Source organism: Cololabis saira, chromosome 7 (assembly GCF_033807715.1).
Source record: "Cololabis saira isolate AMF1-May2022 chromosome 7, fColSai1.1, whole genome shotgun sequence".
In the NCBI taxonomy this organism is placed as follows: Eukaryota; Metazoa; Chordata; class Actinopteri; order Beloniformes; family Belonidae; genus Cololabis; species Cololabis saira.
The window spans coordinates 21,355,769-21,499,947 of record NC_084593.1 but is presented as its reverse complement, the minus strand read 5'-3'; the positions used below and the strand labels follow the sequence as shown (position 1 = coordinate 21,499,947).

The 144,179-nt window shown below is 40.9% G+C and overlaps 8 protein-coding genes across 10 annotated transcripts in view; 5 read left to right on the top strand and 3 right to left on the bottom strand.

Moving 5' to 3' along the window:
- The window catches only part of eda (ectodysplasin A), a 12,188-nt gene extending 2,539 nt beyond the window's left edge, over positions 1-9,649 (top strand). The window contains exons 2-8 of one of the 2 annotated variants that reach the window (XM_061726215.1): positions 4,561-4,660; positions 6,683-6,721; positions 7,000-7,170; positions 7,486-7,520; positions 7,636-7,687; positions 8,240-8,364; positions 8,655-9,649. In XM_061726215.1, the coding sequence (XP_061582199.1) occupies positions 4,561-4,660; positions 6,683-6,721; positions 7,000-7,170; positions 7,486-7,520; positions 7,636-7,687; positions 8,240-8,364; positions 8,655-8,918 (786 nt within the window). In that variant the 3' untranslated portion in view covers positions 8,919-9,649. Of the gene's footprint in view, positions 1-4,560; positions 4,661-6,682; positions 6,722-6,999; positions 7,171-7,485; positions 7,521-7,635; positions 7,688-8,239; positions 8,371-8,654 lie in introns of both variants that reach the window. The other variant, XM_061726214.1, reaches the window with a different exon arrangement.
- A 307-nt stretch (positions 9,650-9,956) lies between these two features.
- Positions 9,957-13,102, top strand: LOC133447518 (tumor necrosis factor ligand superfamily member 13B-like). Its single transcript, XM_061726213.1, has 6 exons — positions 9,957-10,166; positions 10,291-10,378; positions 10,501-10,557; positions 10,641-10,753; positions 10,844-10,988; positions 12,455-13,102. Exons 1-6 carry the CDS (start codon positions 9,981-9,983, stop codon positions 12,568-12,570), a joined length of 705 nt encoding a protein of 234 aa, XP_061582197.1. The 5' UTR covers positions 9,957-9,980; the 3' UTR covers positions 12,571-13,102.
- A 330-nt stretch (positions 13,103-13,432) lies between these two features.
- Positions 13,433-16,165, top strand: LOC133447517 (transforming growth factor beta activator LRRC32-like). Its single transcript, XM_061726212.1, has 2 exons — positions 13,433-13,563; positions 13,661-16,165. The coding sequence occupies exons 1-2, from the start codon at positions 13,474-13,476 to the stop codon at positions 15,512-15,514; spliced, it is 1,944 nt and encodes a 647-aa protein (XP_061582196.1). The 5' UTR covers positions 13,433-13,473; the 3' UTR covers positions 15,515-16,165.
- Positions 16,166-22,910: 6,745 nt separating this feature from the next.
- Positions 22,911-46,014, top strand: LOC133447349 (uncharacterized). Its single transcript, XM_061726023.1, has 10 exons — positions 22,911-23,184; positions 25,041-25,173; positions 28,399-29,383; positions 29,469-29,602; positions 29,724-29,887; positions 29,996-30,150; positions 31,340-31,425; positions 31,543-31,621; positions 42,732-42,787; positions 43,064-46,014. The coding sequence occupies exons 1-10, from the start codon at positions 23,020-23,022 to the stop codon at positions 43,903-43,905; spliced, it is 2,799 nt and encodes a 932-aa protein (XP_061582007.1). The 5' UTR covers positions 22,911-23,019; the 3' UTR covers positions 43,906-46,014.
- A 1,240-nt stretch (positions 46,015-47,254) lies between these two features.
- On the top strand, positions 47,255-50,207 carry LOC133446867 (gap junction alpha-3 protein-like). The gene is made up of 2 exons (XM_061725045.1): positions 47,255-47,557; positions 48,269-50,207. Exon 2 carries the CDS (start codon positions 48,287-48,289, stop codon positions 49,370-49,372), a length of 1,086 nt encoding a protein of 361 aa, XP_061581029.1. The 5' UTR covers positions 47,255-47,557; positions 48,269-48,286; the 3' UTR covers positions 49,373-50,207.
- A 4,227-nt stretch (positions 50,208-54,434) lies between these two features.
- Positions 54,435-61,757, bottom strand: vma21 (vacuolar ATPase assembly factor VMA21). Its single transcript, XM_061725046.1, has 3 exons — positions 61,588-61,757; positions 59,931-60,040; positions 54,435-55,302 (listed from the first exon to the last, which is right to left on the bottom strand). Exons 1-3 carry the CDS (start codon positions 61,647-61,649, stop codon positions 55,163-55,165), a joined length of 312 nt encoding a protein of 103 aa, XP_061581030.1. The 5' UTR covers positions 61,650-61,757; the 3' UTR covers positions 54,435-55,162.
- A 12,996-nt stretch (positions 61,758-74,753) lies between these two features.
- Positions 74,754-88,839, bottom strand: mtnr1c (melatonin receptor 1C). The gene is made up of 2 exons (XM_061726211.1): positions 88,287-88,839; positions 74,754-77,476 (listed from the first exon to the last, which is right to left on the bottom strand). Exons 1-2 carry the CDS (start codon positions 88,477-88,479, stop codon positions 76,611-76,613), a joined length of 1,059 nt encoding a protein of 352 aa, XP_061582195.1. The 5' UTR covers positions 88,480-88,839; the 3' UTR covers positions 74,754-76,610.
- Positions 88,840-107,831: 18,992 nt separating this feature from the next.
- neurl1b (neuralized E3 ubiquitin protein ligase 1B) lies at positions 107,832-139,642 on the bottom strand. Of its 2 annotated transcripts, none has more exons than XM_061725043.1 (6): positions 139,426-139,642; positions 115,657-115,901; positions 114,504-114,837; positions 111,396-112,130; positions 109,672-109,797; positions 107,832-108,785 (listed from the first exon to the last, which is right to left on the bottom strand). In XM_061725043.1, the coding sequence occupies exons 1-6, from the start codon at positions 139,520-139,522 to the stop codon at positions 108,538-108,540; spliced, it is 1,785 nt and encodes a 594-aa protein (XP_061581027.1). In that variant the 5' UTR covers positions 139,523-139,642; the 3' UTR covers positions 107,832-108,537. The 2 variants fall into 2 exon arrangements, with proteins under 2 accessions (XP_061581027.1, XP_061581028.1); XM_061725044.1 differs by lacking the exon at positions 139,426-139,642 and adding an exon at positions 122,017-122,270.
- Between the last annotated feature and the right edge of the window lie 4,537 nt (positions 139,643-144,179).

The window sequence follows — 144,179 nt, the reverse complement described above, 5'->3', positions numbered from 1 at the left end:
CAGCGGGATCAGTGAAAAGTGATGTGATGTGCTCGTATACAGACAAGTGTAGCAGAACATGAGAAGCTCGGCCATATAGGAGGGAGCTTCATACCACATCAGCGCACATCTGTCTTAACAAACATGAAACAAATGGGCTTTTATCATAATACAGTTAACCGGGGATCATTGTGTATTCCCCCCGCTCACATGGATTCATTCCTCTGCCCTGTGGTGGAGTTGTGTTGTGCAGAAGGCAGGTGGTGTGGTTTCTCAGGATGCAGAAACAGCTTTGTTGGATGATCTCTGGTGCGTGCCTGGTTGCTTTCAGCAGGGCTGATTGCTAAAATCCATCTTGGTACTTTAAACAAGCGCAACGAAAACAAAATGTATCATCGCGTGTTAATTATTTATCGCGTTCCACCCTTTTTGAAGGTTTTGATCTTCTTAGCGTGTATTTGCTCATCCCTGGCCACCACCTGTCAAGGCTCACGAGGCCTTGCCTTTTTTGTTTTTTTCTTAAAGTCCGCAGATGCACACCTGATCTCCAGAAAGCAGTTGTGGCTAAAACTCCCAGATAAAAATCTTGGCGGTGTAAGCAGTAATACTACAAGGCTTCTATCAGTTTTCAGATCTCCCCGTGAACAGAGGAGGAACTGAGTGTTACTTGGGCCGTGAAACAAAGGAAGGAAAGAAAATGTAGCCGCGAATGCTGTCAAGCCAAGTTTGAGGCTATTTTTTGTCTCCCAGGATGCCGGAAAACTTTTTTTTCTTTTTTTCTTCATTTTCTCAGACATAAGAATTGCATGTAAATGGAATTTGTATAAATATGCAATCAAAGCGTGACGAAACATTAAAAGAACCTCACTTCGTATGAGTTTTGTGAGAAAGTCCACTTATTTCTGGAACGTAGTTAAAAAGATTAAGCACCACTTAAAACCTCGCACTTTTTCAGATCCTTCCTAGTTGCTTCTTAATGAGCACAGATGATCTGGTCATTTTATGATCTGGGCCCGGGAAGTGAGCAAAACAGGCTTCACCTCAACAGCCGCGGTTGAGATGCCCTTGAGCAAGGCAGTAAACGCCAGCTGTCCAGCAGATCCGCACTGTTCCCAACAGTAAAAATCCCCTCCCAGGTGTGCATTAGTCGAAAAATCTCGGATGCCGGTGCGATGCAAGGGCATTAAAGGGAGAGACGGCATATGTCACCCTTCTCTCAGCCCCAACCCTCGCTCAGCTCGCATCATGCTCGGGTTCAGTCTCCGGGATATACGCTTACGCTAACTTAGACAGTCATTTATGTCTGAGCCTAACATTTTCATTATATGAAATGATTCTCTCCTCTGATGTGTGCCTTCAAAGTCTCACAAAGAACAGATGCTGGAACATCTGGAATCTAGTTAACGACTATTAAAAAAGTCAGTGTGATGGGATGCAAAAAGTCCTCACCAGCGTACGAGTTCTGAGGTGCTCGAGTGGGCTGTCATCAACTTTAATTGTGATTGGTGTAGGATTGTTTAAAACATCAGTGTGTTTGTGTGTGTGTGTGTGTGCGTGCGTGCGTGCGTGCGTGCGCGCACAGATATCATGTCGGGGATTAATCAGCCTCGACATGCGCGTCATAAAAGCACAAGTCTTCGGAGGCCGTACGAAGCAGCACATTTCTCTATGGAAGCCTGAATCGTCTTGACAGACAGATGGCGAAGACGCCCAGCGCGGATTCGGTCCAGAGTCGCCAAAAAAATGAATTCCCAAGGCATTCATGGCATTCAGCGAGGAACCACTCTTCCAGCAAGTTTTGCAACAGCCTGAGGTGTGATTGGCTGATGACAGGCTACATTTCCCCCTAGGATGGGCTCCACAGCTTTTTCAGATGACAGTCTGTGCACGCTGTTATTAAATTACCCAAGTTATGGTCTAAAATACACGACCTTGCAGAGAGCAGTGTCTGGTATCGGCTGAGGGGAAGGCCACTCCTTCTTTTTTTTATGATATTTGAAAAGCAAACACGCCGTCATTGTTGAATCCAGGAGTGTGAATCACAGGAGTGTACTCTGAGCAAATCGGCTCCGTGGAGTACGCATGCCACTGAGGTTAGTAATGCCTGCACAGCAGTGACGGGCACACGACCTGGCGTGCAGCCGCAGCCACCAGCCCTCACTTTCACCTCCTCAACTTTGCAACCTCACATTCTCGAAAACCGCCAAGTGTCAACTTTTCGAGACGCTGCCAAAACCAGAACGGACATATTTGTGGAGAAATGGAGAGAAGATCTGAAGGTTTCACAAATAGTTTCTGGAGTTTCCTGGAGCCTCGTGATTGGTGGCAGTTCTGATGGTATTTAGTAGCAATACACACTATAAGCTATATTAAGTGTTGATAAGGGGAAAAAGAAATCTTGAGATAGCAAGATCTCACTTCTAGGGGGTACTGAATTTCAGTCATTTCCTCACGAAGCAACAGGGAATCGCAGAACAGCAACCCCCACTCTTTGAAGATTTGAAAGCCCTCTAATTAATAGCATTTTCCCTTTGTGTTGAAAAAGAAGGGTTTACTCAATAGTTGGCACTTGGCATACATACCAACACATTGTCATCCTGATTTACTGTAACTCTGCGTGCCTTTTGAAGGGTATGAAGGCTGTAAATGTTGTAATGACGTGAAATGAAGCAAACAAGGATGAAAGACTATTTCTCATACTCATATAGTTGGGGTGGGGGGGTGGGGGGGGTTGTTTCTTTTTAATTGACATAGTTTGCACCACTTTGGTAGTAGCCGTCTGCAGACTGATTATTTGTCTTTCGTCGTTTTCACTGGCGCTTAATCCCGGGGCAGAAACTGAATCATGTTTGGCTGTCAGAACAGACGAAAGTGTAAAGCCATATGGGCGAACATACACCCAGAATCCTTTTGAGATGTAACCCGCCCCCCTCCCGCACCCTATATGCCAACAGCTGGAGAGGAGATGTGGAGGCACCTGCGCTCCAAATGAACAGCCATCGTCACTGCTCCCAGAAACATCTGGAGGGCTGTGTGTCGGCGAGCCATTCCAGCGCGTTTCCCTCAGTCGGCCTGGAATTCCTGTCCCCTCACGAGGTCAGACGCGGCCAGCGGCTGGTCGGGGGAATCGGCGTTAACTACCCCGAGCTTGCCCAACGCCGGCGGCCGGTGGTGTGGGACAGGACTCAGGTCATCCCTCTCTCTAGGGAACGGTTTGGGGAGGCGGGGGGCGGTGCGGTGCGCTACCACATCTGAGACGAGGTATGGAAGAAACTGGAAACATAACTTACCGTGTGCCTCCTCTCATGGCCTGTCAGTGGCTCTGCTTGAGAACCACTGCGAGACAGCGGGAGTTCACGCCGCTGTCATGAGAGGGAGATCTCGTCGTCTGGGTTTCATAACTGCGCTCGCTTGAGGGTCACAGATGGAAATGCATCATTTTTAAAATTGAACCCAACTGGGGTGAGGGGGTGGTGGTGGTGGGGGGTTAAACAAAGAGAGAGCTCAAAGTGCATGTCGGTAAGCTTGTCCTACTATTTATTTATTATCTTTCGATCGGGTGCGCATGTGTCACCGCTTTGAGATGTCACTTATCCAAACATCAAGCGACTGCCCAGCGCAGGGAAAGTTGTCTGATAGGCTGCCACTAAAAGCCTTTATGTCTTTCACTCCTAACATTATTTATGGTGACACTGGGGAGCGTGACCGAAAAAACAATCTCGCTATTGCAAGGCTCGACGAAAAAGAAAGGCCCTGGGTGGTCTGGTGTTTCTAGTGCCAGGTCCCTTTTGTCTCTCTGATTCTGGGTATCCTCCAAAGATGTGATCACACGCTGGCTGCTGGAAGAGAGAGGAACTCGGAACAATCTGTGTTTTTTAAACTCTGAATCCATAGCACGAAACACTCCGTTGTCACAGCAATCCCATCTTGAGTGCATTGCCAGGTCAGCTTCAGGGTTCATGTGAATGTAGGTCACTTAAGATCAGAGGTACGCCGTCCGTCCCGCCACCCCGCTCACCCATGGGAACAGCCGGCGGCTGCAGCGTAGCCTTTCCTGCCTTCAGGGATGAGCTTAAATGGCCTACATCGGATCATTTATTCATGCCAGCAGTGAATAGGACCTGGACCAGGTGCCCCGTGAATGGGTGTTGCTCTCAGATTAACTGAAGTTCATGTCCTCCTTTTGTATGAAAAGGTGAATTTCAGAGCAGCCATGTCCAGGTGACTGTCTCAGACACAGACAGAAGTGAGTTGGGTTACAAGATAACTTACAGCCCCGCTGGGACAGACAATGACTTGACCACGGATGAATGTGCTGGCTGACATCTTTGCGAATGCCCGAGTTGTCTCAGCGCAAACATTAGACACAAAGACTAGAACGGCCACTTTACCTCTTAAAAACCCGAGTCCTTCATTCATTGTGTCGGCTTCCATCTCAGGTGGTCTTTCCCGGTATTAATAATCCCCGTTCTTCAAAACTGAGCGACTGTGTTTTCATGCCGTGGCACACCTACACTCTCTGTAATTTTCCACACTGAATGTTTCTTGTTTTTCCTCTTTCCTTTGTGTGTGATTCACCAGGAGAACTTACTGTATAGAAACGGTGACTTCCGTGCCACGGAGGACAACAGGGGCATCACTCAGCGGGCAAAAAGAAGTCCCAGCAAGGAGCCAGATGCAGGTGTGGTTGCTATTGATTTGTTTTTCTCCACTTCCCTCCGCACCTTCACGGGGTGGGCCCGCTGTCACTTTCGATCTCTTAAACTCGCAGGAACTGCGCTCCGTTGCACCTGCGTCGGTCTAATTTCTGGGCTCCGCAACATCCCGGCTCGCTGTCGAGCAATGGTTTCAATCGTGCTTGTTTGGAGGGGATTCGATTTCAGTGTAAATAAAAGGCTTATGTCAGGCTTAGGGCTTTAAAATGCTGAAAACTGTTTGTTAATGGTTTCTCACTTCTTCGTGGAATCGATGCCTTTACTACGAACTTAACAAAGCAGCTCCGCCTAATAATGCGGCCGAGGTTTATGGAGCAAGAGATTAAACGGACCCGGGATTGATTATTACTTGGATAGCGAGCAAGGACAGCACGGGGTTTGGGAGGGTTGCACCAATTTGAAACAGACAGTGAAACCCTGTTGATTTTCTATTTTTTTTTTTTTCCCCCCTCAGTTTCAAAATAATACCGGGTCCCCCAAATAGCTTTCGTACCATTCAGCGGAGCAGTCTGAAATCTTTAGCGGTGTAACAAATCGGGTCTAGGACATAAAAGAGCAATCTTGCTGCAAGGCTTGTGATGATTCTGTCTTTGAAAAGCATGCCGATCGTTTCTGAAAACAGTTCTCGCCTGCGACCGCGATGGCTTTCATTAATTCCCACAGCGTTGATTTATGCTAATCAATAGCTCCCCAGAAAAAAGCCATGTGGCCAATATGTTTGAATTGGCTTTTGTAGATTTTGTTTAGAATGTGAACTATGCAAATAAAAAAATAATAGAAAAAAAAAAAGAAAGCAAAGCCCTTGAAGTTTGATGTCTGAGTGCAACAAGTGCAGCATGATCACAAGGCATTCCAGCGTCTGTGGCGTGACACTGAATACTTGGGGTGGGGTGGGGCGTGGGGGTAGTTTCGTGATTGTGTTTAAATTAGAAGAAAAAACTCACCTTTGAGACTTTCTACATAAATCAGTAAAGTCCTGAGACTCTAAACACTAATCATTCCCAGGTCTCTCCTCTGCTCTCAGTGTACAGACAAAGGCTTTTGTAATCTCAGCCTCTTAGATGTGTGCGCTTTTGTGTGTGTGTGTGTGTGTGTGTGTGTGTGTGTGTGTGTGTGTGTGTGTGTGTGTGTGTGTGTGTGTGTGTGTGTGTGTGTGTGTGTGTGTGTGTGTGTGTGTGTGTGTGTGTGTGTGTGTGTGTGTGTGTGTGTGTGTGTGTGTGTGTGTGTGTGTGTGTGTGTGTGTGTGTGTGTGTGTTTTCTCGGCACTCCTAACGGGCACCAGATTCCAGATAGGGCTGCTCGTTAAGAGAAATCTACGCGGATGCATCCAGTCATTTAGCCAGAGGAGAAACACTGGCCATATGTTTGAAGGAGGGACTCAAACTGTGAGGTTTTAAGGTTAAATGGCCTTTGTAGTTATAATGACATGGTAAACACAAGTGAGACGGCTTTTTTGAAAAGGATTCATCAGCTGCGTGCTGAACACACACACACATGCACACACAGAGGCAGGCTAAGTGTATTTTGTCTTTCAAGCAGTGACATCGATGCCCCACCGACATCCATGCATGCGCCCCCACACACACACACACTGCGGCAACGGGGAGACGCGCATGCACTCGTGCACACACACTTTCATCTGCATTCTCCATCTGGGCTTAATTCAAAGAAAAGGATTTTGGCAGGATAAAGTATCTCTCTAATGATCTTCTCCAGTTCCACTGCCTGTGAATGCTCAAGGCACTTGTTCATGCAGAGGAGGTGAAACCACACTTACAAATTACTACACTACAAGATACCACAGACTGACATACCTCCACTCCATTGTTCAGCGCACAACGTCTCAATCTGTTATTTTAGCCCGTTTAGGATGCCTACGAGGAATGAGGCAGATACTGGAGATGTTATCTGAGATGATAATTGTTCCGGAGACCATCTCGGGATTAATCACGCTGTTTTGTTTTTTTTTTTGTTTTTGTTCCTTTCAGAATCGACTGGAAAAGAGAGAAGGAGAGACAAGAAAAAAGGTATCCATCTATATTCTTTTATCTTGGTCATTGATGAGACGGCTGCTTATTTTCAGGACGTATCCTTGAGACGTCGTCCAGATCTAATAAGCGTCTTGGCTTAAGGTGGTTTTCTGTGTTTTGAGTTTGGTCCTTAACAGAAGTCTGATGTTGTTCTTGCCTCTTGCTTGTCTCCGTAGCCGTGGAAATCCCACAAGGCAAATGTGTGATTTCGGACTCGTCTTTTTTTTTTTTTTCCTAGCAGTAAATCTGACCCCTTGTACTTTCTCTCTGTGCAGGGAAGAAAAGGAACGTCCCGGGGCCTCCCGGTCCCCCGGGTCCGCCAGGTCCACAAGGGCCACCGGGCATACCTGGAATCCCCGGTTTTCCAGGAAACAACATCGTGGGGCCCGCGGGACCCCCTGGACCCCCTGGGCCGCAGGGACCACCGGGCGCTCCGGGTCCGACAGGTATAAAACTTTATCTGACCACGGCCTCCCGAGGGAGAGGATGTCAGGACCAGCCTAGAGATCTTTTGGGATATTACAGCTTTCCTGCATGTAGCCACTTTCCCACACTAGTAGGGGGCTCAAGTTGTCAAATTTGATCAAGTCATTGCCTGCACAGTGAGGAGTGTCTGATTCAGCATGTCAAACATGGAGTGGAATAGCAGTGATTTATCTTTAAACTATGTCAGGGTTTGTTTTGTCTAATGATCACTTTCTCCTTCGTTCCTCAGCAGCACTGAGCTAAAGACTTTTACCATCTTTCTCTTTTATTAACAGGGGTTCCAGATAAGACCAAAACAAAGGACTTCCAGGTAAGACTACGTCACAAAGTCTGTTTAATCCCACCAGAAGCTCCTAATGAAAGGGCCGCTCTCCAGTTTTTATTACGAGAACTGAACGCGTCACCAGAGATCTTTTGTTTTTCAGCCCGCCGTGGTTCATTTACAAGGACAGGAAACAACCATCCAAGTAAGAGAAGGTACGTTCTCTGTTCTTGCTCAGCCAGAGATGTGCTGCTCATGTTTGACACAGAACAATAAGCACAAATTATCCCTGTCGGTGCCGTTTGTCAAACACCTTCAGGTTTGGAGTTTCACCAGCGGACGTTCCTGCTAAACATCAGAATTGGAAGAAAAGAAATAAAATTGCTTCAGATTTTGAACATCCCAGTCTGGGGTTTACACTAACGCTTCAGCATGCTACCTCTTTTTTTTCTTTCTAAGAGATGCTGTTCTGTATTTGTTGGGATTAATGGGAAATGAATGCAGGTGACATGGTTTTAACCGACATGTACGCTAATGTTGTGTAGGATCCTCGCTTCATTAGCGTAATTCTTATGTTATTCCACCTCGAGAGAAGATAAAACCTTGCATGCTAGGAGATTATGCCACATTACTGCGGCAGTCTGAGAAGGAAGCGTCATTAGCAGGTTTATACTTTGCCAGGTCTGAGCTCTGGTTTTGGTTAAACGTGGCTGAGGGCTGTTTATGTTGACCGCTTGCCTCCTCTGTGTTTGTTGTGACATGTTTAGATCTCTCTCAAGGCGTCCTTAGGAACTGGAAGATGGTGTCCATCCATCACCGCGTGTTCAAAATGCACTCGCGCACGGGGCAGCTGGAGGTGCTGCTGGACGGTGTCTACTTCATATATAGTCAGGTAGAAGTGAGTACGGTCCTTGACGTAACTCTTTAAATTTACAGTTCACAGTCAAAAGAGCTGGCAGCTGAGCTTAAAAGCCTTGCTTGCTTTGTTAATGTGTGAGCTCTGTTACAAGACAGATTGCTTTTCCCTCTCCCCGGGGCTAAATGTTCAAGCTCCATAACTCATGCTCACGCCGGCCGCTCTGACACTGCAGCTGTTTAAGCTTTAAGCTCACGGATGATCACGTGGACTTTGTTTTGGCTACCCCTCTCAGTCTGAATTTTCTGCCACCCCCTCTCCACCAGGTGTACTACCTCAACTTCACTGACATCGCCAGCTACGATGTGATGGTGGACTCCAACCCGTTCCTCCGCTGCACCTGCAGCATCGAGACGGGCCAGCGCAAGTTCAACACCTGCTACACGGCCGGGGTGAGCCCCCTCCGCGCCGGCCAGAGGATCTCCATCCGCATAGCTCACGAGTACACGCTCATCAACATGACCAACCACACCACCTTCCTGGGGAGCGTCAGACTCGGAGAGGCGCCATCTGCTGGACAGAACGGATAACTGCAGCAGCCACCGGCCCGTCTTGCATGATCGACACAGTTGCTCGGAGCTGTCGCACACGGTCGCGGAGGACTGGAACGTTGACGAGGAGCAACCTGCAGCCCATGAGGATGCTTGGGGTTATATGAGGGAGCCCCCGGGTGACTCGTCCATATTAAAAAAGGACAATAAAGACCGTCATGCTTCAATTCACTCCGATTCTGTGCATAGAGACAAACCCCCGACGAGGCGCATATCCTCACCAAACACTATTTTTATTTTTATTTATAGTCACCCTTTTGTGTCATCACACGCACAGTCTTTCTCTCTTAGAAAGGACACTGCGCTGACAGATATAGTAAGATAGTAACTGAGTACTTTCAAGTGCTGTTGAATGATAATCTTGTATCTCCAAAAAACACCAGCTGTTTGAAATGTTGTTTTCTCTGTCGTTCATTTAACCGTTTTAAGTAAAGGAGTTAAAAACTCTGTAAAGGTGCAAGTAAAAGGCATGAAATCTGGAGTTAGAAGGTATTCACAAAGCAACAGCACTATATATTTTGCGCACATTTGCACTACAGCGTCCCAGAATACCAGTGATATGTTTTTAGCAGTGCTCTTGTTTAGTTACCTTATGACTGAATCATGTAGAAAAGCAACACTTGTTAATACCTGTCTGTACATACTGTATATAAAAGGGAATATACTTTTGTAAATGGAGTTGATTGATGGATTAAAATGTTGTCATTTTCTGCCTGAATGCATTTTTTTTTTTTTTTCCTCGTCTGTGTTTTTGACTGGTATTCGGTGAAAAGGCTCATATTTGACAGAGCTGGCACCAGCGCCCGCAGTTGTGTGGGTAGAGCTCTCGGTCTCTGCTGAAATGTGGCTTTTACATCCACTTGCAAGTTTTCCAGCGAGCTGCAGCGTTGGCTGTCACCTCGGCGCACTTTAAATGAGTTCCATCTTGAGAGGCGGGGGACAGTTCCTCATTTTGAAACTGTAGATTTCCGGCATTCACTGATGCGTGACCTCACCCGTTTTGAGTAACTTGGGGACATCCAGCCTGCCGCGAGTGTCACTATGCTCTATAACGCCTTATTATCTCTAACGGCGTTCATGTTTTGTCTCAGCCTTTTCCTGCTGCAGAGAGCCAGTGATTTAGAAAGCGATTTTCACAAACTCCGAGGGGACATAATTCTACAGTTGAATCAGCAACGTTCTGAGGGAGTCAATGGGAAGATGGCCAAGATGGCCAAAACGAGGGAGGTATGTCAATGATTACGCAAGATGGAGTCATCTTGGACATTGTACTACTGAGATTTATGCCATTAGTGAAAATTCAGATAACCCTGCAATAATAAATTCATCTTAATTCTTTGTTTTCTCTCAGGACGTGAAGCCAAGTGTTTTCAAAAGAGCTCAGAGTCCTCTGGAGAGCTTTTCTCGGAGAGTAAAAAGGGAACAAAGCAGCTGCAGAGGTGGGTTGGAGCTGAGGACCAAATATGTGTTCATTAGTTACGGTCTTATCTGGTAGTGAGACCATAACCAGTACATACTAAGTTAATAAAATTAAAGTCTGTTTATTTTCTTCTCTTGCCAGCTCCAGCATCATTCCTCCAGTTAAGAGCTAACACTAACAAACAGCCAGACATAAGAGGTAAAACTAAATTCAAGCCTTTGGCTTCAGCTTTACACCGGCTGCCATTATTTTGAATATGCGCGTCTTGCCTTCTCTCAAAGGAAATATAACGCTGATCCCCTGGACCGTTTCTGCACAGCAAGGAAATACAATTTCACAAAGGGAAAACAGGATTGTTGTCCAAGAAGATGGTTATTACTTGGTGTTTGGACAAGTATGGTGTCACTCGAACTCAAGCATAACTAAGTGGATATTGCGGATGATTAGTTCCAAGTACTCGGCTAACGCTCTGCTGAATTCGCAGGTTTTGTTTGAAAGTCCGAGCACAGTTTTGGGCCATGTCATACGCAGCTGGAGCGCCACTGAAGCAGGGAAGGTATCAACGGAGCTGCTGCGCTGCCTGCAGGAGATGCCCGATAAAACTCCTGTCAATACATGCTACGCCGCGGGTCAGTGAGACACCGCAGAGCCTGAATCTGTCTGTCTGTTTCCACTCAGCAAGGCTGTGCCCTCGCTGCTGCTGCTGTGCAGGCACGAGAATGGTACCAATCTGCTCTAAAGGAAAAGAGAAAAAAAAAAGAAAAGCACGGGGCTATTCCTTTAAGTTGAGTCGTTTCGTCTGTCCCGGCACATTAGCCTCAACTAATATGACTCTTTCAGTAATGACCTGCAGATATTTCACTAATTTGACTACAAATATTCACAGGCGAGTGAATGAAAGCGGATGAAAGCACCAGAGACTCGCGTGCAGGACAGACGAGGTCACTACAGGGTTTTTATGAGTGTAGAATTGTGTTTATTTAAACGTGTGACGTTGCGTTTTCTTCCCTCTGCCAGCGCATGGCCTCCGCTTGAACCGCGCGGGGGTCACTCCGGGTCAGCTCAACCAACAAAACTCACCATGGTTTTTTGCTTTTTAAAAACTTTTTTTTTTTACGAGGATCAGCATACAAATTTCACAGCCGTTTTGAGTCAGCCATTTCAGACTGTAGAAACGTTGCTTTAGTTTTATTGAGCACGTTTTAAAAAAAATGCCAATGTGTTGCTAATGTAAAATAAATTATCAGTCTGCAGGTCTCAGTTTAACGTACTTGACATGTAGTTTTGGCAGATACTGGCAATCACTACAAGTAAAATAAAAGTGTGGTTTTTTTGCTTAGTTTTTTTCACCTTTAAAATATTCAGCAATATTTCTTATCAGCAGTTTCATTTAGACAGAAATCGACTGTAAAAATATCTCCAGGATATTTGCAAAAATCATAAACTAATTAACTGCAGAGGTCTTATTGTGATCTCTATGTGCATATACTGTATGTATAGAAGCAAAGTGCTACTTGTCCCCATGAATTTGATCCTAAAAAAACCTTACTAAATAACTTTTTATTTTTTTAATCTGGAGGCGTGTTTATAGGCACATTAAACCTTTTGTGAGTTTGAAACTGGACAGACCCATTAAAGTCATGTCAGCACATATAATTTAATTCAGCCTCTCTTTTTTATTCTGTGAAGGGGGTTGGAGCTGTGGCATTTATCAAAGTATGACATAGTACGACCACATACGGTGAAGAGCCACAGGTTGAGACTCAAAGCTGGGCCTGCTGAATCCAGACGGTCCTCTCTGGACAGCCTGATCAATCAGCTAAGCTCTCCTGGCGCCATGTCAGTCATTCTGCCTCTTTCTTTTATCCCCTTGTATCACTAATTTATCTTTTGTAAGACGACAGTAGTCTCATTAATAAGTTGAACAACCGAATTTCTCTAAAAGTGACTTTAATTTTAAACATAATTCCCTGTATGCTCCAGTATCCATAGATGAAGTCTTCATCAGGAAAGTTATTAAAGGAAATCTAAAATTGAAGATGAAGACATTTGCTTGTACTGACACTTCTCAAGTCACTCGTGTCCTCTGTTTCAGGCACGGTCCAGCTGTCTCGAGACGAAGAGCTGGAAATGGTGATTCCTCACAGGCCAGCGGCCATAATCGCTATAGAGGCCGACTCCACGTTCTTTGGTGTCATACGGCTGAACTGAAACGAGGCACTATGGGGAGGATGAGTTTGCATTCATGGCTGCAGGAAGTGGGAAACTGACACGGAGCAGTTTGACTGGATGCTGATAAAGGACTGAGTGACAGCGGATGGAGAACTGTTGGACTTTGTTAATTTCTCAGGAAAAATGCATATTTTTATCTTGTCTTTCAAGTGAACTGCCTGTGTTGCAGACAAGTTTTCCTTTTTTATGTTATCTTCCTGGCTTTAAACCATGAAAAAATGTCCCTCTCAGGTAGTTCCCGGTGGGCCGGTCCCCTGCGGTGGCTTTTGTGTGCCATCAAGTCCTTTCATCAGTCTATTTTAGCGTCTCTTTATTCCTTGCCGAAGGCTTCCCTCCTGCTCCACCCACGCGCTGTCTGTTTATTTGTTCCCCTCTGTCTATTTTAAAACGGTTTCCGTTTCCTAATATGTCAGGAACAAACAAATGTATAAAATTATATCTCTCTGAGGGTGTTTTCCTGCTTGACATGAAACTCAGCGGCACTTTATAAACTGCAATGTGTCATAAAATTAATGTGCGTATTATGCCTCATAATATGCCTCATTACAAATAAACTGTCATTTTTATTCTAGTCATAGCTCATTTTTAAATGTTTTTTTTTCTCTGACTTGCTAAACCAAACATAGCAATATGATCATCCTTCTCTGTGATTCCAAATTGGGAAATTATTTGTTTACTACATTTTAATATAAGGGGGCATTATCAGCCAGGTCTGAAGTCTAAATATAGTAACCTCGGCTTATCAGGTGTCCACAGCTGTTTTCCCTTTCCTTTTTTTTGTATGAAGCACGACTATAAGAGTAGTGTGTGAGTGTTTGCATGAGCTGGGAGAGCAGCAGCAGCAGCAGCAGCAGCAGCAGCAGCAGCAGCAGCCGAGGGAGAATGGTCAGAAATATCTTTTCAAGTCTCCTGCTCCTCTGGTCAGTTAGTTATGACCTGTTATTAGCAGCAGAGACACATTATGCTGAAAAGGTAGGTTCAGAATTGCAATTAAGCTTTTCTTTGACATTTTATTGACATCTAATTTATTTCTAAAATTGTGATCAATATCCACATCCACTTTGTGAAGCGCTCCTGGAACAACCAGAACCTCTTCTCCGTCCCTCGGGACCTGGATGCACGGATCAGGAGACTCGACCTGTCCAACAACGTCATCAGAGAGCTGCCCACGCTCACCTTGCCGTACTTGGAACGGTTGGACCTGAGCAACAACCGGCTGGATTTCATCTCCGAGGGAGCGTTTGAAAACTTGGTTCGGCTCGAACACCTGAATTTCTCCAGAAATGAGCTGAACACCAACTTAAGTATTAACAGCAAAGCCCTCCAATCCCTCAGCAGGCTGAAGAGTTTGGATATATCCATGAACGGTCTGACTAATGATGCAGTGGAGTTGTACCTTAGGAAGAAGTCTTCCCTTGATCAGCTTAAGATGACTGGTAATGCTTTAATAAAACTTTCACGTAACCTGTTCAGAGACAGTGGTGGTTTAAGGACAATTGCAGTAGATGATAACATGATATCAGAGATAGATCAGGGGACATTCGAACCATTGAGCCGATTAGAGACACTTGACTTGGCAAAGAATAATCTTGCACATATCTGTGATTTTAAATTGCATCAGCTTAAATATCTAAATCTCAGCAGAAATTCACTGGAGTTCTTTGTTACACATCAGGACGACCAGTTGTACAGTCTTGAAATTCTTGATCTAAGCTTTAACAAACTTCTTTTCTTCCCGTTTGTTCCAAAGATGAACCGATTGAAGTATCTGCATTTGCAAAATAACATGCTTGGTACCTTAATTTCAGAGGCGGCAATGGTATCACAGGCCAACTCTCTTTACAGTGAGATTCTGAATGAAAACATAGTTAGAAAAAACAACCTCCATGCAAACTGGCGGCTAATGCCACTGATTTATATTGATCTCAGCTATAACCACTTCAGGTTTTTCCCTCTCGAGACTCTGAGCCTCCTTCCATCTTTGGAAACAATGCATTTCAGCTATAACTGTCTGCAAAGCATCAATTGGAGAATCAGAAACTATAACGATTCGGGGGACATCCGTCAGCTGTTTTTTCACTCCTTAAAGCACCTCCACCTGCAGAGCAACGGCCTCGCACGCATTTCCCCGCTCTTTCTCAAGGCGCTCAGACAAATAGAAACATTAAATCTGCAGGACAACGCAGTGCAACCTTGTGCTTCTGCAGATGATTTGAGGAATACTTACTCAACATCTTGTATTGCGTTTGAGCATTTGAGAACTCTTAAACACCTCAATCTTGAAGCGAATGACATAAAAATGCTGGAGCCGCATGCATTTTTAAGGACCTCTTTGGTTTACCTTAACCTTGCAAAGAACCTGCACATGATAATGCACAAGGGGGCACTAGAAGGTGTTCAAACGACTCTTCAGTGGTTGATTATCAGCGACATGAACATGAGCAGCTCCCGTCTGTCTCTGCCCTGCATGCCAGCGTTAATCCAGCTCAACATATCAAACAATCACCTCACTGAGATACCGAACAATTTAAGCTGTTCTCCTCTGAGAGAAATTGACATACGCAACAATGCTTTCATCACTTTGAACCAGTCTATGATTGATGCTTTATCTGAACATCTGGCTACGATGTTTATTGGAGGGAACCGTTTCAACTGCTGCGACAGCAGGTGGCTGACAGTCGTGAATGAGAAGAAAATCACTCTCGCCGACATCAGCGAGGCCGAATGCTTTGCACACGTCACGGAGTTGGAGATGACAGAGTATCTGAAAAGCCCTGTTTCACACTGTTTGCTCCGCAACGAGGCACACAAAGTCCACTTTGGACAAATGATCATCATTGTTTTATTCCTAACTGTACTGGTAACTGTGCTCCTCGTGTTCTGCAGGAGACTGTGCTCAGCACAAAAATCATGCATGGTCTGATGGCTAAAACATGTGCTCGCTAGTTTATTTTTGCACAATTTACACGCTATGTGAGAGTTGTATGTGAAGTGAGTAAACTGTAAAACACTCTGTGAGAAAGTAAGAAAGATATTCCAGTTCCTGAAGCAACCTTCAGTTTCACTTTGCATAACCCCTGTTTGTTAAACTGCAGAAATACACTTTATGTGTCATTTGATTCATAATTCTGCTCCAACTCTGCTCCGCCATCTCCACCACACATTGAGAGAGGTGCCTCACGTTGCGTGACCTGCACAGTTTTAGTGTTGCAATTGAAATTGGCATAATTTGCTCCCAAGCTGTTTGGCTACAGTTCGTGCCAAATCAGTGGTAAGATGGAGAACACTTTCCTTTCTTTTTTTCTGAAATGTTAGTTTGCAACTGAAAGTTTAACCTTGATTTAAATTTTCATGATGTCTGCAAAGACTTATACGTCACTCCCAAAATCAGGAATGAACACTTATACAGTCCAATACAAAAAGGAACAAAAATACCTTGTACGAGTTGCTGCACGCACATTCTGGTGCGTTTTTATACTTTAATGAACAGAAATATTTAATTTCTTTGTTACACATAGTTTTGTAAGGGAATTGTTGGCACCAGAAGAAGTTGTTATGTGCTGTACATACTAAACATGCTGTAATCAATAAACATAGTATATTGATCTCCTGTCCTTCATTTCATTACATGAAATAAATCACATCTCTGTTTCTGTGCTTTTCTGCTTTTAGCTGAGCAGCTTGAAGCTGACTGACTGAGTTTAGTGCCTTCCATCCACTTTTTCAACCTATTTCCTTCTGTTCATGGTTGTGTGTGTGTTTTTTTTTTCTTTTTACTTGTGTTTGTTTGTTGTTGTTGTTTTTTTTTTGCGGGGGTGGCGCTATATAATAGATAATAGCTGTGATTGGTCAACAGGTGGAGTACGTCCCCCTGAACAGGTTTTAAGTCAAACACAAAGTCTAAATGTAGCACAAGAAGCTTCTCGCAGATAAGAATCCAAAGTGCTTTACAATAACAGATGGAAATCCGAAATACAACTTCTTAAAAACAAAGCACCATAAAACACAGAAAAACCGAGTAAAACAGGTAAAATAACATAAAAAGGGGAATAACATCACAAAGTGTTGGCTAACCATACACAGATTTAAATAAATGCCGCAAACAAAGAAAAACAAAAGTAAAACAAAGAAAACACGAACAAACTTTTGATTTTATCCCATACAGCTGACGTGCAGGGAGCGGTTTACATTGGATGTGCAGTGAAGGGAAACAGTCCTCACGCGCCCTTTTGCTTTAAACTGGTATAAAACACCAGTTTGCAATTTTTGTATCCACTACAAATTAGTGGACTGACGAGAGCCAGGTCCGTGGTACCGGTATTAACGTCAGCGCAACCAGAGTGTTTATCACTCTGACTCTTGAGCAATATAACAGTAGGAAAAGTCTTCGTTGCCACACCCCAGAAGTTTTGGGGACATGTTCAAGCAAAGATCACTCAGATAATACGGCAATGTTGACGTAAGGTGTGAAACCATAGTGGCAAATTTTGTTAATTCTTCTACTTGGTTTAAAGTAGCTGGCATTCAGAAATAAATAAGCAGGAGGTTGTTTAAAAGCACATTACAGTGAAGACTGGACTGATAAACTACTAAACAGCATAGTGCAGGAGAGCTGAGACATAAACCTGTGACAGGTTGTATCTTTTCATGCATATTTTGTTTCCATAATATATCTTACTAATGTGACTTTAAGAAGCAAGCACAGTTCAAGATAGTTGGTTTACATCATAAACTTATTCATGTAGTACTTTATACTTTGAAGGGCCACTTATCTCGGGCCGTCACTCCTCTAATGCTGGCTATTCATAAGTTAATACACACTTTGCTTGTCTTTTAGGATCTAACATTTCTCTTTTCACTTCTGCAAACGTAATTTGCTCTGAACTTACGGACCTAATCAGTTAATTCACTTCTATTTTTTTTTCTTCTTCGCTCTGCAGTCTTCTGTGTGTGATTCCAGAAGTGAAGCCAGCAAATAAAACAGACCTTTTTCTCTTACTTCGCTGAAGAGTCTCAGTTTCACATTTGGGAAAATCATGTTTTTCTGTTGGTTTTGGCGTCACGCCTGTGGAGAGTCCGAGCCAAGTTTTTATATGCAAATTATTAATTAAGAGAAGTATGTGCACCCATCCATGACTAAAGATTGGAGTCCACATCAAGCCTGCATACAGTTTTACAATGCTTGAGCTCTAAAATCTGGCATGGATACACAATTACTCATGAAACAACACAGAGTTTTATGTGTCTGATTTGTGGACCGCATTATTGACAGTTAAGATCACACTCTCCATGTCTTTGAAGCCATGCTGTATTTATAATAGTCCTAATCAAACATCCTGATAAAAGATGTCATGATGATGGCAATATGGCCACAGAGTCAACAGTATCTTTATAAATGTGTAAGTCATCCGTGTCATTCCACCACAGATGCTGGGTTTCGCGCCTCTCCGATAACATCCTGGGCAGTCTTCCTCATCTTTGGCATGTAAAACCCAAAGTCTGTTTACCCAAAAAACAAGTTGAAGCATATACTCCGACTACATGTCTGTTGTCTTTGTGTCAATCTGAGATGAGTGTGTGCTGACACTGCTCTGCAGCATTTCTGTGGAGTTTAATGTGGCTTCCTGCTTGTGTAAAACGGTTTTAGGTTACATTTTGGGATGCAGCCTTGGACTGTGTTGACTGTTGGTGTTTTTTTCTTGTGCTTTATTAACTGCAAGGGTATGATTTTTTTCATGATATCTTGCCAGAGAGATTCCCCCCCGACTCCTGAATCTTTGCATAATTCTTGAGTTCTTTTTTTTGTTTGTTTGTTTTTTGCAATTTCAGATTTCCTTTAGTGCACGTGGTGAACCACGAACCACCCTTGCTTGGGAAGACTTGGCATTAGGTGGCTGAATCTTTTATGCCTGATTCTGACACCCACGCCCAAAACCAACTAGTTACCTGACTGACTGTAACTACTCTTTAAACCTTTTAATTCACTGAATCCTATTAGTAAAGACTCTGTATGTACATTTGTTTGTGTTTGTTACATAAAGACCCAAAGAAATCAAAGCCACACCTTGTGAACTAACATTTATATTAAATGTGGAAAGTGCAATAAAAGTATACTATTGACCAAGTGGGGTTGCTCTCAGGGATAGATTCTTCATTCAGGGATGAGAGACGTGGGACAGCCTGGATGGGTCACATCTTTGTAGTCATGAATTTCCTGGATGGATGAATGAATAAAAGAATTTCTAACTTTCAATTCATCTGTGATAACTGAGAGGCAGCCCAAAACAAGTCCATGCCTTACATGCCAAAATCCTTGCTCCGAGCTTAACCTCACACCACATAGTTTTGAAAAATGCTAAAAAGTTGGCAGCTGGCTTAAATGGAAACAGAGAACAGCCCAGGAGTTTGGTATAAACATTCTGCCAGGTTTCACACTCCCTTTCGAGCAAAAGAGTAAAGGGTCTGCAAGGTTTGGGACAGCAGAATGCATGAGTGGCAAATATATACAAATACCAACTCAACTATTATGTATGCTGAATAGAACTGTCATCAGACATGCCAGCTGTGAAATGACATGGCAGTGGAGTTACAACACATTGATCATCCTGCCATCCGTAGCCACGACTGAGTTGATTGAGGGGCTGAGGGGAAAATAATCTAATCCAGTGGTGCTTCTACAATCGTCAACAGTAAGAAAAAAAAAAAAGAAAAAAAAAGAAAAAGACCCAAACCACAGAGGACAAACTGAAAAATATCAAGCACAAGCAGAGGGTTAGCTAAAATAGCATAAACATAAATGGTTAGTTTCCATCACCACATATTTGGGGGGAGGAAAGGTAGATTTTCGTGCACCAAACGGAACTCAGAGGTTTGTGATTAAGACATGGAAAACCCATCTATACAGCTCCCGAACCGCCACATAGCGGTGGTTAGTGCTGCTGCCTCACAGGAAGAACATTTCTGGTTGGAGACCTGGCTGTGTGTACAGTTGTATGTTTTCCCCATCCCTGAGGGGGGTTTCCGTGGGTGCGCTAGCCCCCTTGTCTCTGTGGGTGCTATGTTGTGGATTGTATTTTCAACCACACCACTTTTGAATCAAACAGTTACACAGACTGTAACGTGATCTGTTTTGCATGACTGCTTTGGCTGTCACTGCTGCCTCCCTCTGGAGTTTGACGACTACCACAATGTCCAGTTCTTTAGCCGTCGCCGATTTATGGAATCGGACGTCCCACTGGATATGTTCTCTTTCTTTCTGTACCACTTGGATGTATCTCCCTCCCCATCTACTCGCTCCACTATTCCACCAACGTGGTTTTCCAGGTAAGCCATGCAGGCACCCTGCATCGTACGTCCAGTAATTATGTTCTGCGTTATCTTCGGGGAGTGTGGTTGACCCTGACCTTTGTTACTCCTGTACTAAAGGCCTGTTTTTGGGCTTTCCTTCGGACCAGCCCACTCCTTCACTCTGTTAGTGAAGGAGTTACACAATGTTTTCTCTCTCCCTGATGATTCATCCTCCATCTCTTCTTCCTCCACCCTGTATTTCTGTTGCCAGAAACATCCAGCAAACAGATTAACACTGGGGGCCCATCTTCTGGATGTATTTCTGAGTTGTTTCATTCTGGATGTTGGCTTTGATGCACACTAACCTCTGAGCCACTTCGTTCGGCTTTGTGTTGAGCCTCATGGTGTTTCACTTGAGGTAAAAACCTCCACATATAGCAAGTGACTGATAGACCACCACCTTCCGGGATTTTCAAAGTGCTAGAAGAGGTCTGGACAAAGAAATCTGCCCAAAAGATTGCAGCACAATTTAGAGGGTGGCTTGGCTGGGGGAGCCGGCTGGTGCCAAGGCAAGCCACCTACAACGGCCATTCAGCGGTTAGATCAAGTTGCTGCTTCCTGTTGCTTAACCAAACTTCGCCCTCGGACCCCTCGAAACACGCCACAGAGACTTCCATCAAACTTCAAAAAGAAAAAAAGAAAGAAAGCCAGAAAAGGAAAAAAGTGCCTACTATTGCATTTTTAACACTTGCCATAAAATTAAGTTAAAATACCCGCTAACACAAACAGTTAATTATCCTATCACTGACAGCAATGTGATGCATTTAGTTATGTAGACATGACCGAGATGATTTGTTGAAGTTCAGACCGAGCATCAGAATAGGGAAGAAAGGGAATCAATTGACTTTGAATGTGGCATGGTTGCTGGTGCAAGATGAGCTGGTCTGAGTATATCAGAAACTCCTGATCGACTGGGATTTAAATGCACAACTATCTCTGGGGGTTCTGGAGAATGAAAAGGAGTAAATATCCAGTGTGCAGCAGTTGTCTGCATAAGAATTCCTTTTTGATGTCAGGGGTGAAAGCAAATTGGACAGAGTCATTTGAGATGATAGAAAGACACGAGTAACTCAAATAACCCCTAATTACACCAAAGGTATGCAGAATACCATGTCTGAATGCACAACACATCAAACCTTGAAGCAGATACACCGTGGGCCACTCCTAAAGTAAAAACAGGAGTCTGGGGCAACAATTTGCACACTCACCAAAACTGGACAATATAAGCTTGATGAGTCTCAAGTTCAGCTAAGACATTCAGATGGTAGGGTCAGGGCCTTGTATCAATGGTTCAGGCTGCTGCTGGCGGTGTAATGGTGTGGGGCACATTTTGGGACCCTCAGTAGCAGTTGAGCATTAAATACCTCAGTCTACCTCACTGTTGTTCCTGACCACCTGTCCAGTGGCCTCCACAGTCACCAGACCAATGAAGCAACTTTGGATGAAGTTAAAAGTGTGGTGCACCATAGTAAACTAACAAATCTGCAGCAACTGTAACTCTGTGATGTCAATATGGACCTCAGAGGAATGCTGAACACCTTGTTGAATCTACCATGAAGAATTAAGGCAGTTGAAGGCAAAGGGGGTCCAACCTGGTACTAGCAAGATAAGGGGGGTTTATCATGGCACCATTAACCAACTATTCATATAATAGTGAATGCATTTGTGATATACACTCGTGGTCATAATACACCTGAGCACAGCTCAATTTGAAAGCTTAAAGCCACAGAAAAGACCTCTGGACGGCGCTACAGAGCACTGTACGCCAAAACCTCCAGACACAGAGACAGTTTCTCCCCCCAGGCTGTTGCTCTGAAGAACTCTCATCACTCATAGAGTCTCAGAGTAATCAACCAATTTGCAATAATAATAATAATAATAATAATAACCCACAATCATATGCTGCACCTTTCAATAAGAGTGTCTACCTCATACTGCTGCACCTTTTACTTTTTTTAAACTGTATAGGCTATATGTTAATAAGAGCTGTCATTTGCCTATTTACTGTACAGTGAGCGATAAATAACCAAGTCAAATTACCTGTCTTGTTTGACCTGACTTGGTCAAATAAACATGATTCCGATTAATAAGTCTCTATGCGTTCAAATAGTTGGCCAAGGTGAGAGCTGTCTTTTGTTGTAAAAACATAGCTCGCATTTCACATAAATAGTTACTTCTGATTAAATGCCGCGTTCCATTTGTCCTCGGAAGTGGGGATTTCCCAGTTCCCAGTCGGAATTTTCACTGTCGTTTCAACTGGAACGCCCCTCGAAGTGAGATTTCCCACTGGGAAAGTGGGAGAGTCTTCACCACCCCCGAGTTCACATTCCAAGATGGCTGCCCCGGTTGTAAACAGTAGAAGAGAGCTCTGTAAAAATTCGTAGCACTTCATTCTAGTTTTGGTCACACTAAATCAGTCGTATACAAGTATTGTTCGGCATATAATTTGCTGCTATAGTGTAATTTACATTTTTCATGTGGTATATGCGAACTACAAACTTGTTTACCTACTTTGTAACTGGAACGCTGATAACTCGGCTGTGACGTCATTCCTAGTTCCGAGTTCCGACTTCCTAGGTAAATGGAACGCAGCATTAGAGCGCGGGACACGAAGAAGAAGCTTTGCCCAAAAATGCTACCTAATCTGGTTTTCTACCTCTAGAGCTACAGTTTGATCGTGTTTTGCTCGCTAGCCCACTTCCTTTCCCCCCCAAGTGGTCCTTGTCGCTTGCCAAATAAAGGCCAATGACTGAATGAATATCAAATAAAGCAATAGAATTGTTTTTTTTTTTCTCTTTATCGTATAATGTTCACAAAGTGTAATGCAATTCATGTCATGGGTAGTGTATTTTGAAGGATCAAATACTCAACATCCCATATTATCAATTTTACATCGTGCAAGAAATGATTGGCGTGGCAATCAAACTTTGAAAATCGACTGTGCGCATGCGCAGAACAAAGTATCAGTTTTCTCGGCAGGTAGCAAGGATTGACAGAACACCGGCTCGGGTTCAGAGGTAAAGCTCGGCGGTATAACACTCACCGGCTACTTTTATACCATCATCCAGCAGGAGAGCCGCCATGACCCCGCAGGAGAGGCCGGCCTCGGCCCCGCAGCAGCACCAGCAGCAGCAGCAGCAGCAGCAGCAGCCCTCCGCCCTCAGGGCGCAGCTCACCGTCAAGCTGTTCCTGATGGAGAGCGCTAGGAGCACGCTGGAGCAGGAACTCCGTAACTTCACCAACCAGGTAAGAGATTAATGATGTTACCTGCAGGAATTACATAGCAGCAGTTAAATGCAGCCTTATGTAAGCTTTAAATATCCACTGGGCTTACATCAAGTACATCAAAACACAAAAATAAAAAACAGTTTTCTGAACTTATCAATATGACTCTGTCCTTCACAGGATAAGTAAAATGGATCACTGCAAAAACTCAAAATCTTAACAAGAATATTTGTCTTATGTAGTTAAAATGTCTCATTTTTAGTCAAAAAAAATCTCATTACAATTAAAAAAGACTAATCACTGGAAAAAATAACAATTTTCACATGTTTCAAGTAGATTTTCACTTAAAATAAGTAGAAAAATCTGCCAGTGGAACAAGATTTTTTTGCTTGTAATGAGAAGATAAATCTTGTCCCACTGGAAGATTTTCCTTCTTATTTCAAGTGAAAATGTACTTGAAACAGGTGAAAATTGTCAAATAAGTTATTTTTCTGGTGATGACTCTAAATGTTGAGAGTAAAACCACATTCATTGATGAAATGACATAAGGGATGAAAAGGGGGGATGGCAGTTTTACAGGGGGGATGATTTTGACCGTTTTTATTTCAGGGGGGGATGCCATCCCCCCTCAACTCGAGTACTGTATACACATACATACACACTGCTGCTGCACAAAGCTAATTTCCCCACTGAGAGATGAATAAAGGACTATTAGTCCATGGGCCAGAGCCCAAACCTTTACTTGTCAGTACCACTCAAGGTGACAAAACTTACTTATGATTGAAGATCCATGTCTATAGATCAGTGTTTCCCAACCCTGGTCCTCGAGGCACACTGTCCTGCATGTTTTAGATGTTTCCCTTCATCATCACACCTGATTCTGATTATTGGTCCTAATTAGCTTGTCATCAAGATCTGCACAATTCTGTTGATGACGCAGCTCCTTGTATCACGGTGTGCTGAAGCAGGGAAACATCTAAAACATGCAGGACAGTGGGCCTCGAGGACCAGGGTTGGGAAACACTGCTATAGATGATATTTTGGTATGATAACCCTTCCTGAGTGGCAGCTGTATCAGTTATCAGCTCATGAAGTTACCCACCCCTTCAGAAAATGACATTTTAGATGCTGGTGCATATCCTGGTTTAGACTCATATACAGGATATCTGTCAACGTTTCACAATATTGTGTTTGGTGTCTTTTTAAAGGGGACCTTTTTAAGCATCAATTCAAGCTAAGATATGAATCTTTCTGACCAACAAAGAGGTCACTGCAGCTCTTTAGACTATAATCAACACACATTTTTACACAATTTTCGTCTAAATGATATACTATCATTCAGGAAATGTATAATATACCCACACATCTTAGCTTGAATGAATGGTATCATTTTATCTAATCTAATATATGTCGGTGAGAATCAAATGTTACATAGTGATTGTACTTGTTGCTACTACACCTCATCCAACGTAAACAATCTTTTTTTTTTTTTAAGTATGATAGTGTAATTTCAATCGAAGTTTTTCAAAATCTCCATCTTTTTTTTGACGACCATGCTTTCATTAAAAATTTTAAATTAGATTAAGGTGGAAAAGTTACATTGTGCTGCTTTAAATATTTTCAGCATTTTGCAAGGTACTGTTATAAAATATTTTGATGTCTTTTTTCTGTAAAATCTATTGCAGGGATTTAGATTGAAATGAGTTGAACTTAAAGTCTCAAGCCAAAAGGAGCTGAAACCTGCCTGAAGTGAATGCAACAATGGCAATTGACAACAATTTAGTAGTTTTGTGTCAGCTTATTTTTAGCATCACTCTTTGCAAATATTTCTGTTGGAACTTAGAAAAATAACTAGCTACTTAATTTTGTCTCACCAGGCATATGAAGAAGTGCATCCTGTCCTGAATTCATCTTTACCCATCAGTGTCTTCACTGATCTCACGGAGGCTCTAGATGTCAAGTATCAAAAGATTCTAAAGCTTTCAGCTTTACTAAAGAGCTTTGCAGTAGGTGAGTCAAAGATTTATTTATTTTTTGTTGAAAACTTCTGGATGGAGATATGTGAGGATTTATCCACATGGCTCAATTACAGAATTCCAGCGTGCCCCACACTATGCATACTAGGTCACCTGGGAGACATTCACATGGAACCTAACTTGGTTCTCACTGCCTTATGTATAGCAAAGAAAACCATTCTAATGAATTGGAAACAAAAGTCCAATCTATGTATTAATCAATTTAGGAATCTTCTGTCAGATCATATTAGTAAAGAGATAATGTCTGACTCCACTAAACATCATTCGGCAGAACTGCATTCTCTCTGGTCCCCGATTATAGGCTTCATTACCTAATGGGGGCGGGGGGGGGTGGTGATCCCGTAGCCCTTGGGGTTGGGGCCCGGCTTGGGGGGCTGGGGTGCGGGCCTCTGGTGGGAGGGGGGGGGGGGGTGGGGTCGTCGCTGTGGGGCCCTGTCTCTGACCGGAGGGGGGCAGGCCGTTGTCACTGGGCGGAGGCCGCATGCCCCGGTGTCTGCGGGAACTCTGGGGCTTCTGGGGGGTGTGCAGGCGGGCGCGGCGGTGGGGGGAGTCATTCCCAGGTGTCTGCTTTTTGTCGTCAGGGTGAATGGAAGGATGTTGGGCCATTTCCTCCTCCGCCTGGGGACTCCGGCGGTGCTCATGGAGGTGCGGTGGGGCCCTGGCCCGGCTCGGTGGGCCGGCCACCGTTGACCTGGATGGCCGGCGGGAGAGCGTGGGCGCCTACCGGAGCCTCTGCTGGCCCTGCCTCCTGGCTTCGGCCTCTGCTCCCCCTCCTGACCCCTACACGACTCACGCACACATAGGTCCGAGGGGTCCGGGGCTTGGGGGATACTGTCCCGCATGCCCCGGTACTCCCCGCCCCACGATTTTAATAACATCTTAGACACCGCACACTCAACATTTAATAGATACACTTAACAAGGATACTTAGCGTCTTTGGAGGGGGAGGTCATTGTCAAATATGATACCCTGACCTCCAACTCCCTGTTTTTATTGTTTTAGCCACATGCACTCAACACCAGGGGCGGGAGAGGGGCCCACATCACCCGCTTTCCCTCGTCGGCCTGGGGAGGGCATATTATTATTATTATTATTATTATTATTATTATATTTTACTATTATGGAAGATGGATGAATGGGATGCCTGGGTCTGAGGCCCTCCGTTGTTGGGCCCGCGCGGGTGTTGCCCTGTTGGGGGGTTCCCTCTCTCCGGGCCAGTCTCCGGTCCCCCCCGCTGCCCACGGGGTGCTCCTTTGGTCCTGGAGGGCCGCTTGGTTGGGGGCGGGTGCACCTGCTCACGTCGGTGGCCGGGGCGGCTCTGTCTCTCCGGGCAGGCTGACCCCTCGCCGGGTGGAGGTCGTTGGCCTGGGGGGTGAGGGCCTCCTGGCCGCACGTTCAGCCCGGACGGTTGGTGCTCGGCTGGGTCCCGGTCCAACGCCGTGGGTTCCCTGGCTGCCTCTTCTCGTGGTCGTGGGGGCCCCGCCTGCGGGTCTCCTCGGCTGCCGCTGGGAGGGGGCGGGCCTCGCTAGTGGTGGGTTTCCTCTACGGGTGTAACAATATATCGTGCCACGAAATTTCGCGATACAAAAACGTCACGATACGTGTCGTGGAGGTGACAACCTGTATCGCGATATTGGGTTATTAATATTAATCTATTGTGTTGACTAGAAACGCGCATCCGACCGCGGCCGCAGCCGCGACCGCGCGGACCAAAATCTTACTCTGCTGAGAAGAAAGTAGTCCCGTTTTGCGGTCCTGTTTTGAGCTCTGAACCTTTACTTAAATAAGTCTGGTGTAGAGTTAAGCCTTACCTTATTAAATTAAACCTTTTCCGGGTCGTGAGTAGGATAAACACGGGGACAACTTCTGCGTGAGGTTGCGTGTACTTCAACGTCCGCTCAACAGCGTAGGATTTCAGAACATCAACACAACACCTAGTGCTGTATCACTCCGCCCAATCTAAAACATACTAACAACTGATATACTGACTAGTGTAATTATAGTCCCTGATTTACAGAATATAAAGAATATATTTATAAAATAATGAACCCTGAATGACCAAAATAACCTTCTTAACAAAATCTCCTCTTACACTTATAAGGTGAGCATGAATCAATCTTTTTTATGATGTAAAATTGTATGTATTTATTTACTTGTATTTATTTATTCAATTTTAGTTGTTAAATTTCTGGAAAAGAAAAAAGTCAAATCATACATGAGAGAAACTATTCAGTTTGTGGCAAAATATTTGTACTTGTATGAAACTGAAGATCATAATGCAAACCTGACATTTACTTTTAGTTCCGTTTGTGGAAAATGGTTGGCCTGGCTTTCTCTTTAAAACAGTTATAAAGCATTACAAACTGTAACAATAGGGCAAACGCACAGCATTGTTTTGTATTATGTGTCTTTCAAATAAAAGACAATTTTTTCCAGTCATATATCCCTCTATCAAGGTTGTTAAAAAATACTGCTATAATATCGTATCGTTATCGTGACCTTAATATCGTGTATCGTACCGTATCGTGAGATTAGTGTATCATTACACCCCTAGTTTCCTCCCGCCCTCTTCTCGCCTTCTGTGGGGTTGCTGGTGGCCTGGGTTCTGGGTTCTTCCTTGTCGGCTTCTGGTCTCTCGGGTGGCGGGGTTGCGCCCTCTCTCCTCCACCACAGTTACAGTTCAGGTGGAGCATCGTTTTGACTGTTGCGCGCACACACACACACACACACACACACACACAGCTACACAGACATACACATCTGCTCACGCACTTACATACTCGCTCCGCAGTTTTGGGGGACAGATAGTCAGCCTAACTTGGATTCGGTCCTGGGGACCTGGGATGGTTGCTGCTTGTGTCTCTGCCTGTTCTCGTGTTTGTTTTTTCTCTTGCAGATTTCCAGGGCTCGTGTGCTCGTTGTGTGTTTTTCGCGTCCTGAACTTGCAGCGGATGTCACCCCTCACCCCCCCTTCACCCCCCCTTCACATAAAAAAAAAATGTGTGTGTGTGCGTATATATATATATATATATATATATGCGCCTTAGGTTCTTACCAACATGGTATAAACCATTATTATATATGCAGACAAAAAAAACGTAATAGTTGTTACAAGCATGAAGGTGTCCATTTCATTTAGAGAGAGGTTTTAATACGTCTTAGGTTGATAAACTTCCTCTTTTTCCTCTGGTGTTTACAGATCCAAAGGTTTGTTTCCAGCCTGCTATGAAAAACAACGTGAGACTAAACCAAGCTCAGCCATCCAGAGTCAAAGGGAGCCTGATTACAAATGTTATCAAGTTTGGACCAATGTTTCAAAACTCATTCATGGCAACCTCCATAGGAAAAGCAATCCAGGTGCTTGGACATGCTCTGTCCCGTCGGCCACTGGAAGTTTTTCTCAACTTCCAGCCAGCACCAGTGCAGCAGCAGGCCGTGTTAGGCAGCATCTCATCCGGCTTTAACAGCACTGATGTCACTAAAAGCTCCTCTTCTCATATGAAAGTGGAAGAACAGGTTCTTTTTGAAGAAAAGAGTCAACCAGATTCTATGTGTGATCCATCTGTCATTCATCAGAACCACAAGATTAATGAAGAGAAGCCACAGGTACTGCTTCCTCATATACAGGCTGTATTCCCAGAGAATATTAACCCTAAAACGTTCATAATATGTGGACGTGGTGATGACGCCCAGTTGCAGCATCAAAAACTAACATCCTCCCAGCTGCTTCAGTTCCTCAGAATTAAATCTAAAAACAAGGATTCACCCGAGGCCCACCTTTTGGTGTGGGCCCAAGATATATATGAGACGGGCAGTTCGGCCACTGTCATGACCTACCAACTCAGATCCGTTGCTGCTGATAAGATGATGACAGGTGCACCACCTCCAAAAGTATTGCACGGAAACATTGACAACCAAACTCCAGTCTTCAGAGTGAAAAGTGCAAGCGCCAGCAGAACTTTGACCTACACTTTTGTGACTGAAACGGAAACTGAAATTTGGGATATCGGAGAGATCAATTCAGCCGTGACAAAAATGCAAACACCCATCAGTGTAAAAATTCCTGAGTTCCAGTTCTGGAGGTTCGGAGAACTTGAAGTGGTGGTGTCTCATATCGTCAGTCCAGATAACCTTTACATCCAGCACGCAGACTCCTCTGAGAAGCTGCAGGCTCTTGTCACAGAGTAAGTTTATTCATTACTGCTTATTTTCTTTGCTGATCATTAATCCTTTTGCTTCTGGCTGTAATAGTTCTTCTCTCGTTTGCAGCAACTGCAAAGCCAGTCGTTCGTATGCTGAGCAGAACTGCATTCCAGACATTGGAACCCAGGTAATTGGTTGGTTCCCGCAGAAGAAAGAGTGGTGCAGGGCTCAGGTGATGAAGATATGTGGAGTGAGCAGAGGTGGGTCCACTTTTGTATGGAGTGGTTTTTGCAAAAGCATACCTCTAGATGGTGGCATTCTCACTTTTATGACTGTTGTCACTTGGGAATTTCATGATCTATTATGTATTTTGCATGAAAGACAAAGATGTCACGGATGGGGCTGGGATTGAGTCATCCATTAAAGTGGAGGTGAAAAGATTAGACTACGGTGACACTTCCTGTCTGTCACTATGGAATATGAAGGAACTCACGCCAGAAATGGCTGTGCTACCACTTCAGGCCCTGCATGTGTCACTGGCAAATGTGAGTTAGTCACCCAAGGTTATGTCAATTTGTACATAGACTGTACAGTTGCCACAGCTTCAGAGAGAAAGGGTTCATGGTATTTTGTGTCCCGCTTCCCCCCCTCAGGTGGTGCCTGTCAATGGAGGACACTGGTCTGAGGAGGCAGTAGGTTGGATCAAAGCCATGGTGCACAAGAGGATGCTCTATGCCAGAGTTTACCCACAGGCACCCACAGTTACAGTTGAGCTGTTCCTGGAAAGGGGAAAGCTCGGAGCCATGAGGTACGTTCAGTCTTAAACAGTCAAGTAATTGTCTTTTTTTTTAATTTTTGTTGACAGAAGTATTCGACCTAGGGCTGAGCGATATAACAAAGCGGTCAGTATATTCATCGGTCTTCCTGTCCGCAAGATACGATCGTACACGATGACACACTCCTTTTGTGGAGATATCTGTGTTTTCATCGATCGGGAATGGCATCCATGTACTGTTAGCACGTCTTTTTATTCAGTGCATCTGTGATGACTCCTATAAATTGGGATGCACGTGACATCATTGCTGTACTTCGGGGATTGGGTCCCGGCCGTTACCATCTCCGATTGGCTACGGTGTGCACCGTCTGTTGATGAAAAACACTGCAAAAAGCGATTTCTAAGAAAGTAAAAAAGCCTTGTTTCATGAAAACTAGCAGGCTGTTTTAGGCAATTTTGCTAGTTTTAAGAATTCTAGTCGAGAACATTTTTCCAAAGCCATTTTTGCTGAAAATAAGAGAATATGGAATAATAGGTTTATTACTACGCTGGGCTGTTTATGGAGTGTACAGGGAGAATTTCAGAGTCGCCGGGACTTTTTTTCCCACTCAAATGGTAAATGGCTTACACTTATATAGCGCTATCCAGCTGTACTCCTACAGCCCCAAAGCGCTTTACACTGCAGACATTCACCCACACACGCACACATTCACACACCGATTTGTCGGCGGAGCTGCCTGACAACCGGGAGCAACCGGGGGATTCAGTGTCTTGCCCAAGGACACTTTGGTGGACACAGGAGGAACTAAGGTTTGAACCACTGACCTTCAGGTTCATGGGTGAACGCTCTACCAACTGAGGTACCTTCGCCCAAATGGCTGATGGCACCGCTGCGAACTCCAGATCTTTTGTAGTCGCACCATTGGAAAAATGAGTTTGCACTCTAGGGCCTTGTTTAAACTTAGCTTAACAGCTCCCTTAATAGACGTTCACAGCTTTGTAACATTAATTCAATGAAGAAAAAATGTTCATACTTAATTTTAAGCTTATGTAATCTCATATTACCTTTCATTGTCGTATCAAATTAATTCAGATACATTTTGAAGTTGTTGACATATATTCACTTTAAATTGACTGTGTCCTTTTTGAGTATGAATCTCCAACAAATAAGCTTAGTTAGGAAGGTTCAACAGGCAAGTAACTACCCAATTCCTGTTTGCAGGAGGGGTGCATCGCTGTCTTTGAGGCTGGCCCAAAATGGACACGCGACGCACAACAATCTGAAAAATGCCGCCTGCATAATAAAAAGCAAGTAGTCTTTTTAGTATTTTTCAGGTTTTTTTCATGAGTTGAAAATCTAAAATGTGTATCATTGCAGCCGACTGTTCGTATTTCATTCTGACTCATGCATTCTCTCTTTTGTAGATCCTGTTCAACGCAAAACCCACGAACGGGGCTCTGACTGGGAAAAATACCTAATCTCATGCTACACTCAAATGAAGAAGTAATTCAGAAAGCAGAATGTGTGTTTTTACTGCTTTCTTTTTGATCCAAGCTGTGTAACTCCCTCAGTGTCCTCTTTGTGACACATCTTTCTTTAAACTAGTAAAACACCAGTTTGCAATTCTTGTATCCATTAGAAATTAGTCAATTGGGCAGTCGGGTCCATGATGCCAGTATGACCGTCAGAATAACCAATGTTTATCGCTCTGGCTCTTGAGCAACATACCAGTAAGAAACGTCTTTGTTGCCTCGCCCCACGAGTTCTGGAAACTATATCAAGTAGTAACTTGACAAGTTCAAGCAAAGAGCGTTCAAAGAATAGAGAAGTGTTAACTGTAACATGAGGTGGCATTCAGAAATGAAAACCCGCTTGTTAAAGGGCACATTAGTGTCAATATGGAAAACTTGTTTTGCCACTAAACAGCATAATAGGGGAACGGCTCAAAATAAACACACAACAGATTCTTTTTAATGCATATTCTTATTTCATATATTGGTTTTTACAATATACTCATCTGTATTTTATGCCTTACTAATGTTAAAGAAGGACAGGCAGTTCAAGATGGTTCTGAATTTCTCAACATAAACTGATTCATGTGGTGCTTTTTACTTTGAAGGCTACTTGTCTTAAGCTATGTGAGGAACTGGGTCTTCCTGTGTGTGTGAATCTAAAACTGCTGCCAGCAAAAAAATAAATTCACTTTTCTCTTGATTTAAGTGTCATGCCTGTTGTCCGTGCCAAGTTGTTAATCATTCATTGGGAGTGTATACGGTTTATAGCAGAATATTGCAGTGACAATCAGGCTTTTATGCAGATATACATTTTCAGTGATTTTAAATCTTTTTTTTTTTAAAGATTTTTCTTTTTAAACCTTTTTACATTTGGCAAAGAAAAACACTCATGCTTCTCTACATGTGCACTTTATTCATTAACCTACAGTTTTATGCATCTGAACTCTAGACTGCAGTATGGTAGTTTGAGCGTTAACACACACGGTTTATGAAGCCAAGCTACTGCTTGTCATGCAGAGTAAGGTCTGGCATTTTATTTTTGAAATAATCACGAGTTAAACCACTACATTACTGCTATCTTCATACATTTGTAAGTCACCCGTGCCCTCGGCACAAATAAACCCCGATTCAGCCACAGCTGCTGGGTTTTGCGCCTCCCACTGATAACATCCTGGATGGTCTTTCTCATCTTTGGCATATACAGTGGGGCAAAAAAGTATTTAGTCAGACACCAGTTGTGCAAGTTCTCTCACTTAAAAAGATAAGAGAGGCCTGTCATTTTGATCATAGGTATATCTCAACTGAGAGACAAAATTAAAAAAAAAACAAATAAAATAAAAATCCATAAAACACATTGTCTGATTTTTAAAGAATGTATTTGCAAATTATAGTGGAAAATAAGTATTTGGTCAATAACAAAAGTTCATCTCAATACTTTGTTATATACCCTTTGTTGGCAATGACAGAGGTCAAACATTTTCTGTAAAGCCTGGGATATACTTGCAGTTCAGACCGCGTACGCATCATGGCCGCCACGCGTATCCTGCGTTCATTTGACGCGTCGACGTGCACGTTCTCAAAAAGACACTGAACGCGTACACGACCTGCAGTTCTGGCTCTGGCCCCGGTCAGAATCCAGCTGGTCACAAGTGACGATGCGGAGGTCGCTGGCGCCGTTTCCTTTGCCGAGATTGCAACCAAAGCAATGTTATAATCTCCTACATCATCCAATGGTGTCATGTAAACATGTCTGTTTTTCTAATCTGCTACTGCTACTACTAAATATTTAATAAATTTTCCAACTGTTGCTCTGCTTACTGCCCCCTATCGGTCACCGCCAGTACGACGCGTAATACGCGAGCGACGTTGCGGTTGGTGGTGCACGCAAACAGACGTGAACGGACGCGACCGCAAGCACCAACAGCAAGTATATGCCAGACTTTAGTCTTCACAAGGTTTTCACCCACTGTTGCTGGTACTTTGGTCCGTTCCTCCATGCAGATCTCCTCTAGAGCAGTGATGTTTTGGGGCTGTTGCTGAGCAACACAGACTTTCAACTCCCTCCAAAGATTTTCAATGGGGTTGAGATCTGGAGACTGGCTAGGCCTACCTATTACAAGATTCAGTCTTCCCAGCCTGGTGCAGGTCTCCAATTTTGTTTCTCACATCCTTTGACAGTTCTTTGGTCTTGGCCATAGTGGAGTTTGGAGTGAGACTGTTTGAGGTTGTGGACAGGTGTCTTTTATAATGATAACGAGTTAAAACAGGTGCCATTAATACAGGTAACGAGTGGAGGACAGAGGAGCCTCTTAAAGAAGAAGTTGCAGGTCTGTGAAAGCCAGAAATCTTGCTTGTTTGTACGTGACCAAATACTTATTTTACCCAGGAATTTACCAATTAATTCAGTAAAAATCCTACAATGTGATTTCCTGGATTCTTTTCCAACATTCTGTTTTCTCATAGTTGAGGTGTACCTATGATGAAAATTACAGGCCTCTCTCATCTTTTTAAGTGGGAGAACTTGCACAATTGGTGGCTGACTACATACTTGTTTTGCCCCACTGTATAACCCAGAGTCTGTTTTCCCAAAAATCTAAATTGAAAAGTAGACTTCTACCGCAGAGCACGAGTCTACTGTCTTAGTGACAGTCTGAGATGGATGTGCGGCGAGAGAGCTCTGCAGCATTTCTGCCGGGGTGAATGCGGTTTCCTCCTTGTGTAATATGGTTTTCGATTACATCTCGGGCCACAGCTGTGGACTGTGTTGAGTGATGAAGGTTTTCCAAGCTAGTCTAGAGCTTGTGACTTCATCGATCACAGAAAGAGTTTTCGGAGCCGGAGGACTGGAAGCTGTACATTTCCAACCATGGCCTGGCCTGGCCTTTTCAAGAGTCCTACACTTGGCTTTACTGGTCCTGTCATTTCCAAGTATATCTCTTCTCGTAATCATAAGTCTAAAATAATTGGCGTTCAGGAGTTATGCTACGTCCACTCTACTTTAGAGGTACTGAATATTAAAATAAGATGGCTGGATATTAAGATAATATGATCACTTAAACATCTCCAATACTTAAGAGGGATTTATTGACTTGTACCCAGAGGTGGACAGAGTCCTCGACCCCAGTACTTGAGTAAGAGTACAAATACTACTGGTCAAAATTTACTCCGTTACAAGTAAAAGTAGCTCAGTCAAAATATTACTTGAGTAAGAGTAGAAAAGTACTTGCTTTTAAAGGTACTTAAGTATCCAAAAGTAAATGCTTTTAAATTTACTTTAAGTAAAACTAAGAGTAAGAGTCAATTTCTTATTTTCCACATCAGTAAATTACTATATTTTTTCTAAATTAGTTTAAGTTGTAAATGTCTGTGGTTTGTCTGTGCCCTCGTTTTTTACTCGGTCGAACTCAAACATTGAGTTAAGATACGGCCAAGGATTTTGTGAAAGTCCCTGCTCCGAGTCCGGCTCATTATCAGACTCAGACGACTCAGCGGATTGTCTTTCTTCTCCTGACTCCGGCGTAGCCATTGTTGCGGCTCTGTCTTGACAAACGCAGGCTACTTTGGCGTTATCGTTTGGAGGAGGCTTGACGTATTTCCGCTTTACGTACTGTACGTCCCAGTGGAGAGCGTGCACTGTGATAGGTCTCCTCCTTTTGACAAAAACAACTTGTGTCCAATAGGATTTTAGGGAAGAAGAAAAAAGAGCAGACCTGAAAGTAACAAGTACTTTTCAGCCTTCCTAGAAACTTGAGTAAAAGTAAAAATATTTGTCTTGGAAATGTATTCAAGTAAGAGTAATAAGTACCAAAGAAATCTAATACTCAAGTAAAGTACAAATCCTCTGGATATGTACTTAAGTACAGTACTCAAGTAAATTTACTCCGTTACTGTCCACCACTGCTGGTACCCTGTCCAGAGCGTTGCTCATCCGTCTCCCAGCAACAGCTGGGATAGGCTTCAGGTATAGAAAGTTATAGAAAATGGATGTAAAATCGTTTTCAAAACATTTCTGATAAACTGGCATCCTAGAAAAGGTCCATGCACTTAAAAAACCAAATTCATGCATAACTCCAAGCTTTGAGATTCAGGAAACTGACTCAGACATGGGGGGACAATGTGGCCAGGTTTGGAACTACAGGGTACACGAGCACGAGTGGCAACTTTACACAAATCCTAACTTCCATGTATTCACGCTATCATCAAATATGCCAACTGTGAATTCACATGGCAGTGGAGTTGCAACAAACTGAAAACCCCGCCACATGTAGCCACGACTGAGTCTCATGGAGATCTGAGAGGAAAAGAACGTCGTCCAGTGGAGCTTGTATAGCTGTCAACAGCAAAAAAACAAACTGAAATCTCCTAAACATAAATGGTTAAACTCCATCAGCACATATTTGGGGGAAAAAGAGTATATTTTTGTGTGCCAAATGGAAATGGGAAGTTTGTCATTAAGACATGGAAAATTATCTACACAACTTCACAGTGGCGGTCGGCACTACTACCTCACAAGAAGAACGTTTCTGGTTTGAAGCCTGGCTGTTTGTACGTTATCCCTGGGCCAGAGGGTTTTCTGCAGGTCCTTCCTCCTAAGGTCCAAAACATGTGAGGTTGGTTCCAGATTCTATATTTACGAAGGTGTAAATTGTAAATTGCATTGTTGCTTGACTTTGTGGTTGTTGTGTTGTGGATTTTTATACAGCTACACTTTTATATCATTACCTTTTCAGAAGTACTTTTAATATATATACATGTAAATACTTCTATATTAGGGCTGTCAAAGTTAACGCAAATTGTGTTCACAATCTCTCTTTGTAAAAGGAGATTAATGCATGCTTGTTTCAGGGCATACGACCCTCGGTCCAACCTGTAGTCTAGAAAAAGTAGAAGCGATGCAGCTGAAGCACAGATCAAATGACCTACTGGTTTTCTGAAGAGCAGTTTTGAAGCCTCTTTTTTTTTCCCCATAGACTGTTAAATGCAAAAACAAAACAACAACAGAATGTACTTTTTTTCTCGCGTGCACCAGCTTGTGGCCCCCAAAGCTGACGGGAACACGCCCACTGTGTGTCAATCAAAGTTTGTTGTGGCTGCTAGCTCCTTCAGCTGACCCACATCAGACAGAAATATTGCTTTATATAAAATTACCTGACGAGGTTCAAACAAATGGACCTCCCTCAGAGAATGTGAGTTCAAACAGGCCAAACCAAAGTGGGTTTTGTTGTTTTTTACACCAGGCTATAAATATGTCAATTAAAAACGGGAGATGTTTTATATTGGACATTGTTTTTTTGTTAGAATTACTCAGATCAACATCCGTTGTTGCATGTTGAGCTAGCCGTGAGTCTGTGTTTGTGTGGGAAGAGGTTAAATTCCAAGTTTTGCAAATTTGCAAGAAGAAACTTAAGAGGAGTATGTTTTGTATCTTGAGGTAGTCAAAATCAATTTCATCACATTGATCAATCATCAGCAGGCGGGCCTTCATGCGCATAAATCCATCTGCAAAGGTTTCTTACACATTTTTAAGTTCATAAAGTCAGAATGAGGGTTTCTGAAATCAGAATGTCTGACTTTATAAAGTCGAAATTATGCCAATGCACAGCTCCCTTGAAACAGAGATAAGTCATGGTTTTAATTGAACCGAATTACTTTCTAACCATTTTCAATGCTTACCTTTTTCATTTGCATGTTTTCAACAAGGACAGCTTGTTACTACTGTTATTTAGGGCTCAGGTGCAGTAAACAGAGCTGCGTCCAGTTGAACGTGGAGTGGCTTTGCAAAGGCATTCCTCTAGATGGTGGCATTGTCACTTTTATGACTGTGCCCACTTGGGAAATTCATGGTAACCTATGTCATTAAGATGCAAAATAGTAATGTCATGGATGGTGCTGGGGTTCATGGTATTTTGTCTCTCGCTTCCTCTCCCTCGGGTGATGCTTGTGAATGGAAGACACTGGTCGGAAGAGACAGTAGGTCGGATCAAAGCGATGGTGCACAAGAGGATGCTCTATGCCAGAGTTTACCCACAGGCACCCACAGTTACAGTTGAGCTGTTCCTGGAAAGGGGAAAGCTCAGAGCCATTAGGTACTTTTGGTATTTATCAGTCCATTAATTTACTATTAACAGAATTCGAAATGCCATGAATATAGTCTTTTTTTTTTTATTTGACCAACTTGAGGTTGACCGGAGATTGCTTAAGGAGAACACATGGTGTAACCTCTTCTCAATAGACGAGCATGGAACCGGTGCCAGGCGGCAGAGATCTGTCAAGACATGACAAGTATGATTCAAGATACACATGCACACACCCAACAAAAAGAGAAAAAAGCTAAGATTTAAGCCTATAGAGAGCATTAGCACCTAAATAAAACACAAGTCCAACGGCACTCAGCCAAGTGGACAGATCGTAAGCAGATGATATGCAGGCTGCCACAGTAAGTGTCAATCAGCTGCTGCATTTCACAGACAAACGGCTGCTGTCAGCTGATGGCTGACACTGCACGGGGTTGGAGAGTAGCCTTATCTTTGACGTTTTACCATTGTAAATCATATTCCAGTGAAAAAATCTACCGGACTGGTGCAGTCCCAGGTCTCTGTGACAAATGAGAGTATTTTCCTTCCAAACAGTCCATCGACTTCCAGAGATACTGACTTGCGTAAATGACCACAGACCATAGTGCTGCACCTCGAGGCACACGTGCTGAATCGTGCAACTGATACAAACACCCCAAAACTGTTGTATGTGAAAGGAATTAATACATTTAGTAACATACATACTAAATTAAACAAGTAATATAACCTCAAGGACCCAAGTATGTCTAAATGTGCCAAAATAGCCCGTTTGGACAGGCTGTCTAAACATGACTGTCTCTTGTGTTCCGTCTTAATTGACTCTGGCTTTGACATATAATTTTACACTTATGTCATCTCACATTACCTTTTATTCTGATATTTAGAAACACTCATTTAGATACGCTTAGACGTGTCATTTTTGAGCAGGGATCTCAAAAATAGGCCAAGTTAGGAAGGGTTTTAAAGCCATTTCGCTTAATGTTATTTTCAAAAGCGGTTCCAAAGAGACCGGCACAAACCAGACACGCGAGGCTTAAAAAGCTGAAGAATGCTGCCCTCATTAAAAAAACAAAAACATCTAAGTAAAGTTATATTTTGTACGTTTTTTTTTTTCAATCTTTCCCCCAGAGCTGCAAAAGAAAAATGGATGTCATCGTAGCCAACTTGTTCCTTTTTTTTTTTCCAACTCAAATTTTCTTTGGTAGGCGTTGTCCAACTTAAAACCCAGAAACAGGAGAAAAATACCTCATCTCACGTTACACTCAAATTAAGAAGCAACTCAGAAAACAGAGAATGTGTGTAATTTTACTGATTTTATTTATTTAGTTCTGTAACTGTCAACTCGTGTCAAATTCAGACTACAAGTGGTAAATCAGCCGTGCGGCATAAAAACGCTGAGGGATTTTTGACTTGTAGAAAAACCACCCTGTGTGGATCAACCAGAGCTGCTCCAAAGAAACTGCATTTGACTCAAATAAGTGTCTTGCAGATGTCAGAAGGCTTCATCTCTTATTCACTTAGTGACATCATGTCGTTCTGACGGAGACTGAGCTGATTTGTATGTTTGTATCAGGTGGTGGAATAGCTGGAATAGTTGCTGTTTATCTTGTAAATGTGTAAATCCCTAATCTTGTCAAGATATTTGTAAATTTCGCCCTTCTCCCAATTCTACATGAGCCTCGAAATAGACATTTTGTTCAGATACATTGGCTGTATGTGACTGACAATAAAGAAGTCTAAGTCTAAGAAGAAGTCAGTGTAGCACTTATTTATCTTTAACACATACAAATATCAAACACATACCAGTGCATTTTATTTTCTTCCTCCCAGTATCCAATCTTTGGTTCACTTAATTAGTTACACAACGTGCGGTTGGGATAGGTAACCTGAACGGGATGGATCAGACCTAAACAGCTGATGAATTGATTGGATTAGTACACATTAATTACCATGTATTAGTTTACATTTGTATTTCTATTGAGTGTATATTTACTGTATGTTATTTATAGTTTCACTAAAATCTTGTGGGTTTTTTTTGTAAGCTTGATGATGACTGTTTTTTTATGTGATATAACGTGATATTACACATCATTTTGCTTTTTAAATGTTTAGGTTTCAATGATATTTGTAAAAAAAAGATGCCTTGCTTGTTTAATTCAAATATGTCTCCTAGAAGGTGTAATTATGTTGTCTTTCAGTCGTTCCTTTAGTTAAGAGGGTTTGTAGTAGTAGTAGTAAATATTTATTTCGGTCAATCACAAACAAAAATCAACAAACAAGATAACACAGGTTTTTCCCTGGTCAACATCGTGATTATTTGACCGAAAAGGTCTGGGCTTGAAGCATAAAGCTTATCTTGCCCACCTTTTAACAGAATAGAATATACAAAAAAACAAAAAACAAATGAAGTATCATAAGTCTACACAAAATAATAATAATAATAATAATAATAATAACAATAATGATGATGATGATGATAATAATAGTAATAATAATAATAATAATAATAGCAATAATATAATAATAATAATAATGATAGCTCTGAAAACAGAAAGTGAAAAGATGCCAAGGAAACCGGCAAAACAAATTTAAGTTGTCATTTTATCTTGTGCATGTGTGCATTCTTCTTTGTTTGCTTATTGTGTTTCTATATATGTGTCCATTACCTTTGCTTTGAATAATATCTTGTATGCTTTTATTGAATTTGCTAGTTTAAGGTCATTTTCTAATGAGTTCCACAGTTTTACTCCTAAAACAGAAATACATCTGCCCTTTGCGTTTGTTCTAACTGTTGTTGTGTCAAACATTGCTGTTCCCCTGAGGTCGTGTTTGCCCTCTCTTGGCTTGAACAGTTCCTGCATGCAGCCCAGAAGTAAATTGTTGTAAGCCTTGTATATTATAACAGTGGTGTTCAGATTGACTATGTCTTGGAATTTAAGTGTATTGTTATGAATGAAAAGTGGGTTTGTTGGTTTGTTGTTTGTTACGCAAACATATTTCTTAGTCTTTCATCTCAGGGTTCTTCTGCACATGTTAGCTTCTCTTGTTAAGTTTGTAAGATATAAAAGAATCTCCTAAAGGGCTCAATGGAAGATCTTCCATCATGAACAATCATATTCCAGCCCCTAGATGGCGCCAGTTCAGTTGCTTCAGTGTGGATGTCATAAACACCAAGATCCAGTAATTATTATCACTTTGAAACTACATTTCTTTTATATGTCACACTTGTTTGATAGTAATAATAAAGAAGTATTCTTGCAGTTGGTATAGTTCTCGTACAAAAGCAGATTTATTTCTACGCTCACATTCCTGCTTTTGAATTAAAAAGTTTCTCTATGAACAATTCATACTATTTGCCTCTTGTCTGTTCTATGAATATAAAGTAAATGAGACTTAGTTCATTCAAAGAAACACAAGGCCACACAAACCCTCCCACTACACTTGTTAGGAGTGACGCAGAAATGCTCACAGCACAGTGAACCGCTGTAGGTCATTGACAAACAAACACATTGTGGTTTTTTACTTTCTTACTGTAAATTCTTCCTGCTGTTGGAGTTTGGCCAGAAACAACTCATAAATGTCACTTGGCTTTGCAATAAAACGATATTTTCAATATTGGTCTGAGGGCATGTGCGGTAATCATGTTCATCATCTTCGACGCTGTGATCACACGCTGTTCTGGTTTCACTTGTTGTAGACTAAATGAGCCTTTAACCCAGAAGCCATGGATGAATATAATCCTGTTCCTGAGCTTGCTATTAGATTGCATTAAAGGGGCTTATTAATTAAACAAAATGATACTATTATGGTTTGTGCCAGGGTAATTAGATTGCTGTAGAAGAAGCAATTTAGAATGTAATCTAGCGCATTGTTGAAAAGGATTTCATTTACGTGCACATGAATAGTTGATGGTATGTGCTCTCTGGCAAAACAAATTCAGATCTTGTTCCTATACTTCAAAGTGCACAATTCAAATGTGTGCCCCCCCCCCAAAAAAAAATATCTTGAATAGCTGAGAGGGCAATCACTTCATTAATATTTACGGTAGCTGAAAAGTTGAGTATGTTATGGATGTATTTTCCAACCTGTTAATGAGTCTCTCTTGCAGTGGCTCATGTCAGAAGCTTCACTTCCAAGCCCTGCCAAGCACAATAAATAATGTGGCTGGCTGAGGCCTTTTGTGTCCACACAGATTCCTTCTTTCGCCCGGGGTAGGCGGAAGTCGAGGCGTTTGATCTGAATTCTAAAGAGTCTTGTTGCAGCCCAATAAAGGGCGCCATTGTATGTTAATGGTTTATATAAGAGCATATGACTGCTACAGTGCAGGGCAGTGGCTAGTGGCGGAGGAATGATTTGCATTTTCCTAACGCATGGTGTTCTCAATCCAGCCCTTTGGCTTGCTCAAAACAAAACAAAACAGTATTTTAAATAATTTCTTCCTATTTTGTACACATTTTTGTGTACCACCACAGCAGAAGGTAAAATACACGCTCTGTGCTCTTTATTCTGTTTTATACTAACATTCACTGTGAACAGAGGTTGTTGTGATGTGGTCGGTAGCTGTCGTGCCCCTTTGCCTTGACTGCTCAATTACTTGGCATGCTAATGGCTCACTTAATCATAACCCTTCAAACTAATGATTATTGAAATTATATTGGCTGATCAGTTTAAGTTTTGAATTTGGCAAAATCTGTATATTTTCTCAAACACACATTCATAAAAGAAAAGAAAAAGGCTCAAAATGAAATGCATTTCTTGCTGGTGCCTGCGAGAAATTTACTGTCAGTCGTTTGTCTGTCTGCCTGGAACTGGGCTGTAGGTCAGTTTGGGAGTAAAGTATTAATACAGGGTGAGCGAATCACGTGGCTCTCCAAATGTTTTGCAATTGGCTTCGATTTCTTGCGTCTTGTGACGGCGCATGGTGGCAGGCCATCGCCCCTGCTTTTATACAGCCGGCAGGCTGCTTGGCATTTCTTGTCTGTTGCTTCTCACAAATCCAGCTGGATGATCAAATCACACCTTAAGATGGTCATTTTTGGAGCCGGCGCTTCTTACGCCGCTTGCACCGCCGGCTGAGCCTGGTAAAACCCCGAACCTGTTAAAGCAGGAGGACTTTTAATGGACGGGCGACAAGTTTAATTTAGTTTTGTCAGGCCTATTGTTGTTTTACTTTTGATAGCCAGTTCTTAAAATGATACTTAAAGACAGTACAATGTGCTAAAAGTAGCTTTTATTAACCTCATGGATGTTTTTTTTTTTAAATTTCAATAAAATCTTTCCAGGTTTTATTTTTGCTAGATTGATAAGACATGTTGTCTTAATGAATATTTATTAATGGTTTCTTCTACTTGCTGCAGACCTGGAGGCGAAGATGAACTGGGGGTCCTTTTATGCCGTGATCAGCGGCGTAAACAGGCACTCAACAGGCATCGGGCGCATTTGGCTCTCCGTCATCTTCATCTTCCGTATCCTGGTGCTCGTAGTGGCAGCGGAGAGCGTTTGGGGCGATGAGAAGACCGCGTTCGTCTGCAACACCCAGCAGCCCGGCTGCAACAGCGTCTGCTACGACCAGTTCTTCCCCATCTCACACATCCGGCTGTGGGCGCTGCAGCTCATCCTGGTGTCCACCCCCGCGCTGCTGGTGGCCATGCATGTGGCCCACCGACGTCACATCGACAAGAAGATCCTGAAGAAGTCGGGCCGCGGCAGCCCCAAGGAGCTGGAGCACATCAAGAACCAAAAATTTCAGATCACAGGAGCTTTGTGGTGGACATACATGATCAGTATCATCTTCAGAATCATCTTAGAGGTGGTTTTTCTCTACATCTTCTACTCGATCTATCCTGACTTTAAGATGGTGCGCTTGGTGAAATGTGACTCCTACCCTTGCCCCAACACAGTGGACTGTTTTGTCTCCAGACCAACAGAAAAGACCATATTCACTGTGTTCATGCTGGCAGTGTCGGGGGTGTGCGTGCTGCTGAACCTGGCCGAGGTCGTGTACCTGATCGGCGGGGCCTGCAGGCGCTGCTTCGGCGGCTCCGAAGACGAGTCGAAAGCAGCTTGGATAAGTCAAAGGTTGTCATCTTACAGGCAAAATGAAATCAATCAGCTGATAGCGGACCATTCTCTTAAGTCAAAGTTCACCGTGACCAAAAAGAACCCACCTGAGAAAGCTGATAGATGTTCTGCTTTCTGAGACTTCCTCTAAGCTTGTGAGCTGTAATAGTGGCTGTCCGCCGAGCACGTTCTACATTAATGACACTTATACTGCGTATTTGTTCATTCGCAAGATTTTGAGCATTTATTTATATATTATTAAGTAAACTGCCTATTGATGCTTGACTCTCTTTTTGGTTCCAACGTATTTATTTTCACTAACAAAAAATTAGCTGGTCTCTTGTCGAAACTACGTGGAGCCGGTACTGTGGATTACTGTGGATTTATAGACATGATTTCTGCTTTTCTTTTCTTTATTCAAGTCCAACATCTCTGGTGTCGCAGTACAAGCTTGCCATCGATCGTTAGACTCTCTTCGTAGTCTTATGGCAAATACATCAATGTATTAATGGACATTATGGGAATTAAGTTGACATAGTGAAAAAACTGTTTCAGTGTTATAAACCATGCCTGCAAGCATTATGCTTTTATTTTATTTTTAGTCAAAGTTGCATATTTGCTGGATGACAATGCACTTTTGAAGGGTGCAGTTGTTAAAAATCTTGCAAATGTAACAGGTTTGTGTGCTTAAAAGTTCCAAGCGACTGCCAAAATAGTTGCATTTATGAGCTGTGAAATGGGGAAAATCAAATCCAGGACGCAAAATCAAACAGCCAACACTGGCTGCAGTTCATGTGTTTGCACATGAACACATCCTACAGAAAGTTCACACCAACGGGCTGCTTTTAGAACAGATGTTTGCCTTTCAACAGCAGAGAAAAAGTGTTTTATAATACTTCACTCTAAACACGTCTGGCATCTAGATTTCCAATCCATTCTCAAATTAGTCAAAGTGTGAAACTCATCTTTTGGGAGTATTTTGTTGGAACATGAGGATTTCTGATCGGCAGTAAAAACCATAAATATCAGATATGGTCCTTTTTAAGAAAAACATATTGGTAAAATAGTTTAAATCTGGGTTTTACGGTAATCCGAAAGTGGGTTTATTCATTCAGACAAAAGTAGTCGGGTCGAAGCGAGCACAAGTACGGGAAAGAAGACCATTGAAGGGAATTGGACCACCTATTGATGATTCTATTAAAGTGGACGTAATAGAAAAAAATGTTACTCTTGGAAGTTCCTTGGAAGTGCATTGCACAAAGTTTTTTCCAGTTTTGAAAGATGCTGACCCTGCGGAGGAGAGGGACGGAGTGGGGTGGAGTCGCCGACTCCACCGCCTAAACCCGGCTGCTATGAACAGAGCTGTAAAGACACGGTTGAAGGGGAGCTTTTGTATTATATCGCTGCATTGTACATTGACACAAGCATGTCACAGACATTGAATTAAAACCACGGGACATTGTGTCATTTTCTGGAGAAAAGAAAATGTAATATGTCTGCTTTTAAGCAAACAACTGTCTCGTGGTCGTATTTGTGTTGTACTCGATTAATCAAGCTACAATTTGTCGGACATTTATAACAATTCTCTATCCAAGCAAATTTCATTATAAAAGAAAATGCAACTATTGGTGCTAGAAAATAAAACGACATGTTTAATTCACCATTCCAACCACGATGGTCGTATTATGATGAACTATAATGCAGAAAATTATCATTTAGTGTATTGTAACTTTATTTTTCCTGATAAACTTCTCTGAATTATGAACCTCATTTTATCTATTTTTCTTTTTGTCTGCTGGGGCATTTAAACCTTGTTTTTGTCATCGCAGTACTGTACATATATTTCAAGACATTTTGTATTAATTCCTGATTACCATGTACTAACATCTTTGCACAACTTTGTTAAAGTTTCCTTGAAAAGCGCGTGATGTGGACCCACCGCTTACCCGGCATCCATCGCCGCCATGATGTCGCACTTCCATCCTTTATTCTTAGCCTGCATACTATGTTTGTCAGCATCCGTGCAGGTCTGAAAATCCGATGTCCAAATGCACTGGAAGCTGTTTGCATCAAGTTGACCGGCTTTTTGTACTCGATGTAATGCAAACAGAACCACTTATGTTCATATGCCAACATGCAAATGCATCAGTTTCAATCCAGGAAAACAATCCAGATACAATGAGATGGGTTGAAACAATACAATTTCTACAATACTGTATGTAATTTAAATAAATAAATAAATAAATAAATTGACTTTAATGATGTATTGTTGTTGTTTTAATTGTTTACGAGATGAAATTCACATCTCAAACAAGATGATAAAGTAAGGCTTTTGGGCATTACCATTAGTAACACACTTTCATGGTCTGAACACATTAATCAGATTGTCATGAAGATGGGTAGAAGCATTGCTGCTGTTAGGAAATGTGCTAACTATCTAGCTCCTGAAATTCGCAGACAGGTAGTACAAACATTGGTGTTATGTCATCTTGATTATTGTTCAGTTATCTGGGCGTCTGCACCTAAGTCTGAGCTTACAAAGTTACAAACAGCTCAAAATAGGGCAGCTAGACTTACTCTTAACTGTTCTTATCGATCTAGTGTTGACCGAATGCATTCTTGTCTCAGTTGGCTGAAGGTGAATCATAGGTTATCTACCAGTTTATTATTATTTATTCGAAACATTATTCATAGCAGGAATCCCACTGCCTTCTCAAATCAGATTAGTTATAGTTCAGATGTTCATCGTTACAGTACCAGAGCATCAACTCAGCGTCAACTTACATTACCAAGACCAAGAACTAATTCAATGAAAAACACTGTTGTATATAGAGCAATTTCATCATGGAACACTCTTCCTTTAAATATTAGGAGCATTCCAAACAAGAAATCATTTAAAAAACATGTTAAGTCATTTTTTAGATTGGAGAGTTAATAGTGTTATGTTATCATTTTGGGAACTGTGATTTATTCTTTTCTTTTTCTTCTTTTCTTCTCTTTTTAATTGCAATTTGATCTGTGTATGTTTTGTAACTGGAATTGTATGTTATTGTGTATTGTTGTTTATATTGTACTTTTTAAATAGGACCCCAGGAAGACTAGCCTGATGTTTGTGCGTCGGCTAATGGGGATCCTTAATAAACATAAACATAAACATAAACATAATGGATGGATGAATGACAGAACTGAGCTCATCACAGACCTTTTTGTCGTCTTTCTGTCACTGTCATTTGTTACTCGAAGATGCCGTCGACTTCTGTTGTTCAATTCATCCCCCCACCCGCCTTCAGTGATAGGAGATAGGACGCTCCTGCTATATTTAGAGCCTGTTGGCACTTGTGGCCAGACAGACTTTAACAGACGCCGTCATTGGCCACTTGCCCCGTCACTCATTGTAATGGCGAGTAGATGGGCTTCAGTAGTTTACATTAGAGAGTGTCCACTGTGCCATTTTTAACTATCGGGGGAGGGGGGTGGGTGGGCAGCAATTCGGACGTGATGGGGAGTGAGTCCAGCTGGTTATGTGTGTTGTGGTAGGCGGAAGACCCCGGGGCCTGGATCCTGATTCCTGCCTGAGCCGAAGACCGAAGACCGAGTCAATGGGTTTATTGGTGAGAAACTGAGTGTATTGCTCAGAGGGGCCAACTTTTCCTGTCCATTCAAGGGCAGGACAGGCCTGAGTTCAGCTGAGGCCCGTCCGCGAAGCAGGGCGGCCTCATGGACCCTCCAAGACCTGTAGAGCTTCACCAAAAGGGATGCATAAGTTGACAAGGTGGAGTTCTCCAGGAAATGTAAGTCTTCAATCTTAATTATGATCTCAATGCTTTGTGATCAGAAGATTTTGTCCTTTTAGATGTTTCAGGTAGACATAAGTCTTTGTTAGGGACGGCGTTTTTGCCAAAAGGGTGTAGTGTTTACATCTGTTGTGCAGGAACACAAGCAGATGCTGATTCCATCAAATTTTAAAACACTTCATGGATCTGGTAGGCGTGGCTACCAAAATATAAATTCAGCTTCAGTAATTTGTTGTCTCTCACGGTATCTCGACCCCATAGTTCCTGTCCTGTTCATGTACACTAAATCCATCAGAGGAAGTGTATTTATAACATAATGTATCCCAGGAGCTGACAGTAACAGCATTACTCAACTGTGTCTGATTTGCTCTTCAACCACGTCTGCCCGGTGTTTGATTTCACCGCGTGTGGATCATGTTGCCACGGATCGGGTCATGAGGGCCAGGAGCTGTAGAATCATGACTGAAACACGCCTTACCCCTGTCTGCACTTGCCAAATATATATGCTCCTAAAGTAAATATAATCCTGTCTGCATCCACGCGGATGAGCCCAGTACCTGCTCAGCTGCTGAACCCCCCCAAAGCGCTCACTCGGCAGCTCGGCTCCGTAGAGGCTCGTTTGTTCTGAGCTGTTCTGCTGTGAGGCATTTTGCAGAAGTGGTATTTTCTGTTTTTCTAACTCTTTCCCCAACATCTCCTCCATCCCAGAGCTGACCTAACACAACCATGGGAGACTGGAACCTGCTGGGGAAGCTTCTAGAAAAGGCCCAGGAGCACTCCACCGTGGTGGGGAAGGTGTGGCTCACCGTCCTCTTCATCTTCCGCATCCTGGTCCTGAGTGCGGCTACGGAGAAGGTGTGGGGCGACGAGCAGTCGGGCTTCACCTGCGACACCAAACAGCCCGGTTGCGAGAACGTCTGCTACGACGTCACCTTCCCCATTTCGCACGTCCGCTTCTGGGTGCTGCAGATCATCTTTGTGTCCACACCCACTCTGATCTACCTGGGGCATATTCTCCATCTGGTACGGATGGAGGACAAGTGGAGAGAGAAGGAGAAAGAGCGAGAGCTTAACTTGGACAAACAGGTCCTCCTTGTGGTTACGAAGCACAAGAAGGCTCTCGTAAGGGACGAGAAAGGACGGGTGCGCATGCGGGGGGAGCTCTTGCGCACATACGTGTTCAACGTGATATTTAAGACACTGTTTGAGGTGGGCTTCATCGTGGCACAGTACCTCTTGTACGGCTTTGAGTTGAAACCCATGTACACATGCGACAGACCGCCATGTCCCAATGTGGTTAACTGCTACATATCCCGCCCCACAGAAAAAACTATCTTCATCATCTTCATGCTCGGAGTTGCCAGCGTATCTCTCTTCCTCAACCTCATAGAGGTCTACCACTTGGGCTTCACCAAGTGCCGCCAGGGCATCACCTTCAGGAGGCGTCGGCGGGCGCTTGACATGGCCTCCAAAGAGCCGAGTGAAGCCGCGGTGGCGATTGTGCCGAGCTACGGCGACTACTTCCAAGGTCACCGCCAAGTGCAGCCTTCGTACCCGCCGGTTCCCAGCTACGACCTCTCCCCTCTATCCGAGGGCGCAGACTCGTCCTTTCACCCCTACCACAGCAAAACAGCCTACAAACAGAATAAGGACAACTTGGCGGTGGAAAGGAGCAGCAGCAAGCCAGAGGACTATGAGCTAAAAGGAAAGAAGGGAGCAGGATCAGCTCCTGGGTCTCCTACACAGGCGAGGTCCGGCCACGGCTCCAAACACAGTGGCAACAAGACTAGAATAGATGATCTGAATATATGAGGAGGTTTATGTTTCTCACAGGGCTCTTAAATTGCTCTTAAGGGGATCATATGTTCTTTGAAAGAAGTTTCACATGCTGAACTGACACCCCTCTCTAAGTTATTGACTCATATACGACTCAGAGGGGAGAAGCATTTCATAGAAGGTGCAAGCGTACTGTAACATGTAACGATAGGCCGAGTCCAAGAAAAACATTTCTAAACAACTTTCCAATTTGGCACTTTCTTTTTTGAGAGATGCCGTTGGTTTTTACTGTAGACTGTAGCATATTTCTTTCTAATGCACCAGTTATGATAGTGTTGGGTAAGTGTTGCTGTTTTCTAAGTCGTGTCGGCTTGTGTGCGGCACGAATTGTTCCCCCATGCAGAATACAGTCCGCTCAGGTTTGCTTTTGGCTTCACTTTAAATGTGGAAACATTGTAAGAATCCAGGGCCGGATCGCATTCAAGCACCGACCTGACCTCAGTTAAAGAGAGAAGTCGTGCTGAATAGTGTAATTTAACTTTATTTCAAATGTTTTGAGCAATCATCAAGCATAGTTCATTTGCTTAGACTTGAAGTGAAGAGTTGTGCAATACATGGAAACACATTAGACGCTGGAGTGACTGTTACTTATTCCAGAGGAATTGCACTGGTGTCAGAATTTCCAACATTTGTGCCTTTGTGTCTTTCTTTATCTTTTGTTTTGTTTTGAGAACCAGAAAATACATAATTGTTAGCACATTCTTTTGATTCATCATTGTTTATATGAGTATTTGATTTAATTTCTTCCTGTAAAGCACTTGGTGACAACCATGTTTGTTAAACTGCTTGAATTAAACCTGTCTTAAATTTGCACCGCTCGCAGTTCATTCGCAGTCCCTCATCAAGAGAAAACATCGAGATCAGCTCAGGAACAGAAAACATGCTGTCCTGCAGCTCCACGTAGCAGTCAAGGCTCCTCGTGTCTTATTTTTGACATTATGACCGAATGTCCAGTAAGAGAACTCGCCAGGTGGAGTTTGAGGCCGACATGTTCAGGCAGGAATAAACACGTATGTAAAGTCTATGCCGTCCACATGTCTCTCATGTTCGCTCTCATAGTCATCCGTTCCAGGAAAGCCCAGCACATACAGTAGGCACTCCTGCTATGAAAACCTTGAAATAGCATGTTCAGGACGCTCGGCCTGGTACGCTCACAATTTCATGTTGATGCATCAAGGTTATCCTTACTTGTTTATCTATTCAAAAATACTAAGTTTTCCCATCAGACTATACTTTAATGTAGACTGATCAACACCCTCATTCAAAACCCTTGTAGGTTATTTGACAAAAACAATAAAACCAGAAAAATACTGAAACACTGCAGCAGAAGAAATAGTTACATCCGATTCTGGAAAGACAACATATAAACTGACATAAGTTATGATTTAACCCGTAAGAACCTGCATGTATTTCTACTTGAAGAAAAAAATATGGGATGCATAACACAGATTAAGTGGACTATACAGGACTGTCTCAGAAAATTAGAATATTGTGATAAAGTTCTTTATTTTCTGTAATGCAATTAAAAAAACAAAAATGTCATACATTCTGGATTCATTACAAATCAACTGAAATATTGCAAGCATTTTATTATTTTAATATTGCTGATTATGGTTTACAGTTTAAGATTAAGATTCCCAGAATATATTATAATTTTTTGAGATAGGATATTTGAGTTTTCTTAAGTGTAAGCCATGATCAGCAATATTAAAATAATAAAAGGCTTGCGATATTTCAGTTGATTTGTAATGAATCCAGAATGTATGACATTTTTGCATTACAGAAAATAAAGGACTTTATCACAATATTCTTATTTTCTGAGACAGTCCTGTATGTGTAAGGAACTTCCCAGGACATTTAAAGGCAGTGTGACACCCGTGTCAAAGTGGGTCCTTGCAGTTCTTTTTAAAATAAAGCATTTGGTTGCATCAGAACATCCCAACGTTACATAAGATGCCAAGCATCAGATAAAATTGGGACATACAGAATAAATGAAACTGAATTAAGTTAACCCACAAAACCACAGCCTGTCATATGAGGCTAAACGTTAATTAGCCTCCTCTTGCTTAAAATAGGTGCACCTTGTTAAATGTCACAATCATGCATCTTCTTCATATGGTGCATGTGTTTTTCCAAATTTTCACCATCATGCTTCATTGTTCATGTGCCTGTAATTTTCCCTCTTTGGACAACAAGGGATTTTCCTGGCATGCCCACTGTGAAAATACCACCAAGGACGATTCTGATTGATGCTGCAGCAATATCAACACATTAACAGTTACCTGCACCTCCTGTTATGACTTTTATTGTACTTGGGCACTTATTTTTGTCTCAGTCTGTCGCTTTGGCAGTTTTTTTGCTGTGAGTTTGAAATTGACAAAAAATGGATCTCTATAGATGGATTTCCACCAAATGAAGGCCTTTTTATTTTATGTGTATATGTCAGTATTTTGTCATCATACATGGGACCCATTTACAAATGAATCAGAGATTTGCTTGTAAATATGTGGGGAAAGTCATTTAAAGCATTTCAAAGAATAATGTGTTTAGTGTCAACAAAAGCTTTAGCAGTTTGTGGAAACTGTGCTGGAAAAACGGCCCAATCAAGAGTTTGAGTGAAAGTTAATTTTAATTTCAATTTCCTTGTTAAAATGAATAAGTAACACCCCAGTGGTGCTGTGCACTATGATCTGTGCTTAGTTTGCTCCCAGTACGACAGTACTCTACTGCCCTCTTCCTTTACTGTTATTTAATCACTGGCATGATGCTGCTGTATCTGCTAAGGACACCATCTGCTGGCCTGAACGCATATGAGAGCCATCCAACTTGGTCATCTTCTTAGCATATTGATTGCAGTATATAAAATCATAAAGATTCATTTTGATGCCCTCCTATGCATTGGTTTGAGCTGGTCAGTTAGAACATACATGCATGTGTCATCTATCAGGAGTCAGTGCTTAATAAAAACAGCATTATTGAACAAATGAAACACGCAGAATCGTCAAAGGTTGGTAATTCAAGTATGTGCAGGTTTTCTATGAGTCCTCAATACAGTTATCAACACTTTTTGGGCTGTTTTCGATCACCCTGACAGTAACTGTCCAACCTGCAAATGTGTGATAAATGACGGAAAAGCCGGAGGCAAAGCCTGCCCTTGCATCAACTCTGCTTCTGCAAGAGTAAACTCATGAAATATCAGGCAAAAGGAAAGGGAGGTCTCTGAAGTCTGCTGACTGTATCGCTTAGACCGCTTGCAGGCCCATCACCTCATCACAGACAGCACCCTTGTTAAAAAATCAATGCAGGCTGCAAGGCTCCATCCCCCCAAACTCTGCAAACATAGTGGGAGCAGAGCAGAAGCTCTGACCCCCAAACAGCACGGAGAGGAAGTGGACAAAAGTCAGCTGCTGACATGCTTTGTGAGGCAGAAAATGTCGTTATGGCGTACATTTGTCAGTTCTCATCTTAACCTCATCGCTGTTCTGTGAGAACAAGCCGACCATTTGCTGCCACCATGTGACAACTCAAACTCTGTGCAGAAGTCAATAAATTATCTCATGGACGGTCTAAAGAAAACTTGTTCTGTTATGGACTTAATTGATTCTTTTACAGTCTTTGCTGGGACGGGGGCAAACTCCCACAAACAGCAGAGTGAAGTATTTTCTCTGTTGAACTTTTGAGTTGCCTTGCCGAGTCTTGTACGGGGGACGAACGAAGCGGTCAATCAGAAGCTGATATTCCAGCGCTGCTTTACTGCCCTTCAGGGTTTTAAACAGATGTGACAGTTAAATATGCTTGTGGGATAAACACTGTAACAAGTTCTAACCTCGACAAATGAGCCACACAAATACCACACTTGGAAAAGCTGTTCACACATTTTGGTTGAGTACGCCTTACAAAACAGATGGTTGTGGAAGGTCACGGCCTGTTGTGTGATACGGCTTGTTCATCACGCGCAAACCTAAAAAAAAGAAATGCTCAACTAAGATTTTATCAGATGATCCCCTCAAAAGACAAGACTATGTTGTTAATCCACTAACATACTTTTGTCTTTTTCTAGCCTCATAAAATTTAACTTATTGAATAAAAAAATAAAAAGTAAATGGATAATTTGAACAGGCTGACAAAGAAAAAACCTTTTTTAAATTTTATTTTGTGGGACTTTAAAAGTAGGGGGAGAAAAACTTATTTCAGCTTTTTGCCTGTGCAGGGGTCATCATTCTTGATCATTGTGTATGATATCTTGAATTATATTAGGTTTTACGTCGGATGTACTTCCTGACAACGGTCCCCGTTTAACCAGGCTTGGGACTGGCACTATGAGGGAATAGTGGGGGTGGCCAGTGGGATCCAGTGTCCTGCCCAGGGACTTCGGGGAACTACACCAGGGGTATTCAACTAGATTCGGCCGGGGGCCACATCTGCAAAAGGACTGTATGGAGAGGGCCGCACAATTTGAAAATGTGGGGGTTTTCAAAATGTATTTTGCACTCAAAGACGAAGACTTATGTAAATATAATACATTTGTATTATACATTTGAATATATCTAGTTTACATATGAATTATGTATTAATTGTCTCCAGATTTAGTAATTGTGAATGTTAAATATAATATTCAGATAAAGAAATATTATTTTGAATGCAAGTTCATTTTGAAACGATGCATTGTGCAAACTTAATGAAATTGATATTGACCTACTTTTAATAAAACACGCCATAATGACAAAGCACCACTTTCCACCATGATTTCCTTATTTGAATATTATATTAAGCATTGAGCACAACCATTTTAGTCCATAGTAGCCAGTTATAAAAATATTATAAAAAAAATAAAAAAATAAAAAAATAAAAAAAAATTCAACAAACACCCTCCTTTTTTTAAAATATGACCAGGGGCCACATAAAAGCTCCTGGCGGGCCGCATGTGGCCCGCGGGCCGCCAATTGAATATCCCTGAACTACACCATACGCCACCCTCATATTCATCACAGGAAATGAAAAACCCAATCTCCTTTAATGACCAAAATAAAATAAAGCCTTTGAAAATGTTCAAGTTTATTTTAGCAATTGAGCACTTTTATTTACATTACATCAACATCACTGACATCTACATTCTGAAATCACTAAACATCTTCAGTAAAAGGGGAAAAAAGTTGAATTAAATTAAAAACAAAACACAGAATAGAGTGCTTCCCAATGTTGCCAGACAGACACGTTAACTCTCATCACATGAAAACCAGTTGCAGAAGGACCGACGACAGAATGACATCACTTTAGGAAAAGACGAGACAATTTTGTTAAATTGAATGTATATGGACAAGATTTGAGAACTGATCAGAATGAGTTCTGCATTGTGGATACAGATTCCTCATAAGTAAACGTGAAATATTACAGAAGGAGCACATGTGCACATGGTTTCCTCTCACGACAAACTCTTAATGTAAAGGGATTTGCAGTATTTGTCTAAATCGAAGCTTATGACAAACCCCCAAAACAAAAACAGAGGATGTCCTGTGTAACATATTGAGAAGATGGGACACACACACACAGAAAAACAACCCCACCAGCCTCCACCCCCCCACACCCCACAGTAACTTCCTGCTCTGACCTCAGGTTAAAGCCTGAGCGCAAACCAGATACCCCGACTGTCTGGTTCGTACGTGATGCTGCGTTGAGTGTTGATGCCCATGGCAGGCGGACGTGTGTGTGGATCCCTGCCCATGTCTGTCCATCTCTGCTGGTCTCAGGAGCTGATAAGGGCATGCCTTAATCATGTTTGCCCTTGCCTTTAGGCGTGCCTTCATTCCAGGCCACATACACAAACAAAGCCAGAACAACATGCACAGCGAGCACGGCTACGATGGCTGCGTAGAAGTAACTGTCAGAACTGGACATCTTCATCGAACCTGAAAGAAAGAGGAGAGAATGAGGATGATAAGCTGCTGTGGTTGTGAAAGTCATAGGTGTGAGGGTGTGAAAGCAATTCAAGGGAAACTTCATCAGGGTGTCTGCATCTTCCCATTAAATAGAACTTGGATAAGCGGGTCATATGATGGGTATTGTGAGACTAAAAAAAAAAAAAAAAAAGAAAAATTCCAATTATGTTTCATTGGCATTTAGTGCCAGGAAATGAGCCTGGAGTGGAAATGACTGTGAAAGGCTATAGCGCATAGGTTTCTCACAGGAAGAGAGCCTGGAACCTGGAGCGGCGGAAATAACTTTGATTATCATGCGAGTAGTGGATCTACTTGCTTGATCTATTTGCTTTTGCATGTTCATTGATGATTTCAATGATTTCAAGTAAACTGGGAATATCTGCATGAAAAACTGACACATAAATGTACAAATATGCAACATGTAGACTGAGTATATTTAAAAGCACGTATTTGCCCCCCCTTTAACAACTGTAATTAAAAGGAGAAGAAAAAACTAAACAAAGCCTTTAGTTTTTTTCCCCCCTTTCTTTTCAAATGCCACCCAGCATCTGGCAGTGGGAACTGAACTGGGGAGATCAGGCAAACCTTAGTTCAATTCCCTCTGCTACTTTTGCCCATCTGCACCTCATACCACACAAATTTTTTCCTGATTCTGTATCTAATCTTACCCTCCCTCCTCCCTGTTTCTAGACAGCTGTTTATAGGCAGCTGTTTGCAGATGCTGCCAAGTGGAAATGACTGCAGGATTTTAATGGTTACGGCAAGGTCGTGTATTTTTAGTATAGTTCCCTTAGCATTAGCGGTAAATTATTAATCTGAATCAATGAAGCCTATTTTCAAATAATAGGCGACTGCTGATTACTTCATGAGGATAGCAGTTTAAAAATGAATCCAGGCACATGTGCAGTGCAGACATCCTTCTTAGTGTGGCTGCTGTGCAACAATGTTTCTCATTAACTGGGCGTTTAGTTGATATATTTCTTTATATATCTTTCCTCTTTTCTGTAAACGCATTGCAGACAGAGAACAGAGTAAAGCTCCAACCTCAAAACCAGAAAAACAATACAAGACAATATGGATTAAAATAAACAAAAAATAGTTTCTTTAATTTGTTGGGATGGTTAAGCCGTCAACACTTTGCAATGATGCCATTCCATCTCACAACACTTAAGAGTTATGTGTTTTAGTTTCAGTAGTTGCTTTGAGCAATTTTTCCTGAAAAAAAAAGAAGTGGAAAACAGTGCAGGAGCTCATTGTTGCACTTTTCAGTTAAACAGGCCAGTCCAGTCCTCTTTTCCTCAGGCATGCCTTTGTCATGAGTATAGCATGTAGTTTTGAATAGCAAAGCAATTTTTTCCTCCTGCATTAACATTGCCTTCAGTGACCTTGGCCAAGGGCACTCATACAAACGCCAAACTCTCACAGAGCCAACGATACACACAGATGCCTCTGAGTCCAGAGACATCAAAGACAAAGATTACAAAATGTTTCCCACTCTAATCTTTGTTCATGTGGTTAGCTCAGAGAACTGATGCATTACTGTATACTTGAGTGGGGTGAGATCGCTCATACAGAACATGATTCCTTCAAGCTACCACTGCTAAATGTGATTCAACAGGCTATTAAACCATAGGGGTGGCACTTTTTTGGATTATTTGTTTGCGTAATAAATAAAGTTCCAGAATAAAACTAGACTAGTATTTGCCTGATTTTAAGACCGGGTATGAAACAGATTCATTTTTAATCTCTTTCAATCTATTTTTAAGGAAATATGCTTTAAACATATCTGTAACTCTTCACTTATTGACAAAGTGGAGATGCTCTGTCCCGCTTTTTTCCTCAGGTGTCCCGTTCCGGCAGCAGTCACATCATATCAGCCCAAGAAGCTGTTCTCATTAACCCGCAGCTGTCCCCCTTTGGAGATAAACACAGACTGAATAGCGATCAGTGTGTGAGCACACACAGCATGTCACCTTTGCAGAGGTATCTCAGTCACAGGAGCAGCGTACCGTCTCCCAAGGCGAAACAAAAGTCCACCATCCATCTCCAGGTTTGTTCAAAAACAAAACAAGGCACAAGTCCCACCTTGAAAGTGCTGGGTGTAATGAGCTTAATACTCCTTTAATGTTTAAGGCCATTTGTTTACTGCTTTTGGTCCAAATAAAGATTACAATCACCTGTTGACATCCCCAGTTAAAAATAATATTTTACCTCATTCTTCTTTTTATTATCATCATCATGATCATCCATTTTTATTATTACGGTATTATTATTAAGTTGCTTTCATCCTATCTTTATAATGTGATGCATTAAGAGCTATTATTCAATAAGGGCTGATTTAACCACATGGGTAAAGCATTACCTTTTACATTTTTTTTCTGTGAAATAAAACTTATTTTAACCTTGTCCAGGTGTGACTTTGACATCTCTAAGATCAGAGGTGTCAGGAATGGATCGTCATACAGTAGAAATGTCTATTTTGTCAGATGAATCACTATTCCAGCTATTATTGTAAATACATTTGGAACAAAAAAAAAGTACAATCCAGACTTTTATCAGCAACAAGTCCAAAAGCCAGACTCTTTATGGGATAAGGTTGTTCCATGCCCTTGGCAAAGGTCATTTACACTTCTGGGATGGCAACATCAATTCAGAGAAGTACATTGGAGTACATTAGAGCGACATGTGCTGCCTTCACGATGACATCCTTTCCGGGGACACCCAGGGATTTTTCAACAAGACAGTGCAAAAGCACATCCTGCCAAGATAACAGAGGCATGGCTGAGGAAATAGAGCGTATGTGTATTAGACAGTCCTATGACCTGCAGTCCTGAGCTTCCCCCAATAAAGAACATGTGGGAAACTTTGAAGTGAAAAAAATACCCAATACAGGAAGAATTGGCCAAACTAAGGACTAGAATTCTTCATTACTTCATATCCTCAATGCAAAAACAATGGCAACATTTCAAAGTGGTAAACGTTTTAGTATCCTAACTTTTTTTTTTACATTTCATGCAGTCCTGATTTGCAGGAATGGATGTCGACTAACAAATCAAATGTGTATGCGTATATGTTTGTGAAAAAATAAAAAATATCTCGGTTTCATACCGTCTACAAAGACATAAATGTCTAAATAAAAGTATTAATCAATAGCTTTTTTTTTGCAGTTTAGGAGGGTGCATGCTTATTATTGTGGATTTTCTGTACTGTGGATTTTACCATAGTTTGGGCTCAGAGGGCTTATGATATCCTTTACATCCAGTACCTCGCACTGACTTAACGTCATAGTGAACAGCCTTATCCAATCCTAAGTGAGTACATTTTATTGATTTATTTTTAGAGGTTCCAGTTCTAGTAATCACATATTATCCAGACTTGCAGTTAATCCTTTTTTTAACAGGACCTCTAGGGGTGTCCTGTCAGCCGTGGTGGGTGGTTCTGTGGAACATGCTGGTTACGGCTACAGGTGTACAATCATTACTGGGCTCTGGGAAATGTGAAGCCTGTGTCAACATCTTGGATTCATTCTTAAAGGTCCTCAAGCCATTCATAAGCCTTCGTTTCATTTTAGTTAAGGTTACATCTCCCGCCGGGGTAGGCCCCTCCAACAATATGTGTTAAAGTAATACATCATCCTCATCCCGTGTAAATAAGAGAGCTTCAAAGAAACCAGACAAGCCCTTTAAGACTTGGAAGTCGGTGAAGCATGGAGTTTGTGCAAGAGTCATCCTTCTTTCATCTAAATAAGTGAAACCACATTAACACATGAGGTGCTTTTACTTAGGGTTGCCACCCATCCCTTGAAATACGGAATTATTACGTAATTGCGAATTAAAAGTTGCATTCCGTATTGAACCAATACGGACATATATTATGCTCTTATTTATTGACATCATAATCTACAGGTGAAGGTCGGAAAAGTTGAATATATTGCAAAACTTCATTCGTAGTAAATTCAACTAAAAGGTGAAACAAATATCTTATTTCCCACTAAATTCAAAGTGAGATATTTTAAGCCTTTATTTGATATAATTTTGGTGATATTGGCTCACAGTTTATGAAAACCCCAAATAAAAAATCTCGAAAATTTGAATATTTTATGAAATCCATAAACAATTCAACCATCAAAATGATAACAAATAAAGACTTAACATATCTTGCTTTGCATGTAATGAGACTACCGGTATGTAATGTATTAGTTTTGCCTTTTAAGTTGAATTATTGAAATAACTTTTACAGCATATTCTAATTTTCTGACCTTCACCTGCAGGCTATATTCTACATCTGGGCTGATGTGGACGTACGTAGCATAGGAGTCTATTTCAGTTGCTAGTATGGTTGTCTGTCTATACAGTCATGCAAGTTCAATGCTATTAAAGCACTTTCAACTTTAAATCAAAGCATTTTGTTTTTTCATATAAAATAAATACATTTCTATGCAGTTTAGAAGTTATGGGGATGTCCCTTTTTTGGCACCTGCGCTGCTGAAATCAGGCGTTCCTTATTTCTATTTCCGAAAGGTGGCAACCCTACTTTTACTGCTAATACAAAACAAGGTAGTGATCAAAAAAAAAGAAAAAAGAAAAGAGAGACCTTACCCTCAAATATGTATGCCTTTGATGCGAAGTACAGTCCAATGGGCAGCGTGACCATGAGGATGGTGAAGAACAGCAGGGTCTTCAGGGCTGACACCAGGGAGCTTTCACTTCTGCAGGAGTACAGCTGCGTTAAGGCTCATTTATGGTTCCGCGTACACCAACACAGACCGTTGCGCGTCGCCGCGTACCCTACGGCGTAGACTATGCGTAGACTCTGCGTCGATTTAACGCAGAACCATAATTCAGGCTTTAGTCAACTGCAGGACTTTACAAAGCTACTGTATCTCCTGGAGCTGCGGGAGCTCGGAGAGAGACAGGAAGAGACTGAACCGACTGGTCAGGAGGGCTGGCTCGGTTCTTGGTTGTGCTCTGGACTCTGCCGAGGAGGTGGGTGAGAGGAGGATGCTGGTCAAGCTGAACTCCATCATGGACAACCCCTCTCATCCCCCACATGACAGGTCACACGACAGGTCCTTCATCCCCACAGCCATCAGACTCTATAATAACCAACTGTAGCCACTAGGGCTGTGCGATTAATCAATTTTAAATCTAAATCGGATTTATTAATCAAAATCGATGTTAAAAAAGGAAAATCGATTTTCCTTTTTTGCAGCTGGCTGCATTACAGACAGAGCTCGTCTGGTCATCTTTGTTTGGTCAAGAAAATTGTAAATGTTGTCACTTTACTAAACTCAAGGAGGATTTACAGTATCTTCCAATTGCACTTCATTCCCAATAGGGAAATTTGTTTGCTATTTTTCTTTAAAAATGAAGATAAAATATTTGAAACAATTTATTCCATTGCGTTTTGTAGTTTTACCAAAAAAATTGAAATCGAAATCGAAAATCGGGTTTTCAGAGAAAAAAAAAAATCAGGATTTTATTTTTGTCCAAAATCGCCCAGCCCTAGTAGCCACCCATGTGCAATAAACCTGTCTCTTTATAAGTGCAATAATCAGTAAATACCTCAAATACCTCAAGTATTTTTGAAAATATTTGTAAATGTTTTGTAAATATTATCCATTTTTTTTGGTGTTTACTATTTTTTTCTCTCTTGTACATACTCTTTTTCTACTTTTTATATTGCTCTTTTTATTATTTAACCACTTATTGGTTATTTCTATTTTAATTTTTTTTTGTATAAAGTGTGTGTGTGTGTGTGTGTGTGTGTGTGTGTGTGTGTGTGTGTGTGTGTGTGTGTGTGTGTGTGTGTGTGTGTGTGTGTTTTGGCTGCTGCACGACTGAATTTCTCCTCTGGGGGATAAATAAAGTCTTCTATTCTATTCTATTCTAGTGTTGTCTGTCTTAATATATAAGTATATAGCAGACGAGGCGTGTAGCTGGTCTCCTCAGGACGTTTATTCCCAGGTTGTCGTTATAATAACCTACTGCTGTCATGGCAACAACTGACACTTCCAGCTTGCGCTCTGTATCTCCAGTGCTGCTGAAGCTACTGCGCATGTGCTGATCACCTAGGGCATGCTGGGTAATGGAGTTCCTACACAGTAATCCATACAACACAACAATGTGGAGCCAAAATGAGCACACATGCACGATAAAGCCTTTGGTGCTTTCAGAGCAGAGCCGAGCGCCACTAAACCGAGGAGCTACACTGCTAAATGGTGCTATTTAAGTCGTTTTAAGACGATTTCCTCACCCTCTGTAGTACGGTGGCGGTCCAGCGGACGCGTCTAAAGATGCTCTGACAGATCCGTCCATTGCTGCGTGGATTAAAGGCGAGGTAGAGACGGGAAAGTGTCGCTTTGAAGCGGTTGCTGCTGCAGATCCTGGTTGTGTTGTCGCTGTCGAGTCACCTCTTCCGGGATAGTCACGGGACCGCTAATTCACGAGATTTGTTGGCAGCTACTCTCGCGAGGGTTCAGATTTTACAGCACATGTAAAAAACTCAAATGTGGTCCATAGGTAGGGTTGCCAACTCCCTGAAAAATAAATAAGAGACACCTCAACCCGATTGCCTTCAACCTTCCTGGCGTGGTTAATTTTTTTAGCCACATTTTTTGTGAGTAAAACGATTTTTTAACTATTTGACACGAACCTGAATTGAATTAGATGCCTATTTTTGAATGCCAGGAAAACAAATTATTATCCAGCAATTCACTTTAATACAAAATAACACAATGAACTGAATAAAATAAGTATCTTTCTTAAACAGAAACCTGCCCTGCTTAACTTAAAATTGTATAAATGTATATAAAACAATAAAAAGAAAGAAGAACATCCATTCTGTAATAGTGCACAGTTTTAGTGCAATAACAAAAGTGCAAACAGAAAGTTTGTAGAAAACTTGTAAACATATTTGTGCCTCAAAGGCCATGACTGTAGGCTGAAGTTGTAGTAAAACAGAAAAAAAATAACTTATGAACTCAACAGCTCAATACCATTTCCATTTGCATTTTATGACTATTTTTTGATTTTCACAGTAATAGGCTACTACGGGACAAAGTGCATCCCTTTTCAGCTTAATACGGGACGTGTACTTTAGTTTATAAATACGGGACGATTCAGTTTTTCAAGGGACGGTTGGTATCCAAGATATAAGTTTTAGTTGTTTTATTTAAGCATAATCACCCAGCGTTATAGTTATACAGAATGCATTCTGGAGATCAAGCCTGCAGAACTCTGTCTGCCTCCGAAGTGCGTGGGGGCTGCAGATTGTGTTTAAACCTGCACCTCATCAGTTCAGACGCAGCCTTCTCCAAGGCCATCTTGTAGTCTGGCATTATTAAATAGTTTTTATAAGACAGCAGAGATTAATAAGGTACGTGATGATATATGAAATAGACATCCTCAAATGCCTGACTTCATAATACAACACGGCAGCAATTGGCATCAACAAAGTAAAACCTCAGCCATTGCAGTTTTGTCTTATTTTATTCACACTGTCAGATACCCAAGTATTCTTCACGTTTTATCAGTGGACTTTCGGCTGTTGTTGCTGTTTGCATGTTTTAAATTCAGCATACATCATTGTTTCAAATTTGTATTGCTAACAATTGCTAGAAACGGCGGTGACATTATGCCAAATTCCAACCTCTGAATTCCAACGTAAACACAACATCCTGTTAAATCACTTGGCGTGTATTATTTCTTTAGTTTTCCATCCTCACATCTTTCCCCCTTTTTCAACATTGCTTTTTTATTTGTTTGTTTTATTGTATCAAAGAAAAAATGCATTTAGCTGTTTAAGGTTTTTTTTGTAAAAGTGTTTATTCAGTGTGTCCTAATTTCATTTCAGTGCGAGAATTTATATTTAAAAGAGTGATGATTTTTCTGGAAATGTTTTTTTGAGTAAAACAGATCCTCAAATTTTTCATAAAAGCTGTTAAAAATTATTGACAAAAAATCTTGGCAGTGTGAATAGCTTCACGCTTATCTAAGTTTCATTCATAAAACAACTCTCTCATTGTGGAGTGTTTGCAGAAAATGTGGCAATAGCCCTTCACAACATAAGTTTATTACATGCAGTCAATGAAACTCATACATATGCTTAATGAAACAACCAGTATTATTGCACAAATGTTTACACGTGATGTCATTTACATTTACCTTTTTTATTGAACTAAAAACAAATATGATGTGTTTTCCTGTTTCAGTTTAATTTATTAAAGTATAAACTGCAGAAAGACAGTCTGCACCTTGTCAACTGCACACACTGTATGAAAAAGGGAGTGGCATCTACTTAAATTACATTACAATATTTTACTTTTCATTTCCTTACTTTTTACTTGAACTCTTTTCTCCCCTTGAAGCTCTCCTGCAAATTATGCTCCTCAAATTATAGTAAAATAGTCAACTTTTACTATTCTTAGAGAGGAAATGGTTCGCTCCACTGAATCTCTCCTAGCAGTTGAATCAAAAAGCAAATCCTGTGATAAAATGACTCATTTAATGTCAGATTGATTTTGATCATTCGTGGCAGCTGAAAATGTGTGTTGTCCTCACAGGAAAACACAAATTACACCCATTTGCCAGCAGCATAGTCGTTTTCCTCCATTCCCATTTAAATAATTTAAAATGGAAGTAAGGTGAGTGGATGTAAACATGTGGGTCATTTTTTCAAGCATAATTTATTGCATTCATTTATAGAATAAAACAATACAGGAAAATATTGTTGACGACAAAACCTTTTGTGTTCTTCACGTGTGTGTTTGTGTATATAGAGCGCCCCTGATAAAAGAATACCGTCATATAATTTCATGTAGATTTACACATGCAGTGTCATTTAATGTATTTCATGAAAAATAAATGCACTAGGTGTCAGTGCTCTGGCTGTTTCTGGTTGAAGTCTCCCTGACGGAGTGTAGCAGAGTGCTCCTTTCTGCTCCAGTTGGCTTTGTGCTTCATGATCCCACGCTCAGCAGGTTGCCCAAAACAAATTTCATTTGAAAAGACTCTGAAAAACAACCATAGTCAGAAGCACTCAGAAGAATCCAGCAATGTGTGCTCAATATAATCACCGTGTTTTCTGAGGCAATTAAACTTCTGAAAATGTCACTGACTCTGCACACGCAGAGACCTGTCACAGTGAATCGTGTTATTTTCAGATCTGTTCCCGAATGAACCAGCGTACATGATTTCTTTTTATTTATTGATTTATTTTTGTGCTGCATGATGATGCACTCGCCTTTTGCCTGGCATGAGCTGAAATACGCTCCAGCGGACCCTTGCGACCCTGTACAGGATTAAGCAGGTACACAGAAAAGGATGGATGGATGATGATGCACTCACGACGCAGACAGGAAGCGGAGCGAACAGAGTGCCCTCTGCATTCCTCTAAATAAACTTCTTCATTATCAGCATCTGTTTTGAGAGACACTGGAGGAAGGGGTTAAATTTGACCAGCCAGTGAAGGAGGGAAGAGGCACTAAGGGTTGACGAGAAGCCTATAAAAGGGGATAGAATGGTTCAGGCTCTTTTTTTTTTCTCCTGACCTGCAACCGTGTGTCACAGATCTGCTCACTGTATTAAAAAGACAGCTACTTTGTTCTCTGTTACCTTTCCCTCCACTTTAGACTGCTATTGTTTAAACATAGCTGTTAAGTGATTTTTTTTTCTATTTTCTCAAGTTAAATCCAATTTTGCATATATTAATTAGATCACATGACAACAAGTTTTAATTATTTTTGGACAGATAATGCCTGTCTCGTCATTCTCACTGTTCCCCCACTGTTAGCTGGTGTTCGTCTTTAGTAGTCAGTTTTCAGTGTTTTTAGACCACGAGATTTGGACTTTATTTTTTCTTTTTTCAGTTCAAATAATCTTTTGTCAGTTTTTTTCTTTGAGTGGGATGACAAAAAGTCATCTCAGGGCACTGTAGGGGCACTGTAAGTTAATTTAAACTCCAATTAAATGTAATCAAGATGATATATGTCTGCGTGCCTGTGTGTGTGTAGTTGGCTATAACTTTATTTATAATCCATCTGATTCCAAATCAATCCAATACATCCAACTATATTCATTTAATGACAATTAAATGGTGCACAAAGTGACTGAGCTAATTCACAGTTTGCATCAAGTCTTCACCTTCGAACCTTTTCTTCGGTGCCCCTTCCTGAACACGCCCAGGGTGAGGGTGGAAATGAAAAACTCCCTTTTAATGGGAAAAACACTCCACCAGAATCAAGCTCTGCCTCGACCTAGGTGGGGAGAGGAGCAGAAAGAGACGCCAACAAAAACCAAGAGGTCACATCGGGGGATACCTGCAGACAGAGAAAAAGCTGGGAGGTATCCACAAGATAACTGAGGGATCTGTCTCCTGTTTCACTTTTGGAAACTCTAGAAACCTCAAGTAAACTTGGAATCTGAGAACAAAGTGTTCTTCTGGCATAATATATAGCTATGACATCTTTACGATTGAGCTTGTTTATGAAAGGATGTGTGGAGAAGAATTTTAAATTCTGTTAAGAGGGAACCACGGAAAAGAAGCTAAATATGGTCTCTCCTGCTTATTCTCATCAAAATTCTCGCTGCAGTGTTTTGGAGGAGCTGGAAACTTTTCAGAGAAGCTCTTTGACATCCTTCTAGTGAGGGATATGTAATACTCTGCCCCCAATTGTGGCTATACATACATGACAAACATTTAAAGATCACATAAAGGTCAAAAATAACTCCAGCATTCCTCACAGCAGTTCTAAATGCCGAAGTAATCCCATCCAGATTGACTACATGACCAGACGGTCTATTCCTAAAGACAACAACCTCTTAAAGGAACCTCTGCTGCCATAGAAATGGATCGGTACTTCTATACTGAGGACAAAATAGGTAGATGTCAGAAGCAGGGCCCATGAACCTTATAAACCTTGTGAATTTCATACAGGTCTGAGTGACACTTTATTGTAGATTTTTACAGCGGATCATTTTTACATCAGTCTTCTGAGGACTTGGTCAGTGTCACAATGGTCCTTTTGCAACACAGATGTTCTGTAGTAATCAAATAATGTACATATACTAGGAATGGGTGATATTTTACCGTTCACGATATACCGTCAAAAAAATTCCCCATGGTAAGAATTTGTCATCTCGCGGTTAAAACGATAAATTCCCGTTCATGACGTTTTTGTGTAACAAACATGGCGGAAGGCGGATCTGAGAGCGAGGAGCTCGTTGTTAAAGGAGGCTCCAGCTCCGTTATCTGGAACTGGTTTGGATTTAAAAAGAGTGACGAGGAGCAAACATCATCTATTGTGTGCAGTCTGCAAAAAAAGTGAATGCAAAGGATGGCTTTTATGTATTTGTCCTGTTTCTTTATTTATCAGGTTGTATCTTTTTTCTACTTGATTTTATAAGCTAAGAAAACTTGAAGGGCAATGGTACTTTTGCTGTTTGCACTGTTATCCCACTGTTTAAGCCATACAGTTTGAATAAATGTTGAATCTGTTCTTACATTTCAAACTTGTTTCATTCAGTTTTGCAGTACAGGTGGACTAATTTAATTGGTTTTTATTAATTCAATTTAATTGGTGTAGTTTAGTAGCATTTACTATTCTTTTAGAGCAGTGTTTTGGTGGCTCCAAAGACTGAATGTGGTGATAGATTTATAGTTAAAAAGATGGAGTTGAATTGGTATTTTTTCTATCGTCATTTTTATCGTTATCGGGATAAATGCCAGAGATTATCGTGATAAATTTTAGTCCATACCGCCCATCCCTAACATATACCTTCCCCGGGTTTGCTAAAACTCCCAATTTCACTGTCAGGTCTGTTGGAGAGCTGACTGGAGGATCTCCGACCAGCTCAAATGAACCACACTGACAGGTCAAACAGACCTGTGAATTCACAAATGCACACTGCACGTAAATATTTCAGTCACTGTCCCGCAGCAGACAGAGTTATCAACATTTAAAGTTTGCAGCTTGGACTTTCATGGTATGAGTATCTCCTTCCAGTGATTTAAGTGGAGCTGTTGACACGGTGAGCTCATTAGCGGGGCAGCGGGTGACTCAATGAGGCTATTGTAAACGGCGGCAGTGGCACATCTATTAATCCCAAGTGTCTGTGGTAGAAGTTTATAAACCTACCAAGTAGGTGGCCGGCATCTGATCCTGGCATTCAGGGAAGATGTATGTTTGTGATGAAGGCAGAAGCGATAATATTTACTTCAGCGCTCCTATCTGTGGTGTGGGAACTCATAACAAGATTGTGCCTGGGAGAGAAATCAGCACCAGCCTGTCGAGCCTCTTTTGATTTAGTGTGTGGCGGTGCGAGCCCTGGCAGGGCACAGAACACCCTTTCATGTAGCGGGAGAAGCTTTAACAGTTCAAATTTAGATTCGGATGGAAGGGCAGAGCTACGACAGCATGAGCAACAGCAGATTCTAAGAAGTGTTAACAAGCTGATCCAAATGTAATCACAATTTGACAAATGAAAGATGGTTTAAAAGTTTGCTCTGTTTCATTTTAATAGGTAACACTGTCATATATTTCTATTAACCAAGTTATATTGTTGTCACGTATAAGTGGGACAGTTGTAAGTATCATCTTGTCCTACCTGTAAGGTCAAGAGTGGCTATTTAAGTTGGTTACATTCAAACACTGACTGTAGTTATGTATTGTAACAGTTTAAGTTCAAACTGAGTCTGTCAACAATTTGAAAATGGGTGTGCAGGCACTAATGAAGGTGCAGGTAAAAAACAGACCCATGTACCAAAATAAAATTAGATTACAGATATGGAATTTGCATAAAGTAGAGAAAAATGCACCATAGTTGCTGAAATAACTTAAAACTGTCAAAAGTAAAAGCAAATAATTTATTTAAAATAAAACTGATCTTGCAATCACTCTGATCATTTAGAGGGTGAAAAGTCACCACTGTGCTGTCTGATATCATGGTGTTCACACTAAACAGGGACCAGAGAAAACTACAGAGATCAGAAAGAAAATGATAAACAAACACGTTAAAGGTAAATGCTATGAGACCATCTCCAAGCAGCTACAGTTACTGGACTGTAGCCAACCTCCCTGGATGTGGCCGTAGGAGGAAAATTGATGTCAAATTAAAGTGATGGATAATATAAATGGTAACCAAACAACTTCCAAGCCGATTCAAGGTCACAGTACATCAATGTCAGATCACACAATGTGTGGACGACCGATGTCCGTTTGTCAGTTTTCAGTAAATCTTCACTACTTTTGCCACCTATAAGTTACGTCAGAGACTATCGTGAGATTCATCTCTCTTTAATGCAAGCGTATCAACAAATGTATCCATGTGTGTATAGTAGGAATGGGCGATATTTTACCGTTCACGATAAACCGTCAAAAAAATTCCCCACGGTAAAAACGATAAATTCCTGTTGATGACGTTTTTGTTTAAAACTGATTTATGGTTCTGTGTTAAATCCACGCACAACGTACAGGAAGGAAGGAAGGAAGGAAGGAAGGAAGGAAGGAAGGAAGGAAGGAAGGAAGGAAGGAAGGAAGGAAGGAAGGAAGGAAGGAAGGAAGGAAGGAAGGAAGGAAGGAAGGAAGGAAGGAAGGAAGGAAGGAAGGAAGGAAGGAAGGAAGGAAGGAAGGAAGGAAGGAAGGAAGGAAGGAAGGAAGGAAGGAAGGAAGGAAGGAAGGAAGGAAGGAAGGAAGGAAGGAAGGAAGGAAGGAAGGAAGGAAATGAGCCTGAAAGAAAGAAAGAAAGAAAGAAAGAAAATTTTACCGTTTCAACAGGCCTGAAATGTAGAAAGAAAGAAAGAAAGAAAGAAAGAAAGAAAGAAAGAAAGAAAGAAAGATAAATTCCCATTGATGAGTTTAGTAGTATTTAGTATATTTTGGAGCAGTGTTTTGGCTCCAAAGACTGAATGTGGTGATAGATTTATGATGACAAAGATGGAGTTGAATTGGTATTTTTTCTATCGTCATTTTTATCGTTATCGGGATAAATGCCAGAAATGATCGTGATACATTTTTTAGTCCATACCGCCCATCCCTAGTGTATAGTCATGTTGATCTAAACATGACTCCCTTCTTTCTTCCAGCCCAAAAACATGCATTTTAGGCTTATTTGTAATCCTACATTGAGGTGAGAGTGAGCATTATTGGTTGTTTGTCCATTTGTAAACCCATGCCTATAGACAGGTGACCTGTAAAAGGTTTATCGCCACCTTTCTCCCAAAGAGAGCTGGGATAAGTTCCAGCTCAGCACTGTGAGCCTGAAAAGGAAGAAGGGTATGGTGGGAATGGGTCAAATGGATTTTAGAACTGGTCCCACAGTACACAGCTTTGAGTCACCCAATTATGAAAATATTCTAAAGTCTGATACTATGTACTTCATAGTACTCAAACGAGTGTTTCCTAATCTTGGTCCTTGGGGCTCCTTGTCCTGCATGTTTTAGAAGTTTCCCACCTCAACACACCTTATTCTAATTAACGGTCCTCATCAGCTTGTCATAAAGGTCCGGACAGTTACTTGCATCATGGTGTGCTGAAGCAGGGTAGCATCTAAAATATGACCCTCCCAGGAGGGGATATATGTAATCAGTCATATAAGTAAAACATTTAATGTTTGATGTAAACTCTCCTGGTGTGGTACAAAAAAAAAATCACCCTGCTTAGAGTTGTCATGAGTGTTAAATCAAACGATTCAGACCAAAAGGTTTTTTTTTTGGACCAGATTGTAAATATGTTTATTTCTGGACTAAAGTTGGACATTTTAACAATGGAGTCCATGGAGAATGACTCGCTTTTTCAACCAGCCTCTAGCGGCCAGTCGAGGAACTGCAACAAGTCTTAATTCCTCATGAGCCTCAATCCAGAAATTAGATGGATGTCGCTTGGTTATTCCCATCAAAACTTGGAGGACATAAGTTCTGTAACAACATAGAAGAGAGGGTTTTGTTTGTATGACCTGCAGTTTTTCTTGGAAATTGTTTACTTTGATTTAAAATAAACCTTATTTAAAAGATGATTGTAGCGTCTGGGCTTCAGACATAATGCCAACAAGAAGTGCCTTCAACTGCAAAACATCTGAACGGCAAATAGTTGTGGCTCCAGAACATCTGTTCCTGTAGATTACTTTGAAAAAAAGAAAACATTTTTTTTTTTAACACTAAGTTAATACATTTTTCCAACAAGTAATTATATCATTGTTTCACTCCTTTTGATCAGTACGGTCTGAAAATAATTCTACAATTAATAAACAGGCATTAGGCTTCTTAAATGCTCATTTCCAGTCAGGTTTTAACTTTCAGCTTCACCCTCTTGTCCAAATAAGGTTAATCCTGCCTCCAAAACTGTCAAAACAGTGATGGAAAAATGTCGAACTTGAGGCTTCAAATAGCAGTTCACAAACTATTAGGTAATTTGACAGTGGCGATGTTTAGGCAGGCATCTCGGACATCAGAAACAGCTCATGAGAGCAGACGTCATGCCAATCATTAGAACAAGGATTAATGATCAAATAAACAATGGCCTCTTCTCATGTGAAGGTCATGTGCAATTATACCAAATAAAGATCTCATCATTCCAATGCACGAAAGTTTTATTTTCTCTGAAAACAGAAGAAAAAAAGTGAAAATAAATTAAAAGGCTTATTGCAGTGAGCTCTGGGAATAGACCATAAACCACAATATGTGGCAACCAGTTATGATGGGGGGATTTTTAATTAAACTTGCTGTGAAACTTGGCTTAAGTCATGTTCTCTATGGAATGGATTTGTTCAAGGGGTCTTCTGTTGTAAGTTCAGTTGAAGGTTGGCCCCCCTCGTGGATCTCGACCTCTGATCCTCCGTGAACATTTCCCATGGCTCTCCGGACTCTCTAAGTAATGCCTTTCGGATCGTCACCAGCAGTCGACTTCAAACACGAGGCACTCGACACTCCACACCTGTTGTTTTGGAAACGTGGCCTGGCGCCCTTCAGAGAAAATTTAGAGTGTCGTAACCAGAATCTTTTGCTGTGGATGAAGTTTCAACGTGAAACAAGAGCAGGAATTAAAATGCTTTAATCACAGGACACACTTTTCATAGCTTTATCATTTCTTGCATACATAAATACTGCCAGAGGGGACTGTTGTTAAAAGTATCCATGTGAGCAAATCTTAATGGAACAATATAACATTTCAAAGTAACTATATATACTTGTCAATTTTACAGGGATGTACTTCCATACTTGCTCTCTTAAAGCCATGGGAAAGAGAGCACATACTTTGCAGTCTAATGCTGTCAGTCGATTATATCAGAATTTATTTCAGAAGTTCAAAATTATTGAATAATGTGTTTGGAGCACGGGACCAAATGATGTCACTGAACATCAAAGAAACTGTATTAACCCAATGAAAAAGTCACAAGTATTTAAAAAGGTTACAAATAGTATGGTACAAACAAGGTCACCGACTGTAACATGTAAAAAGTAATTCAGTGGACCTTTTATCACCACTTAATTGACTGCAAGATAAAAAAAAAGTGATTTATTGTATCTAGTTAAACCTTTTAGGTTGCAAAGATTATTTTCATGAGTTGTGTTGACATAATAATGTCGGTTATTACACCAAATTAATATTGTTTGGAATTTGAACTGACATTTTTGCATCCATTGATTTAACTTAATGAAATAGGCTTGAGAACTTATTTTTTTCCCACCTGGAGTTAAGGATTTAAAGTACTCACTCTTGACGAGTTCAGACAGTTAAGACTGTGTTAGAGAGTATCACTTCATTCACAAATACATTCTACTAAAGCAATGACTTGGGGTATATTCACAATCGTGATATGAACAACAATGGACTCATGTACAGAGGTTAATCTACACCTGCTAATACAGTATATGTATTAGCACAAGTTAGCTTGTTTTACCGGTACTACTACAAGCTAACTTCAGTCATATTTAGGAGTGTAGATTGGCCAATCTACCCTCTACTTTAGCACTTAGTTCAGTACAATTTTTCCTTATTCCGGTAACCGTCAACTACATTATGTAATCTAAATTCAGCTTATTCAAGGACACATTTTTCAAAATCCTTTGTCACATAGATAGCCTTGTAGTTCCACGGTAGGTAAATTGTTGTTTAACCAAAAGTAGCAGCCTTTGGATTGTGGATAGTTCTATGAGAAGGATAAAGGTAGTAGAGGTAAAATGTCTCTTTTTTGCTCAATTCATCCAGTGTTATTTTTATGCTTGTGACACTTGCAGGAAGGGATAAGAATGAGTTAGATATGGTATTAGTATTGTGAATGATTTTGGCTACTATTGTTTGTGATACAACTTTGAGTTTGTATTTCTCCTGGTTGTAAAGGATGCATCACATTTTTTTTTTCAATGTGATGCATCTTTTTTCAAGATGTGGAAAATATCTGCTGAAAAAAAATCTAATTGGAACGACTTCAATTTTTTGATGGTGTCAACTTAGTAAAGCTGTTTTTATGCAATCAATTATTACGTTAGTGGTAATTAAAAATACATCTGATTAAAGAGAAAAGGCTAATTTACATAGCTCAATGTAGTTTGTTGGTTGAACGCAATTTCATTAAAAGTTGTCATAACTCAAAAAGACCGATGCAAACTGTTGCGTCAATTTTTTTTGTTGATCCAAAACATATGGTATAAACGCTGCGTCCAGCTCAAAAATGGTGGGCTTGCTGGGCAAGATAAATATTTTTTATGTATGTTTTGATTATTTTTACTGCCGGACTCACAGAGTATTCTTTTCAACATTGATGCGTTAATTAAACATCCAAGTACATTTCGAGTACCACGAGACACCAGAGGTAACGTCAGCAAACAGAGAGCGTGGGAAGATTCTGTCAAGTAGCAAAGAGATTAATCCATAATCCCATCTGCTGTATAAGGTTCATTCTACAAATAAAGTCAAGTCAAATAATCACCATCATTCCCATTTCAGGGCCTCTCTGGCTTCCTTGAACCCGTGACTCCTAATATCTCCTGGTGGTGTTGTGACCCACAGCTTCTCTAGACAAGTGAGAGCGCATCATATGCATGAGAACACAGACCTCTTGAAACCTGGTGCACAAATCCATTAGGAGACTTGCTGTTGTAGCAGCAGGCCCACAGTGAGACCCCACTGCTGTAAAATGCAGTGACGTGTGAGGGCTGAAGAAATTCCTCTGTGCAGTGACAAGAGTTAAGTCGGACTTGATCCAGAGGGCAAAAAATCAGCACGCCATGCTAGCCTTGGCCTGTATAATGCTTCAGTCCTCAACCACATTTGTGGCAAAGTTCTGCTGCTGCGGAAATAATCCCCTCATCCCTCAATAGGTTTGTTTCTTGAAGACCTCCCATGTAAGCAAACCACTCAGGGGAGAAAAACTAAATAAGAACATAAATATACGCAGCAGACTATTAACTTTACTAACCTTGATCTGGTTTTGAACATAATTACTCTGAGACATCAACACCAGGAAGACCTTCACAAATAAATGTTGAAATATATGAGGCAAAAACTCATGCTTTTTTTTACGAGCTGTGTATAAAACATGTATGATCTCTGGCATTCTGTGTTCACCTGAGAGTCATACAGTTCAGCAGTGGTAGCCAAAGAAAAATCAAATAAGAGAGCTGAAACCGGCGGCACCGTGGAAGACTTCTGAGAAATATCCTTCAATTCACTGAGCAACAGACCCATACTGTATGTGTGAACAAAATTGACAAAATAGAGTGATGAGCTCTGATGGATGTTACAGAATTGGGCAGCGCGGATACATCATGCTGTCCTTGAACATAACTATGAGAAAAATGTCTTCACAAGCTATCGCACTTCACATTAAATCAAAGGCAAAACGACAGATAGTGGGGGCATCTCTCTTCAGCTTTCCCCTTTAGATCCTGGACTCTAAAACCTGGATTATTTTATTTTACGAAAACAGCAAACTTGGGAGGAATATTCATGACATAAAACTTTTGTAGTTGAGTACTGACATAGTGAGAGTAATACCCTCATAATATATCCAGAATAGCTATATACAATTACTGTTGATAACGTTTTTTGCTTTTATACTCCTTCTCTTCTTAGCAGGAGCTTTCTGGTCTCTGATTGCTTTCCAAGCAGCATCGACCAGCTGCATTTCTGCAGAGTTGGAATGCATGCGTCATTTGGGCAAACACTTATGTATAATGCTATCAGCTGTTGTCTGATCATGGTTCAACTTTTTACAGACATTTAAAACATTCATCTGAATTCTTCTGAGAAGCAGGGAGTTTGGACGCCATGTGTCCAAACTCCTATGGATATCTGCAGGCTACACCTGGAGCTCTAAAACACTGGCAAACTGCTGAGGGTTAGTTATCAGATAGTAATGACTAATGCAGCCTGATAACTATGTATGACTTATTCACCTCAAACAAGATTTTAAGAACCAGTCATTTTTCCCCCCGAGCTGCTTTAGCCACTCACCTATGGCTGACCTTGCTATGGCATGTGGGCCACTTCCCTCTTCCACATCAGAGACACTGATCTGTAAGGAGGAGAAGTGAACCGTTTTGTCCCCATTTGCTGCTCTGGAACTCGACAGCACCTTGCTCTGTGCGCTTGAGTCACTCTGCCGTGAAAATGTCCCCAATAAAGTCAGACGGTTTAACTGTGGACAACATGCAGACCCGGCTGCTGCAGAGCACACTAGAATGCAAAATCAGGCAAGAGATTTATAGGTAAATGTGATTTATAGTCTGTCTGGAAATTTTATAATTTCAGTATAAGACATGTGGAATGTGTGATCAAGTTATTATAGTGCATCATATCAAGAATGTGTCACGTCTGGCATCTTAGAGCTTCCCAGTGGACTGTTCATCGTTTGTTTGCGAGGTTGAAGCTATGCTCGGAGGATGTCAAAGCTCATCTTGGATAGGGTGACATGAGCACAAGCACACTTGCATTATCACAAAATTACATCTCTCTGGCTCCTGATGCATATCATGTCTTGCAGGCATTTAATAAACGAGAGCTACCTTTGTTTATTATCCGCTCTTTCTCTTTTTACAAGTTTCTGCTGTTGCTAAACCATTTTCTTTTTCTTGATTTCAAACCAGAGTGGAAAGCGCCAACAATATTTCCAGTGTGTTTTATGAGGACATAATTGCTCTGAAGACATGCCAGAGGGTGAAATGGTATCATGCTGAATTAATAAGCCTACATTCCCAGTGAAAATGAGCCCAAAATGTTCACACACACCGATAATGAAATATGGGAGTCAATGTTTAATATTTTCAACATCTGTCTCTGGAGCTATAGTATTTGGCACCTCAACGACTTTCCTGCCATTTAATTAAAATACTAACAGTTAATACTAACTGAGTGAGAATTAAAGGGGGAAGAACAAACTTTGATGCTCTCCATCCATTACACACATATCCAATAGAAAACACATTTATTTTGACTATGTTCCTGACTTTACTCATAATTGGTCTGTGCAAATAGGTTTAGAGTCATTCCTGTACACACGATGTATTCGTGCAGGGATTTCTTCAAAAAAGTAAAGTTCTCCACCCTAAAAATAGGCTTTGTGGTGTGTATGAACCATCTGAATGACAGAGTTCCTTAAAATAATTTTCCCTCCGCCAGTCATCAACCAAATGTATTTAGCTACCTTTCATCTTTGGGCCTATTCTTCCTGCCTGTTAACCCGTTAGCTGGCGTGTATATATATCATAAATGCAGTGCAGAGAGGCAGGTATAGTACATATACATAGTCATAGTCATAGAACACAGCACATGGGTAAGGGAACAATACATTATGAGCGTGCATCTGTTGGTGCCTGCAGATGAGGTAATGTTAACCGTATTCCTGGAAGGCGTTCGTAAGAATAACCCCCTCATATGATAGTCACGGCATCGTAACAGGGAACTTTCTGTAAGCTTGAATTCACAGGTCGTAAATTCCCACATCCCAACAATGAGGTTATGGGTTCCACTTGAAGGGGGGATAATCCGCTCATGGTCCAGTGTCCCCATGGTCCTAAGTTCCCAGAATAAAAAAACCTGCAGAACGTTAAATTCCAGACGTGCGTTTGCAAAAATTGAAGAACACAAAACTCTTTTTTAAAGGTCCAATTATGTGACATTTAAATCTTAGGGACATCTTACTGACTGTGCATAACAGGCTAAAAGTGAATATGATGGCAGCAGTGTCCTCTTTGCACATGATTATATACTTACAATAGGAAAGTTATACACAAAAGGCATCGGGTGAACCCTTGCACATACACTCATCCAGTTAAACATTAATTTATACATTTATCTCTGCTACATTATTGTTCGTTGGAGCCTGGGAAGGCTTGCTCTTCAGTCCCTCCGTGGCACACCTGGATGTTTCCACAAGGAGCAGACGAGGAATACAAATAGCAAGGAGGATTGTTTTGTACTCCTTACGGAAGTTTTGGTTTAGTAGTCCATATATGACTGCGTTGAGGCAGCTGTTGAAGTATGCCATGAAGTAGCTTGTGACAAAGAGCCACTCAGGTATGTTGGGCGCTACTTTCACAGGGTTTATAGCTACAGCCAGGCCTATGAGGTTTAGCGGAGCCCAGCAAACGGCAAATAACACAAAGACCATAAACATAGTCAAGAAGTTCCTCACATCGCTAGATTTCAGTCTGGTCCTTTGCTCAGGTTTAACCCTGTGTTTCACTTGAATTACCAGCACCCATATCCTCAAGTAGCAGTAAGACACAACCAGCAACGGGATCAGAAAGTGAATAACCACCACTGAGATGGTATAGTACGAGCTGACAGTCTGGGCGAATGTGCAGGAGTAGATGCGAGGGTCGTACTGCAGAGAGCCCACAAAGAAGTTGGGCACTGTGGCGATGGCTGTGAGCAGCCAGGTGAGCCCCAAGTAGCAGCAGGTCTTCCTAATGCTGTACAGGCGATCGTAGTGGAGGCTGTGGCAGATGTAGCAGTAGCGGTTGATGGCGATGGCTGTGATGTTGAAAATGGAGCCGATGACGCTGATACCCATGATGAAGCCGCTGGCCTGACAGTGGAGGTCACCCATGGTCCAGTCATTGTGGAAGATGGCAGTCAGAACCAGAGGGTATGGGTACAGTGCCACCACCAGATCGGCTACAGACAAGCTCACCACAAAGATGTTTCCTGGGCAAACAGGAGAGGTTAAAGTAACAGACAAACCATGATTCAAAATGATCTGTAACATAAATATGGAGAACTTCTGGTTAAATTTAGCATAACCCCGATCTTAAAATGGCCAAGAGTCTGCCACTAAACCAAGGACATCAGAAACTGTAGAACTAGTCTTTGAAAATTCTATTAAATCATAGATTTGAACTAGTTGATCGTAAACTTACTGCATGCCTGTTATAAAGGAGCAGCAAAATAGACAAAGAGGCACCTCTGTACTGCTAATACAGGTCTCTGTATGACTGCGAAGGCATCAAAACAGCATGACGGGAGGAAAAAAAGTCCCAAAAAGATGTCAGTAATTCAGTTTGTTGTTATTAAGCCATTTTCCCCCCCAAAAAATGTCTAGACAGTTTACTTATGAACAGTTATAGGCCCGTATCAAACCTCCCCTGTCTTAGGAAAAGTATAGAAAAAGCTGTTTTTCAACAGCTGTATAACCTTGTGACACTAAATGACTGTTTGATGTCTTCCAGTCAGGTTTCCGCCCCCGTCACAGCACTGAGACGGCTCTAGCAAAGGTCCTTAATGACATCCGCTCCAATAGGGATAATGGCAACAATTCAGTCTTGGTCTTGGTCATGGTCGACCAGAACATGTTGATAAATCAGAGCCTACAAAAATAACATATGGAGTTCCTCAAGGTTCAGTTCTGGGGCCTCTATTTGTTCCAACTCACTCAAATTATGAAAAAGAACTAAATGTATTACCATAACTACGCAGATGACACACAAATCTATATAATCATCTCACCGGGAGACTATAATCTATATCAAACATTGATGAAATGCATTGATCAAATTAAAGTGTGGATGTGCCAGAATTTTCTTCAGTTAAATGAATACAAAACAGAAATAATAGTGTTTTGAGCCAAGGGACAAAGATTAAACGTTAGCACTCAGCGTCAAGCTACAAACAAATAGCCAAGCCAGAAATCTGAGAGTAGTTTTGGACTCAGACCTGAATTTTAACAGCCACATTAAGACGGTAGTGAAATCAGCCTATTATCACCTAAAGAACATATCGAGGACTGATGTCTCAGCAGGACTTAGAAAAACTTGGCCACGCTTTTATCTACAGTAGACTGGACTACTGTAATGCTGCTCTCATGGGTCTCCCTAAAAAAATCCATCAAACAGCTGCAGTTCGTTCAGAGCGCTGCTGCCCGGGTCTTCACTAATACCAAGAGAGTGGACCATGTAACTCCAGTTCTTAGATCTTTACACTGGCTTCCTGTCCGTCACAGAATACATTTTAAAATCCTGTTGTCGGTTTATACTGTAAATCTCTGAATGGTTTGAGGCCAAAATACATCTCTAGGCATGAAATGTTTAATAGAAATAAACTTGCCTTGCCTACAAAAGGAGTTCTTGTCAAGCAGCTGGATAACAAAAGTCAAACATATGACTATTTCATTAGATTTGACTTCTTTGAAAACTAGCAACAACTTATGGTTTTTGCAAATGATCTCACATCTGACATTAAATTGACTCTGAATTAAATAAATATTCAAACTTTTGGGGGCAGAGCTGCCGTCTCATGTTAGAGTTCTAAAATAATTGTATTTTCTTCCCATATCCCTTGTAATTTTCCTGCGTAAAAAAGGATAAAAAGGATGTTTCTTATTCTCTTCCCTGCACCACTCCAAACTGGCCTCAGCTTTTGTAAATGTCAGGAAGTTTCTGTGAATTTTTACTGTCTCACACTGCTGGACCCTGTCTCCTTTTCATTGTTGTCGATCAGCTTTAAAGGAGCATGAGGCAGGATTTATGAAAAAAATTTGTATATGTTTTAAGTGTTCTAGTAATGATGTCAGATGAAGTGTTCCAAACCAAAAAAAAAAGAGCCCTCTAGTGTATCTCTCCGTTGCCTTGAACAGGCTGTGTGCTGCAAAATGTGCTGCAATTCCGGGCCCGAATTTCCCGCGCTGTCCTGCGGATGTGACGTCACATGACGCTGCATGCACGTTCTCCCCGTTCACCCGTGCTGGCTTCACTGTTGGCTGCAGTACCCCCGACGGCCATCGTGGCGAAGGGTGGCGCTAATGAGTCTAATTTCTTAAAAGGAGCCTCAAGCTCCTTTAACACATTGCAGGTCATCTTCAGATCAACTTAGCATGATTCAGTGCATTGCCACACATCTCTTTGTTTAAAAGAAACATATATTTTCAAGTAAGTAAGAAACAAGCCATTGGTATAAATGTGTAATTGGTCAGCTACCTCCAGATAGGTTAATTTAAGACAAAGAAATCACAACTTATCAGTGAAATACATATCTTTGTGGTATATTTTTAATTTGCTTAATCAGATTTTTTTTTTTTTCAAACTTAAAGGGGACCTATTATGGCATCTAATACCTATTTTAAACAGGCATTGAATATCTTAAAAACAAGCTTTTGATTGTTAAATAAATTAGAAATTCAGCCTCTGAGCCATGTCTTTATCTTACCATTCTCTAACCTCCTTCTCTATGTGGGATTCTGAGTGGGCAGGCGGCTATGATAATGAGGCATTGTGCTGATTGGCTGCCTGACGCGATGACGCGATGACGCGATGACGCGATGACGCGATGACGCGATGACGCGATGACGCGAATGACGCGATACACCACTACGAAAAAATGACGGCCGGCGGAGTAAGTTGTGGGCGTGGTTTCACGCATCGCTCCTGTCGTGACGTCACGACAGGAGCAGAATCTGAACGGCTCGTAGAAGTCACATCACACTGGATGGCTCATCCGGGCGGCTGTACAGACACTGCAGAATTTGGTTGCTTTCCTCCTTCTCTGAGTTGGCAGGCTGAGGGGAGACCACTTTATATATTTCAAATCAAGAAAAAACGTGTTATTCATAATAGGTCCCCTTCAAGGTAATGCAATCTTTTAAAAGCAAAAAAGAAGTCTTGTAATATCCAAATCAACCAGATATTATATTTGATGGTGTGAATTTCCTCACTTTTTAGTTATCAGACATTGAATGTGTTTATTACCCTCCAACAATGGTGGGTTGCAGGGTTGTTTTCACTGCTCGAGAGCGTGAAAGTTGGAATAAATTCCAGATGTGGCTGTAACTTTAAGTGCATGCCTCCAGTGCACGCCTCTATGCCACAAAATAGGGGAAACAACACGTCGGCAAGCAAACTGGCTCATGGTATGTGTAGTACATGCAACCTTGGCTTTCCACCTTAAGCTACACTGGAAAAGCTAAGCAGTGGATGCAGAAATCACTCCCGTAGCAACTGATTTAATCCCATTCAATGTGAACGAGAGATAAGACTGTTGAAGTCTCAAACACATATGGGTAAATCCTACTTCTCATATTGCACTCTGACAACGTATAAATCTTTAAACGACTCTGAATTTGATCAAATTGGTATTAAATATAGAATAAGCCATTCAGGTTTGGGGTTTTTAGAAGACTAAACACAACTTTATGACTTTATGCAAAAATTGTCTGCAGTGTTGCGTTGCATGATTGTCTGGTTTCCCCTTTTAAATACCACCTGGAGAGTTATGTCCTCCTCTTACACAGATTGACATCGTCAATCTTATTGGATGCGTCATCAGTTGCTGACATATACAAGACAGCGGGTCTTGTATATGTCAGGGCAGGGTCTCCGGCATCGCCCGGGACACAACACAGCCTGCATCTTTAAACTTCTCCCTTCAGGCAGGAGATGCAATAGGCTATTTCACTGAAACACCACAAGACTCAGGAACAGCTTCTTCACAAAAGCTGTCCACATACTCAATAAACGCTGATGCACATACACATGACTATCAGATTTACCTTACATAACTTCTGCGCAACAACAGTACACTGTTAATGTGAAATAAGTGTTGTATGTCATTGGTTTGCTTCTCTGCAGAGTGACCATGAAGCAAGTCTTGCATCTTTGTTGTTGTGTGTTCAAGAGCTACATTAATAGTTAAGTTAAAAGAAGCCGGAGTGGGTGACTTTCAGGCTCTTCATTATTTCCTCCAGAACGGTGACCTTGATGCTCACAAGCCCCCAGAGCTTCTGTCTGATTAGTGTACCGTCTCTGGGCATTGGGCTGGAGGTGAACCCTCATTGTGAGGAGCTTTCATGTCCTGACATCAGTGGCTTCCACCTCCTCGTGTGGCCAGGTTGTTTTTATCAGCAGGGTTGCTGATGTTGAAGGCTTACACTTTGTCCTTCTTTCTCATTCACATACAAAAACAGAGTTTCATCGCACAGGCAAAAAAGACAGCATGTTTCTTCTTTTCTATAAAATGCTTAAATCAGCCTGTTTTGATTTCAAAGTTTCTTTGCCCCCAGGAACCGTAAGTCACGCAAATTTAGAAGCTTAAGTACTTATAAAACAGGACATGGGTGAATTTAGAGTCCTATTACTTCCACACAAGTTCCTGTCCTCTTGAGATCCGAGCTGATCTTGTGAGAAGCTGGATTTCTTCAGAATACATGAATTATGGAAAATGACATCTAACCATGTTACAGTGCATCGGGAGGAATAAAACATTGAATCAAATGGCAATATTGTGCCAAACACGGAGATAAATAGCATAAACATATAGAAATATTGGACTGATCTTCTGCAAACTAAGTGCCCGGCTCATAAACTTGGAGTATATTTTTGCAGCAGTTTCTCATTAGAGGTGGGACTCACCGTGAAATCAAAACATTCCTCAAAAATGCAACGTTTCTGAGCATTGAAGAGAGGCTTTCCTACAGAAGAAACATTTTAGTCCAGGCCTGAATTGGGACTTAAAGTAGGAAGCTTATTGAGGCAAATATATATTTTTTAAAAACAATGAAAATATGATTAAACACTGCACGCGTTCATTTTCACATCCAACATGACCTGAATGACTAAAACAGAAAAATAAGCGCTCTGTAAATAATGTATAGAGGCCTGGTATAAAAGGAAACCCCTCCTGAAGCTGAAATGCTCACAGGCTCCAGGTCACTGCTGAAACAGCTGAAACAACAGCGCTGATAAAATGGGAGGGGATTTTAAACATATGCTTTGAATCATCCAAGACATCCAAAGTGTACTCCAAAATCTACACCTAAAGAGCGACCGGGCTACAATATGTTTAACCACCACTTACAGCCCTTAATACAGAACCGGTTTAATGTCAAAATATTCCTACGTCAAAGGTTTGATGAATTATCTTTTTTGATTTTCATATTAGAGGAAAATTAGATGTTGACGCCACAGTTTTCAACCAACCTGAGTAGTCAGAGAGAGTCCATTTCCAACTCAATAAAGCAGCTCGAGCCACCTCTCAAGCCTGCTGAGATAAAAATACGAGCATTTGTTTTTCATCCTCGAGTCAGCTCAGTGGGCAAATCTGTCACATTGCATTTGCGATGCTCCCAGCACTCACTGTGTGCATTTGTCATTGTGTCGCGGTTTGATTCCTCCCTGACATCATGCGGCTCTGTGCTATCATGTGCACTGGCCGGCCGGGTATATGCTCCAGCTTTGCAGCCCTCTTTGGCTGAACCCTCTTTTCGCTCTCATCGTCTGGAGGATGAGGTAAGTGCTAAAATGTCACAGAGGGTTTGCCGCGAAGCAGCTGGATGACTGTCTTTGTTTTGTTGGCATCCATTATTAAAACACTGGACACAACGATTACATCTCTGGTTGCAATTAGCAAGCTTGTCTAGAAGAATGATGCTCATAACAGCCAGACACGCAGTTATTGTTCTGGAGTGAAACACACAAGCAGCAAAGTTGTTGTCACACCTGCTTACGAGGATGGAGTCTTGCCCACCGGCCTCTTCTGGAGCCATAATTATCATGTGTGAGTCGAACAGAGCTCAACGTGAATGCTGATTTGTTACAGGCCAGCAGGGCCAGCTGACAAAGAGCCTTTAACCTCTCTGACACCACTCTGTAATTATTTGATTTTACAGTGGGCTGCACTTGCACAAAACTGTCAAGCAAGTGAAATGTTGCATTCAAATCAACTCACTCTTGTTTCAAGCGTCTCCTGGGAGCTGAGCAGCCAGCGAGCTAAGTTCCCCGGTGTACCTTTTGCTTTTTTGGTGAATGAAACGCTATTTCTGTCGCGCTCGGCTCTGAGCTTTGCGTGGGTTCTGTCAACCGATTCATTCAGCGCAGCAGACTGCAGCACGTTCACAAGCATATGTGACAAAACCTGCCTCACGCCCTCGTTTCCTGAATGCACAGATGAATATGTATTACAACAGGCTGCGTGGTGCGCTCGCTGTTTACCAGCTGAATAGCAGGAAGATCAACTTAGGAGGACAAAAAAAAGAAAAAAAAAAAGGACAGATCCTGGGTCTACAGTAAGAAAATAATGAGATGTAAGAGAATGAGATAAAGGCAGCACAAACGCCTGCAGGCATCGTTGCTTTTCAGCCTCACGACTTCCACGGCTGCATGCACACGTGCACCTCAGGGCCTTGTGCTCCCATGTCCCACCCACCGCCTGTGTCCCATCATTCTCACCCCTCATACTGCAAACGTGACACACTGTACTACGCTTTGATTCACCCGGCTATATTTAAACACCTTTGAAGGAAAGATGAATTAATAAAAAGGAGAAAAAAATTGTGTGGGAGTGTTGGCATCACTTGAATCTCGCTGAGTGTCGGCAGCACATGGCTTGTTACTACGAAAGCGCACATCTCAGATTAGATTACATCTGACTTAGTCAAGTTATGATTAATAGGCAAGAATAACCTTTCAGCAAGGGCATTAGAGCTGATGAATTAATAGTGACGACTACATGAACTCGAGTTCAGGGGGCCAGAGAATTTAGAGAAGTTTAACATTAAACTGACATGAGCTGCCTTTTGGTGATGCAGCCTGCTATGAGCCCGGCCAGAAACATCATCGTCATCATCAGAGGCCTACGACCAATCAGACTCCTTGTGTTTAAGAAATGATGGCTCACAGGTCCCGAAGGAAATCGGACCATCGGGATACAAGCAGCGTCTGGTATGGTGCATCATTGGGGGCGGGGGGGTCGCAATCAGAGAAACGCAGAGGGATGATGGTGAAACAAACTAAACTTAACAAGGAGAAAAACAAGTGGGCATGAGCTCACACTTGTTCAACCTCACTCCCAGTGGCTACATAAAAAAAAAACGTCATCCATGATGTCGCTGTCAGGAAAAGAAGACATGTTTAATCTAGTGTAATAAGTGATATATCCCATGGTTCAGTGCTGTCAATTTAAATTGGCTTCTGGTCTTCCTCACCAAGTCCACAGACTCAATTAAACCCCCTTCCTGGATGTGTACATTAAAAAAAAAAAAGAAGCAGATTAAGGGGTGGCTGAGGTGATGTAATGCATGATTTAACTAAATTTAAGTCCATCTTTAACCTTACACACCTTGTATGATCCTAGGATCTTGAATTAGTTGATCTAACTGCACATTTCATTTGCTTTGTATTTTCTTTCTGCCATCTGTTCGCTCCATCCTTCTCTCTTTTGCATTTTGTGTGTATTTTTAGTATGGTTTTCCCCCAACGGGACACCCTGGTATTAGCATACGATTGGCAGCCCTGCAGCATCATCTCCTACACGCTGGCGATTGAGTGGAAGCTGCACATCCTGCAGCATCCGCACCTGAAAGAGAGCCCGTAAAGCAGAGGGGAACGGACAGGTCGCATTCAGGCACCGAGATCATCTCACTGAGATAAACCAGCAGCTACCAATGCATGCGCGCACACGCGTGTGCCTGTTGTGGTGGGTAGGGGAGGGGGGGGGCACGGGAGCAGCAGCGTGCTAAACGAGTGTGTTGAAGTGAAGCCGAGCGGAAAGGTCCTGCTGCTGTGTGTGCCAGGAAGAAAAAACCAGCAGTCTGAATAATGCTTACAAGAGAGAAGGATATGGGAGGATTTCAGCAATTCTAGCTCCAAGGAAACCTACGTCTAGATGGTTCATGCCTCTGAAGAATCAAAATGTAAACCCCCTGGATGCTGAAAGAAGGTCGTCAAGTTGTAATGCACCTCTCACCGCCTCGCCAAACAGCCATCTATCAAAGAGACTTATTTTTATGGCAGGCAGCTGCTCAAATGTGATTACGCTATACTCCTGCACACGTTACAATTAAACATTCATACAAAGCCAGCCAAACCTATTAATAGTGTGTTAAGAATAGAGTGGAGATTGTTGATTGGCTAAAAGAGGAAACAATTTCAGTCTCTTAAGGATACCGTAGGAAGAAAAAAGGAACAAAGATAGGGTAGCTTCACAGCCTGTGGTGTAGCTTCATGTTTGTGCACATGCACGTGGACCAATAGGACGCCGCTACACTGGAGAGGACTCCTGCGACTCGATCTGTCAGTCAGTGCAATTAGTGCAGGAGAACAACAAGTCCACCGGCGTGAGGCCGCTACTCCTGCCCTTATGTCTGAGACCAGTCAGCTGTGACACTTTTGCAAATCAGTAAATCGAGTTATCATTCAGGGCTTCCACACATCTTGCCAAACTGCTCCTGGCTGAGCACATTAATTGTGTTACGTAAAGTATTTGAAATTAAAATTAAAAGCTGATTATTCCAAACGGTGGCCGACCAAAAAATCCAGCAGCCTCTCTCTCGTTTTCTTACTGGCATGATGATGCGATGGCGAGGTCTTGGCTATCGCCCACATGGGCAGGAGGATTTCCTGACTTCCCTGGCTCTAACAGCCACGCTGCATTACTGCATGACCTGGAGGACCTTAAAGTTCAAAGCAGCGCAACATCAAATGTACATTTCTTCCGCCTTTGAGATCAGTTTTCTGCCTGTCAGACTTCAGAAAACACATCTCAGTCAACTAAATCATGAGATTCAGTTGAATTGATTTAATATCAGCTTCTAAGCTTTGTGTGGTTGCAGAACACAATTTCTAATGTTTCAGCATTTATTAATGGGTTATTCTGTGAATGGGTGTTCTTATCTTTGTTTCTGCTGCTTCCCATGTTTTCCTGCATTAGAAATCACTAGCTATACTGTAAATGTATTAAATGAATCAAAGTTTCTGTTTTATATAGCGTTGTATGAATTACAGCGGAGATAACTATCAAACGGTCATTAAAGATGAGTGATAGTTGCATTTGTTATGGGGCTTTTATGAGATTGGAGTGAGAAATCAGTCTGCATGCAGCATGTAGTTTACCATCACCAAGTATTAATGGAATGAATGAATAATGCAACCATTGTGAAGCGTCTTTGGGTACCCATAAAAGCGCTATATAAAACCTATGTTTCATAATTATTATTATTATAAGAAATTAAAGGAAAGAAAAGTCCTGGGTCTTCGAGTGGGTGACATGGTTTGGACAAAAGGAAGTGTCATTAATGCAAACTTGCTCTGAGTGATCATGTCTATGCTATGATGACCACTTCCATCCTTATAAGAGTGGTATCTGTTGGATCACAATTCACCCCATTCAAAGGGGATGTGGGACTATTGAAAAATGTGATAAATACAAAATATAAACCTCCACAGTGGCCAAATCTTATCTTAAATAAACAGCTACGGTCAGGTGTTGGCACACACGTGTTAGAGAGGAGTTCTCCAAAACCATCCAAACACCAAATGAGAGACTGTCTATGCAGTCACATTACTCAGATTTGCTAGCAATTTAAAAATCAGCAGTTGCGCTGCAGCTGTTCTGGCTGGACACGAACGTGTTGATAGCAAACCATACTGTATCTTGCTTTTTCACTTTACCCACTGAGATCCAATGCAACTAAAGAGTACCTCTCCTTTTCAAGTTTGGTGCAACACGATCGGGAGTGGGTTTTTTTTAGAAATAAGAATACAAAATGATGTTTTTCATTAAAATGTTTATGACCAGACTAAATGTGATATATAAAGATATTATCTTGTCTTTTAGTTTCTCTTAAAAAGTTTTAATACCACTCTCACAACAGCTCATATGGTGCAGTTATTTTGGGTTTTACGAGCTAAAACGTCACATAAATTTCTGTTCTCTTTTTTCGTTTTTTTTTTTTAAAAGAGTGCAGCAAACTGACAATCATGAAACAGAAAACCAATGAATTAAGTAATTAAAGCTGACAGAAACAGAGCGTTTGTTGTCGACATACGTAAAGAGCACCTTTATAAACCATGCCGCACAAGAAATAAATGAAAGAACAGGGTTAAAAAATGGACTCAGAAAAGTCAGAATAGGTGATAAATATGTTTCTCTGTCCAGTCAGAAGATGATAAATATAACAGAAAAATAAAAGGTCACGTTGCATTGAAAAAAGGACACGGTCTGTCTTTCACCTTGGATGCTCATGCACACTTCAGATCATGATATAGGGAGAGGTGTGATTTATCTGGGATGAAGAAACCAAGGGTGAAGCAGCCAGATCGAGGGAAGAAGGTGTTGTTATTATTTATAGAGTGATATGGAGGTAGGCATGCCTTGCTGTGGGATCACACTGGAACCGGAGGCTCAGTTCAGAGAGCAGCCTGCTTGCGAAACAGGAGGTTTCACAGGCTACATCTTACATTACATAAACTGTGTTGTGAATCAGGCAAGAAAATCAGGTTAAGCCCACATGCTTTAGTTCAGATGCAGAAGTTGCTGGGTTTATTTTTTTATTTCCACGACACAAGAGTGTTGATTTCATTTGTTTAGACACAAAATAAATCTTGTTATTTTAGAATTATAAAATGACTTTCTGTCTGACTCTTAAGTGCCACATTCATAATCTAACATCTTAACCATTAAAGTTTTAATTATTTCTCGACACAAAAAACAAAAGCGGAGATCAACTCTTCATCATATTTTTCTTGTTTCTCACCTGCATTCCTGAGTTTTTTGTTCCTGTACACGGACAGGATGACCAGGACGTTTCCCAGTATGTCCACCACGATGGTGAAGATCAGCACGCTGGCCAGCGCAGTGGACACTCCGCCGGCGGCCGCGCTCAGCTCGCAGCCGCTCTCGTTCCGAGAGCAGTCCGAGCCGTTCACATCCCTCACCTCCAAATCCATCTCCCCGTCAGGAGGCAGCGACCATGACGGGACGAGCTACTCCAACGGTCGGGTTTGAGATAATAAAAAAACACAAAGAACAAGGCAAAAAAAATAAAACGAGACCACAGGAGAGAGTGTTGAACTTCTTGAGGTGCAGCATCACACTTCTTCGTCCGTGGAGTAGCGGTGTTACGCGAGCCATGACACGCACAATTGGGGGCACTACTGCACTTTACGCGTGAAAGTAAAGCATATCATTGCATTTTTTTCTTTTCTTTAATGAGGTAATAACGACAAAGGCCCGTGTCTTCCACCGCGGTCCTGAGCGTGGTCCTCATCTGTCACAGAGCCCGCTGCCACGCGCTGCTCCATGTTGACAGGAGAGCTCATCCAGCGGGCATGTGCGCGCTCTCCTGTGCGTAATGGAAACGCGAGAATCGGAGGCTCATTCACAGAGACACGTGCGGACAAAAATAAATCAGCTATATTTGTTTTCTTTCGCTCAGTTCAGTCTACAGGGAGGATGATTGAATAAGCGCTCGTCCCAAACCTGCCGGTTTGAATACAACAAGCCGTTTCTCCACAGCCGGCGCGCGCTGAGCCCTCCATTGTGACCCACGTGATCCGACTGGCAGTGGAGGTGTGCAGTATGGTGGAAATGATCATGCCTTATTAATCTCAATACATTTTTTTTTTTAAATCTCTAGCCATTACTCACATGTACAAGTTTCTAGTCTGATAATTAAAAGGAGCGCAGTCATGAGAATGGAAATGGCGCCTTCCTGCGTCCGGCTCAGACTCTTACAGTTAAAATCGAGCGAAAAAAAGAAAAGGCTGGACTGATTTTGATTTTACAAGGGCAAATATTCACTTGTCATTATATGCGGTCATATACGTGTTGTATCTACAGCTTGTGTAGGGTTTGGGTTGATAAAAAGATCGTGCAAATTATGTTCAGAGCAAAATCAAAAATGCTCCCTGACTCAAAACAGAGGTTGTTTTCAATTCAGGAGACTCCAATAATCTTAGAGGTGTCTGCAATTTTACTGTACAAAAAGCTAAAAAAGGTATGAAATGGAGATGTGTCTCCATTACTGGAGTTAAATTCTGGAATGATGCCAACATACATTTAAAAACGTCATTCTCTTTTGGTTTTTAAGAAAATGGTTTGTAAAGCTATTTTTGAAGCTTAAGTGCGATTGACTATCTGTTAATGTTTCTTACTTTTCTGTTGTTTCTTTGCCCTTTGTTGTTTCTTTGCTTTTCTGTTGTTTCTTTGCTTTTCTATTGTCTTTTTGGTTTTCTGGAGGTCGGTAGCCAATAAAAGAAAGTTGCTAATATAGCATAGGCTTTTATAAGCAGTTTGCTTCAGCCTATGCCTTTTCAGTCATTGTTCAACACATGATTATTGGTTTTGTGTGAAATGTTAATGCTCTGCACAATGTTTTTTGGTGTTGTGTTGTTATTGTGTTGTCATGATTGAATAAACTTCATTCATTCATTCATTCATTCATTCATTCATTCATTCATTCATTCATTCATTCATTCATTCATTCATTCATTCATTCATAATCTAGTGTTTGTTTCCTGTCAGTCACATGAACGAGTTAACACATTTGGTTATTACCACCCCAGGGCTATATCAGTGGCTTCTTTCCTCTAAAACAGCTGGCAGTTTCTCTGTGAATCCTTCCCCACTTCAGGCTCAGAATCAGCGTAAACAAAAAGAAAACAATATATTTCAAGTTTTCTCCTTTGGCCTATTTCCGTGACAGTACATGATGATACCTGAGAGCTGTAAAAGGTAGATGTGCACCTGCACACCTGTGCATATCATCAACCATAGAGCTGACACGCAACCTGTATTTATTTTTATTTGTTTGCTGTTTTTTGTTCTTCTTTTCACAACATATGCCTCAACAATGAAAAAATACCCAACTATTCAATAATGTGAGTTTTTTTTATTGATTTCAGCTTCTCTCTATGGTTTTTGATGTTGGTTGAGTGTTTCAGAAGTTTCTGTAGCACCAATTGTTGAAGAATATTTACACAGTCAAATAAACTACATCAAGTTAATACCAATCTGACATGGAAAACCGTGATTTTACAAGGGCTTTGATATAATTTTACCCAATAATTTACAAAAAATAAATTGACAGACTTGGAGGTATATTGTGTCTCTCACTGTGACGGGTATCAGAGTGACATTGTGGGACTTTTGAATGGATAAGAGCTTCACCTTTAATATGCAGATGAAGCCATTCATATAACATATTTTTGGAGAAATGAATCACGGTTGGTGATATGTCTTAATCTGAAGTCCTCTTCTCTCTCTCTCTCCCTCTTTCTGTCTCTCTCTCTCTCTCTCTCTCTCTCTCTCTCTCTCTCTCATTTTCTCGTTTTGTTAAATACCTGTTTTACTTTGAAGGTCAGTGTTGCGCCCACCTGTTTGGTGGATTACAGCACTGTTGTTCCTGCCATCCACACCAGTTTGTAATGAATCATTACCAATTCAGAATATATACACACGTGTATACTTTACGGTCCCTGGCTCACGTCGTCTTTCTGAGCGTCTAACGCCAACTATTTGCGCTGAGGTTGAACCTTGTTGTTTATGATCTCAGTCTTTTTCCTCCCCATCCCTATCTCCTCCCTCCAACCTTCCCCTCATCCTCATCCTCATCCTCATCTTCATCCTCATCTTCATCCTCATCCTCATCCCCATCCCTCTTTGTTCTTATCTTTTGCCAATTCTCGGATTCTTCTTGATTATCTGACTATCCGGACTGTTTTTCAACTCTGCGTTTTTGTCTACCCCTCACCTGTTGAATTTTCTTCATTGACTCCAAACCAGTGTTTGACCCCTAAGCCTCAGCTTTTGCACCTGCAAGTATCCTCTATCTGGGTCATCCTTGCTTACGTAGTCATCTCGCAGTAGCACTGTTCAGTATAACAAACTGCAGAGCGCGGAGATGGAGAAATCTTGCTCAAGTCAATTTTCTTAAAATAAATCTGAAGTATTTTCACCAAATAAAACTTTCTATTAAAAGCATATAATTCTGCCTTCAGCCAAGCTGGATCATGTTTGAATAATGAATCCAATTTATATCGCACTTTTCTTGGACACTCAAAGCTGACAATAATAATAACTGACAATGGTACCATTGTTCATTCCCTCCTTATTGGTGGTGGTAAACTACACGTGTAGCCACAGCTGCCCTGGGGAAGAAACGTGGCAGCCAACAGACGCCAACGGCCTCTCCGACCACCACCGAACATTCAACCACATTCCCACATGCCCAAGGACACAATGACGGGTGACTGGGAGGAGTGGGGTTCAAACCACCAATCCTACCAGTTCTACCACCTAAGCCACAGCCGTTTTGTTCTTCCTGAGCCTCGTTTTCTTCTCTTCATTGGAAAGATAGAAAGGAATTGATAACTGTCGTAGTAATTAATAGCAATAACAGATGGGTTCTCACTTCCTGTTTGATGTTTAACCATACATTTCTTTTCATGTTCACAAATGCAGTGAACACAGGATTTTCCTCTTATCCAAACAGAATTGGAGCTGTCTGATGGATCATTAAATCATTAAATACAGGAAGTAATCAGGCCTAACTGCATTAATGTTGACGTTTCATAATCCACATGGTTGCTATAGTGACCAACAAACCAAATTGGAGTGTGGTGGTTACAAGAAAGCACCAGACTGAGGATGGTTCTGTGTGAATATTTAGTTTGGGCATGTCAGCTTAGCTTTTAGAAAACAGACACCCTTTACCTCCGTCCCTCTGATAGACATACCTGTTGTTTGTAAAAGACCATTTGAAATCAGGCTTTAGACTGAGTCACATCTGTGCCAAGCTGTATTTGAAACCACCTCCATACGTGGATTATATCCAGTTTGTAACAGTCACATTTCATGCTGTTTTTGGCTGCTCAGGCTGTTCAAAAAAAATCCTCAGACACAATGTGGATTTCTTAAAAATCATATTCGAGTAAGGGAGTTTGAGCATAGCCTCAGAAAATCTTTCCACTCCATCTGGTTACCTTGAAATCAGACTTACTTTGAAGTGCGTTTATCCAGACCTTAATTCTTACAGAAGACATGCAAACTTTAAAGTGATATCTTTTACTCTTGGCGATGTTATTTGCTGCTCCATGCAAGTTTAAAATTCCATGCAAGCATAACGCATCCAGAAATTACTGTCCAGTATCTCCTTTCCTGGCATTAAGGTATGTGCAGGGGGAACACTGTTCCACTAACTAAACTGATACAAAACAACATTATTTTGAGCTGATTGTTTGTTTAAATGCACAAAAACCAACATTTATATTTGTTTTCACACTTATTTATGCTACTGTCCCAAACCTTGCCGTGTATGTCAGTCATATGGATCAAATGCTAGTATATTTACAGCTTTTATCACAGTATGACTATGCAGCATCGGCTCTAAAGACTGGTGCAGTATGTTGCAGACACTTTTAAAAAGACATAAAAGAAAAAAAACTTTGATAAAACACATTAATGATCATGGGGACGATGGACAGCGCTTATACCTCGGAATACACTTCAGTAATCCCGCTGCTTTATTTCAGAAATCCTGGCTAATCATCTTGGACAACTTCAAGAAAACAGCAAAGTGTAATGATCACGGAGTTAGTAGATGGGACTGACCTCGACAGAGACCCATCCATCCATTACTCCGAGAGTTCTGCAATATTTGCAGACATAAATCTAGATGACCAAAATTAAGTTACAGCATCTGGTGCAATGGTTAGGTTTAGAAATTGACATCAGTGAACATTATTAAGTTTAAATTTCATACTTTAACAAACAAAAAAGTCCAATGTCATATTTAGAGGCAGCAGGGTATACAGTATTTTCTGCAGAGCTACTGAAGGAAAGGCATTTTTCAAAACCATTTTGTATGAAGTAATTATTCTATGCTGCATAAAAATACCTGACAATGTGTCCTCAGACTTCCATGTGAAGGTTACTTCACAACTGGGTTTGTTTAGCCCCCGGATTGAGGTTCTTTTGTGTTTGTAGAAACCCTGCAATATAACAGGATCTTATTTTTGCACGCACAGAGTGCCATTAACTTCTAAAACAATTTAATTTCAAGTCTCCATAACATAATTCTGACTTTTATGCAGTCAAATAATTTACTTGATAAATGGGTTATAATAACAGATAACAGGACTGCACTCCTCACAAATTAACCTGTCCCAGCTTGCCACACAATGGAAAAACCTGCACATTTATTGTACAAAAACACATAGACTCTCTCTCCTGCTGTGGAATATTTATTAATTAAATATATAAGAGTGGAAGACGACTTTAATGTATGGTGAGGCTCGGTGAGCAAGACTCGGGCTTCTGTGCTCTTCTGTCTGATAAAACTAAACATTTGATGACAGAAACATTGAACGTGCACATCTTTGTCCAGCTTACCTTGATATCCTACTTCCAAAGAAAGACGAGCGACAACATTAAATGGCACTAATCATACAACCTATAACACTAACAGACTCGAATGCAACACATATAGTTGATAACGATATAGTTTCAGTATCAGCGTCTCAGAGTTTCATGTAAAAATGATTAATTCCAATGATATTCTATATTTCACTTTTCTGTCCTTTTTCAATCTTTAAGTTACACAAATGCAACTTAATAAAAGTGCTGCATTAATACCGGAAATTAACAGCTAAAATTATCTCACTGAAGTCAAATGTTGAAGCGCTTCCAGCTGAAGTGAGCAGAGAAGATCAGGATGTCATTGCTATTTAACTATGACCAAGAAAAGAAAGGTCTTTGGAAAAAAAACATCCATTCTTCTATTCTCCATACCTCTTTTAACATGTTGAATTGATATTGAATTTTATAATACTGTTAAATCTAAAATTGTAACAGTTCACTAAAACTCCCGACATGTTTGTTATGGCTTCCAGAAACTCACTTCTCTTGAATGGTGTCCTTGAAGCATTCTGAAAAACATGTTGGAAATTTTTGGAGGTTTAAAAATACAATAATGGTGTCTATAGCCATGGGGATTTAGAACAAAGAAAAAAAAGGATCCTACTTTCTGCTATAACTTTTGAATGCGTTGACATAAAGAGTCGTGGGTGGTGTCATCGGACATGGTTTCGAGTCCTTGAACATAATTGGTGCAAATTAGCCCCGCCCCTTCATTTGATTGGTCGATATCTGATAGTTCCTACTTTCTGCCATAACTTTTGAATGGTTTGATATATAGAGTCGTGGGTGGTGTCATCCGCTAAATGTCCAGGCCTGAAGACATCTACATGCAAGTCATACAAGCGCTTCCACTGCAGCACGCCTGAAAGTGCACAAGGGTGCGAGGGCCCGTTCATCGCTGCTTGCAGCTTTAAGGTATTTTAGGTATACTCAAATGCTGATTTAATCAATGAACCAAATGCTATTACTGTAACGCTGTCTTGATGTTATACTTTGTTGCCAAACGTCTGATATTCAAAGTAGTAAGTTAAAGCATTAACTCTTTCTGGTCAGTTTCTTTAATTTGGGCTTTGTAAAAATTCTTCTGAACCACAAATCAATTGATTGTCATTGGTCAATTTTGAGTAAATTGTTATCTATTATCACTTTTGTCAGTTTCATATTATTTCAGTGATGATTGTGGGTTTTTCTGTCTTAGATAGAAGAATGCATTTGTCCACTGGATGATTCTTCTCTCTTAGGAAAGGTCTTTCATTTGACAAACACACCCGTGATATGATTGGTTTATTGCAAATACATGTAGTTGGCTGTTGAACTATTGACCTTCTGGTGTTGCGCACGTATATGCTTGTTTTGCACTGAACTGAATGTGTCAACGTGAAGCAGCAACACACTGAGAAGACTTCTGAACTGTCAGCCGGAATCAGTGTGAACACAATCAGCACGCGGGATGATGTTTTTACTCACTGACGCAGTGACAGATCGACTCAACCCCCTGATGCCAAATGTATTATATTTCATACTTTTTTGAATGCTCTGCATCACTTAATCAAGGCATGTGTGGTATTATGTTTCATACAGCTAAAGACATAAGCCTTGATGCAGTGAGGAAATTGCTATTAATACTAGATATAACAGTTATGATACAAAAAGTACAAACGTTTTAAAAAGTGTTTAACGGTCCAACACATGAAACGTTTTCATTCGGCTGCACTGATAATCAATGACATGCTCCAACTAGTGGAAAATATTTTTTTTAATTCAAGCGGTTATGCCTTTTGTCTTCAAACAGCATTTCTCTTTATGCGAAAACAACGGAGAATTATCCTGACATTTTCATGTTGAGCCCCTTCCAAATCAGTTTTGACCTCATAACACTGCTCAGCTGGTGACTTGGCCAACACAAACAAATGCTTGTTCAGTTTCTGTCACTTCTGCAATTCTCCCCGCCACTTCCTTTCTGCCATTCGTTGCGCTTTTTTATTCCGCTTCACCGTGCTGGAAGTGGCATTAAGGCGTATTACATTCTGCCTCTGTTGTACTTTTGTTTTATTCTGCCTTGGCAATTAGTGAAAGAGGTGAAATAAAGAGGGGGGGGGGGGGGTGATCTGACATCACTGAACATGCCCCCTTTATCAATAAGACTCCTGCCACTCCGATGAGTCTGATATGGTGGCGTGCACTGTTGCTTCTGTTTGGTCATCGTGGACTACCAACGGGGAGCAGCCGTGATTTAAAAAGGACATCTTTGATGTGGCATGTAAAAACACTGAGTTACAAATGGGGTGAAGTCCATGTGTAGATACATGTGAACTCGCCTCATGTGATAAATAACCATTTTGTAATCAGTTATAACATTTGCTGGCAGTCAATAGTAGTCGATACAAAGCGCACTGCTGCATGTTATATAAGAGAAAACCATGATCCAGTGTCTCCAGGAGGTTGGCTGAAATTGGTGTTTTGATTCTTCTTTTTTCTCTGCCGAAAGAAACAGGGCTGAGTGATTTTGAAATTTAAAACGCCTGATTCCCAGAAATATTCCTAATGTTGCTTCCAACAGTCCAGATAAAGTGACTAACCGCTTGAGTGAAACAGCCAAGGATTATCACGTCGAATTTTGTCAGAGAACCAAACAAATGGAGCGAGGATCACTGATGCTGATAATACATTTTAGAATAGGTTCAGTAGCTTAAGAGCCTATGATCTCATTGCTCCAACATTGTTTCTGCTCTAATGTGCAGGTTAGATTTGACAATAGTACAAATCCCAGTGTTTACTGGAGCCTCTATAGATACTGACGTCAATATTAACTCAATTGCTTATTATGCACGGGGAAAAAGGTGCTCATTTTAGCTCTGTGGACAACTTTTAATTGGCTAAAATGTCTTTATTTCAATGTTGCATTACAAATTATGCAACAGTTGTGATGTAAAAACCTTCTGCTTTGATGTATTTCTTCCTTTTAAATTGTGAATCAGAAAATGAATTAAAGAACAATAACATTCAAAAATAAGTTAGATCCGTGGATAAGATAATCAATGACTATCAGACATGTTTAAATTCTAGCATGGCCACTTTGCATTTAAATTGTTTGATTTGCTCCTATTTGCCAACAGAGGATAGCCATCCATCCACCCAGACGCCACCAGAGAGCCACTTCAGTGTTGCTCTCAGTAAATGCAGGGCTAGGATAAAGATGACCTTTAGGGGTCATCAAGACCTATTTAGACTCCCTCCATAGTCGGAGGATGTCTCTTGAGAGAGCTTGTGTGATAACTCTGGTATGTGTGGATCTCCACGACGCTGCAGTTATCAGTGAGAGTCCATTATGCGCCAGTGGAAGCAGAGTAGAATAGTAGAATAACCCGTCATCACAGCTCATTGGACGGGGTGTCCCATAACATACACAAGGATTTTATGTGTGTAGGTTTTTTTTTTATTTCCCATTTCCTCATCTTCTTTATTATTATTCAGTTATACAGTCTACTTATCTACATGCAGAAGGCTTTGACAATTTAAGCTCTTACCCATATCAACAGTAACAATCAATAGTGTCAAAATATAGGTGACTGGGAATTACCTTTCAGCCATGTTTTGATTGTGTTTTATACAGTTCAGTCATTATTATTATTTCTCAAAGGCTTTCTTTAAAAGTTGAAAAATTGCTCTAATAGTGTTTTATCTATTTTTTTTTTTTTTTGCTCTGCTTGTGACATTATTTTGTGAACAAAGCACATGAAGGCCTGACCCCAATTTTACAGTTTGATCAAAAATAAGTATATGTTATTCTAGCGTGACGGCGCTCATGTTACCGTTGCTCTTGAAAATTGTGTGTTTCTTCCTATCTTTCAAGATGTTTCTTTTTTCTCTCCTCTGGGCGCACATTTAAACTATGATTTTTGAAATGTTTTTCCATGCTGGTCAGGATGCTGTTCTGCCTAGAGCAGGGATATTCAATTGGCGGCCCGCGGGCCACATGCGGCCCGCCAGGAGCTTTTATGTGGCCCCTGGTCATATTTCATTTATTTGAGAAAAATTTGAGAAAAAAAAAAAAAAAAAGATTTTTTTTTTTTTTAAATAATATTTTTATAACTGGCTACTATGGACTAAAATGGTTGTGCTCAATGCTTAATATAATATTCAAATAAGGAAATCTTGGTGGAAAGTGGTGCTTTGTCATTATGGCGTGTTTTATTAAAAGTAGGTCGATATCAATTTCATTAAGCACAATGCATGGTTTCAAAATGAACTTGCATTCAAAATATTTCTTTATCTGAATATTATATTTAACATTCACAATTACTAAATATGGAGACAATTAATACATAATTCATATGTAAACTAGATATATTCAAATGTATAATACAAATGTATTATATTTACATAAGTCTTCGTCTTTGAGTGCAAAATACATTTTGAAAACCCCCACATTTTCAAATTGTGCGGCCCTCTCCATACAGTCCTTTTGCAGATGTGGCCCCCGGCCGAATCTAGTTGAATACAGTTGGCCTAGAGGCTTTATACTGGTAATTCTGGCACTTCCAGACTGTTGTTATGATGATCATCCATGACAACGGGTAGTTGTTTACACCAGGAAGAAGCATACCGAGCTTTCCAAGGACCGGCTCATGATTAGAAAAAGGCATCAGCTGGAGATGGGTTGAAGAGGAAAGGTCAAGGATGCAGAGGAGGAGAAACATGGAGGGCAAAAAGAGTTTTTGACAATTTTTTTTAGCCCCTCCTCAATCATTATCAGGAGTGTGACTTTGCTGTGAGGTGGGATGGATGAGTTTATGTGCTGATAGGAGATATCCTATTTTTTGGGAAGTGTCTGCAAGCGCAGGTTCTGGACTCCAACACTTCTGTTCATGGATTTCAGTCGCACAGGTGGACAAAAGACCTCCGACAGATCAGGAGAAGTGGGGTAGGACTGCTTACAGTGCTTGTTAACAACAGATGGTGTAATCCTGGCCACATGACTTTGAAACAGTTCTTTTGCAGCCCCGATGTTGAACTACGATGCAAGATTACATCAACGATGTCTGTTGAGAGGGTTCACCTGTCTTATGCTGCATGGGACATCATCGCCATACTTATATCCAGGTGACAAATACAACTCTCCAAAGCATTCACGATGATCTCTTGAAATATTCAACAACAGGTACTGATTGCACTCGACACTTAAGAGGCAACATCTGGATCAGAAACACTTCCTGTGATCCTTATTCATTTTTTTCTTAGGATTTTATCCATTGCCTGTTGCTGTTGTCTGTTACACACTGCTGGTGTTCCAGCCAATATAATACCGACTTGTGTGCTAAAACCAAAATAAGCTTCTTGAGTGTAATATATGTTAAGAAAAAATATTATATGTTAACCTAAAAACTAGAATAATGCATTGCAAATCTGAACAATGTGGTGCAAATGCTTCCAGCTCAGTGACCCCCCAACCCCCCACAATTGCTTTTATTCATTTTAGATTATGACAATTTGGTTTTAATAAAGCAGACACATGACCTCATCTTATATAAGTGGTTGTAATATGTGTAAGTGGTTTTGTTTTTACAAACATCTGTCCCAGACTGAAATGATCACAGAAAAAGGAAGAAAGAAACATTTGTCGGAGAAAATTGTCTGGACTCTAGATGTTGCTGGTGATAATCATGTGATGGGGACGAAGCTGTACCATCCATCGATGCATCATCCATTTTCAATTTCAATTTATTTATTTTTGGTAGGGGACAGTGTACATCAATCAACATTTTCTTTTAATAAAAAAATAAAATGTAGATGCACCCAGATTGCAGCCATAGGCTGATTTACATCGGTAGTCCCCCTGCCAGATGTAATCAGCAAAAATCATAACAACAACAATAATAATAATCACAAAAAAAAAGAAAAACAATATAGCAAAGATAACATCGCATATGCATTCACAATAAAAATGACGATAAAAACCGTGCTGGGGAAATGGATGGTTTGAGAACTAAAGTCATCAGTCAGTCAGTTTGAGCCATCTCTTTAGTTCCTCCCTGGTTTTGCTGTTTTCCCCATGTGTGCTGTATAATGATGATGGTTGCACCGATGTAACATTGTTTTTTGGATGACCAAAATAAACAATAAAAGAAAAAAGAAAAGAAAAGAAAGAAAGTGCTGTAGTGCTATTTTGCATCTGCTGTGGTACATGATAAATAGTAATACATAGTTAAATAGTTGAATATTAAAGTGCTGCCAGTACATGAGTATGGTACATTTAAAAAGTAAAATAAGTGAAAGTAAAGAGAAGAAAAAAAAAATATGTTTGTATGTTTAGTTCATCTTGGAGCTTTTCTCATTCGTCAAAGTTGAAACCAGACTGTTAAAATGTAAAAGGCTTGTGGTCTGTCTTGTCAGTTGTAGTGGATGGAGCACACACAGATGCTCTGTAGGGCTAATCTAATTCGTGACCACTTTTAAGCTTTTCTGTCTGGTTTTGCTGTCTGGGCTATTGTCAATAAAGAAGTCCACAAAACGCTTTTTACAGATGACTACAATCTGAAAGTTTGAACTTGAGCTACGGCCCTAAGTTACAAGGAGCAGAAACATCAGCGGCGGGCTCTATTTGGCCCAGTCGAGGCCATTCAATAGACAGGAACTTTGAAACATTATGACTCATAATAAGTTGATGCTCAGATAGTCTTTTGTGCCTTGTGAAAGGGCCATCACCATAGTAACTGATCTCTGAACTCACCAAGAGACAAACACAGACAGAGGGTCAAATCTCAGTTGAATTAAGCCTGGATTCAATCCTCAAAGCAATAAGTAGCCAATATCAGCATTATTTTATATATTATGCCACTACTAAAGAGAAAGAAGAAGCATCCACATATTTTTCTATTTTCCATCCATCCATCTTCTATCAGTGTTGGGTCACTGGGACAGTAACGTAAGTAGAGAAGGCCAAACTTCCCTCTCTCCGTCCACAGCTCCTTCTTTACCACAACAGACCAATGCAGGGTCTGCATCACTTTGGGCCCGCACAGATTCAGCCGTCAATCTCCTACTCCATTCTTCCCTCACCTGTTAACAAGAACCTCAGTTACTTGAACTCTTCCACTTGGGGGCAGTTTCTGATCCCCAGACCGGAGAGGAAAACTCACCTTTTTCTGGCTGAGGACCATGATCTCAGATTTGGAGGTGCTGATTCTCATCTCAGCTGCTCAACATTTGGCTGTGAACTGCTCCAGTGATGTCCATATAGGGTTGCCACCCGTCCCGTAAAATACGGAATTGTCCTTTATTTGAGAAAAAAATGTTGCGTCCCGTATTGAACTAATACGGGACGCGATTTGTACCGTATTTTCATTAACTTTTACACCATATTCTAGTTGAATTATTGAAATAAATTAACCTTTACACCAAATTCTAGTTGAATTATTGAAATAAGTAACTTTTACACCATATTCTGGTTGAATTATTGAAATAAATTAACCTTTTACACCATATTCTAGTTGAATTATTGAAATAAATTAACCTTTACACCATATTCTAGTTGAATTATTGCAATAAATTAACCTTTACACCATATTCTAGTTGAATTATTGAAATAAATTAACTTTTACACCATATTCTAGTTGAATTATTGAAATAAATTAACTTTTACACCATATTCTAGTTGAATTATTGAAATAAATTAACTTTTACACCATATTCTAGTTGAATTATTGAAATAAATTAACTTTTACACCATATTCTAGTTGAATTATTGAAATAAATTAACTTTTACACCATATTCTTCACCTGTAGGCTATATTACATCCTGGCTGATGTGGACATACGTAGCATAGGAGGATATTTCAGCTGCTATATGGTTGTCTGTCTGTACAGTCATGCAAGTTCAATGCTATTAAAGCAGTTTAAACTTTAAATCAAAGCATTTTGTTTTTTCATATAAAATAAACACATTTTTATTCAGTTTAGAAGTTTAGGGGCTTTTTTTTGGCTCCTGTGCTGCTGAAATCAGGGCGTCCCTTATTTCTATTTCTGAAAGGTGGCAACCCTAGGTCCATAACCACATCATCTGCAAAAAGCAGAGGTCACCAAACGGGACCCCTTCCGCTCCTCGGATGCACCTAGAAATTCTGCCCGTAAGAATTAACAAAATTGGTGACAAAGGGCAGGGAAGAGCTGGACACTCTCACAGGAAACGATTTCAACTTACAACCAACAATCCAGCTCTGACACTGGATGTAGAGGGACCGGGCAGCCTGTATAAGGGATTCCTGCACCCCATACTCCCAGAGTACCTCCCACAGGAGTCCCCAAGGGACATGTTCAAATGCCTTCTCCAGGTCCCCAAAGTGCATGACTGGTTGGGCAAACTCCCATGATGCCCCCAGAACCCTTCTGAGGGTGTAGAGCTGGTCCATGACCAGGACGGAAACCAGACTGCTCCTCTTGAATTTGAGGTTCAACTATCTAACAGTCCCTCCTCTCCAGTACCGCTGAACCAGGGAGGCTGAAAAGTGTGATCCGTCTCTAGTTCGGGTTTATAAGGCTTTTTTAAGACGGGGACCACCACCTCAGTCTGCCAATCCAAAGATACTGTCCCCAGTCTCCACACAATGGTGTACTGGTGTGTCAACCAAGACAGCCTCACAACATCCAGAGCCTCAAGGCACCCTTGCTGCATCTTATCCACCCCTGGTGCCTTGCTAACAAGAAGCTTCTTAACCACTTCAGTGACCTCAATCCAACCTAGAGGTAGGAGAACCCACCTCCAAGTTCGCAGGTTGTGCTTCCTCGTAGGAAGGTGTGTTGGTGGTATTGAGGGAGTCTTCAAAGTATTACTTCTAGTGTTGTCCCGATCGATCGGGCCCGATCACGGCATTTTCAAAACATCGGTATCGGCCAAAAAAGTATCGGGACATATCTAGTTATTAATGTTTTTAATATATATTAAATCGTTTTATATATCACTTCACTTCCGGTCGGCAGCCGGAAGTGAAGTAAGCAAAACTAATGTTTACGTGTTTGAATTGTGAAATTTTATATATGTTCATGTTGCATTAAGCTGCTGCAATTCATTTCATGCCATTCAGAATGTTGCACTAAAGGTTAAGCCAAAAAGTATTTTAATTTTCTTGTGTTTGTGAGTTTGACTGGATGTCATTCAACTACCTCTTTTGAAGTTAAATGTATTTATTTTTGTTATTGCACTATTCTGCACTTTTGGTTTTAGTTTACAATTTCATATTTTTACATTTTGTGGCACCAGTGCTTATAAGCTTTGTTGAAATATATGTCCATGTTGTTCTCCAATGGACAAGAAAAGAAACTTGGGATAATTTAGTTTTAGTCCTTTTTTTTTTTTTTAATTCATTGCCAAAATGTGATCTGATTGGGAAAAAGTATCGGAAATATATCGGGAGCCAAAAAAAGTGATCGGATCAGGAAAAATCGGGATCGGCAGATACTCAAACTCAAGTGATCGGGATCGGATCGGGAGCTAAAAAGTCCTGATCGGGACAACCCTAATTACCTCCATCGATTCACAACTTCCCGAAATCAAAGGCCGCAGTGCCCCATCCCCACCCTACACAGGGTTGGTGGTGCACCAATTCCTTTCTGAGCTGGAAGATGGTGGGCCACCATCTCCTCAAAGACTTCTGAAAGTCGTTCTCCTTGACCTCTCCAAACTCCTTCCACGACCGAATTGTTGCTTCAGAGACCACAAAAACCACATTACGCTTGGCCTGCTGGTACCTATCAGCTGCCTCAGATTGGACTCCTGTATTTAAATGTTTACTTTCCACCTGTAAAACGAATCTGGGCACAGAAGAAGCTTGAGAAACATCTGACAGAATTGTTTGAAAAAGTGCACATTAGTTTATGTATTGATGTATAAGTTGTACAGTAATTGAAGTGTAAAAGTTGTGGGAATAAATTTAAATAGTTAAAATAGTTCAAATTTAGCATCATATAACCTGTGAACATTCATCCCAAAGGAAACCTTTATAAAAATGGGCCAAAACTGGCATAAGACAAGCTGTGATTTTACAACAGTGGTTGAAGATGTGCAAAACCTGAAGTTTAACAGCCAATTTTGCTGTGACCCATTTAACATCTGAATAATGTCTCTAACTAAAACATATTTTGAAAGATTTAGGATTGAAAGATTTCAAACCTTGAAGAGGATTTAAAAAGTCTTTATTCAGGAAAGAAAAAAATGTGTATAGCAGAATGCTTCAATATGTTTATAAGATATAAAACAGTCGGGTCCAGAAGTGTTTAGACAACGACTGTGTTTTTACACCTTTGTCTGGTGTTAGGGTCGCCACCGACCGTTCTTAGGTTTTAAATTCATAAAATTACCACAAAAAGGCATTTATTGCATCAAGGCTTTTTGACTTTGTCAGGAACCTCTATTTCAACAAAATAATACCCAAAAAATGTTTTTCACTAAATTATAAAATGCTCTGGTTGAAATTGTTACCTTTTTGGTGTTAGGGTCGGTTTCGACCCGGTTATAAAATAAGCTTATTAAGCAATAATCGGAGCCAAAACTGAAATCATAACTGCACTGTCAGACAGCCAGCTCATCTCCCAGTCACGTGAGCTTCAGTGGATTCTCATTTTGGATTTTTGTTTTCCAGTTTACCTGCACAGAAACAAAAACAAATAAAGTCGGGCATGTCCAGACGTTTAGGGTCAATTCACTAATTTCACTTGCAGAGTGCACATCTCCAGTTTGCAGCATGCAAAGATGAGAAGAAGATTTACAGTAAGCCAAGTTCTGGACTATATTTTTGTTGAAAATGAGAGAGACGACAATGAGCAGAATAGTGATGCAGAGGAGCAGGATTCTGAGGAGGAAGACGATGTGGAGTATCTTCCAGAAGATACTGACACATCTGGTGAGTCTGACGAGGAGGTCACTGGTGCTGAAGCTTCTTCTGCTGAAAAATTCAAGTCCAAAAATGGAAAGATACTTTGGAGCTCAGTACCTCAAGATGTACATGGCAGGGCAGCTGCTGAAAACGTCATCAAAAAGACCCCTGGAATCACAAGGTTTGCTGTGACAAGAGTCAGTGATATCAAAACAGGTTTTGAGCTATTTATGCCATTGTCAATAAAAAGAGTCATAATTGCTATGACAAACCTTGAAGGGAAAAAAGTCCATGGCGACACGTGGAAAGACATGGATGAGGAATGCCTGGATGCTTATATTGGTGTTCTTCTTCTTGCTGGAGTGTACAGATCCTGCAATGAGTCCACTGATAGTCTCTGGGATGCATCGACAGGCAGAAATATTTTCCGGGGAACAATGTCACTTCAGACCTTTCGAATGATATCATGAGTCCTCAGATTTGACAACAGGGATACCAGAACAAGATCTGACGAGCTTGCCCCCATCAGGGGTGTCTGGGAGAAATGGGTTCAGCTCCTTCCACTGATGTTCAACCCAGGGCCAAAGGTGACAGTGGATGAACGTCTTCTCCTTTTCCCAGGAAAATGCCCCTTCCGGCAATACATACCCAGTAAGCCAGGGAAGTACGGCATAAAAATCTGGGCTGCCTGCGATGAAAAAATATTAAAAGCAATATTTTCATGGATAAGGAAGCCTAACAATGTAACCAAGAGATGATAAACAAATTGGATGATAGATAATTGCTTTTAGTGTATTTTAGAGATGATTTAAAACACGGGTCAAAACCGACCCGTTAACATCGGAGATGGTAACAGAAAGCTAACACCAGACAAAGGTTAATGCCATTATTCAACATTATAATGGATGTGAACTAAAACAATAAAGACGTGATCAAGGAGGAGACTTTCAGCTTTTCCATTTAGGAATGACGGCTATTTTAAAGTATCCACATTTTCAGGGGCTCAAAAGCATTTGGACAAAGTCACATCATGATAAATAAGACCATAATCTTTAATACACCAAAGCCGCCCTCTGTGGCCTTCCAGGCCTTTTGTTGTCAGGCACAAAAGAGCGTTATTTCTTTTAAGAATGCACCAAACTGTTGATCTGGTCACATCTAAGGTTTTGATATCTCTTTTATGTTGTTTATCAGCCAAATGATGGCTTCCTTCACTGACACTGAGACTCCCTTGGACTTCATATTGGTAGCTCGAGTCAAACAGCTGCAAAGTATCAACTCAATAAGTGTTTTCAACTCCAGACCTTTGATCTGCTTCTTTTGTCTGGAAGTAACAAGAGAATAGACTGCACCTTTTCATTGTCTCATTAACGTTAGGCTCTGACTTCGTTAGCAATAATATCTTCAGTGAGCTCAACAATTTGACATGTGGGTGTTTTTTATGGCACATCGGGGGGCTGCACCCAAAAATGCTCAGAATTGTCTGTTTTCATGTCATTAATGGACTTTCTGGTGTTAATTCAACTTATACCTCAATGTTGACTTTAAATACTAGAACCTTGAACTTATAGTTACAAGCTAATAGAGTATTTTGAATAAAACCATATCTTTTTATTTAATATTGTGTATAATAATTAAATGTTATGTTTAAAGATGCCTTTTTTATTATTAGTTATTTGTAGTATTAGTTTAACACATCATTATGTTAATGCAGTATTGTTTCATCATTTGATTTTGATTTTGGAACAACTTTCCAACAACAGTCTTTTGAAATGACCGAGTTTTACATATTTTGTACAAACTTCTTCCATAGCTACATTTCAGCTCTTTTCCCCAGACTCAGCATTCGCACTGCATTTTCACACTGAATGTGTTTTTTAGTTCTAATCCCGTTCTTGTTTTTAGTCTCTGGTGACTTCTGGGAAAAACACCTTGGTTCAGCAACACAGCTCGGTGATTTTCAGCTACAAATAAGAAGAAACACAAAAGACTGAAAGACTACTGAAAATGTATAAATGAGTCAGCAACAATACTCCCAACTGAAAAGAGTGATGACACACAAACAGAAAAACTGGAAGTCAGACCACTAAATATATTTTTTTAATTTAAATTAAATATTATGTTTTAAATGTAAAAGCAGTTTGTTATATTATATTCGTCCGGTAATGTGGTTTATCAAAATCTGCTATAAAATTGATTTAGTTGTTTAGATGTACACGTGTGCAGTTTTCAAAAATGGCATAAGCCGTTAGCGCCTCAGTGGTTAGACTTTCCTACAATATTACTTGCTCATTACACATTACATCCAAAAAATACAAAATTAATTGCTATTTCTGCTTTCATATTCCTCAATTTTCAAAATGAATTGCTATTTCTGCTTTCATATTCCTCAATTTTCAAAATGAATTGCTATTTCTGCTTTCATATTCCTCAATTTTCATTAGAAGTTAAAGTTATTATTTATTTGAAATCTCATCGATGTTTCAAAGCAGTCTGGCCAGCCAACCTGACCTTTTCCTCTTCAATACAAAGAATTAGTCCGGTTCGTCTGGATTTCATTTCACTTTGATTTCCAGGAAGCAAGCTTTTGTGAGAGGGTATTGACGGCACCTTTGGTCTGGATATGGGCACAAAAGCCATCAAAATCTTACCTTTACTTAAGGAAAAATATCAAAAGAGGGTATAGCCTTTCTGTTATCAGAGATTGCTGCTCTACTAACATATGTTTTGTTCAAATGTCAAATAAATAAAAACGGGCTCATGTATCAGCAATACTTCACTCTGATACTGTTACTATATAATATAGCAAATGCTATTTATTGATTTTAGCTATTTAAAACTTGATTAGCTTAATTAAAATGGAAAGTGTAATGTCATTGCATTTTTTTCCTACATTAAATTGTATTTTAACTCCCATGCACAGTCAAGATCAGTAGTATCCATCATAAGGGACTGAACAAAGCTGATTATAAATAATCTTCCTTAAAAACATTTAAATTTGTGCTTTCTCATGATTAAAACTAGACACACTTTATTCAGACCACATTTATTCATCTCTTACAGTAATGTGCAAATCCAGATGATCCCTTACCCCATCAGCCCCTTCAGGTCACACCTCTCCTAAAACACAGCATTGCACCCACTTACACACTCCTGCAGCCTTCAATCTACTTACCGTTACAGCTAAAGCTGTACAAACTATATATGTCTGAGTCGTCTTCATGCCAACCTTCAGCAACTTCATCAAAAATATGGCTAGGATTCTTAGTATAGTTACTTGGACAAAAACAAAAAAGTGACAAAAATCTAAGGCACTAGAAGTCATAGAGGATGGCCCACATATTCTGCTGAAGCACATGTAAATCTAGAAGAATCGGGATACAGACAAACATTTCAAAGCAGGCTCTTCTGCTCGACAAATACAAGTGACATGACAGACATCAAATGGAAATTAGGTTCATCTCTTATTTCTTCGTCGCATGGACTCATCTGTGCGGACGGTTCATATTTTAAGATGAGTTTCCGGTTCTGTGTATGAGGAATCTCGTCAGAGTCCAGATTGAATTTGACCATACAAAATGAAAGTATAAGAGGCACAATAATGTCCTTGTGTGGCTAATCTCTGATTGGCATCAAGATCAATGTCCAGCAAAGCCTGAGAAGGGTCAACAGTTGGTGACATCCGGACAAGCCATCACACCCATTAAAACATGTGTGCCATCACGGTCGATATGTTTTGATAACATCTTTGATGGGCCTCCTGCATATTGGGCAGCATGCATTGATCTTCCTCTTCAGTTTCAGTCCACATTCGTTGCACAGACACATGTGTCCACAGGTGTAGATAACCGTGTCCACCTCTTGGTCAAAGCAGATGGTGCATTCTCCGTTTTTACCAGCAGAGGGCAGCTCTGAGGCGGTGAGACAGGGAGAGGTGGGAGGACTGAGAGGAGAGCTGGGAGCGGTCACTGAAGGACAAGCAAGAAAATATAAGAGACTTTCTTAAAATGGAAGCAGACACGGATGCAAATACACAGAGTACTCTGGGGCTTGCTGCTGTTCTAGGATGATTATTCAAATTATGGAATCAACTTAGTGATGAAGTGAAACTGTGTAAATCTCTGTTGAATTTTAAAAAAATATTGAAAAGTAAAATAATTAAGGATTACAATGCTAAATGATTGGAGTATAATTTGGTTAAGCAGAACAATTTAAAGGGAAATTTCTCTTTTTGTTTCTTTTCATATTGCAGATAATCTGGGTTTTCTGTTGGAAAGTACAGGGTAGGCAAATATAAGCTTTGGCTTCAGCCTATTCCTTTTTCGGTTACAGAGTTTATTATTATTTTTTGTGTGAAACTGATGAGTGTAAACTTGTATGAAAGTGTTTTGTCATTTACACACACACACACACACACACAGTTTGAATTGCAAATAATGTAATGTAACCGAAATAAACAATTAATTCAATCATTCATTATTACAAGCTCAGATCTCAGCGACTGTAATAGTGGGTTTTTTTTAGTTCCATGTAGCGACACATCAATCAAATTTGACCATCACATTCTCTAGTCATCTAGTGTGAAAAGTGTTCAGTTAAAAATGCAGACAAAAAAATGTTTAATGTATAAGACGTTTAGCGGTTGCAAAGTTCACCCTCAATGCTAAAATAATGCAAAAGAAAGCTTTTATTGCCTTGTCAAAAGTGAGACATCTTTCCCATGAGTTCTCAAGTGTCACATAGCAGTACTACCCTACAGAGCTGCTGCATCTCTACACCCTCCCACGGGGATCTTGTGAAGGGGTTTTATATACAGTGTCCCCTAAGGAATGCTGTCAACATTTAGTAACTCACCCAGAGAGGACTCAGAGGCCGAGGAGGATCTGTTGACGCTGAACGCCAGGTCTGAGTCGCTGTCGTCTGGACTGCTGTTCTGAGAAGCGGTGGGGGATGTTGAGGAAGGACTGGACTGCAGAGTTCCTGTGTCCCAAAGACAAATACACATCAACATATATCCAGATTTTAAAGTGCATTTAAAAGTTACAATATGTAAACTGTATATGTAACTGTATTGATGGGTTTACTCTGACTGCCTCTAACCAGTCAGAGTGGATATGCATATTTTTTTAAAAGAAAAACAATGTTAAAAGCTGATGAGAATGTGGTCTGAGCTGATGGGAATCTGTGTGGGAGTAATGGGTCTTGGATGGATAGGTCACATCTCAAAGCTGAGCAAGCTCGTGTGAACAAAAACTACTCAGATCCACTGCTTCGGTTGGGGTGGGGGATCTACATCATGCTTTCATCATTTCAGGAAATATGCTCAATTGTTTTGTGGTATTGGACTGATTATGAAGATTGATGCAACCCTTATTTTCTTATCCTTCCTCAATAAAAGGTTTCCACACCCAAACATTTCTTTAGCCTCGACTCACTTTGATTCACAGGAAATCTAAACACATTACTTTCTAAATGTTCTAATTTTTCTGTTTGATCTTTTGAAAGATGACATAGATAGATAGATAGATAGATAGATAGATAGATAGATAGATAGATAGATAGATAGATAGATAGATAGATAGATAGATAGATAGATAGATAGATAGATAGATAGATAGATAGATAGATAGATAGATAGATAGATAGATAGATAGATAATAGGGGTGTAACGATACACTAATCTCACGATACGGTACGATACACGATATTGAGGTCACGATAACGATACGATACGATATTATAGCAGTATTTTTTTAACAACCTTGAATGAGGAACATGTGACTGGAAAAAATTGTCTTTTATTTAAAAGACACAAAATACAAAACAATACTGTACTTTTGCCCTATTGTTACAGTTTGTAATGCTTTATAACTGTTTAAGTTTTAAAGAGAAAGCCAGGCCAACCATTTTCCACAAACTGAACTAAAAGTAAATGTCAGGTTTGCATTATGCATCTTCAGTTTCATACAAGTACAAATATTTTGCCACAAACTGAATAGTTTCTCTCATGCATGATTTGACTTTTTTCTTTTCCAGAAATTTAACAACTAAAGTTAAATAAATAAATAAAAGTAAATAAATGCATACAATTTTACATAATAAAAAAGATTGATTCAAGCTCACCTTATAAGTTTATTTAAGTGTAAGAGTAGATTTATTTTGTTAAGAAGGTTATTTTGGTAATTCAAGGTTCATTATTTTATAAATATATTCTTTATATTCTGATGTAAATTAGGGACTATAATTAAACTAGTCAGTTTATCTGTAGTGCTTAGTATGTTTTAGATTGGGCGGAGTGATACGCCACAGTACGGCACTACTATGCACGTTACTAGTAAACACAATGGATTAATATTAATAACCCAATATCGCGATACAGTTTTTCACCTCCACGACAAGTTTCGTGACGTTTTTGTATCGCGAAATTTCGTGGCACGATATATTGTTACACCCCTAATAGATAGACAGACAGACAGACAGACAGACAGACAGACAGACAGACAGACAGACAGACAGACAGACAGACAGACAGACAGACAGACAGATATTACCTCATGTTTTGCTCTAAACACACTTACCAAGTATCCTGAGTCTGTTGACAGCCCCGTGCAGGGTGAAAAAGGCCCACAGGACCTGAGAAGAGTCCACGCAGAGCAGCCGGCCACGTCCCGCTCCGTTCACCCCGTGGTGCACCTCTCCACCCGGCAGCAGGCTGAAGGTGAGCACATCTCCAGAACAAGGAATGGAGAAACCTCGGTGCACCACCCAGTACTCCTTCCGGTCCAGGAGAACCTCAGGGTCCGCCGGCAGGTCCGCGGCTTGCAGACAAGCCGGATCACAGGACGTCAGACCAAAGGATAACGCCCCGAAATAAGGCAGGCCCAGGTGGCCCACCTCCACGTACAGAGTCTCGCCCGTGTGCAGCGGGCGGTTGCTGAAAACCAGAGTCCGAGTGCTGTCCAGAAAATGGATGCAGGCGGCTGAACGATCTGCCGAGAGAATCACGTCTGAGCCACGAACGGGGTGAAAGTGCAAGTCATTGTCCAGCAGGGAAGGAAGGCCCCGGACCCCTCTGGGGAATGTGGTGGAGACGGACGAGGACGGAGTGGAGGAGGAAGAGGTGGAGGAGCAGTAGGGGATGAGCTGAGTGTAGCTGTTCAGCTGGAGGTTGGCCATCTTGGCAGCAGCAGCCTGGTTGTTTTCAAGCTGGTTGTTGTTGTAATTGGCTGAGTCGTGGCTGCTCTGGGGCAGATAGGCACTCAGACGGGCCGCACTCAGGCAGCTGGACCCCACACTCTCTGCAAATGTGCTGTCTGTGATGTAAAACACGGACAAACAAGAACAGGACACCATGATAATCTCATCCCTTTTTCATGCTCATGTTCTCATTGTCTGATTGCTGCTCGATACGAGTTGTCTGTCAGTGAAATACAACACGGGACAAAGATGAAGCCGTTCAACTGTGGAACAGACAGGACTTTTTTCAAACTTGTGAGCAGTAGGAATGGGTGATATTTTACCGTTCACGATAAACCGTCAAAAAAATTCCCCACGATAAGAATTTGTCATCTCGCGGTAAAAACGATAAATTCCCGTTGATGACGTTTTTGTGTAAAGCTGATTTATGGTTCTGTGTTAAATCCACGCAGAACGAAGGATGGAAGGAAGGAAGGAAGGAAGGAAGGAAGGAAGGAAGGAAGGAAGGAAGGAAGGAAGGAAGGAAGGAAGGAAGGAAGGAAGGAAGGAAGGAAGGAAGGAAGGAAGGAAGGAAGGAAGGAAATGAGCCTGAAAGAAAGAAAGAAAGAAAGAAAGAAAGAAAGAAAGAAAGAAATGAGCCTGAAAGAAAGAAAGAAAGAAAGAAAGAAAGAAAGAAAGAAAGAAAGAAATGAGCCTGAAAGAAAGAAAGAAAGAAAGAAAGAAAGAAAGAAAGAAAGAAAGAAAGAAAGAAAGAAAGAAAGAAAGAAAGAAAGAAAGAAAGAAAGAAAGAAAGAAAGAAAGAAAGAAAGAAAGAAAGAAAGAATGAAATGAGCCTGAAAGAAAGAAAGAAAGAAAGAAAGAAAGAAAGAAAGAAAGAAAGAAAGAAAGAAAGAAAGAAAGAAAGAAAGAAAGAAATGAGCCTGAAAGAAAGAAAGAAAGAAAGAAAGAAAGAATGAAATGAGCCTGAAAGAAAGAAAGAAAGAAAGAAAGAAAGAAAGAAAGAAAGAAAGAAAGAAAGAAAGAAAGAAAGAAAGAAAGAAAGAAAGAAAGAAAGAAAGAAAGAAAGAAAGAAAGAAAGAAAGAAAGAAAGAAAGAAAGAAAGAAAGAAAGAAAGAAAGAAAGAAAGAAAGAAAGAAAGAAAGAAAGATAAATTCCCATTGATGACGTTTTTGTGTAACAAACATGGCGGATCTGAGAGTGAGATAGATTTATTTTTTATTTTTTTTTATCGTAATTTTAATCGTTATCAGGATAAATGCCAGAAATTATCGTGATACATTTTTTAGTCCGTACCGCCCATCCCTAGTGAGCAGGACTGCTCTGTGACACGAGGACAGCACTAAGCTCTGAGATCCCATCTCTCATGAGATTCCTCTGTTTCTCATGAGAACGCAGTAAACAGTATCTAACATCATGTTGCTATGCTTGAAGTGGGCTCCTCATGATTTTCTTTTGTCCGACTCAATACTTTAAATACTACCACAGGAAAACAAACAAACTTTCCTTTTGGTAAAAAAATAAGCTAGTCAAGCATTGGTTTATGCCCCGTAACCACATTATTTACCTTGCTATTTTCCCTTTTCTTACTAACACAGGCCCTTTAAAGCGCACTCTTCATGCACAGGCGCTCTATGTTTTAAATGCTGACATAAATAAGCCCAGCGCTCGTACTCCTTCTCTTGACTTATGAGACATTCCTCTTCTACTATTTCTAGTGACGGTACTGGCTTCTCACCAGGGCTCCTGGGATCGACCGCCTTGACCAAACAAGGCCATAGCTCCTGTCAGACTGAAGATAAACATCCCCCGCGCGTACGAGTGGGAACCGCGCAGAGGCGGCGTAACGGGAGAAAGTGACAAAGCGCGGGAAAGCGATAGTAAGACAGAGTTAAAGGAGAGTTTGTCGGGAGAGTTGCCGGTGCATCGACCGCCGGACATCTCTTGTTTATCTCTTGGTGCTACAGTATGTCAGCCGCCCCGAGAGGAAGGGGATCTGGTTTTCCTGACAAACGGAGATTAGCTTTGACCCAGGGATCGTTCATCACTGAGCCATCCCGGGCTGCACCGCTCAACCCTCTGGATTGTCCTGTTGAGCCGTAGAGCTTTGTTGCTCAGCTGCTCGCAGAAATACACAGAAGCTTCTTAATTTAGCTGTGAATATGTTGACACTATAAAAATATGTTCCTGAGGTTTCAGGGTTGTCAGAGCTCTGCTCAAAACACACGGCCCTGTAGCTGAGTTAAATCCAGCAAGACAAATATCTATAATTCACTACTTTACAGGCTATATCTAAATGTGTTCCCTTTTGACCAAAGGGACCAGGACAGAAGTCCAAAGTTGCTTTGGATGGTTTCTGCTGGTAGTAGAGACAGCAGACTGCAAAAGGTAGACAACAACTGTGAAAAGTAATCACATTTTGTCTTAAATACATTTTAAAACATCCTGTGTGTTGCTCTAATAAAAGTACCTTGACATAATACAATTCTTACCAAGTAGTGTGACTTCCTGAGTGATGCCGTAGATGTCTATGATGGCCCAGAGTGGGCAGCCGATGCTGAGGCCACAGTGGAAGAGGATGGGCTCTCCGTCATTGATGCTGTAGAAGACTCTGCCATGCCGATCGGCCCAGAATGACAGTATGTTGTCCTTCAAGGCCAGCCTCTCCGGCAGAGCTTTGGCCCAGTAACCGGGCCGCGTCACCAGATCGGGGCAAGCGTACTTGGGGATGTCGGCGGCAACCAACTCGCTGGGATCCATGCTGGTAAAACCAAAGCGCAGAGCTCCACTCCAGCCGGTGTGAACGCCTGTAAGCCGGATCCGCACCTAAAGGAATGAGAAGAGTATCGCTTTAACTTCTCCTCTTCTTAAATATTTTAGTCTTCAAAATAATGTTAGTAATAGGGCTGTTCGATTAATCGATTTTAAATCGTAATCGCGATTATGTAATTAGAACGATGTTAAAACGTGAAAATCGTAAAATCGATTTTTCACTTTTTTTTTTTTTTTATAACCTTGTCTGCACACATATTAATGATTGATACCATATTAATGATTGATGGAAATACCTCTCAATACCTGCGACAAGTGCCCCATCGGAGAGGCTCTTTAGTGTAGGAGGGGGCGTTGTAACATGCCACCGGGCATCCCTCAAGCCAGATGCGGTAGACCGGCTTGTGTTCCTTGCAAAAAACTTGCAAATGTGAATATTAAATGTAATGACTGACATTACACACCTCTACCTCCTTCATGGGTTGCATTATTATTTAGCATGCAAAGACCCAGTTTAGTTTATTTAGAAAATGTCTTGTTTTATTTAATTGGAAATATAACTTACTGTATGTTTGCAAGTGCTGATTTGCTTTATATTTTATTATATTTTTTAAAACTTTATTTCAACTTATTTTACAGAGTTTTGCACTTCATTCATTATTGGTTTAATAAGAGCAAAGTTTGCACTTAAAGCCCAATGGGGCAAATGTTCAATAAAAAAACAGCATATTTGAAATAATTTCTTTGCCTTTTGTCAATTCACAAAATAATCGTAATCGTAATCGAAAATCAGATGTTGAGAGAAAAAAATCGAGATTTTATTTTTGGGCAAAATCGAACAGCCCTAGTTAGTAATAAAGTCATGAAATCAACCTTTTCGTAAAGATGAACAGGGCGGTGGCTGAAGGTGATGCCATTGCAGAAGCTGTTCTTGCGAGTGGCACGTCGGAGCTGTCCATCCAGCCTGATATTCTTGCCTTTGGCGTGAGGGTGAAAGCGGGTCGACTCCAGACTGATGCTGACTGGGGGGGCAGATGTTCTTCTCTCCACACTTGCCCCATGGTTGGGCAGGCTGTAGTACTGCCTGGTGGCCACCGGGCGGGGCTGAAGAGTCGTTTCTATGGGCAGAGACACATCAGGGGTGAGGCAAGAAAAAAAGAAGAACAGGCTATTAATGATTCAGCTTAGTTGGAGAGGAACGTGGTATGTGAGCCCCCTGTTTTTTATGTGACTCAGGCAAGATCAAAACGGCAATTATTGTGACACCAGCTGTTGGAAAAACAGCATAATCAGGATGCAATAAGTTGTTTGCAAGCAGCCCATGGCAGCGAGTTTAGAGGGTACACACCAGTTATGAAAGGGAGACCACAGTCTTGCACACTTCCCTTCCCATAATTATTATGAACCCCCTCTTCTACTGTCAACAAACACATTAAACAGTCTCTCAGAGCATGAAACCCACATTTTCAGGATAAAATAGCTAACTTGTTCCAAATCAGTCTTTTTACTAAATTTATACCGTAAATTTAGATGAACGCCAATGTTCATAACCACTTAGGGGGGGGGGGGGGGAGTTACCTGGTTTAAGTTCAATGCTAATGTTTATGCCCTCTCACAAGGGAGAAAAAATAATCAGCATAAAACTGCCCACAGACCTGATAAGTCTTCCTCATTTTTGTGAGAAGTACACACCCTTGGCCTGCATAAAAACAAACCCTGAATAGCTTCTTTGATTCCTGCAGTTATCTTCAGACGTGCAGAATGAATCACACAGTGTCTAGTCAGTACAGTAGCACCCAAATAATAGACCTCATCTTTGATTTCAGCTTTGCAGATGCAGAGCTGAGATCCTGCTTGGGGATAAAAAACAGAGTCTCTTGATGAACGCTGCAGAACAAATGAACGAAACAAACCGGCCTAAATGAGAATTGGATTGCTTTGGCTTCATATAAAATTAACTAGAAAACTTTAGATGGGTGTTTATGGTATAGTATGGCTGAGATTCAAAATTCGAGGGGAGATTATGCACGTACTCCTCTCCGGAGTGATTACTTTTCAACAAATTCACTGCGATCTGGTGCAAGGACAATAACTCAGGGAAATGTTCCACAGTACATTTCCTAAATTAGACATTATCACTGATTATATTCTAAACTATCAAGCAGAAGCAAGAACATCTGTAAGGTCTCAAATGATGTGTAGCTCCCTCATTCCTTTTATACTCTGGGAATTTGGTATTCGAGAGCGAAAAAAACAACATGTTGGGGGTTTGAGTATACGCCTTAGGCTCATCTCCCTCTCTGGCAAAATGACATACTGGAGTCTGCAGTTAAATCACCTACAGTGAAGCTGATGGCATCATCTAATAATGCCTTTCATCTAATAATGGCAAACACTTGTTTACCATTATTAGATGAAAGGCTAAGCACAACAGGTCACGGGGTAAAGGACGGCTCACGGCATGTTATAACCAGAATCCGTAATTGGTGCCTCTCGTGTGTTATGTCTTCTGCTCTTATATTAGATTTTCATGAAAATCCTCGGTATCGTTAATCAAAACCTTCAACAATCCTGCAACTACTTTGAGAAACCCTTAAAGGCCTTTGAAATTAATGTACGTGTTGTAGGCATCAGTAGTGTTGGTGTCTGAGCTGAACTGTGGGTCCATCACGTTCCTCCTTCCTTCCGTCAGAAGCTGAGAAAGCTTCAATGTCTGAGGCATCAAAGCAATCACCGGCTAATTAAACGGTGGCTACAGAGCGAAGAACTGGTATATGAGAGTGGGACTGTGTAGCAGGAACAAATGAGTTTGGTTGTTCATTCCTATGACAAAAGCGCTCGTCAGAAACGGCAACCAGTAATGACTTTAGATGTGTGTTTGCTTTAGGGATTGATAAGTGGTTTAGTGGAAACGTGAAGTAATAGTTGTCATGGGTACAATAATAAACATGCTATCGCGGTGATGGAAAGTTGCTGAAAAGCCATGTTTGTAATGTTTGCATGTTTTAAAGCAAAAAACAAAGTGTTTTGTCAGCTTCAACCTTCCTCTCCACCAAATTCAGTGGCTTTTAAACCACTCCCCCGAGGGTTGGGCAAATAACCGCAAAATTAACCGGAACCAACATTTGTAACCTAGAATGTTATGCTCATGTTGATTACCTCGGTTACGTCACTATTGAAATTTAATTTTGTTTGCAAGAGATATAAGATATTTTATGTTTTGTAGTTGAAACATTAATTTACAAGAGATAACAAGTTATTTATTTTCTACTGTCTAAAAGCATGATTCTTTGAAAATAAAGTGAGACCTTTGAAAAGTTATTTTCACATTTTTTGTTGGCTTTATTTTGTTTAAAGCAAGAAAAAAAAAGGTTTAAAATACTTGCTAACAATTAATATAACAAGATTTAAAACAATTGACTTTATTAGTAAGTATTTGAAGTTATTTGTCTTGTTTTTGTTAAGTATTTTTAAAAATATAATACATTGAAATGTGACCTATCTAGTAAGGACTTTAATTTTCAAGCTGCAAGTGCTTTATTTGCAACATTTGGCATTCAATAAATTACTTTAAATAGCTCATTTGTATGTGTGTGTTTTGTTTTGTTTTTTGTGCAAGAGCAAAATAATCGTTGATTAATCGTAATCGAGGTAAAATGTTCAATTAATCGTGATGTTGACGTGAGGTCTAAATCAACTACCGCTGACGCCACCACACTTCCTCTAGCTCATGTCATAACAGCCACTAGAGGGTGCTGTAACAATGATACCTCAACCCTTTAACAAAATAAATCTCAAAAATAGTCAAAATGTTTGTTTTGCAAGCGTTTTATTATTTTAAGACATTTGTTAGACTTCAAGAACACGAGAAGAGTCCTGGTGAGTAAGATTCAGCCTAACTGAACGATATACTCCCTTTTGATTTTTTATTTAATCAGTCGTTTTTCTGACAAATGAACAGTAATATTTGTGTAGATATAGATATAGTTTCCCTCGTCAAGATGCCAGTGCGTATGTTCTTCTCACTCACGCTGAAGCTCTGTCCACTCCTTTCCTTCTGTATTTGTCATCAACTTCTCCAACTTCACTTTTTTTTAAATTTTAGTTAATAAAAGAAATTACATACTGAATTTTCATGCACTGGAAAAAACTGTGGCTAAATCCAGCTAAAGAGACGTCAGTCCGAACATAGACTAATCATCCATATTTTCCCTCTTTGGCCTCTTCCTGCCCAGAAGAGCAGCAGCAGCAGCCTGGCTGTGAGTCATTTTGCTGCCACGCTCAACCAAATAAATTAATGAACTATCAAAGGTGATTTTATCAGACAATGTCACATTTGTAAGTTCAGTGAATCACGGCTGTTTGCCATGCATTATTTCAGGCATTGTGTCTGAGTCACTGTGCTGGCAAACAACAGAAACAGGAAAGCATGTGAAAAAGAATGGCTCTATGAGGAATTCAGTAGTAAATAAAAGAGCGGGATACTAGATTGTGACGGCCAACACCAGTTTACTGATACAAAACAAAATAGTGTTCCATAGTACGGTACCAAAAATAGTATTGTAGTATTTATTAATGAATGAATTTAATTATTGACTATTGTTGGTAAAAATAAAATTTTAAGGGAGTGAGGCATCTTTCTCCTTCCTATCTCTAATAAGAATTACATTATGTTCAATAGCGTTAAAGCACCTTTGTCACAACGCGTGTTTTTCCACAGCGTGAGGCTCCTCCCTTCTTATTACTGCTGAGTTGCACATGCGCAATAGAGTACAGCGCCAAGTAAACAATATGGCGGCGGGCGATGCAACACAGCAGACCGGCAGTAAAGTTCATAAAAGTATTTTTGAATAATATATATTTGTTTTTGGTTACTGCAAAAAGAAAATATTCACGATTTATTTTATTTTCTAAATAAAAATTGTACTTTATGTTGACTCTACATCATTCAAGAAAATCATTTCAACATTATTAACCTTATATACGGCAGTCAATAAAATACTTGAAATGTCAACATTTTAACATTAGAGGTTGTTTTTTTTGTAATAACCATAGACTGTAGTTCTACTAAAGTGACCAAATATGGTCACTTGCTCTGTAAAGGGTTTCATAAATTGGCATGTGTTACTAACACATATCTTTGTGCGTGATAATATGACTTAAACAGATGACTTAAACAGATATTAGTGTAAACGATCTAGCAAGGCATTAACTTATAGCCGAGATCAGTCTCAACCGTGAATAGCTACTTAGTTTGCTGTTCTTCAACATAAAAGGGTTGATGTAGGCTACCATGATGACCTACCAATGTCATCATGTTTGGCAAAGATCTCAAATAATCCGGAGCTGCCAACATTTCTTTCAATTCAGGACTAGGAGTTAAAAAAAGAGCTATACATACATCACTGACATCACCTGTGTACAACCAGGGGAGAGGATACAGTTGACACAGAAGATGGATGGATGGATGGATGGATGGATGGATGGATGGATGGATGGATGGATGGATGGATGGATGGACTGCAGACGGACGGACGGAAGTCTTTGGGACTCATTTTACAAGTTAAAAGCAAATGATTAAACCAACTCAAGTTGCAGTGAGAAAGGATAAATTATGTAGTTCAGCAAAAGTTTAGGTGCTATTTGTAAGATATTTCCATAACTACAGCACCCAACATACAGTGTATATCTGTGACTTGATTGATTTTAGAGAAATTAAGTTGGGTAATAAGACTGTAATGAGATTGTTGTCATGCAATCTGTTTTCTCAATAATTGAAAAGCTAAAAGTAAATCAATCATCAGATTGCTCAAGTCGCAGTGCCATACCAAAGACAGCTTTCTGAAATGTAATATATTTTATCCTTCCCATCTTTTGCTAAGAAATGTCTCTATTTCTGGGTTGTATGTCCTCATCAAACTCTTTGATTGGTTGATTTCTTATTGCAGATATTTTGTCTAGTTTGGTGAGACGGTATAAAACTACATCTGGTGACAGTTTGGTGCAGAATTTCAAATTCACTAAACAGATCCCTTTTATGAAGGCTGAGCGCCTGCAGATATTTCAGCAATTCCCTGTTTACAAGATCTTCTCAACACAAGCAGAAGGACTCACACTGTTCCCACTCCTCTTTGACTAAATCCTGTCAGGCCAAACCCCATCAGCTCCACATTTTTTGACTCCTGAGAGGGCCTGTTGTGGGCGTGGAAGTGTGACCGATTATTAAATCTAAGTGATATGGGGAGCTGATTATCACGTAATGAGCTCGAGGTGACGTGATGAAAGGTATTCTGAGAGCTTGCAATCAGGCAAAGCCTTGAGCTGAAAATCAAGTGAAATACAAGAGAAAAAAAAAGAGAAAATCCCTGCTAATCACTAGATTTGTTGTAATGATACTTGGAATAACACAGAACTGTTGTAAAAAAAAAAAAATCCAGAGTAGCTTTAGTGTTTGTTTAGCTTGTAGTCATTATTGTGGTTATTTATGATCTTCAATCATTAGATTGTCTTATGAGTCTTCTAACAAGGCTTTCTGTGCGGTGAATGTTGCAAAGATATCCCTTTGGGATTATAAATATAAAGTACTATTACAGAATGCTGGGAAAGCCTATAAAATACACCTGGCAATAAAATATTATTGAAAGTAAGACGTAAAAGAGGAAAGCACAATAAATATGTTACAAGGTGACAAAAAAAATCTATTGTACGTGGTGACAGAAAAAAAGCTGAAAATCCTTGGCAAAGTGTTGCAATTCATCATTTGTTGGAGACGGTCATCAATGCAAAGCTGCACAATTACAGCTGGTTACGGTGAGAGAATCCATTCACTTAGGATGAAATCCTGGATAACAGAAATAGAAAGGAGCTTTTATAAAAAACAAATCCTATCGATAATGGACTTAAATTGCGTCATGGATTTCGCCTAAAGGTCCCCCTAAAAAAAAAACACAAGGTCGTAATTCGTAATCTGAACCTTGCAAATGATGGGTCATTTATTTGTATTGAAAAGTAAATAACGGGCAGGGGAAAAGCAGCATCTGAAGGAGCGCTTTCTTGGACTCGCTCCGTGGGAATCACGCTCCGCTCCCCCGTGATGGGGAGCGCGTCTCTGCGATCACAACCAGGACGAGCCATGTGTCTCCCTGCTGATCGGGAAGGCTTCACACCGACACCGCTTCGCGTGGAGCAACATTACAACCCTGATAGTAAATGATAGATGAACACAAGTCTCACCAATTAAAGGCTTAGGTGTTGTATTCCCCATTATATCCAGAAATTCCTCGCACCGGCTGACAACTTAATTCCGACTGCAGCGTTTCTCTGTTCATCCATGTATCCTCAATCCGACGTGGATCTGCTTGGATCAGCTTCAATTCCAGTGCTTTCAGATTATGATGTACCTCGCAGCTTGGAGCATGGACACGCTCTTGTTAATGTCAAGCCAAAGCCGCTGCGACAGGCAGACACCTCCAACTGGCGCACAGCAGCCCCCTCCTTTCTTTTGTATAGGCTCCCCACTGCACGACTTTAAAGACACAGTAGGCAGACCCCCCCCCCTCAAAATCATCACACACCCTCTGAATAATTAATCCAGAAGCTAATTTACTCAGGGCTATAATGAAATCCTAATGAGTGTGTAGCCTAATATGCTTGAAGGGGGTGCCTAATATAAAGAGAGGCAATCCAACAAGATATTTGCATATAAAGGGTCAGGAAGACAGGATCAAATTCATTACAGTCAACAGTTTTCCAAGTCTCCGAAATGGATAGGAGCCCCATTTGATGTGATCGTGCCTAAATTAATCACTCATAATCAGATACAGGACTCCACACTTCTGATAAAAGTCCAAACACCATATGAGGAAATCCCCTTTTTCCCCCACCCTGTCCTCTGCCCTCCCACAGCCTTGAGTGCTGGGCTTCTCTCAAGCTGTTTCCTGTCTTCTGGACCACACTGCTCTCACAGGAGTCATGCATGGCCTGCGGGGTTTTGCAGGAATGAGAGCATCAGTGAAAGCAGAGCTGGGATGCCATGTCTTCCTGAGCAAGACAACTAAAGAGGCCCGAGGTGCTACAGCAGCCGTGCATCACATTTCTTGAACAAAGCCTTCGCTTAGAGAAATTTTTAAAAATGGATGAAAATATCCGTGTTTGCAAATCATTTTCTCTTGATGTTTGTGTAACGACTGGGTCGAATAAGGAAGCTTACCGCGGCACTGAGAAGTTCATGCGTAGGGCGACGGAGGAAAAGTGCGGCTGTGCTTCTGTAGCCGACAGCATCATGTATGGTCTAATTCAGACTCTGGGCAAACAAGTCTCAGGAGCAATGGCGTTTAGGGTGAAGCCAGACTGAAACTAAATATAACTCCAACACAAAAGGGTTTGTTTGTGCCTCCTCAATGCTGTTTGTTTTAGCAGGATATGGTGGCTCCTTACTTGAATCTTGGGTGAATGGTGTTTGGGATGAAGTGAGGCAGAAGTGAAAATTCCCCCCACGCCCTCGCCTTAGCCTCATGAAGAAAGAACTGCAATGGGAAGGGGATTAACACAGGAAGTGAATATGAGGGAGTGATGATGTCGGCAATCAAGCCTTCGCAGTAAACACAGCAGAGCGGCAGTAACAAGTGCTGCTCACCCTGATGCTTGCTGGACTGCCTGGGTGTTAATGAACGCACCGTGATTGCGGTGCTGATTTTATTCTTAAAAAACACAGTTCCTTAACTAAAGACCATTTTGGGCACCGTTATTTCAGACTCTTCTGGATGTCTGGAGAAATATTCAACACTGCAGAGATATTTTTAAGTTATTTGGCATTTTGGGTCAACATTGTTCTTTTGAGCCCCATGAAATAACCACAGCCTCCCTGCACAGCCGCACATGGAATATGTTGACATTACATGCTCGCACCACAGACACACTGCCAACGGAAAGTTAGCGGCTTTGTTGTGGTGCGCACATGAATTTTTATGTCGTGTTGGGAAAAGGGCGAGCACTTAAGAAAAAAAAAAGTACATGGCAGGAGATTAAACATCTGCCAATCACCACTTAGTAAAATTGAAACTTGAAACCTATCAGGGAAATTGGAGCGGGACTCGTAACCAGTGTAACCAACATAACAAAAGAGAAGCGTGTTGCTTTTTATGGTCTGGCAACCACATGACGCAGAATGACGCTGATGAGTCTGAATCAGATGAAAGGTTTGGAGCCAGTCGGTAAAAAATCTAGTTATTGTTTAATTAATTCATGCTTACGCCTGTGCACAGTAAGTTATCATTAAAGTTGTATAAATGAAGCCTGAATAAATCTCGCTACAAAGTATCAGTGTTATCATCATTGCCTTGGATGAGACACATCACCGTGGTAACCAAGAAGACAGAGAAACATTGTTGCTTTATTTATTTGGTCCAGCACACAATTGTAATATTTTGAATTTGCCTCCACCATGCAGTGCAGTTTTTAAGATATTTTTTGCATTTCCATAATAATTGTCAACAAAGTGAAATAATTAATTCTCTGACTTTATTCATGCATTTATTACGGTAACTCAATCTTACTCATCCAAACCATTTCCAGCCCTATCAGAATCCTTATTTTTTCTTATTTATTAGTAGCACTGTCACATGAGACATATTTGTGTAAATGAAAATCAACAGTACACATTTTTCAAAATCTTCCAAACACCAGAAGCTGTGAGAGGATTTATTTTAACACAAGCCAGGATGTTTTTTTTAACCCATATCATATATTTTTAATGACTACATTGATGGTTCAAGTATTAAATCTTTCTCAACGGCATACTTTAGTAATCAAATCAATAATGAAAAGTAGCAGAGGTTGCAGACTGTGTGCCCTGTTCACTATTCTATCCTCACAGTGGAAAACTTCCCCAGCGTCTTCCCCGGCGACTTCATCATGTTTACTGATGAGGGCAGAAATATGGGCAACCCGAGAACCGCAAATCATCTTGGGAGGCACAGAGGGTTTGCGGGCATGGGTGTTCCTGGTCTCACCTCAAACATTTAAGACAAGAAGAAGAGTTCCCCGATCGTCATGGCTTTCAGGAGATCAAGGAAGGATATCTAGAGGACATTTTACAGTGAAAGGATTTAAATGTAAGAGTTGGTGGATGTTGCGGCAGCAGACCGGAGGTCTGAAGACCTGGAAGACTGCGATTAAGCCAAATCTGCTGACCATTGACAGTCACCATATCTGCAAACACATCGGAGATGTCAATCTGTGGCATTTGACTGAGATTTCTTTGCAAAACGTTCATCCAGTCCATTGAGATCCATCGTCTTCCTCCTGACTTCGCAACGCGATCCTTGTGGTCGGCTTCGGCTTTCTTACTATACTAAGCTTATAACCATTATTGGCCGATATGAGTCAGAGCTGAAGGGCTGATTTTGATCACCAGCTCGTCAATTGAAGCATCTCTGGGCAGCACCAACATCTTGCAGCCACCTAACAAAATCCAGACTTGAAGAGAAGGGAAAGTGGATAGGCACCCCACTCCCAACTTTTAGAGTGCTCTTTTATTAAAAATACTTTGTAAGGTCAGGAAACATCATTGTTAGTTGTTCCACCCATGCATTTTCTTTACTCGCCTCCTCTTGTGAAGGTGGGAGGGACTGGAGTCTGTCCCAGCTGTCATCGGGCTTCCATCACAAGGGCCACACAGAAATAAATCAGACAAACAACCATGCACATTCACACTCACTTCTCCAAACAATTTAAAAACCACCAATCAACGTAGCAAGCATGTTTTTGGACAACGGGAGGAACCCACAGTACCCAGAGAAAACCAGGCACAGAAAGAACAAGCCAACTCAATAAAGAACGCCATGGCGATGGGTTTCACAACACCAATGTCACTAGTTTGGAAACCCTCCATGACTAAAAAAACTTTTTGGGAAAGTCAAAGCTGAAGCATCAGGCACACAAACAGGGATTGGTATGGCACAAGTTGCCAGAAACCCACTGAATTATGGACACAATTTAGAACATTATAAGATGTTAATTTACACAGTTGTGAATCATAGACACTGGTCATCTTTTAAGATTTCCAGGTCATCAGAAAACTGTGTTAGAATAGTTTGATTCAGAATTGTGTTGTAAAGTACTAGATCACAATGTTTATGAAAAATGGATTTGTTTATGCTAAAGTTAAGGAAAATACCAATGTGCTCTGAGGTGAACTATAATCCACTGCCCTCCTTTGGGGTATCAAACATCTGTGATGCAGAAATCTCACAAGGGGAAGAACGTTATTTCCAGAGAAGGAGGGCAGGATTGCCTCGTTTGCTCAAGGAAAGTTGGCTCACAGCGATGTGCATGCTGCCATGCAGCCCAGAGCAGTGACTACTTTTTGGACAGAAAAATATTAAATTTGCAGTATTTTCATTCTTTTCAAGGAATTAAAGGCAGATATGTTGAGCAGATGGCTGGTAGAGTAGGAATGGTCTTAGTATCAGGGGAGGGCTGCTGTCCAAACCTCAGCCATTGATCTAATGGATGATCTGAGTCATACCCACCTTCAATGTGAACACAACCATCTCCATCAAGCACACATGGCCCAGCACAATGAACCACATTCATACAACAAGGTTTTTCTGGTCACCTCTTTTTGTTCATATTGTTTTGTTTCTACTACGGTGCATTCACATCTGCTGTCAGTGTGTGCTCCTATCTTTTCATTTAGGTGAACTCTTAACAGGCTGTTCGAGTCAAGCACCTGCTTTTCAAACAGTGAGAATCCAACCGTTGGCAAAGCTGTTGTATTGGTAAGTACCTGACGTGGATGACGGGACACACTGGTCCTTTAAATCGATGCAACAGCAGCAATTGTGTTTAATTGAAGACAGTTTTGGGGGGGAGTTCTTGCCATGTGCTCGGTGCCGTCACAGACTGTTCTAATTTGCAAAATCCTCAGATCATAAGACCGAATGCTGTGGTAGTCTCAAGTAGACAAAATATATGCATGCTTGGTTTTACTTCTGCAATTTTGGATTTCAGTAAATTAAAAACATCAGCACTAACAATCACTGGAAAGTGGTGCTAATTATGAAAACAAAGCGGTGTTGCTGGTAGGAGCAACGCATTGTGGTGCCATCTGCTGAAAATATGTTTTTCTGTTTGGTTTCTTTAAGTCTAAGATTTTATAAAAGATCCAGGGGTTTGTGTATCGTTTCCAAAATGTTCAGCAAATTGTTCACACTGAAAATCATGTTCTAATTTAGTTCCTATAACACAGCAGAAGAAAACATTTAGCTTCAATGTTTTGATTCACTATTTAGTTAAATCAAATGTACATACATTTTACCATGAGGAAAGTGTTATTGGACTAAACTACCGCAGTAGCTGCAAGGAAGCATATTGTGTTCCAGGGAAGGGGCTACATCTGTCTTGCGAGCCTGATGCAAACCCAGAAATGAATGTAATTCCTCGACTGAGCATTGGGTCCTGTCCTATAGAGCAAAAGGATCTCCATTGATACACATGTTAAAATCACCAACTCTGCAGTAGAAATAAACATATCTACACCCTGGTTAAAAGGGGTTTGGTCTCCATAAATACAGTTCACATCCATGACAACTGTACGGCAGTTTGTACCACACCAGGTAAAATTATACAAAGCAACGACTTTGACTGACTGATCTCTTGCAGCAGCCAGGTCCTCTGGTTGAGCAACTTTTGCCTCTGTTCATTTAAAGACCCCTCAAAGGTGAATAACCGGACAGCTTGCGACATTTGAAATAACTGTTGCCAGAGCTGGAACAAGAACTAGCAGAGATTTATTGGGAGCTGCGATCACTCAGGGGGGTTTGTCCGACCTGCAAGCGACTGCAAGCAAGTGACAACAGGTCAGAGCAGCTCAGCCGGTCTTTGCTGCAGCACCTATTTTGGATGTTGTTTTGCTAGCAACATTTGAAATGAGGCAATATTTGATCAGAATGAATGTAGCAGTATAACTTAGCTATAGAGCTGAGAATAAGCTAAGCCAGCCACACTTAAATTCACAACTTACAAAAACTGAATTGAGATGGTTCCAGCCAGCTTTCAGGGCTGCTCGTCATACGAATTTCATACGAATTTGCAACATGCTGCTGTGCTTTAACTCTGAAAAAGAAGCTTCAAAAACACTCTTCAGAAAACACAAGAGTGATGTCACAGGGGCTTTTTGCAGCACTTCTAGGGTACTGTATTCTCAGGTATATCATACAAGATGCAGACTGAATCTGATCTGGATCTGAAGGTAAAGGAAACATGGGCAAATCAGCGGGTTATTGGGTTGTGATGAGTGGTCTGAAGGTAAGCAATCTAATTTAGAGAGCGCGATGTGTTAGAGGTAGTTAAGAATCATGAATGCTAGTCTGAGCACTGTAACGCTGTACTTTCATAAGTAGTGTGGACAGGGAGACATATGGCGCTTTTCCACTAGTACCTACTCTGCGCGCTTCTACTCATCACGCCCCCGTCTTGCGCTTCTCCGCTACGGGCCGAGGCGGGTAGAGGCTGGCCGAGTAGATACTTTTTCTGTACCTATTAGGGTTGTACTGTATTAGGTTCTAAGCGTGCTGAGTCAGCCCTGTATCTGACGTCATCACAATACACGCCACTGATTGGTCGGGGGGCCGTCAGACGTTTGAATCAGGAAGCGGGGAGTCAGCGGAGAGCAGCCCGCGGCTTCCTCATTTTATCCGACAGGCAATGGCATCGCAAAAGTCTGTTTCGTGATCCAACTCTGAGGTGCAGATGTTCATAAACCTGGTGGCTGAGGAGAGAATTAAAAAGGGATGTAGATGGGCGATAATGAACGACCAGATCCACCAAATGCTCTGTCACTTCTCAGCTGCTCGCGGCTCTCAGCTGATTTCTTATCAGCGCCAACGAACAAAATTTTTTTAAAAAGCGTCGCCGCTTGAAGCTTCTTTCACTCTCATTTTTTAACGTGATATGGAACACCAGCCACAGATCCAGCAGCACATATATCATCTCCTCCAGGTTCTACATCTTTAGTGTTGTCTTCTTCATTTAGATCACACAATCAAATACGTCACAGCAGCTTCGCTCCAACCCGCCCATTTCTCACCTGGGTGGTGAAAAACAAACGAGGACGAGGCGGGTGGAGGCGGGACGAGTCGGGGCGCGCTGAGTAGGTACTAGTGGATAAGCGCCAATAGTTCCTGTGACCCATGACCTTCACAGCCAGTTTTAGATTTTGGCCAGATGGAAAGAATGCCAAACAGTACTGTTGATCCACATCTTATGCTTTCTAGCACAACAGTGGAATCAATCAATCTATCAACTAACATTATGCCAGTTGGTTGATTGATTGGTTGGTACAGTCTAAATCTACTTAAAAGTCTCTGAACTGTACACTGTACTACTATCCAAAAGTACAATCCAAAATTTGCTGTAAAACACTCCTGGTTACATGATCAAACTGTAGTGTGTTAGGACTATGGCGAGTCTGTGGACTTCCACCCTTTATGAGCTGAAGATCATCTTCTAGGGTTTCTGATATTTAACAAAAAAAAGTCCTTATTAAAGGTGCAAGTTTCATCCAGATACATTGTAGTGACGTCATCTCTGTGCAGCAAGAGAAAACATCACGGACAAAGGAAAGGGGAACTCAAACGATACGAGGAATTTCCACATAGGTTTTCCATTGAAACAACCTAAATCATGACCTTATGTAACATGACAGAGCCTGGTAGTAAATGAACCCTGCGCTTTATTAGACAGCAGAAGGAATCTAGGGATGGAGTTGGAGGAAAAGAAAAGAAACTGTTGTTGAGTACTTTAAAATACACTGAACTGTTATTAAATCAGAGCAGCATTTTGCTGTAAAGAACTAAATATTCCCTTTCTGGTAGTGAAACGTGAAAAATGGCACGACTCCACTCAAATGTTGTTTTAGGCCTCTCTGTCAGTGGGAGACGCGCTAAAAATGTCCTTTCAATGCATTTAACCAGATGCACGGACAGTGCTCTTCCTCCATCTGTTCTATTGTCTCAGTGTTCTCTGGGATGAGGGGCGGATGCACCACCGAAAGAGATGCAGGAAATGCTCTTGGCTCCGAGCAACATGGCCAACTTCTTCTAGTCTTTTTCTCGACTGCCTTAAGATTCAAGTGCAGCCCAAGTGTTGTTCGACTACAGGCATAAATTGTTTATCATGTTTTAAACGATTGGAGCAGCTTTGAAAATTGTTAAGAGGGCTAATCGAGCTCTGACTGGCCTCAGGTCTCTTAGTAAAGAGGGGGGGGGAGGTTGGGGGGCTTACTGGTGCTCATGTCAAGGTCTTTGTCATGTTTAACCTGACTCCACACAAACAGAAGCAGGCGCACTCAGAGCAGCCTGTCCGGCACGCTCCAGAAATAGACATTTCGGTTGAGCATTAAAATTTACAAGTTGAAGCTATATATATTTAATCACTCTCAGAGAAAAATGGATAAAAATAAAAAGGTAAGCTGGTAAATATGAGAGGTATACAGTGCTAAATAAAGAAAGAGAGAGTTTGAAACGTGTCTGTGTGTAAATATGTTTTCATGGGATAATATTATAGAGGCAACGTGGATGTTATTGACCCACAACCTTTTACCGCTGCGCCACAGTTGTAAAAACGTCTTGTGCCACATTCACATTAATCCACTCGGGCATACGGCAGGAAAGCAGTGAATTCTTGCGGTAGATATTAAACAACAAACCTATAGTTAAGAAAATCCCAATTAAGCTCGTTTACATGTTGAGAAATTATGGTGCAGTTCAAAAGGAAATGACTTCCCAAAACAACTCAAGGTTCGGCAGAATTTGCCTTCAGGCTCCCAACTTGTAACCTCTAAATTGCTTCGCTCCCAAATATCCAGGAGAAAAGAATCCAAAAACTCATTAGGAAAATGCAAAGTGGTTTGGCGGGAAGTGCTGAGCAGCCCGGTTTGGAGCTTTTTTCAGTTAGAACCATTTGACCATTTTAATCGATTTCTCTCTGTCGCTCCACTTTTAAGTGTTGACCGGGTATTATATTATAATTTCAAAGTCATCGATATAAAGTTTAATGTTCCAGAAAAGTAAAACTGAGCTCTCAGCCTTGTTCGGTGCTTTGATCTGGAACGTGAGGGTGACAACACAGCAGAGATGAAAAGAAAAACCCTCATATGGCATATTTCCTGAATAAAATATCATTTCCTGCATGTTTTCAGAGGTAGCCAAACATTCACAAACCGCAAACTCTGGAGATGCAGCCAGCTAAAGGCTTCGTGACCCTGTGAGGTCCCGGGGTTTATTGCCCAAAATGCCTTTGCTTTTATTAGCCTGTATGATCATTCTATAAAGCTATAAAGTCGTCATGTAAATCCTCTTTCAGGCCTGGAAAAGGTCTACGTCTGAGATTCCAGGGTTTTCCATGAAGTGAATGAAGTTCAAGCTCCATGCTGGACCATCATTTTGAGCTCGTTGTGTCTCACAGACCAAAGGAAAATGGCAACATGGTGACAGCAGAGAGCTCCAGGTAACAAATGACTTACAACAGTTTTCCTTCCAGCACAACTTCCTCTTTCTTCATCTTCATTATGCAATCACTGACTGAAGGGCAGGGTAACCTGCCTCTCAAATGCTTTACTGTCCCCCACTATGTCCTTCTCTTGGGAGACAGAAGTGAAATACAAGCTGCTCGGGTCCAAACGTTTCCATGAAAAGGCACTAAATTCGGACAATACTCATCCATGTAGAGGAAGTGACATTGTTGCTCCAGTCAGCACAGACTTGTTGGTGCCTGAACGTATTTGAACTTCAATTTTATCGAAACAATCGCTGCTTTTGCTTTCACCTGGTGGCAGATGAAAGGTTATTATTTTAATGATAAAATCAACTTTCAACTTGATATCAAGAACAAGTGCAACCAAAAGTGCTGTGCAGATGCTAAAAAGAAGAAGAAAAACAAGCAAAGCTCAAAGAAAGATGCAAAGAAAATTAAGAGCATGTTTCAATAGACATGATATAACAAAACATATAGCAACGAGAAAAATAATTAAGCCAGCAGTAATGAGATGCTTAATGTGGATGGAGCTGTGCCGCTGAGGTGTGCAGGATTAGAAGGATTGCAAACTCTAATCTAGATTTTACAGCGGTCCCAGTATAGAAAGGCCAAAACAGAAGAAAACGTAATCGCTCCTGGCTTCCAGTGATAGCTCTGGCTGCAGCGCGCTGGATCAACCGGAGGATTTACAGGGGACTGTGTACTCTAACCGTGACTCAACTCCAAAAACACAACCTCAGATCAAAACCGATGTCGGCAAAGCAAAACAGAAGGCAGCTTTTGTTCTCCGCTTCCCTGTGCATCATGAACGATGTATCAGTGACTCTATTGAGGGATTGGGGGGCATAAGTCAAGCTTCTCGTTCCAGAGCTCTGGGTGCATGAGTCACTCGTCAGTTGTCAAAAGGGACGTTCAAGCGGCGTTTCGTTAGGCGGTCCAGTCATAACGTACGGTTCGCTTTGGTGTCAAGGGCGAGTTGAAGGCCTGCAGCTTTTTTGCTCATGCTTTAATGAAGGCGAACAGGGTCGGCTCGCTGCGTGTAGCAGCAAGGAAGCTCTGCTCTGGCTTAATTAGCAAATGTAATCTCATTCATACATTCAGTGCTTAATAGCCTGTGTTAATAGATCAAGATCTATCAAGCAGGATGGAGCGTTAGAAGAATTACTTCAGCACTGTTTTCTTCAGCTTTTATCTTAGCTCCGTGCCAGAAACATGTCCCACATACCTGTGATGCTTCCTGTGCAGCGTGCATGTCCCCAGTTGTTACCCTTTTGCCCCGATACACGTGTTTCAAACCAATTATTTCAGAACAAAGCAGCAACATGTAATAAGTGACATATTTCTCTGTTTCTGCACTAAGCGCAGACATGCCCCCTGCCTTGCTTGAGTGGGTGGGCGTAGGTAATTTAAGAGCTGGACATGTTAGTCCAGGTCTCCAGGGAAACAGCTGCCATCTGTCCTGGGTTCCCATGGAGCAGCGTGATGCTGAGGTGCATAATGACTCCTTTACTAACTACCACTCTCTCCTGGATGGATGCACTTCATTGAGCACATTCGTGCTTTCTTTTTCCCTATTACCACAGCTATCACTGCAGCACCACTGATTATGTCACCTCAGACAAGACAGTACAAGGAAACATCCTGGAGGATGGCGTGAGTAGTGGGGGTAGGTTGGGTGGTCCATTACAAAATATCAAATACAAACCATCAAATGCAGCAAAATGAGATGCTCTTTCAAGGATTAAGGTGAAGTGTAAATGTCACGCACAGGTTTGGCTCCAGATAGAGAGTTTTTGTCTTTGGTTGTCTGAACTCCAGCTGCTCCATGTGTTGGAGTGTCCTTGGGCAAGAAACTGAAACCCACATTTCCCCTGATAAACTCATCGCTGTGTAACTATAGAGACGAAAGTGCTACATTTATGAGGATACAATAAGAGGCACAGTGTTGATGCTTCTGTAAATGGATGAAAGAGAAGAGACAATAAGGTTGAAGGGTGCTCTACAAGGGTGGACCCTTTCACCCGCTGAGCTCACAGACGTAAACATGTTCCTCAAATGGAGAGCGCTGTAATCTTTCCTCTGTGAGTCGTGATGAAACGGTTTCTCTTCTTGACTGATTTGCAGCAGTGTGACTGCAAATGAAGCTCGTTGTGTTTTCTTATGATTTAAGTCAGTTTGTTTAGGCAAAAACCATTCACAGACCGGCGCCAGCATAAACACAATTATATATCTCTCCCTTGATAGAAACCGAGGGACAGAAAATTACACGATAGGGATTTTCGTTTCTTTTTCCTTTCTCTTTGTTGTTCGTCTGATTGCAAAAAGAAACAGATGATGCGGTTCATAGAAACCCAATCACTCTGGATGGATGTGAATATTTAAAAGTAACCTTTGAGTAAAAATAACCTATGAAACAGATTAAATATCGGTGTATATAACAAAATAACTGCTCATTATAACAAAGTAAGTTTTTTTCTTTACTTCTCAAGCCGCAGATGAGGTTCATTGCCACTACAAGTAGGAATGGGCGATATTTTACCGTTCACGATATACCGTCAAAAAAATTCCTCACGATAAGAATTTGTCATCTTGCGGTAAAAACGATAAATTCCTGTTGATGACGTTTTTGTGTAAAGCTGATTTATGGTTCTGCGTTTAATCCACGGACAACGTACGTGAAGGAAGGAAGGAAGGAAGGAAGGAAGGAAGGAAGGAAGGAAGGAAGGAAAGAAGGAAGGAAGGAAGGAAGGAAGGAAGGAAGGAAGGAAGGAAGGAAGGAAGGAAGGAAGGAAGGAAGGAAGGAAGGAAGGAAGGAAGGAAGGAAGGAAGAAAAGAGGAAGGGAAGAAGGAAGGAGAGAGCAGGAGGAACGAAGGAAGAAAGGAAAGGGAGAAGGAAGGGAGAAAACAAGGAAAGGAGGAAGGAAGGGAGAAAAGAGGAAGGGAAGAAGGAAGGAGAGAGCAGGAGGAAAGAAGGAAGGGAAAAAAGAAGGAAGGAAGGAAGGAAATGAGCCTGAAAGAAAGAAAGAAAGAAAGAAAGAAAGAAAGAAAGAAAGAAAGAAAGAAAGAAAGAAAGAAAGAAAGAAAGAAAGAAAGAAAGAAAGAAAGAAAGAAAGAAAGAAGGCAGGAGAGCAGGAGGAAAGAAGGAAAGAAGGAAGGAAGGAAATGAGCCTGAAAGAAAGAAAGAAAGAAAGAAAGAAAGAAAGAAAGAAAGAAAGAAAGAAAGAAAGAAAGAAAGAAAGAAAGAAAGAAAGAAAGAAAGAAAGAAGGATAAATTCCCGTTGATGACGTTTTTGTGTAACAAACATGGCAGATCTGAGAGCGAGATAGATTTATAGTTGAAAAGATGGAGTTGAATTGGTATTTTTTTATCCTCATTTTTATCGTTATCAGGATAAATGCCAGAAATTATCGTGATACATTTTTTAGTCCATACCGCCCAGCCCTAACTACAAGATGTTAAATTGTTACCGTTAAATGTTGCACTGATAAAATCTAACAAACTTGAATTGGTTTGGATTTAGTACTATCTCCTATCCGCAGGCCGACTGCATAGACAAAGTGCATATCAGACATCAAAGACGGCCGCCGTGGCAGGACATGAGCCAGAGAGAGCTCTGTAAGCTGAGCCCGGGACCCTGTGACATGTTAAAATGTACAGTATGCAGTGGGCACGCTCAAACAGGTAAACAACTCCTATGCACAGTAACAGGTAGATTCCCCCTCTGGGTTCGGCCCTCATTTATCAATGAGATGAAAGCAGAAGTCTTGGATGCTGTAAATTCCCCCTGTGAATAACCTTTCGAAACACGGAGGTCAATTTCACAGACACTCGGTTCATTTTTAACACTTCCACACACTGAGTGCTTCCGTCCATCTGTACCCCTTTTCCTGCTCCGTGCGTCCCTCTGCTCCCATCACGTCAGTCAGCATCAAAGCTTTTATTACGTAGCCCCTTCTCCTTCATAGTTTGCCAGTTCGCTCATTATTTTTTCTTCCCCCCTCCTTGAAGCTAATCTTTGGTTCCCTCCCATTCCCTGACCCTCTTCTTCCCTCCGCAGCTCTGTTGTCATGACTTAGGCCTGTGACACATGTGGGAAAGTTCTGTGGGGCCCCTGCTTCAGACAGGACACTGATATACTGAGAGTGCTGGGTGATGGGGCTATTTTAGGAACTTGTAAATATGAGAACTTCCTTTCCTAAAGTATATCAAATACCCTAGAGCATTATAAACGGCAGCAAAAGGCAATACGTGGGTAAGAATCCAGTTTGCTATCAGCTTCCTTTCCTCTCAGACCCAATAAAGGATAAGCCAGGGCTGCATCTTCTGTCTTTCTTTTCAAATGTACACTTTATCACACGACATGAAATGTAGCTTTAACTTCAGTAATTGTTCCTCTGTCTATCATGTCCTTTTTGAGCCACTTCCCTGACTGACTCGGCTTTACAGACCGTTATTGAAGTGGCTCATCAGAAGGGGAGGAAGGTGATATTGGGATAAGGGTTACCAGGGTTTTCCTAACTGGGCAAGTCATTCCCATTTACTTCAAGAAAATTCTCTCTCGTGAAATAGATCTGGTACCCTTCCATTCACAGCCATTTCCACCAGTGCAAACGTACCAATCCAGTCATGACTGGATGGAGGCAGGTTTTATAAGATGACTCAAACAGGAGAATCCAAAAAACAACCAAAGACGGCTGCAGAATTACTGACAACACATTTTTTACTGCGAAGCCACAAGCATTTTAAAATGAAAAACCCACCGACCTAAATCAGACAAACCCTATATTTAATGGATCATTTTCTTGGACTGCATCACATTGATTGCACAATGGGGTTTCAGTAACTAAATTAAGACTATTAATAATAATCAGGGCTAATTATGATGTGTCAGTCTTACACATACACACACACATACACGCTCAAGCAGTCATAGATTATTAAGATGGAGCTCTTTAATGTTTAATTTCCTCTTCTCATCTCATGTGAGAGAAAAATGAGGGCTATATTCATCCACATATGATATATCTTTACTTTACATATATCCAGACATCCACACCAGATGAGCTATGCGACATGATACAGCCTGAGTGCAGATGTTATCAGAAAACCACTGCTATAACTCTACTTAGCCTGATCGTTGGGTCTTTTGCCAGCATCAAGCTTTTATGCACAGCAAATTGATCAGAGCCCAAAATGTGCTCTTCACATATCTTCTTCGTACCGTCCAGCCTCCTAATGGTGCTACATCTCTATATGGGAGTTTACATTTGGACAATAGATACAATGCTTGCTGAGAAAGGAAATGATGAACTCTGCAGCTTAGCTAGGGCACCATCATCCAATGAACTCATCTTTTTCTTTGCCAACTCAGGTCCTGAAGTGCTGAACCTTAATCTGTTATGTCAATGTGATGCATTGGCGCCACCTGTTGGCGAATACGGTTGGTTTCCAATATTTCTATTCATAGCTCTGCACTGAGAGGCTTTATTCACCAGCTCACAGTAAAATCTAAACAGCTTATTGACATTGTAAGTTATCATAAGTGATAAAGCAGCGGGATTTGGCCACTAGATTGAAGAAGACATCATCACATTCAAACTAATATGCATCTGGTCTTCCCCAATACTCCAACATATGCTGACCCCTGAGCTAATAACCTCAGTACATACATACATACATACATACATACATACATACATACATACATACATACATACATACATACATACATACATACATACATACATACATACATACATACATACATACATACATACATACATACATACATACATACATACATACATACATACATACATACATACATACATACATACATAGAGAGAGAAAAATGGGAGAAACAAATAACAAAAGGGACGTACAAAAGTTTGAAAACACGACTTGGTTTGTTTATTTTATTCTCTTCTAGATTATTTTGGTTTTTGACTCGTAACATTCTTGTATATTTTCACAACCATTTTTTTCTCATCATCCCGCGGGGGTCTGGGAAAGTTGTGACATTGCCTGTGAACCTCACTGAGCCACATGGCTGGTGCTCAGTACAGCAGCATATGAGTGACAGGCATTTCCTTTCTGTCTAAAAGCAGACATAGCAAAGCTGGACTCATGGAAGAGGAGGTAAAACAGCTGGAAAACAGGATGAGGATGAGATATTGGATGTGTGAAATGGGCTTTAACACTAACACCAGTTGTATATTGTGATAGCAGCAGTACCTTTAACCATCACTAGTTATGCAACACTCCCTTGCAACGTCCCGTTTGAAATTGGCCGGAGGTTCAGCGGTGGAACGAGAGCTACTGGGTAGAGCTACCCTTCCAGCATTAGTATTATGTTGGCAATAGGGCATTACTTTATGTTTGAATCCTCAGTAAGCAAGATTGTGGTTTCCAGAGGTGGCATGAATGTTTCTAAATGTTAAATAAGTGAAATTCAAAGTAGTCAATGAGCAATCAGGTGAAAGACCGGGAAGGGTTTATTAAAATCAAAGGACAAGACCGAGGAAACACAGCATCCTACTCTGGAATTTGATTTTAAGAAATGAGAGAATTTCTCAAAAGAAAGGCAGAAAGCTGCAGCAATAATGGACAAAATTGCACATTTCAGTGTCTTGGCTGACTAGCCCCTGTCAGAGGTAAAGAAATGTCTGATTAACAACTTAATTCAACATTTGGAGTAACTACACAGTTTGCTTGATCGTGCATAAATCTTTAAAAGTGCTCTTCCCAAAGCTGCATGAAACTATGACTGAACATAGAAGGGGTAGGACTAGAAAGGTTTTTTGAAACTTCATCCTACACCCTTTCAAACAGGAAATATTTATCTACATATAGATTTGTCTTTTTAATTTGCTTTTTTTGCTTATGTTTTTTTTGTTGGTATATACATTTTATGTATTCTGATAATTTGTTATTTTTGTTTTAACCTGTTTGAATAAATAAATAAATAAAATCAAACATATGTCATATAACCTTAAATAAAGTTTTGAAAGTACACTTCTAAAAGGACCTTTGGACCTCAGACGTTACATCTAATCAGCATCAGCTCGATGTTCTCTATCAGCCAATACTTAAAACCCTGAAAGTCCTGAGATTGAAGGAGAAGACGTCATAACATTATCTTAAAACCACAATGTGCCGTTGGTCTTCCCCGACACTCCAGTCCAGTTAGTTTATATGCCAAAACTTACTTCACTACAGCAACCAGAAACTGGTCACATGACCACTATGACGGGCTTCCACTGTAAGGGCACATTGCATTATGGGATATTGTATCAACTGAAGGTTTAAAAATAGTATCCATCCATAAATTTTTTATACCTGCTTTATCCTTTGCATGGTCACGGGGTCTGCTGGAGCCTAACGCAGCTCATTACAGGGGTAAACCCTGGACAGGTTGGCAGTCCATCACCGGGCAACATATAGAGACAAATAACTAGACTCACACCTACGGGTAGTTTACAATCATCAGTTAACCTGGTATCCATGTTTTTGGACTGTGGGAGGAAGCCAGAGTAACCCATGCAAGCACAGAAACTCCCCACAGAAAGCCAGGGAGTCAAACCAGGAACCTTCTTGCTGTGAGGCAACAGTGCTAACCACTAAGCCACCATGCTGCTAAATCATTTAATAATAAATAAAACATTCAAAGATTAAACCAATTGCTTCCAATAATTTTTCCTAGAGCTAGTGTGTGGCTGAAATCACATTTCAGATGTTTATGAACCGTTTTCTCAAACAGTTTCGTCTTCTCGCTCTAAACTTTTCTAATTTGTTTAATTTCCAAAACAAAAAATTCCAATAGTTCAATATGTCACCCATGATGATGAAAGTGAAAGTTCAGTCTCATTAATATTCTTATGACCCTTCAGAATGATCTGGTGTATCTGAATATCCAAAACAAATCACTCAAGTCACACTGTACTTTTATTTCTAGTGTGTATCTTTTATTCTACTGTTTTTACATAAATGTACTTGAACTTCTACACAAGCAAAGAGTATTTTAAATTATTTCGCCACTGACCTATGGTGAAATAATAGAGATCACAAGGGAAAAGGGGATGTGAGATAAAGCAAATTCAGCTTACCATCTGTGCTGCGGTTAAGTTTCTTTTCCTTGCTGGATAGAGGCAGATTGCACAAACCAGAGGAAATACCCACGTTTGAGGACTGACTGCTTCCCATGGTATCTCATGTAGAAAAAATATACTAAATTAAAATAAAGCTCGACTCTGGGAGCATTTGGGATCTTCTTGTGACTCCTCTGAGGTTGGTGTTTTTTGAAAGCCTGTTGTTTTAATATCAACATCAAATCCCGCCCGAAATTTGAAGATGTGTAAACATCAACACGTGGCTATATTTATCTATTCAATTTGTCCAATAAAAAGCAGCCCCGAGGAGAGACGGACGTCAGCACGTGGGGAGGGCGTTAATAAAGGGCGCTACGTCAACAGGTTGGACGGTTGGAGCGTCACGTGACAACTTTCTCACTTCCAGACTGTGCGCGTTCACGATAACGACCCTTTGAGGCGCGAGCGCGAGTCGGCGGCTTTGATATCGGAGAGTAATTACCTACGACCTACTTAAAGCACATGTTCAAGATAAAATGCGTTAAATTAAACATTAACGCAAATGTACATGTTTAATGGCCGTAACTTAGGTTTCAAACGTAGAATAAAAAGATTCAGAGTTCAGAGTCCTCAAATACAGTAAAAAAAAAAAAAAAAAAAAAATATATATATATATATATATATATATATATATATATATATATATATATATATATATATATATATATATATATATATATATATATATGTGTGTGTTCTTATGACCCTTCAGAATGATCTGGTGTTTATATGCATATGTTGTAAAATGTATGTAAATACTTACCTGCTGTACTCTACTACCCTAAGTTATCAGCACCTTGTGCTTTTTATTATTTTACCTTCTTTTCTCATTATTTTATTTAATTGTATTTGTTATTTACTGTTTAATTGTGTCTTGCCGCTTTTAATGTTGATGTAAAGCACTTTGAATTACCTTGTGTTGAATTGTGCTATAAATAAACTTGCCTTGCCTATGTTGGAGTGGCTTCGGGTTTAAAGTGACTTGGTTAGACGGTGTGGAGGCTATTAGGAAAAACCAAGATCGTGATCTTAAAAAGTCCCTGCATTTTAAGCATTAACTGCTTCTATGTTGTATTCTTACTTATTTACAGTCATTATAAATGTAATGCATCAGTGAGTTGATCATTTACCTTGACTGAATCATGCGGCCACATTGTCAGCTGCAGCCGCTCCACCAGCTGTGTTACTCATTAACAACACTGGTCAAAAGTCAACTTCATCATGTATTTCAGTTTATCCAGCTTACTTCAGCAGTTCTTCCCAAGTTGACCTCAAAGGGCTATTCATTGAATTGAAGTGTAAATGTGATCAACTGTAAGAAAGAAAAAAAAACCTAAATGTTCGGGTTATTATGTACACGCCCCGGTCAGATAGATGAAAAGCAGGGGTGTGTGAGGTGGGAGTGATTAAGTTAACCAGAAAAACAGCATTACCTAAATGTTTTTAAAATTCAGCAGGCAATATTTCTTTGAGCAGGTGATGCTCTGTTATATTGACACTTGTTATTCATGCTACTCCAACTTGTCTTCCACGAGATGGCGCTCTCACACCATGGAGCCCAGAGCCTTTTGTGTGGAGTAGAATAATAAAATATTGGGACCTTTTGCATGTAAAACCTTACACCTCTCCTTTCCCAAAACAAGCCTCCAAGATTATTAACATGACAACACATGCTTTTTTTCTTTGTCTGCTAAGTCAAGGGGTTATGACTCACTTTGTATGTATTGTATACTGTACTATGTTTGTGCTATTTTCACAAATCAAAGAGAGGAACAACTAGTTATTAAATGGTTTTGATTATTTACTTTATTCAAAAAAACCTGCTGGACCATGTCTTTCCCCTTTCTGTTCTCCTTATGCATCTTATGCATTTCATTTAATAATATACATCGATTTTTGCATGTCAGACCTACAACACATTCCAAATAAAAGTTGCTACGGATGCAGTTGAGTGCTAGTGAGGAACTGAAAGAGAAAAAAAGATGTTATATTAAGCAGGTAATATCAACAGGTGGTTATAATGAGGATTTGGCACAAAAGCAGCTTCTATGAAAAGTCTTTGACAAGCAGCAATGGGCCGAGGATCTCGGCTTAATAAAGGTTAATAAAGGCTTGACAAAACAATTGAAATGTGTAAAAACAGTGTTCCTATTGAAAGATTGGAGGATGTTTGCATATTTGGCCGTCCGCGATGCATAATTTCCATTAAATGATTCCAGGAATCTGTGGGAATTTCTGTGTGAAAAGGGCTAGTTCTCAAGCCCAACTGGACAACTATGTCCTCCAATCCCTCAGAGGGCACTACAGCGAGAATGGTCATTCCTCAATAGCTGATAGAACCATAAGGGTTAGGGGTTGCTTTGGGAGACCTTGGTCTAGCATTGCAAAGCAGATTAATCTACGAATGATACTTAAAGCTTTACTGTGAAGAAGAGAAACCTCGTGTTAACTTCACGCGGAGGTGGCGTCAACCTCTCTGGGCTCAGGGCCATCTGGGATGGACCATCACACGTTGGAAAGTTGCACTGTAGTTACACAAATCAGAACTCCAGATCTTTAGTAGAAGAAAAGGGGGATGTGTTCTCAAAGAAGAAAAGAACCATCCAGCCTGTTACCGGCAGTAAATCTAAAAGCCGGGCCCTGTGATGGTATGGGGTGTGTCTTTGCCTTCGGCAAAGGTTAACTACACTTCAGTTATGAACGGATTAATGCTGAAAAGTACACATTTAGGTCAGCGTATGCTGCGTTCAAGATGACGTGTTTTTCAACAAGACAACGCAAAACCCATGTTCTACAGACATTGCAACAGCATGCCTGAGGAAGAAGAGGGTGTGGAAAGGGGTTGCTTCCAGTCCTGACCTGTCCTAAATAGGGCATGTGTGGCGAACCCACACTTTTGTTCAACTTAAGATGTGTTACCAGGAATAATTGGATGAAATAAGAATGGAAACACTTTATCCTAGTTATCCTAAATGCCAGAATGCTTTTTAAACATTGTGAGAAGGTTTGTCATACTTTAAAAAAATACTAAAAGCTACACTATCCAATCTTTTCTGGGATGTGTTAAAGGTATTAAACAGATGTATTATAAGCAAGGGACCCAAGTCATGAGGAGAAATCATGGATTACCTGGGGTTCCTAGTGTCTGCAAAGAAATAGGTCCAAGTTTGGTATTGTGGAGTTAAATACTTCAGAAAAGTCATGTTTGTACATAATGTACATTCAGTTTTGACAAAAGTACTTGGATATGAGATTCCATTAACATGCACTGTCTTATACTTGTGTCATATTGCAACGGTAGTGCAGGCAGAGGATCACTGGTTGGTTAAGACACTCCTTACAGCTGCTAGGAAAACCATCACTAGAGCTTGGTATAAACCTGAATCGCCTACTTTTAAACAGTGGCTGGATATTATTAAAGAAATATCGACGATGGAAAGACTGACCCATATCCTGAGTTTGAGGGAAGGGCTATTTGAGAAGAGATGGCAAAAGTGGACATTTTATCTACAGAAAGCATAAGGATGCGGGCCTCTTTTTTTTTTTTTCTTCTTCCTCTTTTTCATTGGATAGATTATTAATGTGCTAACCCACAAGTTTATGTTTGTTTTTCTTCTTTTTATTTTTATTTGTTTGTTTGTTGCACGGTGAATATACAGATAATTTTTGTGATCTGGTAAAAATGTGCAGTTGTAAAAAAACTGAAAATCTAATAAAAACAAAGTGACAAAAAAAAAGAAAAAAAATTAAATAGAAAAGTCATGTTCACAGTCATTTTCAAATGTTGAATATGTGACAGTAAAAAAAATAAATAAAAAAAATAATTAGGAAAATATATTCTACTACTACTGTCATTTAGCAGATGCTTTTATCCAAAGCGGCTTACATCTGAGACAAACACACCATGGAGCAATTAGGGTTAAGGTCTTGCTCAGGGGCCCAAGGTGGTTCATCTTGGTAGCCATTCAAGGGCTTGAACCTGTCGTCCAGACCCGAGCCCACCTCTGTAGCCACTAGACTACCACCCCCCATATTCAACTATAAGTGATTGCTGCTGCTCATCAAGTGTTATCAGGGATCTTAGTTTTTATCAGTACTAGAGAAGGATGCACTCTGTTCAACCGTTTATTAAAGCAGCGACTAGTTTTTCAAAGTTTTTTTTCTCATAACGGCCACTGAAGCAGCTTTGCTCCGAGTCACACAACAGCATCATTATTCAGTCATGAGGACAACTCTGCAGCTCGTAAGCCAGCCTTTGTTAAGGTTGAACTCAGGAGGTCCCATGCTCTTGCCCTGGGACCACACTTTTCTGTAACATGATTTATCCTTTTAATATCCTTTAATTCCTTAAAATAGGAAAAAGAGAGAACCGATCCCCTGAAAATTTTTATTTTGATCTTCTGATGACGCTTAGCAAACGCTGCATGGTTTCTTGGTTTGTAACCAGTATATTTTTTTGTCCAGTTCCTGATATGTGCAGGCCATGGATGGTTTTTGGTTTTCTCAAGAGTTATGATGATTCCAGGTCATGGCTTGTAATTCCCAGACAACTCAGACTCAAAAGTGAACCAAAAGTACAGACAAAGTAGAGCACTGCCATGGCGGCCAAACACATTTCAGTGATTTATGTCTTTTCTCATATGTTTACTCTTTGGGTGTGACATCATTGAGCCAGAGTGCAGTCACTATAGAAGGCAGGATGCCAGACATTC

Excerpts from the sequence above, each read along its gene's own strand:
- LOC133447518 (XM_061726213.1), top strand. The coding sequence starts at position 9,981 with ATGCTCTATAACGCCTTATTATCTCTAACGGCGTTCATGTTTTGTCTC. Across the intron at positions 10,167-10,290 it reads AGATGGCCAAAACGAGGGAG|GACGTGAAGCCAAGTGTTTT; the intron begins GTATGTCAATGA and ends GTTTTCTCTCAG. Across the intron at positions 10,989-12,454 it reads CAATACATGCTACGCCGCGG|GCACGGTCCAGCTGTCTCGA; the intron begins GTCAGTGAGACA and ends CCTCTGTTTCAG.
- LOC133447517 (XM_061726212.1), top strand. The coding sequence starts at position 13,474 with ATGGTCAGAAATATCTTTTCAAGTCTCCTGCTCCTCTGGTCAGTTAGT. Across the intron at positions 13,564-13,660 it reads AGACACATTATGCTGAAAAG|CGCTCCTGGAACAACCAGAA; the intron begins GTAGGTTCAGAA and ends CACTTTGTGAAG.
- LOC133447349 (XM_061726023.1), top strand. The coding sequence starts at position 23,020 with ATGACCCCGCAGGAGAGGCCGGCCTCGGCCCCGCAGCAGCACCAGCAG. Across the intron at positions 29,888-29,995 it reads TGCATGTGTCACTGGCAAAT|GTGGTGCCTGTCAATGGAGG; the intron begins GTGAGTTAGTCA and ends TCCCCCCCTCAG. Across the intron at positions 30,151-31,339 it reads GGAAAGCTCGGAGCCATGAG|GAGGGGTGCATCGCTGTCTT; the intron begins GTACGTTCAGTC and ends TCCTGTTTGCAG.
- LOC133446867 (XM_061725045.1), top strand. The coding sequence starts at position 48,287 with ATGGGAGACTGGAACCTGCTGGGGAAGCTTCTAGAAAAGGCCCAGGAG.
- vma21 (XM_061725046.1), bottom strand. The coding sequence starts at position 61,649 with ATGGACGGATCTGTCAGAGCATCTTTAGACGCGTCCGCTGGACCGCCA. Across the intron at positions 60,041-61,587 it reads CCGCCACCGTACTACAGAGG|AAGTGAAAGCTCCCTGGTGT; the intron begins GTGAGGAAATCG and ends GTACTCCTGCAG. Across the intron at positions 55,303-59,930 it reads AAAGGCATACATATTTGAGG|GTTCGATGAAGATGTCCAGT; the intron begins GTAAGGTCTCTC and ends TCTTTCTTTCAG.
- mtnr1c (XM_061726211.1), bottom strand. The coding sequence starts at position 88,479 with ATGGATTTGGAGGTGAGGGATGTGAACGGCTCGGACTGCTCTCGGAAC. Across the intron at positions 77,477-88,286 it reads CAAAAAACTCAGGAATGCAG|GAAACATCTTTGTGGTGAGC; the intron begins GTGAGAAACAAG and ends CTGTTTGCCCAG.
- neurl1b (XM_061725043.1), bottom strand. The coding sequence starts at position 139,522 with ATGGGAAGCAGTCAGTCCTCAAACGTGGGTATTTCCTCTGGTTTGTGC. Across the intron at positions 114,838-115,656 it reads CTGTTCATCTTTACGAAAAG|GTGCGGATCCGGCTTACAGG; the intron begins GTTGATTTCATG and ends TCATTCCTTTAG. Across the intron at positions 112,131-114,503 it reads TCAGGAAGTCACACTACTTG|ACAGCACATTTGCAGAGAGT; the intron begins GTAAGAATTGTA and ends TTTACATCACAG.